General features: G+C 38.4%; 5 protein-coding genes and 1 pseudogene across 7 annotated transcripts; 2 read left to right on the forward strand and 4 right to left on the reverse strand.

Moving 5' to 3' along the window:
• Nucleotides 1-26,051: 26,051 nt before the first annotated feature.
• Nucleotides 26,052-56,086, forward strand: LOC141492500 (calaxin-like). Of its 2 annotated transcripts, XM_074192823.1 has the most exons (6): nt 26,054-26,234; nt 41,972-42,127; nt 43,758-43,862; nt 51,607-51,758; nt 54,830-54,934; nt 55,782-56,086. In XM_074192823.1, the coding sequence occupies exons 1-6, from the start codon at nt 26,150-26,152 to the stop codon at nt 55,839-55,841; spliced, it is 663 nt and encodes a 220-aa protein (XP_074048924.1). In that variant the 5' UTR covers nt 26,054-26,149; the 3' UTR covers nt 55,842-56,086. The 2 variants fall into 2 exon arrangements, with proteins under 2 accessions (XP_074048925.1, XP_074048924.1); XM_074192824.1 differs by lacking the exon at nt 43,758-43,862 and having other exon boundaries at nt 26,052-26,234.
• Nucleotides 47,284-47,629, reverse strand: LOC141493534 (large ribosomal subunit protein eL42-like; the record flags this gene model as incomplete). The annotated part of the gene is made up of 1 exon (XM_074195013.1): nt 47,284-47,629. A coding segment is annotated over one exon (300 nt), but the record flags the coding sequence as incomplete, so codon positions are not given.
• On the reverse strand, nt 48,795-49,280 carry LOC141493670 (proteasome subunit alpha type-6 pseudogene; annotated as a pseudogene).
• LOC141492499 (RNA-binding protein 48-like) lies at nt 56,027-66,625 on the reverse strand. The gene is made up of 5 exons (XM_074192822.1): nt 66,336-66,625; nt 64,230-64,420; nt 61,995-62,140; nt 60,424-61,007; nt 56,027-56,219 (listed from the first exon to the last, which is right to left on the reverse strand). Exons 1-5 carry the CDS (start codon nt 66,444-66,446, stop codon nt 56,133-56,135), a joined length of 1,119 nt encoding a protein of 372 aa, XP_074048923.1. The 5' UTR covers nt 66,447-66,625; the 3' UTR covers nt 56,027-56,132.
• On the forward strand, nt 63,198-114,724 carry LOC141492498 (peroxisomal ATPase PEX1-like). Of its 2 annotated transcripts, none has more exons than XM_074192820.1 (24): nt 63,198-63,218; nt 77,143-77,283; nt 79,035-79,118; nt 79,362-79,476; nt 79,566-80,344; nt 83,272-83,391; nt 87,133-87,256; nt 87,439-87,548; nt 88,649-88,731; nt 90,330-90,462; nt 92,813-92,909; nt 95,835-96,005; nt 97,911-98,065; nt 99,151-99,340; nt 99,593-99,759; nt 101,174-101,308; nt 103,121-103,185; nt 104,142-104,284; nt 104,372-104,475; nt 109,653-109,829; nt 110,851-111,081; nt 112,053-112,250; nt 112,704-112,834; nt 113,431-114,724. In XM_074192820.1, exons 1-24 carry the CDS (start codon nt 63,213-63,215, stop codon nt 113,513-113,515), a joined length of 3,744 nt encoding a protein of 1,247 aa, XP_074048921.1. In that variant the 5' UTR covers nt 63,198-63,212; the 3' UTR covers nt 113,516-114,724. The 2 variants fall into 2 exon arrangements, with proteins under 2 accessions (XP_074048921.1, XP_074048922.1); XM_074192821.1 differs by lacking the exon at nt 63,198-63,218 and adding an exon at nt 66,629-66,832.
• A 17,758-nt stretch (nt 114,725-132,482) lies between these two features.
• LOC141492502 (GATA zinc finger domain-containing protein 1-like) lies at nt 132,483-136,734 on the reverse strand. The gene is made up of 5 exons (XM_074192825.1): nt 136,290-136,734; nt 135,920-136,045; nt 135,688-135,747; nt 134,335-134,518; nt 132,483-133,826 (listed from the first exon to the last, which is right to left on the reverse strand). The coding sequence occupies exons 1-5, from the start codon at nt 136,638-136,640 to the stop codon at nt 133,636-133,638; spliced, it is 912 nt and encodes a 303-aa protein (XP_074048926.1). The 5' UTR covers nt 136,641-136,734; the 3' UTR covers nt 132,483-133,635.
• Between the last annotated feature and the right edge of the window lie 7,445 nt (nt 136,735-144,179).

Here is a 144,179-nt window from a genome sequence, read left to right on the forward strand (position 1 = left end):
ATCAGTTATACTGAATTAGTATGAAAAAACTGCTTTAAAAAATAAGATTGCATACTCCAGGTTAAGAACCCCTAGTCTAGAATCTCAAGGGGAAATAATGGGAGGGGAAAATAAGAATGAGCAGATGTAGCATTATCAGATCTCAAACTGTTATAAAGCAATAACCATAAAAAAACTATTTGGTGCTGGTCAAAATACAGGAAAGTCGATCAGTGGAACAAATTAAATAAGTAGACAAGAAGTAATCAGAGACAGTACCCATTAAAACCCAGAACATAAAATCATTGGAGGAAGGGCTCCTTATCTGACAGAAAACTGAAAAACACTTTGACCAACTTTAAGTTTAGACCAGCAACAACACCTTATCCAAATGCATGTATGACCACAGTATAAAAGGTCACATTCTCCACAATGAAGAGAGATTACTTTTCACATCTCTGATAAGGAAAGAAGTAACTAAAAAAAGAAAAAGAGGAATTTTAAATAACAAGAGCCATTTTAGAACAATAGATCAGGGTTCAAATGATGAAAAAAGTTTTTAAAAAACAAAAATTGCAAATTTTCAGTAACTATACTTTAAGTTATTCCAAATCTGATAATTAAAAAGAGATGCAAAATAAAACAAAATTTCACATGATACCAAGGAAATTAGGTGGACTGAACTATAAATTGAATTATTTTAGAAAGCAATTATGAATTAAATGAAAAAATTAACTAAGCTATTTCTTTTACTGTCACCTTAATGCATTGATTCCCCTGTTAGGTATACCTGAAGGAAGTAAAAAAAAACAAATAAATGATGGGGGCAGAGGTTGTGCGCGCGCACACACACACACACACACACACACACACACACACACACACACACACACTGGAATATTCATAGTACTTTTTGTAGTAGCAAAGAACTAAAAATAAAGTGGGTGACCGTTGATAAAGGGATTGGTTGAATAAAATGTGGCATATGAGTGCAGTAGATGCTTGTATACTGAAAATGACAAATATTAGGAATTAAGAGAAACATGAAAAAATCTTGAACTAATACATAGTGAAGAACCAGTATAACTGAATTAAGAACAAAAAGACACACTGCCTTCAGGACTTGATAAATTTCTTCAGGGAAGGATACCTAAAAAATTCAGTTTATCACTTGGAAAAACTATTATGTAAAGAAGATGAAAAATAACTGGAGTCAAAAAGACTCAATTAAGAGCCTTAGTATTTTGATTTCTAAATGAAAATTAGTTCATGTTAGATAAGAAACCTAACATAGATATAGAAAGCCATAATTACCTGTAGAAGTTCAGTCCACAATTTGTTTTGTGATAGGAATGATTATAAATTTAACCAGTCACTAATGAATAGGTTGCTTTCTAAAAGTTATAAGGCATGGTTCAGTTCTGGGATGAGCCCACAAAAAGCATTCTTTTAATTAATACTTTTTGATATAAAAAATACTTATTGAGTGACCTGTGATGTACACTTTCTGAGTCCTTTACATAGGAGGGGAACTGTTTGTAATACATCTTTATTCATCTTTTTTTTTTTTCAGAACTGGAAAAAGGAACTGGAAAAACACAGGGAGAAATTGTTAGGTGGAAGCGAGAGTTCATCCAAGAAAAGAGAGGTGATGCTCTTAATAATGATCTCTCTTAATGTGAATAGATTGTCTAAAAGCTCCTCAAAGGCAGTGTTGTTTTTATTTTGTCTTTGTTTCCAGAACTTCACACAGTACTTGGAATGTAGCAGGCAGCTTAATAAATGTTTCTGGATTAACAAATTGTAAATTATACCCAGTATTGAAATTTTTGTAATGTCCTACCTATGCTAATAATGCATTTAAGAACTGAAATTATCTTATTACTTGGACTCTGAATTGCAGAATTTAATCACAACCTGACACATTTATTTCTTTTTTAGAGAAAGAAAAAGGAAAAGAAGAAATCTGGTAGGGTGAGCAACGTTTTCCTTTTTTTTTTTTCTTTTTGCCAAATGTAAATGGATTAAGACCCTGAAAAGTAAGAATGATTTGTTTTATTAATAAAGTGACTCAGATTAAATAATTAGACAAAAGCTAAGGAGCTGATTGTATCAATTGGGAATATTGTTCTTGATAGAAAAATGCTGAGCTCCTGTAAAATGGGTCCCTTCGTTAATATTAAAGGAGAATACTTAACTAGTATTTATCTTAAATATGAGCACTTTAAAATTGAGTTTTCTTTAAAAATATACCATTTAAATAACTGGAGGAGAATCTTGACTTAAATAAAAACTTAATGTATCTTAGAATCTTAGGTTTTTGTTACCTTAGATAAAAAATTAATCAGTCTTTTTGAATGATTTGGTGAGGCACAGTGAAATGAACAAATTCTGCATCTCACAAGCTTTAATTGTTTTGTGTTTGGTCAAGTCTTCATCCTCTTCTTCATCAAGCTCTGATTCTTCCAGCAGTTCTTCAGATTCAGAAGATGAGGTAAGAGTGAATTGTTGTTTTTAATATACTACATGAAATATGATGCTCTAAAACTTTTTCAATTTGCTGTCTACACTGTATCAAGATCTATTGAGTACATTCATTATGTTGTTAACCATAAGAAATGTTTTAGTTTACAGCCTTTTATTTTAAGATTTTGATTAGTCATGCCCATGTGATTAGAGAAGTTTTTGTATAAATTAAACAGCCATATAGTTTTATTGGAGCATTTATTAATATCCTTTTGTGAAATTATTATGTTCATTAACAAGTTAATAAAGAAAGGGTATAGCAACACACAATTCATAAGACTCTAGAATGCTAAGAGCTGGATGGAACTTTAAAGATTAGTTCAGACACCACATTTTATAGGTAAGGAGATGGAGGTCTATAGCTGTGAAGTGAATTGCTCAGAAACCAAGAGCAAGCCAAGTACTCAGTGAACCCTTACCAACAGCCCAGGAACTGGTCACTATCCAAGTCTTTTCAGGCCTCTCTTTACAACATCTCTTGGATCTTTCCCTGTCTCTCCACTCATATGGCCTTTACTTAAGTGAGTTCAGACCCTTACCATCTCTGGCATGGATGATTACAATATATCTAGGTTGATCTTCCTGCCTCCTCACTCTGCTTTCTGTTTCCTTCGCTTTGCTGCCAAAATAACCTTGCTAATATAAGGATAACCTGTTACTTTCCTCCTCAGAAACCCTCAGTCTCTACCTCTTGTCTGTAAGTTAAGGTCCAGCCTCCCTGTGTTCACAGGCTGCATCCTGGTGAACCTGGACCACCTATTACACAAACTCAACATGTTCACACAAGCTCTTCCCCAGCGCCTGAAGTGTACACTTAGCTCTGCCAGAATCCCCACATTTTACTGGAGTACTTTGATCTCTCCTATTCCCACTTTGTATCATACTTATTTATGTGTTGTACATTCCTCTTATGACCACCCCCTGCCTAGCAAATAGAATGTAAGCTCTTTGAGAGTGGGCACTGTTACTGGTTTTTGTCTTTGTATTCCCAGAGCCTAGCATGATGCCATGGTAGCCTACCCTCAGGTGGGAGTTGGGGGTTCTAGATCAGTAACTCTTTTTATAGGGAGCTCCCAGTGTGTAACCTTTATTGGTACAAAGCAGTAACTCCTCTGTTCTTTCAGAGAGTTTCCTAGGTTACAAATCAAATGAATTTCCTGTGGTCAGTTAGCTAATATGTGTCTGAAACAGTACTTGAATCTAAGTCTTCATTATTACAAGACCAGTCCCCTTCTTTGGTAGAGCTGCTTCTCTGCCTTGATCATAGTAGTCATTTAATACACATTTTTTTGTATTAAATTGTAAAGATTAGCATATTGAACAAAGTATTTGTGGATCACTAATTGACAATTACATAAGTCAACTAATCCCTTTTTAATCCTTTTCATTAATTGATTAAGGTAAGAAATAAATAAAATGCAAAAATTATATTAGGAGAGTTTAATGATATAGAAACCCATTTTTTTCCTTAAATATTTTACATAGGATAAGAAACAAGGGAAAAAAAGAAGAAAAAAGAAATATCGTTCACATAGATCTTCAGAATGCTCCATATCAGAATCTGAATCAGATAATAAGGTAACACAGATTGAGATGGCAAGTCTTTTAGCATTTGTAATTAGAAGCAAAATATTCTGGTTTTCATTGCTTTCCCATAGAAACTCAAATGATTGCTTATTTGTTTGTCTTGACTTCCACAAAGATTTTCTTATACTTTGACCTGTACCAGCCTCTCCAAAACAATGTTTATCCTAGTTCTGGTAAGCAACATTGTCTCCAAGACTCAGTTGACATCAGCCCTTTTACTTCAAAAGAAGAAATTCATACCTCTTAGGAAAGAGCAAGAGATCTGAGGATTATGCCTATTCTTCAAGGTCTCTTTTTGCTCCTGTCCTACAATAATAATTTGCGTTAAAAGTTACTAGATTTTGGGGCGGCTAGGTGGCGCAGTGGATAGAGCACTGACCTTGGAGTAAGGAGTACCTGAGTTTGGATCCGGCCTCAGACACTTAATGATTGCCTAGCCATGTGGCCTTGGGCAAGCCACTTAACTCCATTGCCTTGCAAAAAAAAAAAAAAAAAAAACTAAAGAAAGTTATTAGATTTTTATCTGTTTCTAATTCTTGAATTGCTTTTAACTCCTATCACTTGATCAGTAAATACCTGAATCTTCCCCTGCAATAGTTCTTTATTTTGTAGCAGATGTTCCATAAGAGCCAGCCTCCTTTAGTGATCTTGAAAAGATGGTTAGGAAATAGGAAAGGACTGCAGCTTCACCACAAGATTTCAGTACAATGAAAATAGATGATAGTGTATAATGAGCACTAGAATTCAAAGTAATGGACTTTGAAAGTCAGACTCAGAGATAGGGAGATCAGGAAGGATATTGGAGCATTCAATTCCGGAGAGCATCCCAAGGGGCAAACCCCCTACTAGAAAAGGCAAAAGGTGAATGGCTTCTCTCACAGCCAGGGACCCTTGCTGCAGGGAAAACAAGCCTCTGCCAACAGACTGACCCTGAAGAGATGGAAATAAGATAGTCCTTGCCTCATAGAACTTAAAAATCTAATCAAATGGTCTTCCAGTCTCCACTTGAAAACCAGAAAGGAAGGGGAACTCGCCATCTCTGGAGGCAAACCACTCTACCTTTGGATGACTGAGTTTGAGAAAGTTTTTCTTGACATCGTTATAGATTGCATTATTGGCTCCAGGTTACTGCTCTAGGTTTTGCCCATTTTGACCAAATAAACCCAATCTAATCATGCTTCCATTTGACATCTCTTAAAAATATTCAAGAGAGCTTTTATGTTCTTATCATTCAGTTACACACACACACACACACACACACACACACACACACACACAGCCTTTTCTCCATGCTAAATATCTCCCCTCCCCTCAGTCCCCCGAGCTGATCCTCATGGAGTCAAAGACCTCAGCCTCATGGTATGAACAATAAACTGGCAACATCAAACCTGTACACATAAAAAAATTAATCTGGCACTGGTGTTAAGGATGGATTAGAGGACACACTAGTTGCCAAATACCATTTAGGAAGATGTTGCAATGCTTCAGGAAGGCTTGTCCTTGAGTGATACATAATGGGAGTAGGAAAAAAGGGGTGAATATGGGAGAGAGACTGCACAGATTGGTTATCAACCAATCAAACTTTCAGTTTGGGTGAGTGAGAGGGGGAAAAAACAAAGATGATAACCATGTTTTTAGATGTAACTTGTCGCCATTCATAAAAATAGCCAGTCAGAAGAGTTATTTTTAGAGGAAAGATTGTAAGATATAGATAGTAAATAGCAACCAGACAAATATTTCCCACGTTTCTCCCTTTGGTGGAATTGCCAGCGGTTGCATAATTGTAATGACTGAAGTAAGGGAACAGAATTGGATCTCAGCTTCTTGATAACAGGTCAAGTAGTATGGGTTTGTTGGGGTTTCGATTTAACAAACCCTTTCTCCCTTTTATTATCCTTTGGAAAATAAAGATAATTTATAATACTCTAAACTTAAGCAAATCATTCATTTTTATTGTAATTCAGTGGAGAAAATGGAATTTGAAATATAGAAAATAATATAATTTGGTTAGAAAGAAACCTATATAAAGGTTTACTTCTATAATTTCTGTTTTTTAGTAAACCTAGTTTTTGCATTTGATTGATCATTAGTAGTATATTTTACTACGATTATTACATTTTAAGTTGATATTTTCACTTTTTTTAGGACAGCATTAAGAAAAAAAAAGAAGTCAAAAGATGAACATGAAAGAGAAAAGGTAAAATTTAAGGAGTTTTATTTTGGGGTTTTGGGTTTTTTTTTAGGTTTTTGCAAGGCAAATGGGGTTAAGTGGCTTGCCCAAGGCCACACAGCTAGGTAATTATTAAGTGTCTGAGACCGGATTTGAACCCAAGTTCTCCTGACTGCAAGGGCGGTGCTTTATCCACTGCGCCACCTAGCCGCCCAATTTAAAGAGTTTTAAATATTTTGATAACGTTAATATTTATAAGTTAGCTTTGGATGACTTTAGGAATCTATCATTTACTGATTTTAGTTAGAAAATATACAGCAGGGGGAGGCTAGGTGGCGCAGTGGATAGAGCACCGGCTCTGGAGTCAGGAGTGCCTGAGTTCAAATATGGCCTCAGACACTTAATTACCTAGCTGTGTGGCCTTGGGCAAGTCACTTAGCCCCATTGCCTTGCAAAAGCATAAAAATTTAAAAATGTACAGCAAATGCATGCCCTTTTTGGACCTATTAAATCTATTTCAGTGAAGTTTATTGATTTTATATGTTAATTTAAGGAAAGCTTTCCTTACTGAATTAAATTTTGAGTACACTAAAATAGTTACTTTAGACAGATTAAACAACCTGAATAAGTTTTATTTAGATTGAATTTTTGAAGCTTATTTCGGAAGCTTTAAATATAATGTATTTTGAATTAAATTCACTTAAAGTATATTTTCTTCAAAGGACAAAATGTCTTTACCATAGAATTCATTTTAAAGCAATTCAGCTTTGTAACATTTGAACCTTACAGAGGTTTATGGCAGAGGTGCATTTTGAAGAGTTTATTTTGTGAAAAAAATTATTTAAAACAAATTACATTTCCTCAATTTTTCACATAATAACATCACAGATTTTTATTTTAATTTCTTGGTTTTGAAACTGATAATAACTTGTACTGCATTTCAAAATTTAGAAGAACATCAGGGACTATCTAGTCTAATTCCTTAACTGTCAGGAATCCTTTCTACAATACCCCCGAACAAGTAATCAGGTGACTTTCTTGAAGGACCTTTGGGAATCCATTAACTCAGCACCACCCTATTTTGGATAATCCTAATTGGATTTTTCCCCCTCCCGTCCTTCCCCTTTTTAATTTTTTAAAATAATATTTTATTTTTTCTTCAATTATATGTACAGATAATTTTTAATGTTCATTGTTTTTTAAGTTTTGAGTTCCAAATTCTATTCCCCCCCCTTCTTCTACACCCAAACTCCACCCCCTCAAGTCATTTTGTACATGCAAACTTTAAAAAAGAAAGTGAAAAATAGTATGCTTTGATCTGTGTTCAGTCAATATCAGTTCTGTCTCTGGAAGTGGATAGCATTTTTCCTCATGAGTTCTTTGGGATTGTCTTGGATCATTGTACTGCTGAAAAATAGCTAAGTCATTCACAATTGTTCATCACCCAATGTTGCTGTTGCTATGTATAATGTTCTCCTGATTCTGCTCACTTCACTATGTGTCAGTTCATGTAAGTCTTTCCAGACTTTTGTAATCACATGCCACAATTTGTTTAGCCATTCCCCAGTTAATGGATATCTCCTCAATTTCCCATTCTTAACCTTCACAAAAAGAGCTGCTTTAGATATTTTTTTTAACATGTTGGTCCTTTTCCTTTTTATTTATTTTTAAAATCTCTTTGAGATATAAAATTAGTGGCATTGCTGAATCAAAGGGTAAGCACAGTTTTTTATTATCCTTTGTACATGATTCCAGATTGCTCTCCAGAGTGGTTGGATCAGTTCACAGCTCCAACAGTGCATTGGTCTCTCGATTTTCCCATATCCCCTCCAACATTGATCATTTTTTGTCATTCCTTTTTTTGTCATTTTAGCCAATTTGATGGTTATTCAGTTGTAGTGTAAAGTTGCTTTAATTTGCATTTCTCTAATCAATAATATTTAGAGACCTTTTTCATGTAATTATAGATAGCTTTGAATTTTTTTTTGTCTGAAAAGTGCCTGTTCATATCCTTTGATCATTTATCAATTGGGAAATGATTTAAATTCTTAGAAATTTGATCCAGTTATCTTTATATCTAAGAAATGATGAATTGCCTTAACTGTTAAGATTTTTGTAAACATCTATGCCCTTCTTCAAGTCATTAAACTGTAGATAAACACTTAAGTATATTAAATCTAGTTAAGAAACTTTTAAGCAATAATTGCATACTGCAAATATCCTTAATTTTGTTTTGTATTAGCATATTTGCATAAAATGGGTTTTTAATATTAAACTAAAAGCAGCAAACGTTTTTTAAAAATCTACGTCCAGAGTGAGGCATTGAGGTAAATAATAATGAACTAGTTAATGAAACAATTGTTTTTTGTAGGTTGATTTTTTTTTTTTAATATACACAGGGTGGCTAGGTGGCATAGTGGATAAAGCACCGGCCCTGGAGTCAGGAGTACCTGGGTTCAAATCCAGTCTCAGACACTTAATAATTACCTAATTATGTGGCCTTGGGCAAGCCACTTAACCCCATTTGCCTTGCAAAAACCTAAAAAAATACGTGTGTGTGTGTGTGTGTGTGTGTATCTTAGCTTATAATTTAATAAATCATAGGGAAATAAATATTGTAAGAAAATAGATATATAATTGAGCAGTGTGAACATGTTTTGTTACTAAATAATAAACTGTCATAAAATAAAGCATAAAACTTAGCCAAATTCCAGTCAATATTTATAGAAATGGAAATAAAATTTTAAAGACAGTTACTATTGAACTAGATCGTAAAAATAAAAGATGGCATTATCATACGTGAAAAGAAGATATCAATATGTCTTCATTCTGCATAGAAATAATATGTTGAATAATTCCTAGGATATCAAAAGCCTGAGCAAGAAAAGAAAGAAGATGAATTCTGAAGACAAACCTGTATCATCTGAATCTTTATCAGAGCCAGATTGTATAGAAGAGGTTAGTATGTAAATTCAACCTGTTTTCTTCAATTTTTTGAATGTTTCAGTTTTTTTATATACTAAATAAGCAAAAAGAAATCAAATTTATATTTAATTTAGATGATTTCCTTATTTGATATGATATGAAAAAGACATGAAATGTAGAATATAGGTATGCATTTGAGTATACTAGAGTAGATTAATATTCAACTTTTGTTAGATTCTAAACATGAATACAAGTGATTATTGTTCAAATTGAATTAATGTAGCTTATCTCAGAACCTTTAAATAAATTTGAAATTAAGTTCACTTCAAGTGTATTTTCTTCAGAGGATAAAGTATCTATTATATAATATAAATTCACTTTAAAAGTAAGTCCTTGTTAAAGTTGCACCTTGCTTTTATATTGAAAATAGAAAAGTTATATGACCATTTTAATATTGAATTTTAACATATATCTTTGTAGTATAAAACAAATGTTTTGTGTTCTCTTGTTTAAAATTGTCTAGTTAGTTTTTTATTAACTACTGTATATGGTTTTTATGTTATTCATAGAAATATACAAAGTGATTTTTGAGTAATGACAATTGAAATTTCCCTTTTTATTTATGATAGAATGTTGCTTTTTGTACTTAATTTAACATTAATCTTGAAGTAAAAAATTAATGGGGCAGTTTCAAGTTTTGAGTTATTTGAAGAGTGTAGAAGTAGTAATATTTGAAAAAGAAGTGCTAGAATAAGAACATACAGTAATATTACATGGGGTGACTTTGTTCTATTTGAGTCCAATATCATTGCTAAGTATATCTGACCTAAAGATTCATCCAATTTTATTTAATAAGTATTCCTGTTAATCTAGTTTTCTGGATTTTGTTGCTTTTTTAGGCCTTTCATTGGTTGTATTTTAAATGCATTTCTTAGATTTCAAAAATGCCTCACTTAAATTTTCATAATGATTTACTCATTGAATTCTTTAACCATCACAAACCATGAAAATGGCATAAAAATACAAAATATCCTTTAATTTTTTTGACCCCCTTAGCCACCCTTCTCCATTGAGAGAGAAAGAAAAAGGATTAGATAGTATTGAAAGTCGGTTTTTAAACTTTATAAATGCCTCTTTTAAAAATTAATGTTGGGGAGGCTAGGTGGTGCAGTGGATAAAGCACCAGCCCTGGAGTCAGGAGTACCTGGGTTCAAATCCAGTCTCAGACACTTAATAATTACTAGCTGTGTGGCCTTGGGCAAGCCACTTAACCCCATTTGCCTTACAAAAACCTAAAAAAAAAAATTAATGTTGTTGGGGTGGCTAGGTGGTGTAGTGGATAAAGCACCAGCCTTGGAGTCAGGAGTACCTGGGTTCAAATCTGGTCTCAGACACTTCATAATTACCTAGCTGTGTGTACTTGGGCAAGCCACTTAACCCAATTTGCCTTGCAAAAACCTAAAAATAAAAAATTAATGTTGTTTTGATATGATAAAGTTTCCTATCCTACACACACACAAGTACAAATGATATCCCAATAAAAGTGTCTCCATTAAAAGAAAGGAAAAATATACCCTTTAATTTTGATATTGTACAGACTTAGTATTTAATTTTTTTTTTGTTTTGTTTCTTCATGTTGACATTTTTATATTGTTGGAGCTCTTGTGTTTTTTTCTTGTTTTTATTCATTTTTATCACCTCCTGTTTTTCATTACTTTATTATCCACCCTGGTATCGGAATTTTTCATGTTCATCATTGTTTATATAGTATGGGAATACTCATCTACATTCATATGGCATGATTTGTTGAACAGCAGTCATTATTCAAATTTTATTTTCAGCTCTTCGTTAGCAAAAATATTGCCATGAATATTTTTGTTTATATAGGTCTTGATTTAAATCACTTTCTGGAAACTTATCTTAACATAGTATCTCTAAGTTAATGTGTATATATATACAATTTGATGACTTTCCTTGAATAATTCCAAGTTATGTGTATAAATAGTAATTTTTCTGGTATCCTACATGCATAATCTTTATTTTTGCCCAATAATTATCTGAATTGTTATACTACTGAAAGAACACATCAGTACTGCCATTCTTTATATAAAGAAAACCCAAAGGCATAAAACAACTGCAATTAAATGAAAGGATGACTTATTGGTCCTGTTTAGAAAAAAGTAAATTAAGGTGCTGGCAGAGATCCTTGTATATTGAGAGGACCTCATCCTCATCTTAATGGCAGCAGAAACTATTTCTTAGGATACTTTATCTAAATTATTTTATTGTACCCAAATGAATATAAGCAAGGTTACCACCATGAAGATAGGTTTAGTTTATATTCCAAAATATATAGGAGGGGATACAGAAGCAGAAATTATACAAGAACTTGGAGGAAATCATCTATAAATCCAGTGATTTTTATGCTAAGGTCGATGTAATGGAAGTATGGCAAAGAATGTTGGAAAACTGGTTCAAAATTGAAAAAGCAAAAGTTTTAGAGATTATTACCTGTAAATCATGAATACCTTCTTTAAGCAAAAAAAAATTCTATCAATATTTTTTGTAACTTTGCAGATTTCTTGCTTCCGGATCTGGATGAGGGAATAATAATAACTGCCATTGTGTAATGATAGTAACAACGGGCATTTATAGAATATTTTAGGGCCTTAAAAGTTTTGCATTTTTTCAGTTGAACCTCACAACAACCCTGTGATATGTGTGTTTCAGATTTTATCCCCATTGTACAGATAAATAAAGCAGCTATGAATCAGGGAACTGTCTCGTCTGCAGGTAGTTAGTAGATGCCAGAAGTGGGATTCATCCCATGTCCAAGCTTAACAGCTGGTTGAGTTTGCTACTCTATGTATCATCATCTGTCCTCAGATGTCAGGATTAGTTATTATATTTGTCTGAATTCTTTCATATTTTAGTGTTGGTTCTCTATTCATTTTCTTGGTCATCTATACTGTGAGGTCTACTTTCTTAAATCATGAATAGTACATTTAAGTCTTCAGTATTTCTCTGAATTCCAAATATGCCTTGCTTCTCATGGTATATAGTGTAGTCATACACTTTAATTTGTTCAGATATTCCTTAACAGTATTCACCTATTTTTTTCTAGTTTTTTTTACCATCACAAAAGTCATATTATGAGTGTTTTACTATATATGAAACTCTCCTTTGACCTTTGAGTATATCCCCAATAGTTATAACACTGAACTCAAAAGGCATAAGTGGAATGATGATTCTGGGTAGATGGTGAATTTTTCCATATGCTGCCATTTGTGCATGATGTTGTCTTGAGTTCAATCAAGTAGGGGCAGCTAGGTACACAATGGATAGAACACCAGCCCAGGAGTCAGGAGTACCTGAGTTCAAATCCGGGCTCAGACACTTAATAATGACCTAGCTGTGTGGTCTTGGGCAAGCCACTTAACCCCATGGCCTTGCAAAAACTAAAAAAAAAAGCAACCAAGTAGTAACATATAGGAAAAATTAAGGAACGTATATTAAGGAACATATATTGGTTTTGTGGGAAACTTATTGACTCAGCCTTTTGGGGGTTGGGGCCTAAACTTGAACAGGAGCAGAGGAACCTAGATCAAATTTATAATTTTTCATAGCATTTTAGGTGACAAAAATTGTATATTGATAGTGTTTAGAAGTTTATAAAGCATTTTGGTCACAAAAGTTCTATGAGATCATTAGTAAAAATATTCCATTTTACATATGAAAGATAGATATGACTCAGGTTAAGTGACCTGATTTAGTGCTGGTTCTCCAAGTTCATAGGATTATTCTTGAAAATGAAAATATTCAAGTTCTTCTACCCATTTTAATCCTTTTTTTTAGGTGATAGTTGTCTCTGAATGATTTTTGCAGTCAGTCAGGTCCACACCAGATAAAGCAGAAAGGAGAAAATCTATGCACAGAAACATATCCAAATGCATTTTATTGAGGAATTTTTCTTTTTTACAGCCAACCAAAGTCACAGGATGCCGCAAATCTCCAATTCTGCATCAGATCATTTTGGAAATGAAAGTAGGGGGTGGAGAGTGTGATGCAAGTAGCAGCTCTAAAATTAGCCTCCTACCTTCTCCCTTTTGTACAGGAAGAACCTCCTGTTTGAAATGTCTTTTTTCCCCCCTTTCTTCTCAGGGGTTGGCACACAGCACTTGGTAGGAAAGCAGGGGACTAGCCATTAGTTCTCTCTTCCCACCAATGACAAAAGGACCTGGCAGGGTCAGAGCAGGCATTGTGAAGGCAGTGACATCAGTCTTCATTTAGTTGACCCTGTGGTACCTATCCATGGTCATATCCCTTTAAGCATCAGCATTTTTTGTTGGAACCTCAGGCCTTCTACTTCAAATCTAGCACTTTCCAATTACACTAATAATGTAAATTACATAAAAAGCCTTTTCTCCTGAGATTCAAACTTGCAGCTGACCCAAGGCAATGAAGAGCAGCAGCGCATGCAAGGCCTCTAGGTTGGGGCATCTCACCCACTTTGGAAGACACGGGAAGCTACAATATGATATGATGTGATAAAACATGACAAGAAAGACACGAGGAGCACATGTGATCAGAAAAGGAGATCAGGGTTGGCAGGAGACCAGTGTAAGCATTGTTTTGGTGTCCAAGAATGGCACATGAACTTGGAGAAGGGAAACTCCATTAGAGCTGGATCAAACAGAACACAGAGCCCTGAGATGTTCAAACCGTTTGAAAGTCTGTTCCATCTGTATCTAGAAAATAAAAAGATCTTAGATGTTGTAATTTTTTGGTTTTTTAAGTTAATTTTTATTAAAGATATTATTTGAGTTTTACAATTTTTCCCCCCAATCTTACTCCCCACCCTCCCCACCCCCCTACGGAAAGCAATCTGTCAGTCTTTACTTTGTTTCCATGTTGTACCTTGATGTAAATTGGGTGTGATGAGAGAGAAATCATATCCTTAGAGAAGAAACAAGAATTCTAAGAGGTAGATGTTGTAATTTTAAAAGCAGCAATCACCATATTTATGCCAGACTGACCTCATTTCCCTTTATATGAAGTTGTGGATTAAGATTTTAACAAACATTTGATGAACTCTATTGCTTTTGTAAACAAAACAGCACTTGTCAACAAGTATAATTATGTGGCTGCACTCCCAGAAGGACTCTTATTAATGGGGAGAGGCTGTCAGTTTGGGAATCAGGATAAGGGTTTGAGTTAAGAGTTCACTCTTTATTTTGAATTTTTTGTCCTGATCGTTGTTCAGTTCATAATAATAAATTGAATAATATGCTGGATAAAATGTTGAAATTATCCATTTAATAATAATCATTTTTGTGGTAAGATGATTATTTCAAATTCTGGCTGAGGTGGGAAGAGATTCCGAAACCCACAATACAGCTCTCTCCAACATGGTCTTTGTGGAGGAACCCAGGCAGTCCTCTTGGGCTTAGCATCATGACCTCAAACTCCCTTCAGCCCTTCACAATTCCCTCTCATTGCTCTTAAGTTCTGCCCTGAAGACATTGTCATCCTTGTTTCTCATCATTCTTCAAGGTAAACATCCTCAGGCCCTTCAGTTTTTTATTTAATGTAAACTTTCCACCATCCCCTTGCTCAGCCTTATGGATACACTGCCTTATCAGCAGCCTTCCCTAGGTACCCTTCCCTATGGTACCCAGAATTGGATATGAGAGTTCAGAAGTCTTCTGCTAGGGAAGTCCTTATACATTTTTCAAAGTACAACTCCTTGAGCCTATGGTATTCATCACATGGTGTTTAAATTTTACAAGACTGAACTTTGGGTATCAAATGTACAATCTTTGATCAGACCCCTACTGCTTTTCTGGGTAGGACTCTGCCTGTATGGCTTTCAGGGAGGTAGGTTTACCAGAACATACTACTGAGACTTTGGAGTGCCTTTAAATGACTTTTGTATTAATATAATCATCTTTAAATGGCTAAAGACTTTGGTACAGCATTTATATGTTATGTATTTTTACTATGTGCATAATACAGTGTCAGATTCCAAAGAAAATGGAAAGGTTTCATATATGGTTTGTGTCCTTTCAGGAACTTAAAGATATTTATTTTAGCATTTCTTCATATAGCAGTGTAGCTTAAATTTATTTAAAATATGATTTTATATAAGAATTAGTTTTTTTGAGATTTGTGTTATATCAGGTTATCAAATAAATTCTTTCATTTATTTTTGCAAGTTTCATAGGACATTCATTAAAATTTGTCTGGTTTTTTTTTTAGGCGCAAACAAAGAAAAAGAAAAACAGTGAGGAACGAGAAAAGCCCACCGCAAGTATCATTTACATTCTTAAATGAAAAAATGGAGTAGTTTTATGTGACAGGAATATGGAAAATTAAATTTAATGGAATAAACTTAAATCAAAATGAGGTCATAGGACCACAATTTATTCATCATAAAAGCCCAGTTATAGTAGTGTTACATCAATATTACTGGTGTTGTCTTGTCCTCCAGTAATACCAGCATTATTGATAATGATAACATTTATATAATACTTTGAGGTTTTCAAACAACTTTTATACATTATTCCCTTTTAACTTGTGAGGAAATAATACTGATATCATTAACTCCCTTTTTATAAAAAAGAAAACAGACTTAGTCAAATTAAATGAATAATCTGGGATAATCAACTGAAAAAGATGTTCTACTATAATTTGTATATGCTGATTTTTAGAATCACAATCTAGTAATACATGATGTTAATGTAGTCAGTGTAATGTCTACTTTAGTATATATTAAGAAAAATGTTCATTTAAATTAAAAAGAAAAAGGCCTGAGGGGTAAGAAAAGACCTCAGTCAGCATAGTCACAATATTCACTTATGTTTAATTACTTTTCTCTTGGATTCTCAAAACTGAATAGTAGAGAACTTTTAAAATTTCATCATTTAACATTTGAAATTAATATACATTATTGGCACCTGGTAAATGTCTGTTGTTGTTACTGTTCCTTCCCTATTTAGGACACAAAAATAACTTTATTTCTTAGAACCTGGTGGATGTGTAGTTGATCTTTGATGGTTTGGTTTTGTAGTAGGTTAAGTTTTTAAGTAGAGTCAAGGATTTTGATAAGAGGGTATCTAGAAGATAGAGAGCAGAAAGCTGAAAGCATATATTAAGCTAGCATACCTCTTTCCTATTACTGTTATTAGTACTGCCCTCATAAAGTACATAGTAATAAATTATCTTCTTAATAATACTAAGATTTGGGGTGGCTAGGTGGCACAGTGAATAAAGCACTGGCCCTGGAGTCAGGAGTACCTGGGTTCAAATCCAGTCTAAGACACTTAATAATTACCTAGCTGTGTGGCCTTGGGCAAGCCACTTAACCCTGTTTGCCTTGCAAAAAAAAAAAAATACTAAGATTTTTAATACAATATCAATAGATATAACCCACACAAGTAAAAATCTTTAGAGGATCCTCAGGAATTTTTAAGAACATAGAAGAGTCTTAAGACCAAACCATTTGTGAACCAATGCCTTAATGCATTATACAGCTGTATGTTAGGGTGCATGAATAATAGCAGGTGAAGGTTTTGTATGTGCTAGAAATAGCACTGACCTAAGAGGCAAAAGCATGAATTCCTAACCTTGGCTCTGCCACTACTTATGATATTAGGAGCAAGATCTTTCACTCCTGATCCTGTCTCCTCAACAACAAAAATAAACAGTTGGACTAAAAGATCTCTAAGATCCATTCCAGCTCCAAAATGTCATTCCAGGATATATATAACAGGTAAAGAAGTTGTGGTGTGATTGACTTGTGTTTCTCATTGGATGGCAATAAAAAGAAAAGCCCAGCAGCAAAGCCCCTCAGACCTTAAAGCTGAGATGTAGCCAGAAGGAAGCATAAAAGCACAACAGAAGTGTTAGGCAGAAGAGAGTGAAGCAGAAAGGAAATCCCCCCTGACAAAGGAGAGAGAAAGGCCACATTCAGCCAACTTGGCAGGCGGCATCCCCTTAGGGGGCCAGACAGCCACCACCAAACAAGACCCACTCACTCTTCAGGGCAGCCCTGTCACCTCTCTCAAGTCTTAGTGGCATCCTAAAGGCATTACTGAGGAAACAGCCAGAACCACACAGCAGCCTCAAGACATGTTAAGCTTAGGAAAAGATATTTTTTAATGTGGTATGGGCTTGAGATCCTTTTAAAATGCTAACTTCTGGAAGACTTGAAGAACATTGTGAATTTGTAATGTATTGGCAGAGTTTACATCTTAGGATATTGAAAAGTCTTTGAGTAAGTTATTTCCCAGAATACTGAGCAAAAATTCTTGAAGTGGCAAAATGATAGTCTTTGTTTTTTGCCTTACCCTCAAAGTTGATATAAGTTAGTTTGGAAGAATAGATTGACCGATTCAATCAAGGGATTTGGATAGGGTACATTGGATTTCATTCATAATAATGTTTTTTAATAACATTAGAAAATAGAAAAGTCATTCAGTTGTACTTTTATCATTCTGCCTTTGAGAGAAACCCCCAACCATAAAAGTCTCGGGATCACATCAGATCATTTAGAGCTTCTCATCCAACTTCTTCATTTTTTAGAAGTAGTTCAAGAAGGGCAAGCATTGGCCCAAGGAGGCAAAAAAGGAGGAAAGCCAGGGTTCAAACCCAACTCCCACCTCTGTTGCCTTCAGTCATAGCTCTAAGAGTAGGGGCAGCTAGGTGGCATAGTGGATAAAGCACGGGCCTTGGAGTCAGGAGTACCTGGGTTCAAATCTGGTCTCATACACTTAATAATTACCTAGCTGTGTGGCCTTGGGCAAGCCACTTAACCCCATTTGCCTTGCAAAAACCTAAAAAAAAAAATCCAACATAGCTCTAAGAGTGTCAACAGAAAGGACTTGTCAGTAGATGATGTTCGGCATCTTCTGTTCACTGAAGCAAAAAAGACAGGAGAGAAGCCTTCGGAGAATAGGACAATAAGAAGCAAAAGGGGCCTCACCATCACTGTGGCACCTGTGTCTGGAGATCTGTGCAAGGAACCAAAGGTTTAATCCTGTTCATAGTTTAGCTTTAGACCCAAAGGGGGCTAGAGAGGGTTCCAGGAATAGAGGGAGGGCAGCCATTGAGAAAGCCCAGGAGTTGGGACATGAACTAGAATAATGAAGAGGAATTGGCAGCTTCTGCACAAAGCCCTTCTTAGACTTATGTCCATTCGAGATTGTTTATGCCTCGATGTTTATTAGAGGTCTCCTGAATTAGCCTGAGTGCTTTTTAAGAGCAAGAACATTTTTAATTTTCCTTGATCTACATTCCCAACCCTTAGTTCAGGACCTGGTACATAATGGTTACTTAAGAAAGGCTTGTTGGTTTATTTGCATTTCAGAAAGTCAGACCACAGCATATCCATAGTGTTAAGAAAGGGCTTATTAGTAGTAATGAGTTAGGTATAATAAGTCTTTTTATTATAAGTCAGTTCTCCAAATTATTCCACTTCAAACATTTTAATGAAGTTGTATTCTATGATTCTCATACATTACATTTAAATTACTGACAACAGTCAAAGGTAGCTGTCATTCCATTTCTTATCATTTAATATTAGTAGATTTAATGTTTCTGACCTAGAAAATGTCATATTAGTCAAAATATGCTCTGGGTTGCTTTTATGTAATTAGAATCCCAGGGGCAGCTAGGTGGTACAGCAGATAGAGCACCTGCCCTGAATGAGTCAGGAGGACCTGAGTTCAAATCCAGACTCAGACACTGAATAATTACCTGTGTGACCTTGGGTAAGCCACTTAACCCCATTGCCTTGCGAAAAAAAAAAAAGAATCCCAAAGTCATACTATTATTTTTTTAATATCATGCTTTTAAATTAGAACTCTTCAAAAGCAAAATAGTCTTAGGAGACAGGACATTTCTCCTGCATTGGAATGCAAAAATTTGAGGAGCACAGAAGAATTAGGAATTTTAAAGGTCACCCCATCCAACTCCTCCTTTTGTATGTGAAGAAACTGAGACCCAGAATTGATGACTTGCCCAAGATCACAATAAGTTGCTAGTGATGGAACAAATATTTAAATCTCACAGTTCTCAAGGGGGAAAAAAATCTCAAGACTATTTCCTCCTTGTTTTGAGTAATTTAATTGCATTGCCAATCTCTTTTGGAAAAGTTTTCTTAGAATTATCGACTCAAGAAAATGTTGCATACATTCAGTAACAGCAATATTGTTCAAAGAATAGCTGTGAGGGTGGCTAGGTGGCGCAGTGGATAAAGCACTGGCCCTGGATTCAGGAGTACCTGGGTTCAAATCCAGTCTCTGACACTTAATAATTACCTAGCTGTGTGGCCTTGGGCAAGCCACTTAACCCCATTTGCCTTGCAAAAAAAAAAAAAAATAGCGAAGAATAGCTGTGAGCTGCTAACTTATTCTAAGCACTATACTCAGATCAACCACAAGGACCTGTAAAGGGGGAGAGAGGGACAGATACATACATACACACCCCCCAGATGGTGGCAGTTTGGAACTTGAAATGTAACAAAAAATAAATTTTGTAAAGATTACTCTATTATAACTTGTAATTTTCCTATTAAAATTTTTTTCTTTTGACTTTTATGTAGTAGATTTATCACAAATGTAATATAATTTATCATAAATGCTTATTGTGTATTTCTTTTAAAGGAAAAAACAAAAAAGAAAAAGAAGCATAAGAAACATGGCAAGAAGAAGAAAAAGAAGGCCACTGGATCAGGTCCAGAATCGGCATAACCCGAGAACCCCCGCGATCTCCCTGCCAGAAAGTGCAATGTCTAAAGGAAACTTCAACTGTGAAAGTGACGGCTTCTGCTCCCCAAATGCATGAGTGCTCCTGTGTTTTTATAAAGAGCTTGAGGCCGCGGGCCGGGCTAGGCCATGATTGTTGCCTGCTGCTTATATTACCTGGGGTACATTCACCTTCTTGGTTTGGTTTGATCCCCCCCCAGAATTCTTAGGTCTGGGAGATAATACACTAGAGTCCACCTGGTATTTGAGATATTTGAAAATAAAGTAAAATCTTTTAGATAATGAATATTTTTAACAGAAAGTATCTAATTTTAAATCAGTAAACATGAAATCAAAATGCATCTGTAGGATGTTTAAAGTGATAAATCAGAGATACCCAGATGACTATTGTTGGCCTTTTTGAAGCAAGCTTCAAAATCTTTACATTTGTAGATGTATCTTATTTTTTCCCTTAATTTTTTGTTTACCAGGGGGCAGGGCGGGGAGGGGTGGGGAGGGTGTCGCCATTATTTTAGCTAGCTGAATAGTGTGCCTTTTGATCCTTGCACATCTTATGTATTTCAGTCAGGACAGACTCTGGGAGCTGGGTGGCAGCAGTCTGTTCCTTTGCTGAACAATAGTAAACGAGGCATTCTGGAGCTCTGCTATCTGCTCGCTACTAAAGGTAGCAAAGACAGACAGCATTTGGCAGCATGAGTGAGCTCTGAAACCTAGGAAACTTACCTCCACTTCAATTTTTTGAATCTTTTTAGCAGTAGAATGTTACATAATTTGAATTCATTTTGATTACACTTTGGAGGGAATCATTTCATAGAGACACTGGTTGGGGGGGTTGGTATAGATAGCTAAAATATTCTGAAATATTTTGCATGTTTTATACTATTTTAAGTTTTAACTTAGCCAGGGAAATTCTATTGTAACCAGTGATCATTATTTTTTGTATGAATTATGTTCCAGCTGCATTGTTTCAAGTGTGTAATTCCTTATTCTTGCTATAATAAGTTCATTAACTGTGTTTAATTGCACACTTGCTGAAAATATTTAGCATGTAAAAAGCAGGTTTTTGATATTTAACGGCTTCATATTGAAGCTGATTTGCTATGAGCAAGTTAAGTGGCAGGCCTAGTATGCTATATGTCTCGTTACATAAAACTACTGCCAGAATCTCAGTAAATATACCGTTTAAAAAGTTTGTTGTCTTTATATATTAATATTGAATTAAGACAGGGATTAAAGTAAAGAATGACACGTTTGCTATTCCTGTGGCATATTTTAATAAGATTGGGTGCCTCAAATGTCTGCTGCTGAATTATGTTTACTGGTGATATGTTAAAAGGAACCGAGAAGTCATTTTTACTTCCCACTTTTATAATCAGTTACATGAAATATAATTTACTGTCCATTGTGCCTGTTATAAATGGTGTTTCTAACTTAGGTATCTTAATGCACAGAATATTTTGGCATGACAAGAGGCTGAATAAATGGCTATTTTGCTAAAAAAAAATAGCTGTCTTCATTTCAGCTCCCTTTTTATGTCACAAAGAAAATGGAAAACCAGAAAACACTTGGGAGATCAGTTGCATAGTAATTCCTCTTTACCCCAACTTTCCAGGAAGGAGAGAACAGATTTCTTAAGAGATGTTTTGAGACCTCTAATAATGTCATACATCAGGTCATTAAATATGCTTCGTTTTTAGAGCTGAACACTCTTAATCATTTCTTGAATGACTGTGATGCTGGTGCCAACCAAAAGATAGATAATTTAAGAATGACATTTTGTATACAAATTAACTTTTTCTGAAAATGGTCTTCTGTAACAAAAATGTAAAAGGATAAGTATGAGAGTATCTGTATTATTAGAGAAGTACCAATTTTAACATGTATAAAACACCTCTCTTTCATTACCTGTCTTATGTTCAGATTATTTTTGTTGAGTTTTGCAGACTTGTCCAGGAATGGTGATCATTGATGCCAGATATGTTGGTTTTATTTGCCTTGGATATTTATGTATTACCTGGAAACAATAATTGTTGTCTGGTCATTGTTTTTGTGCTGCTCTTCAGTGTTAACTATCTAGAAAGAAAGCCAGACTATTTTTATTATTGCTTATTTGATTACTATCTTTAACAGTCTTCCAATAAAGAGTGCAGTTTTAACAAGACCAACTGCCCCTCTTGCATCAGAGAAATTGAAGAAAAAGAATTCCTGTTCACAAAAACCTTCATCATAACACTGGCATCAAGTTCCATGAATTTCCTGTAGAGTACAATATTGCACAAACAGGTTAGTATGGTGATCCTGCCATAGCAATAGTGTTTAAACTTGATCAAGAAATATATCAGTCACTTTACTTCTTGTGTAGAGTTATCATCATTATTATACTTCAAGCAATCACCTACACATTTGGAGAGATTATTCTTAAGTCATATCTTCCTCTACCTGAATTCCTGATACTATCTTTTTGGTATACTGCTACATCATACTGTAGGAGAACAAGTAGATTGGTTGAATACCTACAATCTGTTTCTTATCCTCCTGGATCTTCACCAGTACTGAGATGGCTTGCTTCTGCATTATTTTCTTTGACTGATATCATCAAACCTTTGATGTTGCTTTCACACTAGAATAATCTCATTTGTGGTTTTACCAGAATTTTCACTACAAGAATTAATGGTGTCTATCTTAATTATTCATGGACTCAAAATAATCGATATAAAAGTGACCAGAATGATCAGAAGAATGAAAATGGATGGCATAGAAAGTTCCTCAGATATTGTGCCCCAGATATTGACTCATTGCTTGGAATGTTTAAACCTTTGTCAAATAAAGCTATGATACCACCAGTCATCTTTATAACACCTACCTTTTATACAGCTAATGAGTTCCTTAACCATAATTTGAATCAATCTTTTTACCTACCAGTTTTTCCACCACTTCTCTAGTCTGCTAAAAATCACACATTGTGAGGTTCTATGTGAGTGTTGTAATAGTCTCATCTCCTTCTGACGTAGTTTCAGATCTCTTATCGTACAACAAAAGTAATATGCATGTAAAGGGCAACCCTGAACCTCTTGAAAAATTATCTCTGTGGAGCCACTCAGGAGAACTTGTGTATTGAGTCATCATTGTCAGTGCCCTTACCTTAAGCCACTACCGCCAATACTCAGGTCCTGTACCCTGGAGCATTGACCTATGAACCTAGTGACAGAACAGCTCTTAAGCCTCCCTGTGGATGCCTAAGCACACTGGCCCTCTAGAAAAAATGGAGTCAAGGTTGGCTTGTCATCACTAGTCTGTTATGGCCTTCAATCTAGCCATGATAGGATAAGTTATTTGTATGAATGCATGAGGCTGCTTTGTCAGCATTAATAGCTATAGAATACTTCCCTATTAGCTCGGGCAGACATCAGATTGGTCAAAGAATGATGAAATCGATGCTACATTTACAAGAATTGTTATCTAGAATTAATTTAAGTAGCAATAAGGCAAAAATTGCAGTCTCGATGAACTTATTCTTGCCCCTCCCCCATTTAGGCTTGAAACGGTTGGCCAGATTTTTATGACTTACTGCACTTTTAAGTTCATTCTATTTATGTTATTTAAGAAAATAAAGTGAAGGAAGAAATTGGATAGGTGATAATATTTTATAAATTTTATATATACATACATATATAGATTATAGATCTATTCCAAATTCTTACTAAGGTACTTGCAGATTTTGCCTTTCTCATGTTTTATAAACTTCAACTACTAATTTTGTAAACATGAGAAAACCCTTTGATACAGCAACTAGCAAATAATTTTGAAATTATTGCTTAGGTAGAAACGTGGATTTTATACTGACTTGATTCTGAGTTTATTTTTTCTGGTTTCTAGAAATCATCGGGATATTGGATTTTACAAAACATAATGTTTTCTCAAACTGAATTTACTTAGAACAAGGAGTCAAAAGCATTAGGGCCTGAATGAATTCAGTCAAGGATAGAATTTATGTGGCAGAGGAGTATGATAAATAGAATCTCAGAAATTAAGTGGAAAGTGCTATTCTGGGACCTAAATGATAGAGTTGATGGGTTTTTTTTTTATAAAAGACTTGGAAGATCAAAAGCAAGAACTTATCTAGAAAAATTGGACTGGAAAGGCAGGGAGGGGCACTTAATGTCCTAAGAGTCACTTTTCCAGTTCACAGGAAATGTTAATTTTGGAACTATATATAGGGTTCTTTTAGATAGTCAATTTGGCAACATTTCTGTAGTCATCAAAGATTGGAAGAGCCTCAGCACAGACAGGCTAGAGTTTAGACAACTGGTAGTGCAGTGATTAATGAGCTGAACCTAGAGTCAGGAAGTCTTGAGTTCAAATCTTGCCTCAGACTAGCTGTGTGATTCTGAACATGCCATTTCATATCTGTTTACCTCAGTTTCCTCAACTGCAAAACAAATATAATCTTACCTCCCCAGGTTGTTGTGAAGAGCAGGCGAGATAAAATTTCAAAGCACTTTGCAAACCTCAAACAAATGCTTTATTAGTTCTTACAGTGATTTGTAGTAGATAGGAATTCACCTGAATTTTAACCAACTTAATTCACATGATGTCAGAAGGTGAGTTGAAAGGGACTTCAGAGACTAGAGTATAATTCATGTTTGACCTAGCATCTAACTTTGACTTAAAATGAAGAAGATTTGGAGAGAAGTATGACCCTCAGCCTCCCAACATAGCTTACTGTTTCTCAATAATTGTTAGGAAGTTGGTTTTTTTTTTTAATTCAAACTTTCATCTACAACCAATAACTTTCCCCTAGGACTGCAGAAATTAATTCCTTTTAATACAAAAGCTTAAGAACCATGATCATATCTCCCTGGTTCTCTGAGCTAAACACTACTCAAATGTTCCATCCATTCACATAAAATGATCACCCTCCAGACATTTGACTTTTCAGAGTTCCTGCAATAAAAATGAGGACAAAATGTGTGGTCCAATTTATTTGCTGTCTTTGTCCAAAACTAATGTTTTATAATGTTATATATAACATTCAGATCAAATTATTCCTGCCAGTCAAAAATGAAAGGCATTTTATTTTACTCAAAAGGTTCTGAAGCAGGCTCTGCTTTGAGGAGATCACCAGATGCTTGGTTCCTTGGCTGAAATTTGCAGAAGTGTGTAACTAAGGGGTGGCTGCTTAGCAGAAGAGTTTTACCTGAATAGACGCAGTTAGTAAAAAACCTTGGATGATGATCAGATAATTCAGATTGATAGAGCTTCTCAGGGCTGGTAAAGTGCTTTCTCCAGCACAGCCAGGGGGTTGGCTGTACAGACATTTTCATTTTAGAGAATGTGGCGGAGGAGTACAATAAATATAGTCTCAGGGAAATTAAGTGGAAAGTGCTATTCTGGGACCTAACTGATAGATTCAATTGTTTGAATCGACCCCAAGGTCACATAGCTAGACCACCTCAGGCCTAGAATAAGAATCTGTATGCCCTGCCTCTGATCAAGTTGGGTTAAAAAGGAGAGAGGGAAATCCCTTTCCCCCCTCCCCGCCTGTCCCATCCCTCCTTGCAGGCTACATTGTAGAGTGAAAGCTTGGTCTCACAAAAAATGAAACAAGAAATGCCTCAAGACTTGGGATCATTCAGACTTCAGTATCTTACCTCTCCTGCATATAATAAGCTTAAATGTGTCTGAGGATTGGATAGTGCAAAAGAAAGTATTTACCCTAGCTCTTTTCAAAAATCACCAGGAAGTAAGGCGAACCCCCTTTCTGCTTTATGGGTGATATGACTATCAAGTCTAGTTCCCTTGGAGCCCACCTGAATTTACCCCCCCAGGTAATGAAAGAGCTCAAACCATCCAAACCATCTGATGAGCAGAGTGGTCTCTGTCAAACATGTTAGGGGATTTAGTAGTGAATCTTTTGGACTTGATAACTCCCTGGTGATCAGAAACCATCCCATCACGCTGCTGTTGGATACCCCTGCTTTCCTGTTGGATTCAGCCTTTCCTCCTCCTACAGCAGCTTGACTTGTTTTCTCCTACTGTCTAGATGACCCCACTTATCCAATTTAGCCTTCAGAATCTTTGTTTAGTTCCTGAGTTGGTATGACAACATTCTGCCCTGGGCTCAACTGCCACAGAGATCACCCGTGGAAGCTTTGGCACCCCTGCCTTGCCTGGCAAGCTTTTGTTGGCTCAGATCATGAGTCCAAAAAGACTGGTCACTGGTATCAAACTGAGGGACCTCAAGAAGGTAGTGACAGCCCTGAGCAAAGCAGCCACACACTGTGAGTACTATGACCTAAGCTGGAACTAGTTCTGATATCTACGCCCATGGGGCAGCAGCTTTTCCTCACTCGGGCAGGGAGATCTAGGGCCTGGACCTGGGATTTCCCCTAGAACTTCCTCTGCCCCTGCAAGACTGTAGCTTATCATCTGAAAGGGCTGCCCTCAACATGTACAAAGGATTACCTTGTCCCTAGTATAAGTCAGGCAGCTCTCCCTGAATTCAGGACATTTGACTTAGAACTGCCTCATGAGGACCAACCTATAGAGAACTGAAAGAGAAGTAGTCCACTACCCTCTTAATCTTAATTAGGAATATATTTTAAAAGATTTTGTGATTAAATCAACAAAAAATAGTATTTTATGCTTCAGAAGACAGGGTGGCCAATTCAGGAAGACCTGGATTCAAGGCCTGTGACTTTGGCTTATATTAACTGGACGTCTCTGCTCACCACGGACAATTCACTTGGCCTCTCAGGGACCTACTAAATTATAAACTTGTTACCACCCTTACCCTGAATCCCTTCCCGTGGAGGAAGTTTCCCATTTTGATGGTGCAACCAAAAGGAGCTGAGAAAATAAGTCAGATCAGATTTGATCTGATCACAACTATATCAATAAAACTCAAAGTTATTGGAAAAGCAAGAAATGGTTTATGTCTTGTTTCGATCACTTAGAGTGAAAGGAAGTTCACTGCAAAAATCTCAGTCTCAGCTCTTCAGACTTCTCTAGTCTACTGTTCTCTCTCTGACTGACAAATATTTTCACCAGCATTTTTTATTTTATTTATTGGTTTTTTGTAAGGCAGTGGGATTAAGTGATGTATCCAAGGTCATACAGCTAGTTTATTATTAAGCATCTGAGGTTGGATTTGAATTCAGGTCCTCCTGACTCCAAGGCCAGTGCTCTATTCACAGTGCCACCTAGCTGCCCCTTTACCAGCATTTTTAAAATTATTTGGCAGATATTCACAGTCCATAAAGGGAAATACTGGTTGCCTATAATGTTATTTATTAAAATTGAAAAATGAAAATCAACTTTGAGGATGACTTTCACACTATCAAAGACTGAAAAAGTTTTTTTTGAGTATCTAACAAAGGGAGTATGCAATAGTCTGAAGGTGGTTGGTTGAATTTGGGAAGATACAAGGTAGAATCCAGGGTCTATGATTTAGCACCTAAGGGTCTTTGGGGAAAATAAGTTAATCTTTCTCACCTGTAAAATGATATTGGACTTCAGAGATGAAGTCTGAGGCTCCTTCCAGCTCTGGATGTATAATATTCTGGATTTTTGATGTAATATTAGACATATCTCATCTCATTAACATTTCCCTCACATTTCTTCTAGTCTTGTCCTTGGTGGAAGATAGAGACACGTTACATGCCCACTCTCTAGGTCATTTAGGTTTTCCTCCTCAGCCATATTTTCCAGGCTTTTTATTATCTTTATAGTTTAAAATAAATAAGGCTTGTCTTTGGCCAGCAGACTATCTATTTATACCCTGTAATGCCCCTTCCTTCTGCCTGGTACTCCCTCCTTTCTGCCTGACCCTTTTTCCCTAGAACCTTCCAAATCTAGAATGTTCTGTTCCAAGACTGAGAAGGTAGAGACCTTCATTGGGGGAGGGAACTTCCTCATTTGAGAGTTCCCTATTCCAGTAAAATTATGAGTGCCACCTTTATCCCTTTCTTTTACTTGGCCATAGACATACATTTACATATGTGTATTCATGACTACATGTTTATATTCATGTAGAGCCCTACAAAGATATCTCCCCTACTGGAATGTAAGCTCCTTGAGGGCAGAGCCTGTTTCACTTTTGTCTTTAACTCTTCAAAGACAAGTACAGTGTTTTTAACAAATTTAATACTTAATAAATGATCATAGAGTAGTTGCTTTTGCTTGAAGTTGATTTTTCAGTGAGTCACACTGTATCCCCTTTAGCAACTAGGTCTGTGGGATGGATTCAAAATGGTCCCACCAAGTCACTTTTTTCCTTCTTTCTTTTTTTTATTTTAAAGGTGTTTTTTGTTTGTTTTTAATTAGAAAAATTTTTAATAGTTTCATAAACTTTTATTACGGCAAAATTTACTACATCATTTAACAGCATCAAAGGCTTGGGTTTTGATGTTAAACAAATTATTTCCTTTTATTTCATGAAGGTAAAGAACAAAGAGGAGAAACAGATCAACTTTCATGTAGTGTTCATAACTTTTGTTTTGGTGGGGGTTTTTGAATTAGACTACTCTTTTCTTTCATTTTGAATTTTTTACAATTTTTCCCCTAATCTTGCTTCCCTCCCCCACCCCCCACAGAAGGCATTCTGTTAGTCTTTCCATTGTTTCCATGCTATACATTGATCTAAGTTAAATTCGATGAGAGAGAAATCATCCTTAAGGAAGAAAAATAAAATATTGTGCCTGTTTGTTGCACTAATGGAATGAGTAAGTCCATCAAGGTTGGTCATCACCCCCATATTGCTGCTAGGGTGTACAATGTTCCTCTGGTTCTGCTCATTTCACTCAGCATCAATCCATGCAAATCTTTCCAGGCTTCTCTGAATTCCCATCCTTCCTGGCTTCTAATAGAACAATAGTGTTCCATCACATACATATACCCCAATTTGTTCAGTCCTTCCTCAATTGAAGGACATTTGCATTTCCAATTCTTTGCTGCATTTTTGTACAAGTGATTTTTTTATACATTACTAAAATATTCTTGTTTAAGAGTAAATATAATACCCCTTCCCCCCAAAAAATATAGATCCTCATGAGAAATAAAGTAAAGGAAAGAGGAAAAGAATGTATTTGAGTCTGTTCTGACACCATCAGCTCTGTCTCAGGTGGATCACATTCTTTATGATAAGTCCATCATAAAAGTTACTTTCATATTTTTTGCACTGTTGCTATTGCTGATTGTAATTCCCTCTATTCATTCCTCCCCACTACCATATATTTTCTCTCTCCTTTCACTCTGGCCCTCTTCTAAAATGTGCTGTAGGGTAGCTGAGTAGCGCAGCAGACTGATCATCAGCCCTGGGGCTCAGAGGCCTAGAGCCCACCTACCACCCCTGAGACCCTACAACCACCTGACCCTGTGGTCCCAGACAGGCCACACAATCTCAGCCCCTTGTAAGAAGTAAAAAAAGAAAATGTGTTTTATCTATTTTCTCCTATGATCTACCCTCTCCTCCATCACCCACATCCCCCCCTTCCCCCTTTCCCCTTTCTCTCCTTTTTACTCTAAATGTCTATACCCTATTGAATGTGTATGCTGTTTCCTCTCTGAGCCATTTCTGATGAGAGTGAAGGTTCCCTCATTCCCCCTCATCTTCCCCCTTCCATATCATTGCAAAAGCTCATTGTAAAAAAAAAAAATATTTTATACAAAATAGCTTAGCTTATTCTCCCTCTCCTTTTTCTTTCTCCCATTACATTTCCCTTTTTTTCTTATTGACTCCATTTTTACACCATATTTTATCTTCAAATTCAGCTCTCTCCTGTGCTTCATCTATAAAAGTGCCTTCTACCTGCTCTATTAAATGAGAAGGTTCTTATGAATGTTATCAATATCATTTTTCTATGTAGGAATACATATAGTTCATCACCATTAAGTCTCTCATAATTTACCCTTCTCCTCCTCTCTCTATGCTTCACCTGAGTCCTGTATTTGAAGGTCAAACTTTCTGTTAAGCTCTGGTCATTTCAAGAGGAAAATTTTAAATCCCCCTCTTTCATTGAAAGTCCATTTTTTCCCCTGGAAGAGGATGTTCAGTTTTGCTGGGTAGTTGATTTTCAATTGCATTCCAAGCTCTTTTGCCTTCTGGAATATTATATTACAAGTCCTATGAGCCCTTAATGTGGTTGCTGCTAAGTCCTGTGAGATCCTGATCGCAGCTCCACTTTATTTGAATTGTGTCCTTCTGGCTGCTTGTAATATTTTCTCTTTGACTTAAGAGTTCTAGAACTTGGCTATAATATTCCCGGGGGTTGTTTTTTTGTGGATCTCTTTCTGGGGGAGATCAGTAGATTCACTCAATTTCTATTTTGCCCTCTGCTTCTAGGATATCAGGGCAATTTTCCTGTAGGATTTCTTTAAAAATAAGGTCAAGGCTCTTTTCCTGATCATGACTTTCAGGTATTCTAATAATTTTTAAATTATCTTTCCTTAATCTGTTTTCCAGATCAGTTGGTTTTTTTTCAATGAGATGTTTCATATTTTCTTCTAATTTTTCATTCTTTTGGTGTTGAAGTATTGTGTTTCAATTTCTCATAAAGTTATCAGCTTTCTTTAGCTCCATTCTACATCTGAAGGATTTATTCTCCTCAGAGAGTTTTCTTATCTCCTTTTCCATCTGGCCAATTCTGCTTTTTAAAGCTTTCTTCTCCTCAATAACTTTTTGAACTGTTTTATTTGACCTGGTTTTTAGCATGTTATTTTCTTCAGCATTTTTTTGGATCTCCTTGACTAAGCTAATGACTTCTTTTTCATGTTTTTCCTGCATATCTCTCATTTATTTTCCCAATTTTTCTTCTTATCCCCTTACTTGATTTTCAAAATCTTTTTTGAGCTCTGTCATAGACCAAGCCCAACTTTTGTTTTTCATGGAGTCTTTAGATGTAGGAGCTTGGATTTCCTCATCTTCAGAGTGAGTATTTTGATCCTTCTTGGAATCATAGACAATGTATTTCTTAATGGTGTTCCTCTTATTTCTCTGTTTACTCATTTCTCCAGCCTGTGCTTGGGTTCGGGGTGCTTCCTGAGCTTTTGAGTATTATTGGGACACTTGCTTTGGGTTTTTTGGGGTACACCCCACTGGAACCTTTATTTCTCCAAGGGCATATGCTCTCTTGTCTGTGCTTTGATATGTAGATGACCACAGGCACTCCCCTCTGCCCTGGAGCTGTGAGGAGGGTCCCTGCTATCTTAGTATGGAAGGTCAAATTGCAACCAGGATCTGAGTATGGTCAGACAGTAGAGTCCTGCCCCAGGGAGAGCAGAGAGATTTCTGCAATCTCCCCCACCCCCTTACTGTTTGTGGGCTGTGCTCTGGAGGTGCATACTGGTTTCTCTGATTCCTGCTGCAGGTTCTCACCACGGAGCTGTTCTGAGGCAGGTGCTCACTCCACACTCACTCTGGTGCAGTCGAGTTCTCTCACCACCCCCTTTAAGCTGTTCCCAGTGATCCCTGAGCTGCACTGTACTGCAGCTGCAGTTTTTTTCCAACCACTGGTTCAAGTGAAATACACCTTTCCTATGGAACTTCTAAGTTGGCTTGGGCTTAGAAATTGTATCACTCAGTCTTTCTGTGGGTTCTGCCCCTCTAAATTTTGACTAGAGTCATAATTTGATGGCTTTTGGAGGTTTTTTTGCAAGCAAGATTCTAGAAGGAACATGATAGATATTTCTACCAAAGTTATTTTTAAGTAATCACAGATATAACATGTAATAATATTTATATGTGTGTCATATATATATACATATATATATGTATATATATTCACACATATATGTATATAGTTTCCCAGCCCAGGGATCACCACCAACAGCTTGAAGGGGCCATGAGAGAACTCTGCTACACCACAATGAGTGTGGAGTGAGGAGCACTGGCTGTAGAACCTGCAGCAAAAATCATGGATCAGAGATCAAATAACATACACACTTAATGGGATGTAGAAATCTATCTTACTTAGAGAAAAATGAGAAGAAAAGGACGGGATAAGGGGGAATGGGGGAGAAAAGGGGGGAAATAGATGATAGAAGAGAGGGAAGATAGTGAGAGAGGGTACTCAGATACAACACACTTTTCGACAAGACCAGAATGAAAGGAGAAAGAGAACAGAATAAATGAGAGTGGGGAGGAATATAGTGGAGGGAAATACAGCTAGTAATAACAACTGTGGGAAAAATATTGAAGTAACTTCTCTGGTGGACTTATAATAAAGAAAGCAACTCACCCCAGAGACAGTCATTGGAATCTAAACACAGAATGAAGTACTTTTTTTTTCTCTCTTGCTATTCTTGAGGTTTCTCATCTTCTTGGGGGGGGGGGGGGATTTATGTTCACTCTCATAACAAGATTATTGTAATAATATAAAATAAACAAAAAAATCCAAAAACAAAAGAAAAAAAAAGAAAAGACAGCATTTAAATACCTTTAAAAGCTAACCTGAAGGAACAGCTATGTGATGCAATGGATGGAGCACTGGGTTCTGGAGTCTGTGTGAACTTTGGCAAGTCATTTAAACCCATTGCTTTGCAAAAAAAAAGCTAACGATGAAAAAAGATAGGAAAATAAAATTGTCAAAATGAAAATTAATAAGATAAAATAAAAACAGGAGAAATGAATTCGCAGAACCTACCAGATACTATATATTAAAATTGAAAATTTGGAGAAATTTGAGATTTCCAAGAAATATATAAAATATTCAATTAATTAAGTATGAAATAAAGATTTCAAACAACTCAATGGTAGGAAATGAATTTGAATAAGCCATAAAGAGAATACCTTTAAAAAGCTGGTTCATATGAATATAGATTTAATTCTATCTAAGTTATGTCATGAATTTTGGAGTTCTGGTTGTTAATGCATTTACCAGCACACCTCTAGCTATATCCTAGAAATGTTGGCATGTCATTTCATCATTTTCTTTGTTATTAAATTTTTATGATTTATTCTTTGCCCTTCTCATTCAAAATGTCACTATTAAGTTTTGATTTAAGTTTAAATCTTTTGTTTGTCTTTCCTGTATATAGATGATTTTCAATTTTTTTGGTGAGGTTTTTTGAGGTTTAGGTGACTTGTTCTAGGTCATAGCTAGTAAGTATCGAGTGTCTGAGGCTGGATTTGAACTCAGATCCTTCTGACCCCCATGTAGGGGCTCTATCCACTGCCCCCAATGGTTTATAATCTAAAATGTGTGCTCTAGACCAGAAATGTGGTAGATATTTGGATCAGCAAGAAAATCAATGTGAGTTGGAAAAGTAAGGAATAATTTAAGAGCAAAACATAACTTAAATGGTAAGTTGACCGAATTAGACAAGAATGATGAGTTTTGTTTTACATACTTTTAAAGAGTAATTAATACCTATATAAAAAGTGAGAAAGAAAATATTGCAGATTTTTAAGGCAAATATAGTTCTGGTATCTATACTAGGGAAAGAGAAAGGAAAAAAAGGAGAAAGGAGAAGTAACTATAGACAAATTCACTAACCATTAATTAATGCAAAAAGTCAAATCCTATCAAAAATATTTAAGCAATGTTCTTTTTAGTTTAACAGCAAAAGAGTTATGCTAGGAATGCAAAATTGGTTTAACACTAGGAAAACAACATAATTTGTACATACAACAAACACCTTTAAACTGCATGATTATATCAATATATGCATAAAAAGTTTTTGACGGGGCGGCTAGGTGGTGTAGTGGATAAAGCACCAGCCTTGGAGTCAGGAGTACCTGGGTTCAGATCTGGTCTCAGACACTTAATAATTACCTAGCTGTGCCCCATTGGCCTTGCAAAAACCTAAAAAAAAAAGTTTTTGACAAAATATAGTAGTTTTACTAACCAAAAAACTCTACAATACAGCAGTAATAAAAGATTATTTCTATGTGATAAAACATGAATATCAAAAAAGCTATAAGTTTTTGTGATAGGAAAACACCAGACAGTTTCCAAGTAAATACAGAAATAAAACAAAAATGACACACCTTTCCCCATTCTTATTGGATATAGTTCTAGAAATGCTGGTGAAAGTAAGGGAGGGGGGCAGCTAGGTGGCACAGCGGATAGAGCACTGGCCTTGGAGTTAGAAGTACCTGGGTTCAAATCTGGCCTCAGACACTTAAAAATGACCTAGCTGCATGGCCTTGGGCAAGCCACTTAACCCCATTTGCCTTGCAAATCCTAAAAAAAAAAGTAATAGGGTAAGAAAAAGAAATTAAAGGCATAAACAGACAAAAAGAGACAAAATTCATTTGCTGACAACCTATTAACTTAGAAAATACCAGGGAACCAGCAAAGGGGTAATGAATACCTTCTTTGGTACTGGTTAAAAAGTAGAAAAGTAGACAAGTGAAATAATCTAAATCAAGAATGGCAAATCATCCAAGTCAATAAACCAATGTAGTGAGAATCTTTGATTGCTTTCTCAGCCCACATATATACTAATAGGTTGGTCCCCAGCATGGTTGGCCATATCCCCCCCTATACCCCTGAGAAGTAGTAGATCTCTTTTAATAGTATCAGAATAATCCCTTTCCCTGTGTATTTTCATTTAGTATCATCTCCAGTGTTTATCAGCCCAATATAATTTAACCTGTTAAAGCTTTGATCTCACTAGCAACCAATAGCATCAATTAACTTTTTTTACAAAGGGATATTTACTGTGAAGGGAAATAAAAACACATCCCCTTAAAAATAGGGTTTCTCTCTCTCTGTCACCTAGGTCCCTAGGTAGAGAGGGCTCAAAATGAATCAGTCTATAGAGACATTTGATTCTCCAAGTTCACATTTTTATTGTATTAATTTTAAATTATTTGTTTTTACGTGCTTTTGTCTGCCGCTCTTGCTGCCCATTAAGAAAAATTTCATCAAAAATATGCATAGTCCAACCAAATTATTTCAATAATCTGCCAAAATACATGTATCTGAATTTTTTTAATCATTTGTCTGGCAAAAGGTAAGTGAGTGGCAGATTCATATTCAGTCCTCTAGTCTCATGGTTTATTATTGCATTGAGCAGAGCTCTAAAGTCTTTCAAGACTATTTTTACCAATCATATTGTCATGGTTTAAATTGTCCTCCCAAGTCTACTTATTTTACTCTATATCATTCATGATTTTCCCAGTTTTCTTTCAACCTGCTCATTTCATAGTACTTAGTGAACAATCATTTTCCACTGTAGGGTGTTTTCAAGAAAGACTAATACATTGGTGTTAGGGCTGCTGAGCCCTCTTCAGGGCAGCTTTCCACCTTTGATGTCCACCTGAGCCACCTAACTCTCACCTGTGGCTCCAAGAAGCTATGGTGTGCCACGGAAGCCATACCCCAGGGAAAGCATTTTCACAGGTGGGCTAAACCAGGTTGAAAGTTACTGAAAGAGACTCAAGGTCATGGTGAGTAGTGGGAGGAATCTACCCCAAGCATGTGAAGCCTTCCACTGGTGGAATGGGTGGAGGAGAGCAATTTATCCCAACGGCCGTGAAGCCAGCTAAAGCAGGTGCTGTAGAGCCTTGAGCTTGATTAGACATCAAAGATGCCAAGGTCATCCACTGCATCTAGAGCCATCACCAGTTGTCTTGATTCTGTCTTGCCCTGCTGAATAATGATTTTGTGAGGTGGATGACTTCATGCATACCTCACTTAAATCCAATATAAACTCGCAACAAAAGACATCATAACCATTCCCCAAAGTCTTGTGGTGACAGACAAGTGATGAAGTAGCAGGTGTGGATACACTGGGAGTTGTAGTCACAACGCTGCACAAAAAACTCAGTCCATAGGGTTGTTTCTCCACTTAAAGTAGCCATGGGATACACCAGCCCCCTGGGTGACTGATCAGGCCTTTTAAGGATCGCACTGTTCACCTGATGCAAGGAAGGGGTTAAAAAAGGTGCCCTAAAAATTGTCTGCCTACCTGATGACTGCGGTGTGTGAAGATCCCACAGTGCAGTCAAGACACAAAAAAAATTCTACAAAAACTGCTTCAAAGAAGATTCCACTCACCCACCATCAGTGCCTAGAATGCTGCACACACTCACAGACAATACAAGATCCAATGGATCTGAAAGAGGAACAGCTTTTGTTGCAAGAGAACTCAGCAGGTATGGAATCCAGAAAGCATCCCTGAGTGAAACAAGGTCAGCAAATGAAAGCCAGCTTCAAGGCCTTTGTGTAGTCAGAGCTAGATACACATTTTTCTGAAATGGTCACAAAGGGAATGGGGTAGGTTTTAATCAAAGCATTCTTGAGGGGCAGGTAGGTGGCGCAGTGGATAGAGCACCAGCCTTGGAGTCAGGAGTACTAGGTTTCAAATCCGACCTCAGACACTTAGTAATTACCTAGCTGTGTGGCTTTGGGCAAGCCACTTAACCCCATTGCCTTGAAAAATCTAAAAAAATAAAAAAATAAAATAAAAGAATGCCTACCAAAAGGAGTGAGAGACAGGCTCATGATAATGAGATTGCCACTTCCAGGAAAACACTAAACCATCATCATCAGTGCCTATGCTCCCACCATGAGGAACACTGATAAAGTTAAGGAAGAATTTTATGAAGACCTGGCGAACCTTATCATCAATATACCAAAAGAGGGCATCCTTATAATTCTGAGTGACTTTAATGCTAGAGATGGCTCAAATTACCAGACATGGAAGGGAGTCCTTGGAAGGAAAGGAGATGGAAACAGCAACAGTGGTGGTCACCTTGGACATCTCATGATCTTCTCATCATAAACACTGTCTTCCATTTACCTAAATGCAATAAAATTTCCTGGATGTACCCTCATAGCAAACATTGGCATCTATTAGACTATGTGATTGTAAGAAGAAGAGACAGACAGGATGTGAGAGACAAAGACAATATTTGGTGCAGGGGGCTGGACTGGTAACAGACTCATTCTCTCAAAGCTAAATATTCACATTCAAGCAAAACAAAATGAATACTAGAAGACTCAATGTCAAGAGATTAGAGTGTCTGAGTGGAAACAGTTTGTTGCTAACTTGGAGAGAACAAACAACACACAGTTGGCAACAGTGAAATAGAAAAGAAATGGGCAGTTTTCAGAGATTTAGTGTACAATACTGCATTTGCTCATCTGGGCCAGAACATTTGCAAATACCAAGACTGATTTGATGAAAATGATGGGGAAATTCAGAAATTGCTAAATGAAAACTGACAGCTCCACACGGTTTACTAGCAGGATGGTTCATCCAATTCCAAGAAAGCAGCATTTAATTCCATCAAAAGTAAAGTACAGGGGCAGCTAGGTGGCACAGTGAATAAAGCACCGGCCCTGGAGTCAGGAGTACCTGGGTTCAAATCCGGAGTCAGACACTTAATAATTACCTAGCTGTGTGGCCTTGGGCAAGCTACTTAACCCCGTTTGCCTTGTAAAAAGCTAAAAAAAATAGTAAAGTACAAGCAAATCTTAGTGAGATGCAGAACTCAGCCAGATGAAATTCAATTTTATGCAGACAGTAACAAACCAAAATTTTTTTGTGATACCCTGAAGGCTATTTATGGGCCAAAGACATATGGCACATCTCAACTACTCAGTGCTGATGAATCCAATTGATTCATCATAGGGTCATGATCCTTGAGAGATGGGCTGAACACTTCCATAGTGTTCTTAACAGACCATCTTCAATCAATGCAGAAGCCAATGACCATTTACCTCAAGTTGAAGTCAATCAGTCCCTAGCTGAAGTTCCAACTGAAGAAGAGGTTTTGAATGCCATTAGACTCTGTACAAGTGGCAAAGCACCTGGTGCTGATTCTATTCCAGCTGAGATCTATAAGGTCAGGGGTCCATTGCTCATCCAAAAACTGACTGAATTTTCCAGGATTTATGGAATGAAGAGGTTATCCCCCAGGGATTCAAGGATACCTCCATCATCCATCTCTATAAAGGTAAAAGGAAAAAAATTGTCCTATGATAATCCATCATGTATTCAATGGTTGTCTCAATTGTCATGATCTCATTGTCATGCAATCTTATTGTCATGATCCAATCCATTCCATCATCCATCTCTATAAAGGTAAAGGGAAAAAAAATTGTCCTATGATAATCACAGGGGTATTTCTCTTTTAGTCATTGCTGGTAAGATTTTTGCCAAAGTCCTTCTCAGTAGGCTGATCCTTCACTTGGAAAATAGTCATCTCCCTGAAAGCCAGTGTATCTTCAGAAAGGGTTGAAGAATCAAAGAACCTGACAACTCCAGGGAAAATGCCAAGAATAGAACAGAGATCTGTATACAACATTTGTAGATCTGCCCAAGGCCTTTGATACCATCAGATGTGAGGGCTTATGGAAAATTATGTCAAAATTTGGTTGTTCAGAAAAGTTCATCAGTATTGTATGTCAGCCTCATGATGGTTTGCATGTCTGGGTTCTGGATAGTGGATGATGCTCTTGAGATTTCCCATTCACCAATGAAGTAAAACAAGAAGGTGTTTTTAGCATACTTTTTAGTGTGTTTTCAGTCATGTTATCAAAAGCCTTCAATGAAGATGAAGATAGCCTCAAGGTCAGTTACCACACTGATGGCAAATTCTTCAACTTGAAAAGGCCACAGGCCAAGACCAAAGTGGAGGGAGTGTTGGTGCAGGATCTACTATTTGCTGATGATTGTACCTCAGTGCAGCCTTTGAAGCTGAGATGCAACAAAGGATGGATCAATTCTCTGCTGCTTGTGCTCATTTTGGTCTAACAATTAATATCAAGAAGACACAGCCAGCTCCACACCATCCATTTGTGGAACCAGAGGTTAAAGCAAATGCAAAAGTTTTGAGTACTGTAGACAAGTTCTCTTGCCTTAGCAGTGTCCTTTTTTAAAAAATTTAAGGCTTGCCCAAGGTCACACAGCTAGGCAATTAAGTATCTGAGGTCAAATTTGAACTCAGGTCCTCCTGACTCCAGGGCTAGTGCTTTATCCACTGTACCACTTAGCTGCCCCACAGTGTCCTTCCCAAGGAGGTATACACTGACGATGAAGTTGACACTCTCATTGCCAGAGCTAGCTCAATATTTGGGAGGCTCCAAAAGAAAGTGTGGGAGAGAAGAAGTATTAGAAGTATTAGATTGACTAGCAAACTGAAGGTCTACAGAGCTGTTGTGCTGACTTCATTACTGTAGTGCCAGGTCAGGAAACTGAATTGCTTTCACTTAAATTGTCTTAGGAGGATTCTGAAGATCACCCGGCAGGAGAAGATCCCAGACACTTGAGGTCCTTTCGTGAGCTAAACTGCCTGGCATTCCAACATTACTATAGAGAGTGCGACTAAGATGGGCTGGACATGTTAGAATGCCAGGCGTATGCTTGCCCAAAACACTATTTTATGGAGAACTCACACAGGGCAAGCGCTCACAAGGGAATCAGAAGAAGCAACACCAAGACACCCCAAAGGTCTCATTGAAGAACTTTAGAACTGCCTATACAGTATAGGAGACACTGGCACAGGACTGCACAGCATGGTGTGCCCTCATCAGTGAGGGGCTGCACTCCATGAGGAAGGCAGAATTGAAGCAACTCAAAAGAAACATGACACATTAAGTTTAGTATACGCACCCCAGGTGTTCACAGGGGCTATCTGTGCCCAACCTGTGGTAGAGAATTCCAAGCTTATATTGGTTTGATCAGCCATAGCCAGCCACACTGTAATTTGTCTCCAACATAGTGATGTCATTTTTGATAATGAAGGACAAGAACCAGCCAGTATTGATATGCCTTAATTTATTTAATCATTCCTCAATAGGACAGTCTCTTAGTTGCCATTTTTTGACTACTATGAAAAGAGTTGCTAAAATATTTGTGTACATAGAGATTCTGTTCCTCTTTTTTATAATTTCCCTGGGATATAGACCTACTAATGTTAAAGTAGTCAAAAGATACATACAGTTTAGTAATTTTTGGGCATAGATCCATATTGCTTTCTAGAATAGCTGAACCGATTCACAGTTCCACTAACAGTTTAACATGCCGATCATACTGGAGTGAAACCTTTTAAATGTGAACATAGAAGGGAGATGTACACAAAGAAAAACCTAATGTGTCTCCCACAGTTCCTCCAACAGTTGTCATTTTCCTCTTGTCATCTTTGCCAGTCTGATGGAAATGAGATGGAACCCCAGAAGTGCTTTGATTTTAATTTCTCTGTTAGTGATTTAGAAGATTTTTTTCCCGTATGGTTGTTGATAGCTTGAATTTCTCACTTTGAAAACGATGTATTTATAGCTTTTTGACTTCATAACTTTTGGGGAATGGATCTGAGTTTTATTAATTTGAATCAGTTTTTTATATATTTTCAAGTTCACTTCCAAATTCAACATCACCAACAAAAAGAGTGCCCCCTCTGCCTTAGGCAATATGGGCTTGGCTGCCCAGTAGTTTTCCTTCTGGGTAGACTTGGCTGCCAACAAATTCTAGTGTAGATTCCAGTTCCTAGACCATTGGTAGTTCATCTGTACTTTTAGATGCTTACAGAGTTGAATATTCCATTTCCTTATATTCCATATACATTAATTTTAAGAGAAGAAAGAATAAATACGAAGGTAAAGGATCAGAATTACCATGTGTTTAAAGGCACATGGCAGTCTATGTAGGTTGAAAGGCCACTAGTTCTACATCTCTCCCCACCCACAGGCATAGATTACCTCTACTGCCTGCAGAGAAACCGAATCAATTCAATCTATCAGTGCCTCTTGTAAGTGCAACTCAGCCACCAGTTAGAAGACTCTTATTTATTTGTTTGTTTGTTTGTTTTGTTTACTACATGGTGGGCAGACAAAATAATCTGAGGATACCTACACGTGCTTTGAATGACAGCAGGGATTATGCTATCATTGTCTAGCCTCACCATTAAAGTCTGATAATCAATGAGCCAATCAACAATTATTTATTAAGTGATTACTGTTGGCTAGGCATTGTGCTAAGCAATGGAGGATATAAAAAGAGGCAAAAAAAATTAAAAATTAAAAAGTCCCTACCTTCAAGAAACTTAATATTCTTATGTAAGTAAAAAGGCCTTCATAAGGTACATAAAGAGTTGATAGAAGCTAATCTTAAAGGGAGAAGCTGTAGCCACTGAGATTAACCAGGAAAGACCTCCTGAAAAAAAGTTGAAGTTAGGTTTCATGAGTGTGTTTGTACTTCCATATTTTTTAAATTTATTTCAAAATTTTTATTTCTTCCTACGACTGTTCTTCCAATAGACAAAAAATTGTAATTGAATAACACATAAAGGACAATTCTGTGTAACTGGGCAAGTGACATAACCTCTGTCTGCGTCTTGTAATTACAAAATGGAGGTGACGATAATAGCATCAACTTTTCAGTGTTGTTGTGGAATAATGGAATAATATTTGTAAAGTATTTTGCAAATCTAAAAATGTTATCTAAAGGTCAGCTCTCATTCTTCTAAGGGACTGGTCACTATGAGCATGGTTTATGACACTTGTCCAAAGCACAAAAAAAAATTATTCTGCTATATAGCCTTTTCTTGCATAAATCTATCTTATTTGCTATTTTATTTTCCCCCAATTACATGTAAAAAAAACTTTAACATTTATTTTTAAAACTTTGGGTTCCAAATTCTCTCCCTCCTGTCCCATTCTCCTCATTGAAAAAGCAAGCAATTTGATAAGTATATTGTGCAAATATGAAGTCATGAAAAACTTTTCAAAATAGTCATATTATTAAAGAAAACATAAATTCTCCCTCCCAAAAAAGAAACCTCAAGAAAAATAAAGTAAAAAAAAATTCTGCTATATTATCCTTTGAACTGAATTGAATTTAGAACTTGGTACGTAGACATTAAATTAGTAGAGATCAGGATCATTTAACCCGACTCCTTTATTTTATAAATTTAAGCAAAATAAGGAGATGAGAGGTTAAATGACCTATTTACCAACCTAGTAGCAGAAAAAAAAAATCAGGATATGTCTTTCCCCAGCTCTTTATCCATTGTCCTTCATATTACATTAAATTAAAATTTTATTATTTTTCCTTTTTCATTCCACAGTCAACAAAGATGAAATGGAATGTCTTGTGAAACTTTTTTACTCATTTATGGATAAGGGAGATGAACAAGATATCCAAGGTGGTCTGGACCGCACTGAGTTTAGAAACATCCTACATAATGTATTTGGAATGACTGATGACATGCTTATGAACAGGGGTAAGAAGCCATAACAATTTTTAAGTGTCACTTTTCAACTATTATGTTGAAGCAGCCCAAATAATAAGTATTGAGTATTTTAGATGGAACTGCCTTTTATAGTGGTCAATTTCCTACCTTATGAAAGTTCAAAAAAGGTTTCATTTGCTACATTTTAGTAGATTTCTATTAAAATAGTTTCCTTGGAAAATTCACTTAATTTTTTAAAAAATTATTTTGTTTTTAATTTTTGGAATAAAACAAGTATTTCCATAACATAGTACTACTATGTACAACTTGCTATTCCTTCTAAATATACAAAAAAGTTATTATGAAAATTTATTTTTTTCTTCTAATTTTTTCCCTTCAAAAACATATTATGTTGATTATAATATTTAATCCTTGGGAGCGGCTAGGTGGCCCAATGAATAGAGCACTGGCCCTGAAGTCAGGAGTACCTGAGTTCAAATCCGACCTGGGACACTTAATCATTACCTAGCTGTGAGACCTTGGGCAAGCCATTTAACCCCATTGTCTTGCCAAAAAAAAACAAAACCCTAAAGGTATTTCCTATTACAAACACTAAAACCTAAAAGTTAAAGTGTGTGTATTTAAAGCACATATATACATATTTAAAACATGGTACAGTCCTACCTACATTCTTCTCCTAATGAATTCAATTCCTAAAGCTTTCCGTTTTGTCTTCACTCTCCTCTCCTTCCTTCACTTCCCCTTTCTTTTATTTGTTTGTTTATTTATTTATATTTTTGCAAGGCAAATGGGGTTAAGTGACTTGCCCACAGCTAGGTAATGATTAAGTGTCCCAGGTCGGATTTGAACTCAGGTACTCCTGACTCCAGGGCAGGTGCTCTATCCACTGCACCATCTAGCTGCCCCAGTCTTTATTATAAAAAACTATTGTCAGCATATTGAGAAGCATTAAGATTGGGATTCTTGTTGTAAAAATTTCTTGATAAAATAATCTAAATCTACTTTGTCATTTACTTTTATAATGTAGTGTTTCTTATGAGTAATTCACTTGTAAAAAATATTAAAACTTCAGGGTTTTCCATGACGGAAACATGTGGTAGAAATTATTTTACTTCTCTCTATATAAAGCAGGTAGTCTTTATGCTTTTTTTTCTTGATGGATAGGTTCTCCTCTTGATTTATTCTTTTTTTAATGTCATTTTATTTCATTTTTCAACTACATGCAAAGATAGTTTTCAACATTCATCTTTTTGTAATCTTTTGAGTTCTACATTTTACTTCCCTCCGTTCCCTCCCCCTCCCCATGACAGTGAGTATTCTGATGTAGATTAGCCATGTACAATTGTGTTTAATATATTTCCATATCTTAAGGCATTTTGGGGGATAATAGACCTCTTAGGCAGTCTGGTGAAGCCCATGAACCTTTTCTCAAAATAATATTTGGAATACATAAATATTAAGAATTCAAAAGTAAACTAATTATAGTAATAGTATAGTCAAAATATTTTAAAACTAATACATAGATCCCAGGTAAATAATTCCTGATCCACTATAGATACTATGGAACTTAAATTGTGTATAAAATGGAATTTTAACAAGAATAAGAAAGAAGTAGAATTTGTCTCTAAAGTGCAAGACCTCTATCTTCTTTCCATTTCAGTGTTTGGTGCTTTTGACAAAGATAATGATAGTCAGATTAATACAACTGAATGGGTTGAAGGATTATCCATATTTCTCCGAGGAACTTTTGAAGAAAAAGTGAAATGTAAGAATTTCTGGCATGGATATTATCTTACACAACTAGAACTACTTTTGATTTCATCCTTCAGTGTTTTTAAAACTGCTACATCAGTAGTCTTTAAATCTTTTACCAATTAAATGTTTTTCAGTGCTTCCCCTGGGCTGGCTGTTAGAAATATGCTTCCAGAGTTTCAAGTATTTATTGCTCAAGAGAAATGCTTTTTCTTTAAAAGTTATCTTTGTACCTGTTTTGTTCTATTTCTGACATTTATATTTTGTTCTACTGGGTTTATATGGTTTATTTGTTTTTACAGCTAAGATTTCATAGTTTTAATAACTATCTAATGTTTTTAAATTTGTGAATTTATGTGGGGCGGCTAGGTGGTGCAGTCGATAAAAAGCACCATCCCTGGAGTCAGGAGTACCTGGGTTCAAATCTGGTCTCAGACATTTAATAATGACCTAGCTGTGTGGCCTTGGGCAAGCCACTTAACCCCATTTGCCTTGCAAAAACCTGAAAAAAAAATTGTGAATTTATCAGTGCCCTCTACTCAAAATTTGCCATTGCTATTTTTGCCAATTTTTCCATATCTGTGTTTCATTATGATTTTATTTAGTTTGATAATTAAGACCGATGGGTAGCTAGGTGGTTCATTGGATAGGGTGACAGGCTTGGAGTCCAAAGGACTCATTTATCTGGCCTCATACACTTAATCTGGGCAAGCCACTTAACCCTGTTTGTTTCAGTTTCCTCATTTGTAAAATGAACCAGAAAAGGTTCGTTATATTTGTCAAGAAAACCCTAAATGAGGTCATGAAAAATTGGACATGCCTGAAAATCATTGAAAACAGCCACGATAATGATTATTATGCTGTATTAAATCAATAATAAAAAATAGGAATTATTGAAATTTTTCACTATATTGATTTGATTTCTAGAGACCTTGAATTTCTTCAATTATTTAAAACTTTAATTTAACTTTAGTGTTATCTTTATAAAGATCATGTATATCATTTATAAATATTTTAAAAATAAATTTCTTCTTGTCATGTTCAATATTTTCTCAACCTCTATTATCATTCTGTGAGAATGCAAATAATTTTAAAAATATTTAATGATTTAATGTTTCATTTTCCCCAAATACATGTAAAAGCAATTTTTAAGCACCATTTTTTTAAAATTTTGAGTTCCAAATTCTCTCCTTTTCTCTCTTTCCTCCTCCCTCATTGAGAAGGCAAGAAATTTGATATACATGTGCAGTCATGCAAAACATTCCCATATTTGTCATGTTGTGAAAGAAAACAAAAAAGATAAGAAAAATAAAGTAAAAAATGTTTGCTTCAGTCTACATTCAGACTCTCTTACTTCTTTCTCTGAAGATGGATAGCATTTTTTATCATAAGTACTTTGGAATTGTCTTGGATCACTGTATTGCTCAGAATAGCTAAGTCATTCAGTTGGTCACTGGACTTGCTACTGTATTCATTGTTCTCCTGGTTCAGCTCAGTTCATTTTGCATCAGCTTTTGTAAGTCTATTTTTTATAATACAATAGTATTCCATCAAAATCATATGCCATAACTTAGACATAGTTCCAAATTGCTCTCCAGAATGATTGAATCAATTTAAAACTGCACCAATGGTGCATTAATGTCTCATTTTCCACATCTCCAATCTTTGTCATTTTTCTTTTCTTTCCTATGAGCCAATCTGATAGGTTGGGATAGTAATTTAGAATTGTTTTAATTTGCATTTCTCTAATCAATAATGATTTAGAGCATTTTTTCATATAATTATAGATAGCTTTGATTACTTCATCTGAAAATTACCTTATCATATCCTTTGACCATTTAGCAACTGGGAATATCTTATTTTTATAAATTTGACTCTGTTCTTTATATTTTTGAGAAATGAGGCCTTATTAGAGAAACTTGCTATAAAAATTCTTTTCACACAAATGATTTCTGTGCATTAACCCCACCCTATTTTCTGGTGTTTATCTTACTTTCTCTCCTTTTAACCCTGTCCATCCTTATGACAATCACCTTCCCCAATCCACTCTCCCTTCTATTGTCCCCTCCTCTTTCTCTGATCCCCTTAATTTCCTCTAGGGCAAGACAGATTTCTATACCCAACTGATTGTGGATGCAATTCCCTCTTTAAGCCAATTCTGAAGAGCATAAGGTTCAAACCTTGTCTGCTCCCCCACCACTATAAAATTCTTTTATGCTGTTTTTACATTTACTCCATTTCACCTCTCTCTTTCTTTTCCCAGGGCATTCTTCTCTTCTCATCCCTTAATTTTTTTTTAGATATAATCCCATTTTATTCAAATCACATCCAGAAACTTCTGTGAATATATACTCTTTCCAAGTGCCCTGATTATGAGAAGGTTCTTGGAATTACAAATATTGCCTTCTCATGTAGAAATGTATTAAATCTCCTATCATTTCTCCTTCCTGTTTACCTTTTTATGCTTCTATTATGTCTTGTATTTGAAAGTCATTTTCTATTCAACTATGTTCGTTTCTTTAAAAATACTTGAAAGTCATCTTTTTTCTTGAGTTTTTTTGGGTAGGTGATTCTTGGTTGTAATCCTAACTCTTTTGCCTTCTGGAGTATTATGCTCCAAACCCTCTAGTCATTTAATGTAGAAACTGCTTGTGAAACACCATAGTATTTGAATTGTTTCTTTCTGGCTTCTTTTTTTTTTTTAGGAAGACTCAACATTTATTAAGCACCTTTAGTTGTGAAAGGTATAGTGCTGAGCACTGTACCAAGATACATAGAGCGACACAGACAAACATTCAGCCCGTGAGAGGGCTTAAAGGCTAATATGGATTTATGAAACACAAACGATGTAAAATGAAAAACATTCTTTACTGTTCAACATCTTGCCCAGCTGTCATTCCTACCTCTCCCTAAACATAATTTTTATCAGTTTTCAATTCACAGGGATTTCAATCACTATTCATTAGTTCACAGAGAATTCAACCTAGAAATGGGAAGTCACTTCATTAATACTTTGAAAACAGGGTATGAATGAGTTTGACTAATAAATGACCAGGCAGTTCAATCATTAATATTTTTCAAACAGGGCAGCCCCTAAAAGTGATGGATTAAGTACTTTTAATTTGCTGAAAGTCTATAATAGGAATAAAATTTTCCTGTATTTTTTATTAGTGATTTTTTAATTGATTTATATTCCTAATTTATTGAACTTTCAAGCTGCCTAGGAATCCAGGCTGTCAGCAACTATGTTAGCCATAGTCCTAACAACCAAGTTCTCCAGGTTCCTTCCCCAATGAAGTAGATGATTAAATTACAACATTCAGTCACATCTTCAAAAACTATTCCTATGTGGGAACAGCTTCACATAGTACCAGACTTGGTTTTTTTTGTCAAGTCTTTTCCTTTCCAAGACAAAAAACACAAAAACCAAGGAATGGAATGAGATGGGTTTTTTCCCTATCAAGACGAAAACAATGAAATTCAGAACTGGATCACTTGGCCCTTTCTCTTCTTAACTCCTCCCAGTTCAAAATGCTTAAACCTGTTCATGGCAAGCTTCCTCTTAGACCTGCAGCTGGGTTCCACACAGTCAAGCCTCAGTACAATCTTTTTTGGGTTTTTTTTTCCTTTTTCTGAAAAACTTTCTTTTGTCTGCCCACCACAACCGCTCTGCTTCCCATGGTTTCGTCTTTTCCCCAGTTCCTTCAGGGAATCCTGGCTTTTCTCGAACTGCGTCACTTTCTGAGGCTTGCCGCACTTTTTGCACAAAGTTCTGGGGATTCAGGGACTTTCACCAAAGGACGACGTCGCGCTCTCTGCCAGGCTCCTCCTGTGGCCAGGCCGCGGGGGTCCCTCGGCCCAGCGCTCAGAGGCCAGCGCCCGGCCGAGGACGAGGACGAGCTGCAGAAGACGACCGGCTTCGAGGGCTGACGGCGGAACACGCTCTGGCTTCTTAACAATATTTTCTCTCTGACCCAGGACTGCAGTTTGAGAACAAAAGGCCCGAAGATTTCCTTTTGGGATCTCTTTCAAGGGGTTGATAAGAGGATTCTTTCCATTTCTATTTTACCTTCTAGGGCAGTTATGTGGCACAATGGATAGAGCCCTGGCCTTGGAGTCGGAGGATGATAGGTCTAATCCAGCCTCAGACATTTGCCACTTAATCAGCTCTGTGACCTTGGGCAAGTCACCTAACCCTGACTGCTTCACATCCAGGATAATCTCCAATCATCCTGGTTCACATCTGGCCACTGGACCAGATGGCTCTGGAGGAGAAAGTGAGGCTGGAGACTTTTACAGGCCCCTCTTCACTCAAATCCAATTGATGTTGTGGTCTTAGAGAATGAAGGACAACTATTTTACCTCTGGTTCTAGAATAAAAGGCAGTTTTCCTTTCTTGAAATATGATGTTGAGGTTCTTTTTTTGATCATGACTTTTAGGAACTTTTGGTTCAATAATTCTTAAATTATCTCACTTCAGTCTATTTTCCAGGTCAGTTGCTTTTCCAATGAGCTCATTCACATTTTCTTCTATTTTTTTCCCATTCTTTTGAGTTTTATTATTTCTTAATGTATTGTTGAGTCATCAGCTTCCACTTGCCTAATTCTCATTTTTAAAAAATTTTTTCTTCAGTGAGCTTTTGTACCTTTTTCCCCCCACTTGACCAATTCCATTTTTTAAGGAGTTGTTTTCTTTTTTTTGGTATATATTTCCCCATGTGAACAATTATGCTTTTTAAGGAGTTCTTTTCAATAAATTTTTGTGCTATTTTTAAACCATTTTTTGACCTATTCTGTTTTTTTTTCTAAAATATCCATTTTATTTATACAGAGCCAGGTCCACTTTAGGGGGATAGCTTGTCAAATCAGAGTTATTGATGAATGTGTTGGTTTTTACCAAATATCCTGGTCCAGCATATAGTCAATTAGGGAGACTAATAGAGTGTTAATCCCTTTCAGCTAGCCCAACAAGGTGTGTATCTGATTCTGTCACAATCCTGAATTCTAGGTTTTCAACTGTAACTACACCAACTTCTAATTCTGAAGGTTTGAAATCAATGGATGGAACAGTAGCCGTGTTATTGCTGTCTCTATTGTCTGTTCAAATGTCCAGTCAGATTTTTTCTTCACTTTCTTTTCAAAGAAAACTAGTTGACTCAGTTTGGCTGCAGTGGCCTTAAATCCACAGTAGTAACCTGCAGGGTCGCTTTTGTACACTTGAGGGCCTTGTTCTTCATCAATACCCAATCAATATCATACAACAGCCAAGGGGCTTCATTTCAGCCTTCTGTGTGTAGACCTCAGAAATATCTGCAATCCTTTTACACCACGTATCTACAGGAATCTCATAGCCATATTTGTATTTCCAGTTTGCAGCCTCATAGTGAGCTCTTTGCACCTGGGACCTGCTATCAGCTGTCATTCCAGTCATCACACAGCCAATGTTTTCAATTATTCTGCGTAAATGAGTCACTGTGCTTGTCCAGTACTTTCTTCTGTGTGACAATTACTGAACAGTCTTTCCCTCGGACAGCTACTGATGTAAGGCCACCCTGGTTAATAGCTTTAAAAGCATATTCCACTTGGTACAGGCGACCCTCTAGGGAGAAAACAGTAATGTGCTGATCAAAGCCAGCACTGGAGCCGAAGGGACATCTCAATGTCTTTTCTCTAGCTTCTATCTAACTAGCCCTGCTGCACCCTCCACTACAGAAGTCTTGGAAAGTGCCTCTTCTGTTTTTTTAAGGTGTTATTTTCCTCAGTATTTTTTTTTTGGTGTCTATCAAGCTTTGACTTTTTTTCATGATCTTCCAGTATCACATTTCTTTTCCCATTTTTTCCCTCTATTGACTATTTTAAAAATCTTTTTTGAATTCTTCATAGAATTCTTTTAGGGTCTGAGATCAAATCACCTTTTTTCTTTAAATAATTTTGGTTTGTTTTTGTTTTTGCAAGACTATGGGGTTGTGACTTGCCCAAGGTCACACAGCAAGGTAATTGTTAAGGGTCTGAGGTCAAATTTGAACTCAGGTTATACTTCAGGGTCGATTCTCTATCCATTGCGCCACCTAGCTGCCCCCAATGCAAATAATTTTTTTAATTTTTCTTCATTTAAGGCAATGGGGTTAAAGTGACTTGCCCAGGGTCAATTATTAAGTGTGTTAAGTCAAATTTGAACTCACGTCCTCCTGATTCCAGGGCTGATACTCTGTCCATTGAGCCACCTAGCTGCCCCCACAAATAGTTTTTAATGATTTTCTTATAGTCTACAACCTTGATAAATTCTCTTCTTTTCCTAAGATGTGTGCATTTTCTAGGCAAACAATCATTACATTTGCAAATAATGTTTTCACTACTTCATCTTCTATGTTAACCCTTCTAATCTTTTTCCAGTCCTATTGTGTATGATTTTTTACATTTCTAATGTAAAAAAAAAGTAAGAAGAGTATACACCTTTATTTTGTGCCTGTTTGGGGAAGTTAAGTGGCACAGTGGATAGAGAATTGACCCTGAAGTCAGGATAACCTGAGTTCAAATCCAGCCTCAGACCCTTAATAATTTCCTATCTGTGTGGCCTTGAACAATCCATTTAAACCCATTGCCTTGCAAAAACCTAAAAAAAATATCCCAAATATTTTGTACCTGTTTTCATTGGTAATGTACCCATTTTCATTTTGTTTTAAATACTGGATTTTCTTAGCTTTCCCAGTCTTCCAGGAGCTACCAAAAAGTCCAGGCTCATTCCAACTGGTATGGGAGCTTAGACCTGCTGTTCCCTACCTGGACAATTCGCTCTTCTGTAGGCAACCTTGGTTCCCCACCCCCCTCAGTAACACACCAAAAAGCTCATCACAATGATGATGTGCAGATTCCAGAAGTAAAGAGAGGCTCACACTCCCCCATAGGAGGATTACTGGTCTGTGCAAACACACCTACCTTCTTAATGTTTTTCCATTAGTTTTCTTTTTTCAAAATTTTTTAATTTTATTAAAGACAATGGGGTTAAGTGGTCACACGGCTAGGCTATTATTAAGTGTCTGAAGTCTGATTTAAACTCAAGTACTCCTGACTCCAGGGCCTGTGCTCTATCAGTGACCCACCTAGCTGTCCTTTCCATTAGTTTTCTTTTTCTTCTTTTTTTTTTAGGTTTTTTGGGTTTTTTTGCAAGGCGATGGGGTTAAGTGGCTTGCCCAAGGCCACACAGCTAGGTAATTGTCTTAGGCCAAATTTGATCTCAGGCACTCCTGTTTCCAGGGCTCTATCCACTGCACCAACTAGCCGCCCCTTTGCCATTAGTTTTCTTTCTTTTTTTTTTTGCAAGGCAATGGGGTTAAGTGGCTTGCCTGAGGCCCCAAATCTAGGTAATTATTAAGTGTCTGAGACCGGATTTGAACTCAGGTACTCCTGACTCCAGGGCTGGTGCTTTATCCACTGCCACCTAGCCCCCGTATAAATCCACTTAGTTGGCAAGGTGTTTACAAATAGTGCCATGCCATAGAGGTTGAGCTGAAAGGAGCTTGAGAGGTCATCCAGGCTAACACTTAATCCAGTTGGGCCTGTGATGTTAACGTGAGTCCTCTTTCCATTGGCTCACTTGGCCTCCTATTTTTAAACATTGATTTGGTGTGAAATGATTGAGTTTTGATGCAATTCTAATTTAATATTAATGCTATAAAGCATTGAAATAGTTAAGGGGAAATGAAGCCATGTGAATTGTTCATCTAAAAGTAAGACTTTTCCTTACACTTTATAAAAAGACTGTTACCAAGTTTATTATTTGAATGGGGAAGGATACATTTCCCAGGAGGTGATGTTTGACCTGCTGAAGAATAGTCTCCTCAGACACACAGTTGAAGAAGATCCAGAAGAAGGAATAAAAGAGTTAGTAGAATTAACAATGAAGAAAATGGTGAGTCTTTGGAACTGAGGCTGGAGGGCAGCAGCTGGGGCGGGACCGGGGTGGGGGGGAGGGGCTGGGATAGACTAGCTTGCCTCCTTAGGCAACAGATAGCATAGAAGTCAAGGGTATGGGATTGTATCTTTTATTATTAAACAAAGGTAATTTTGTTATCATTCAGTCTTTCATAAAATGTCATTTTGAGGGACAAAGGCTGGTTTTCTAGTTTAGGACTTACCTGGTTCTCCCTCCAATTCTTCTGCACCACAGCCCCTGGACTAAGCTTGCACTTGGGGGGGGGCAGTATTATGTTGAAAGAACACTGAAGGGGTGGCTAGGTGGTGCAGTGGACAAAGCACAGGCCCTGGAGTCAGGAGTACCTGGGTTTAAATCCGGTCTCAGACACTTAATAATGACCTAGCTGTGTGGCCTTGGGCAAGCCACTTAACCCCATTGCCTTGCAATAAAAATCAAAAAAAAAAAAACACTGGACTAGGGGGGCAGGAACAGCCTGGGTCTAAATCCCCCTGGGTCACTAGCTGGCTATGTGGCCTTTGGCAGAGGGCTTAATCGTTCTAACCTTTCTCATCTGTAAAAAGAATAATCTGGTCCTCAGTTTTTTCATCTATAAAATGAGGATGTCTGTGAAATCTTAACCATCTCACTAGATGGTTTTTGAGGATCAAATGGATAGAGCAGGAACCCTTTTATTTTTCAGATGGGGAAGCTGAGGCCAAGAGGTTTAGATTTTAAGTGACATGAGCAAGGTCACACAGCTGGAGTCTGGCCAGATTCTATTTGTTTTTTAAGGGCCAACTAGAGTGGTTTTTTAATCCCCAAGGTCTTCCCTTGTAGTCCTAGCACACATTGTTCTTTCCCGACTCTAACCTTTGATCTTCCTATAAAACTTAGCTTAGTTATACAGTTTTGCTAATTATTTGATGTACTTTGTGTCCTTCAACTAGATGTGCCAGAGCAATACAATAAAGGGAGTTCATGGGAGCTGAGATTGAGGATGGGAGAGAGGAAAAGACGAGGAGCCAGAGTAGCATCCTGAGGAATCCAGCAGAGATGACAGAAGAACAATTGGATAGGTGGGGAGAGAATGAGAGAGGGTGTCCTGAAATCATAGAAGAGACTTCCAAGGAGTGATCAACAGAGTCAAAGGCTACAGGGAGGTCCAGGAGAAGGAAGATGGAGAGAAAGCCACTGAACTTGGCAACTGGGTAGTTTAACCACAAAGGGCAGAAGAAATAAGAGGATAACAAGGGAGGGAGAATCAAGTGAGGACTGAGGAGGAGGGTTGTAGGCAGGAGGAAATAAGCCAGTGGACAGGGAGAAATTGAATTATGGGAAAGAGTGGGGAAGACAAGACAGTCAGTTAGAGAAGTGATTAAATGGGATTAGTTGAACAGCTAAGTAGCCTTGGTCAGGAGCAAGGCCACCTCATCATGTGAGACATGGGTGAAGGAGGATAATGGTAGAAAGCACCTGAGGTGCCAGAAATGAGGAAAAAGAAAGAACTGAAGGAGCAGGAGGAGGTGGAACCATGACAGATTTGAAGAGGGATGAGCAGTTTTGGAGGGTGGGCTAGGGAGGTGATAAGGGAGGTAAGCTAGGATGGCCTAGCAGCAGCGAGGGCCCAGTTGAGGTTATGTAATATATATTTGTAGTGGATTCAGTTGGAACAATTACCTGATTTTCTTTTTCTTTTTTTCAATTCTACTTATATTTTAAGTTTTCAACATTCATTTTTGTAAAGTTTTTTCCTCTCTTCCCCCCCCCCTCACCTTAGGATAGCTGTTAATCTGATAACAGAACATATATGTACATCGTGTTACTTATAGTTCCATAATAGTCATGCTGTGAAGGAAGAATCAAAATAAAGGGGGGAACTATGAAAAAGGAAAAAGCAAAAAACAAATTTAAAAAGGTGAAAATAGGGTGGCTAGGTGGCGCAGTGGATAAAGCACCGGCCCTGGAGTCAGGAGTACCTGGGTTCATATCCGGCCTCAGACACTTAATAATTACCTGGCTGTGTGGCCTTGGGCAAGCCACTTAACCCCATTTGCCTTGAAAAAAACCTAAAAAAAAAAAAAAAGTGAAAATAGTATGCTTTAATCTGCATTCAGATTCCATAGTTCTTTGTCTGAATGTAGGTGGCATTTTCCAAGCCAGGTCTTTGTCTTTGATCCCTGTATTGCTGAGAACAGCCAAGTCTATATCATAGTTGATCATAACATAATGTTGCTGTTAAGGTAATTACATGATTTTCTCCATCTTCTCTCAATAGCATATGTATGAAGGTGGAAGATGATGGATATAATCCAAGGCTGAGATCAGACTGGGCATAATCAGAAATATAAGCGGACAAGAGATTCAAGAGAGGATAGGGAAGGGTTGAATTGGTCAGTAGAGTCAAGATGAGGAGCTGGCCAGTGCAAGGGAGGTGACCTGGAGAGAATTAAAAGGAAATAACAGGATGAAGAGTAGGGTTATTAAGGAAGGCAGAGAGAAGTAAAAAGTCACCAGATTATGGTTAGATGAGGGGATTTCAGAATTCTCAGACACCTGTAGGTGAAGACAAGATCAAGGATTTGGTGATCTTTACTTATGGCTGAGGTTGGGTGGAGGACTAAGCTCATGGGAGATGAGTAGGTTGAAAAACTGAGTGGTTAGGTTTTTTGAGGCATATTATATAATGTATATTAAAGTCTCCCCAACTATTAGGGCAGGATTTTCAGAAAGAATTGTGAGCCAGGTACCAAACTCATTGAGGATGGGAGGAGTGATGGGAAGCTACAATGAAGGCCTGAATGGCCTGAGATCAAATTTGGTCTCATATACATACTAGCTGTGTGATCTTGGGCAAATCACTTAACTTCACTGGGCTTTAGTTTCTTCACCTGTAAAATGGGGATGATAAAAGTACCTCCCTCAGAGGGTTGTTATAAGTATAAAATGAGTTATCAGTAAAGGGCTTTGGAAACTTTAAAGTGCTCTAAAAATGCTGTTATTATTATTATTATTATTATTATTATTATTATTATTATATGCTAAGAAATGCTCATCTTCCTTCCAAGGATTGTGATAATGATGGGAAGCTGTCTTATGAAGACTTTGAGCAAGCTGTAAAAAAAGACCATCTTTTGTTGGAGGTATTTGGCCCATGTTTACCAGAAAGTGAGGTAAATCATCACCCTTAATGCCCATTCTAACCCTGCCCTAGAAGGGGGGGATTAGAATAAGCAGACTATCTTCACAAATAGCCCCTGGGAGACCACTTCCTTCCACCAAGGCCACTGGTTCTTTGCATTAAATACAGTGGCCAGAGGTTTTTACTCCACTCCTATGGAGAGCCTCCTCTCAAGGAACATGAGTTAACCTATGTTAGGGTATAAGCTCCATTCTGTGCAAAAAAAAATCCCCTTTGAGAAAAATAGATTCAATTTAACAAGTATTCATTCAGTCCCTTTGATGTTCAAGATACTATTCTAGGAAATGGGGGAAAGAATGCAGGGTGATAACATTCTGTTTCGGGGCAAGTATCAAGGGATACAAGTAACTAAGAGGAAGGCACTGTGAGCAAAAAGCTTCACATGGAGCTCCTAAGACCTATGTCCAGTCTCTGACACATGGTGACTGTAGGAGCAGGCAAGTCTCCCAACCTCTCTGTGCCTCTGGCTAGTGTCCACCTGCCAGGGGGATTGCCTCACAACCAAAACAAGTACCTCAAAGTTAAAAAGAGGATGGGGATGATTGGGTGAGAAAGCTAGAAGCTAAGACTTATCCTAAAGATGCCTTTTAAACGGCCTCTCCTCCATATAGACACCACCAGCTTCTTTCCAGTTAGCTTCTCAAGCCTTTATTCTCTCTAAACTAGGTTTGGATACAAGGGAAAGTGGGAGAAGTTAAACTTTTAGCAAATTAGAAATTCAGCAAAATTCAATAAGTCACTTGTTAGAGATGTAATTGAACTATACTGCAACAATGTATTTCCTAACACATTCAATTATGGCCTATTTTGTTTTCCAGAAGTGTCTTGAATTTGAAATTCTGGCATTCAAAGACCTAAACACTGAATTTCAACTGTGAATAGTTGAACCCTATTTGTAAAGGGAATCAGAAATGGATCCTGGCTGCTTTAAATTCTGGCTATATTATGAATCATACCAGACATTTATACATGTGAAGTGATCTGTTATTTTGAGGCAGAAGCAATGGATTGTTTATAATTTAAATATAAATATCAAAATAAGACATTTATACAAATACAAAAAGGACTAATTTTCAAGATGAGATTGAATAATTTATTTAATGTTCAAAGGATAAACATTTAGTAAGAGTATTAAAAGTTATAAATTTAAATATGCGATCTATAGTCTTCTATATTCTTCTTCTTTGTTTTAATGGGTGACTTCTACATGTATCTTCCAGCTTGTCCTCTGAAGCTTTTTGTTGGGAAGAAATTACCTAGTTAAAAAAAATCACCAAAAATTATTTTCTTCCTCCTTTCGTTATCTAGTACACATTAATAAAGTACTAGGAGGGATATTCAGTAAAGACAACTCCAGTCAGGCCTCTATCTAGCACACATTTTGGGGGAAGGTTGATTTGACTTCAAAGAACAGAAACAGGTTCAAAGTAACACTGTTAGCCCATAATGAGATGGAAAACATTTCCTTCTCAAGTTTCAGAGAAATCTATTTGAGGCCAAAATAGAGAACATTTTCTTACTGGCAGATCCCCTACACCAATCAAATTAGAGACCTAAACCATTGGTGCTACTTCTAGTGCTCCTGCTAGAGAAACAGATGGGAGAACTGGAAATTGGGGGCGGGGGGGAGAGGAAATGGAGGAAATATTTGTGAATTCTATTAACAGTAAAGTCATTTTGTTCATTGAAGATCACTAAGATCAACTTCAGCTTCTCTCTATGTATGACTTGGCTTGTTCTAAATTTTCATGTTTGGCATATTTAGAAGAACAAAGACCCACCAAGGGACAGGTGAAAGGATGAGGGGACATAGATGAAAATCTAAGAGAGAAAAAAATTACACTGCCTACCCATCTTTTCTTTATCTAGGTGATTTCATAAATCTACTCATTCTACTATTCTACTGTTGCTGCCCCTTCTTTCTAAGTCCAATTCTGAAACCTAAGCAAATCGCTTTATCAGATCAGAGTTGGGAAGGAACCAAGAAGTCATCTTGCCCAAAAACTAATCAAAGAATCATTTGTTCCTGTAAACTTCTAGGGAGAGACACCATCCCATTATCCTTCTTGTGCAGCCTAAGATCCTTGTGAGCATATCTACCTCTTCCATATGACAGTCCTTCAAATACTTTCTTTCCCCAATAACGTCTTCTCTTCCAGTCTAAATATCCAACCTGATTCATATAGCAAGATCTCAAAGCCCTTTTCCATGCTCCATCGCCCTTGTGTGGACAGTCTTTGCCTTAATGTCCTTTCCAAAAAATGGCCCTAGAACTGAACACAACATTCCAAATGGGCTTTGACTAGGGTAGAATGCGGGGGGGGGGGGGCTACAGCATTCCTAATCCTAGACAACTACATCTCTTTTACAGGGAAGCAATGTGACATAAAGAATAGAGTATTGCCTGGGGAGTGACTGGGGAATACTTAAGTCAAGGGACCTGGGTTCAAATGTGACTGAGCCACTTACTGCCATGACTTTGGACAAATCATATATTTTTCCAGAGTCTCAGTTTCCTTATCTGTAAAATGGTTAGGTTGAACTCTACTGTCCATTCCAGTTCCATATCTATTGCTTACATTGATCTGCAGTCCACCAACATCCTCAGATTTTTTTTGGATGAACTATCTGATGCTAAAAAGTTGACTTTTTAAACCTAAGTGTGTATTACATTTATTTCCATTCAATTTTCTCTCATTAGATTCAGTCTGACATCTCAGACTGCTAGCATTTTGGAGGGACCCTGACTAATCCAATGGATTCCTTCCTACCTTACCTGCACATTTAAGGAGCATGGCAGGCCCTGTATCCAAGCCCATGATGAAGAGGTCAAGCACAGGCCTCAGAAGGTAACAGAACCATTAGTCGTTTTTCTGTGGGTCTAGTCATTCATCAAATTGTAAACCCACCTCACTCAGCCACTGGCTAACCTGCCTTTCTCTCTCTCTCTCCATCTTGTTCACAATAGCATCAAAAGGTTTGATCAAATAGTTTTCTAAAATCTAAATAAATGATGTCTATGGCATTCTGGACCTACCAACAAAATCCCATCAAAAAAAGAAATGTATTTAGTTTGGAACTGGGCTACCAGTTCTTGATAATGCAATTCTCTCTTTGGGATCAAAGTATGCTTTACTGGGGCAAAGTGAAGTGAGCAGAACCTGAACATTTTTTACAGGAACAACAATGTAAAAACAACTCTAAAAGACTTAGGAGCACTGATTAACACAATGACCAACCACAATTCCCAAAAACTCAACAAGGAGTAGGAAACCCTCAACTCCAGAGAGAGATGATGGACTCAAAATAGAGGCATATATCTTTTTTGACATGGCCAACATGGGAATTTGTTTTGCTTGACTATGTATATGTAAAAGTTTGGGGTTGGGTTTTTTTTTTGCATTTTCAATGAAATAGGGAAGGAGCAGAGGGAAGTAAGAAGGTGGATCTGAAAATAAAATTGAATTTTATAAATCATATGGTTTAGAATTTCCTAGGAACTGTCAACTTTACTTCTGTGGATTCTAAACAGGGGCATCTGCTCTTCTTTAGTCAGAGACTGAGAGAGTACTGGGCCTGGAATCCCACAAGAGGTCTGTATTATTTAGCAAGTTGCTGCCTATGAGACAGTTAAGAATGACCCTGGGATTGTGAACTCAGATGATAGAAGGACAGCAATAGGAAAATTAAGATTAAAGCACGGTCTCAGGAAAACAAAAGGGAGTTTTATTTTGAACATGCTCAATTTGAGATAGCTATGGGACATTCGGGTAGAGCTATCTAGGCCTAGATAAAGTTTAGAAAGGCAGGAGCAGAGTGATGCCAACTGCTTCCACAGAAGATGAAAAAGCTCATCAAGACAGAGAGGAAATCTGCAGTCACTGTTATTGAAACAAAACTCATCATCTTTCAAGACCCCACGCTTCCACATTTCACCCTTCCTGTCCAACACACCACTCTTGTTCTAGTCATCTAGAGTCAAAACTCATGGGCTCATCAACAAGTCTTGTTGATTCTGCCCCTACAATAGCTCTTGCCTTTGTCTGTGTCCCCACCTTGGGTGGTGATCAATGCCTGTCAAGGCCCTGATCAACTCTGACTGAGTCATTGCTAGTCTCCAGGTTGTCCTCTCTACCTCCAAAATCTCTCTACTCCAATCCAGCCTTCAAAGCTGCCATGTCTTGTTATTGGTTGCCCCATGTCCTCCTTGGCTTCTCAATCCCAATTTTCCTTCAAAAGTCACCTCAAGCATCATCTTCAACATGATGAGGTGGTTCCTAGGGAACTATTTATTTTTTACTCATACTGCACAGTTTTGTTTCTTCTAGCAGAACCTAAACTTCTAGAGGTCAGCGATTGTTTCCCTGCCTTTGTATCCCGAGAGGCCAGTGGAGCACTGGAATACCATAGGTGCTTAAGGCTTGTTAACTGAAAGAAGGGAAGGAAGAGAGGAGGGAGAGCGTGTGAGTGTGTGTCTGTATGAGCAAGTTCGAGAGCACATGCCTCTTGGGATTTCCACTTCAACTTGGTAATAGAACATAGATGATTCAACCAGGAAGACAGAGGTAAGCAGGGCAGATAAGAGGAAATCCTGTGGCTAGCAATCAGAATAATATCCCCTCCTAGTGGTCAGTTTCAAAGTCTGCAAAAGAAGTCAAGAAGGATTAGAATTGAGAAAATACCAGGAGATCAATGGTGACTTTGAAATTTAAAAATTTTAGGTGGAAACAAAAGTCAGATTGCACAGGGCTGAAAATAAGGAGGTGGGGAAATATTGGAGGCAATAAATATAGTTGTTTCCAGGAGTTTGGCTCTGAAAGTACAGGGGGAAAATGATGGTGTGAAAGGAGGGGAGGGTTTGAGAAAGTTTTTTTTTTTAAGGATGGGGGAAATATGGGGATTCTAATAGACAGCTGGGAAGAAACCTGGATAAGTAGTTCAAGCAAAACAAAATGGAAGTTTGATCATTTTCCCTACGCTAATATTGGCTAAGAAATACAGAGATTGCTAATCTAACCCTAATGCTTAAGAAAGATTAAAAGGGTAAATGAGAAAGAATTCTAAAAATCTGTACTATAGGCCCATTATTTAGAGCTATGTTTTTATTATATGGCCTCTTCTCCCTTTTTTCAAGAGTCTAGAAGTAACATACAAATTAAAATAAAAAAGCTGAATTTTGGAGTAAAGTCATTTCTTAAAATGTTCTTTAAGTTGATTACTAAATAGTAAAATAATCACACCAATGTTTTTTAAAGCAAGGATTAACATAAAAGCAAAACTATTTCAGTCTTAAATTGGATTATTTTGTTATGAATCAATATGGTTTAGAGAGAAACATTCCACAAAAATAAAAAGTGAATAACAATAGCTTATTAAAAGTCATAGATGATACTCTACTGAGTTGCTCTAAAGGCTTAACAAATGAAAGTCTTTCAAAGTAGCTTGCAAAAATATACATACCTCTTTAAGTTTATTCCGGATTAAAGTAGCTGACATATTTAAAGATTCATCTTCCATATCCACTTTGGGGATTTCTGGTAGCTGTGGCCCAATAATAACCTCTTTATTTCTTGGGTTTGTTTCAAGAAAAGTTTCAAGTTTACGGTCTTCTTCTCTTCTCCGCTTTCTTTCCTGCAGCTGAGTTGTTCGAGGCATGAATCTAGCAATCCCGTTATTAGAGGGAGTAATCCTTGGGGATCCAAGATAGTCTACTGAAGTTTTAGGCATTTCCATCTCTATACTCTGTATTAAAGAGTTATTCTGATTATAATTTGACTTGACTTTGTTAGAGTTACTGTCATGCTGAGGGGAGATCAGTGTTCCTTCTAAGAGCTCTCCTGATTGGAAGACTGTATATTTGGAGGAAACAAGAGATGGGATTGAATTCTGGCAGTTAGATTGACAATTCCATGGATTTTCAGAACAAGTGTTTGAAGGGGTCACACAAAATTCAGATGTCTTTGATTGAAAGTCTTTTCTGAGATCTTTTGTAACTCCATGTTCTGTATACAGTTTTTTCTTTGTTAGTGGTTGGATTTTATCTTCTAAAGTTTTAAAAGAAAAAATTAGAGTTAATTATTGTAGTAATTTTGAAAAACATGCATTATATGATTTTTATAAACTGCAAGAAAATAACAGATGATTTTATCATAGACATATTCTAATGGTCTAGTACATACTTCCCCTTAATTCATAAGTTTGAGGGAAAGAAGTCAAGCAAACTGCTCCAGGAAGACATGAAGAGGGAAAGACCACTTTCAACTAGGGAAGGCTTCATGGAATTGGTGACACCTGTCTGGGAGTCTTAAAGAAAGAAAAGGATTTTGTCAATCAAGGGTGAGCAAAGTATGTATTCCCAGGCAAGGAACTTTAGCCTGAGCAGATATAGAGAAGCTGGGAAATGTAGAAATAGATCTAGAAATAGCCAATATTTCAATCTGCTAGAATTTCAATCTAGAAATAGCCAATATTTCAATTTCAATGAAGGAGAAGAATGTGAAATAAGGTCATATTTCAGAGGGCATGAAATCCCAGGCTAAAAAATTCACATCAGAACTATGTACCAGGCATGTTATTATTTTAGCATTTATATGAAGGATGGATTAGAAGGCAAAGAAAGTAAAGGTAAAAAACCAGTTTAGTTGTTTTATAATAGTCCGTGGGAGAGGAATGAGGGAGGGGTGTGGCAAGATAAAATTGTGGAAGTTAAGACTTGGACAACTCATTGAGTTTGAAGAAAAGGGATGAACTAAAGATGATTTCTAGAAAAACATCACCAGAACCCTAATTCTGGCTGCTCTTTTCAGGAGACAATCAATCTATCTTGCTCACTCAGAAACCCTTGATTCTACTCAAAGCAACTGGGGAGGTCAAGCAAGAACCTCAAGTGGGGCATCTAGAATGCAGTTAGTTGCCAGGCAAAGCTAACATACCTACCCAATGAACAGGACTCAAGCTATTATAAAATCAGCATTCACTGACTCAAGCTATTATAAAAAAAAGTAAAAATAATGAGATCATGATTTGCACACCTTTAGCCCCAGTTGTTCTTGCTATATATCGTCGCCTCTCCTGTAGTTTATCTCTGGTTTCTTGTACTGTTTCAAATTCTGGAGCATAGCACACATGAAGTAAACCACCAAAAAAACCCCGCTCATCCAATTTTCGTTTGGCTATCCTAAACAGAAATGAGAGAATACAGTCTATTAATCCAGGTTCACTCAAAATGACAACATAACCAAATAGCTTAAAATGCACTGACAAAAGCAAACTTTTGAGATTCTTCAATTCCCTAGTTTCTGAATGATCCTCACGTTAAATATGCATGCTCCTAAATAAAGATGTAGCACCTGTGGGTTAACCTAGGATCAATTATTGATCTTGGAAAAGATTTAAGGAAAAAAGAAAAAGGGGACACTAGAGGATAAGTTGAATGGTTAGTATCATAGAAGCAATAAACATGAGCATGGAGAGATTTCAGGAGATGGTGGAGGATACAAAGGCCTGGAATGGTATGGTCCATGAAGTCATAGTTAGATCCAACTGATAAGAAGGCTTGAAGTTGTTTTTCCAAGCATGCTGGGTTGGCAATGAACCTTTCACAATCTCTCTGTCTTTCTTGAAGACAGAGAGTACAATGGCACATATAAACACAGCGAGACAGACTTAAGGTACAATCTGTGGTCTGAAACAAGCTAAATGGTCCACATGAGGGACAAGAAAGTAATGAATTCAGATCATACAATAGAAGATTTAGAGCTGAAGAGGACTTTAGGTACCCTATCGACTCCAAATCTCATTTTACAAAGAGTTCAAGCCTGGGTCCATTGACTCTGATGGCCTTCTTCCAAACTACACCATGAATATCTCCACTTCCTTTTCTTAGCATCATGTGTTAACACACTAAGCTAAGTGACTTGCCATACCCACTTGTATCATATCATTTTAAATTCAACATTTATTAAGTGCTTACTATGTCCAAGCACTGGGGATAGATCCAGAATCAAAAACTAAAGTTTCTGTCCCCAAGGGGTTGGAGGAAGGCATGGGAAGGGTGATGTAAAGACATAATACATATGCAGGTAATATAAAGTATATACAAAATATCAGGAGGATCAGCAGGAAACAACCAGTAGGGAGACAAAGAAAGACCTAATCTATGAGATGGTACCTGAGGAATATCTGGACAGAAACTAGGAGTCTGAAGAAACAGAGATGAAGAGAGCAGGGCAGCCCAGACATGGAAGACTATGAAGGTGAGAGATGGAATAGTGAACAAAACAGTGTGTACTTGGGAGGAGCACGGTGTAGTGGAAATGTGGGCTTTGGAGCCAGAGTACTTGGGTCAAGTCCTCTGTATTAACTCTATTGAGTCGTTTTAGTCATGTCCAAATTTCTGTGATCTGGAGTTTGTTTAGCAAAGATCCTGAAGCAGTTTTGCCACTGTTTCATCTTAACAAAGAGGAAGGGAAGCACACAAGGATTAGAGACTTGCCCAGGGTCACTCAGCTATTAAGTGTCTGAGGTCAAATTTGAACTTAGGTCCTCTTAACTCCAAGTTTAGTGTTCTATCCATTGCACCACCTAGCTACCATTTTATCCTTGGATAAATCTCTTAATTTCCCAGGGATATAGTTTCCTATTCTTAAAATTACAGAGATGGACCAGGTGGCTTTTGAGTGGCACTCCAACTCTAAATTTATGATCCAATGATAGGGGGGTAATATTATTATTGTCACTTGTCCTTTGTTCTCAAAGATGACCATCAGGGAAGTGATCTTGAAGAGGACCATGACATCAGAAGGAGATGCTACAACATACAAATGAATTGGCGTGAGGGGTGCTATGCTAAATCACCAGTCTCGCTTTCTCCTTTGGAGCCATCTGGGTCTAGTGGTCAGATATGAATCAGGATGGCTCTGGGGGTAGTGCGAGCAGGGGGGAATGTAAAAGTGGTAGAAAACCAGGTTCCTGCTCTCAAGAAACTTGCACTATATCTGAACAATCATCAATATTTATTTAGCACCCACTCTAGGCAGAGCACTGAGACAGAGTATCTATGTGAAATAAGTAGATTATACAAAGTAGCAGAAGGTCCTAGAATGGGTGAAAGGAGGAGCTCCCTATGGAACAGAGGGAGCTATGTGAGAGAAACCAATCAAACTGGGTCAAAAAGTACAGATTTTTTTGAAATCTAGGTGTGACTAAAGCTAAATCTTGGTTTAGAGTGATCATAAAAAGAGAAATGTGTTGGGCATCCACATTACCTTGCACTTTGTAATTTTTGGAATTTAATTAGATACACTTCTGTAAATTCTTCTGCTGGATATTCATCTAGAGCATTATATTGTTCAATAGCACCAAATAAAGCAAATTGCTCAATCAACTCCTTCATGACACCCACTGCAGGAACTCCTTGAACCAGTAAGTACCGAGATTCCAAATTGACTGTATAAACCTAAAGGAAATATAGATGCATTAATGTTTTTTCACAGATACTTGAATAAAAATGCCTCTTATATTTATCACAGAATCTGTAAGTTAGAAAACTCAAGAAGTCATCTGGCCCAATCCAAACCAAAGTAGGAATCACCTCTATAGCACCTCTTCCAATCTCTAAGACCTATAGCTATGGGGAACTCATTTTTCTGAGGCAAATCACCTCACTTTAAGATGGGGTTGTTAGGAAAATTCTCCTTATAGGGAACTAAAATCTGCCTCTTATTTCTCCCCATTGCTCCTCAGTCTGCCCTTTGGCATCAGCAATTTCTCCCCCAAATGGTAGCAGGTCTTGAAGTAGTGGAAAACAGCTATCATATCACTCTTTTTTTTTTTATTAAAGATATTGGGTTTTACATTTTTCCCCCCATCTTACTTCCCTCCCCCAACCCCCCATGAAAATCAATCTATCAGTCTTTACTTTGTTTCCAATATCATATCACTCTTGTCTGTCATCTTCTCCCTTCCAATCTTTTTTTTTTAGGTTTTTGCAAGGCAATGGGGTTAAAGTGGCTTGCCCCAAGGCTATATGACTAAGTAATTATTAAGTGTTTGAGATGGGATTTGAACCCAGGTACTCCTGACTCCAGGGCTGGTGCTTTATCCACTGTGCCACGTAGCCACCCACCAATCTTCTCTTATTCAGGGTGTCTTCAGTGTTTTTGGTCAATCCTTCAGTAACATAACATCCAGTTCCTTCACTATCTCAATAGATGTAGTTCAAATCTTTTTCCTCATATAGCACCTAAAAATTCTCATGATAAGGCCTAATCAAGCCAGAGTTCAACCTTGAAAGTAATTTTCAAATTACTATGTTTTGAACAGTTACGACATTGTGTTTTAAAATGTAGCTTCCTCTAAGATAAAGGGAAAAATTGTAAAATTCAAAATAAATAAAATCTTTAATTTGAAAAAATGTAGCTTTCTCACTGATAACACTGTGATGTATGTAAGAACAAAGAAGCATAGATTCAAGATGCTTTATTATTCATCTGGCATAAATCCAGGCCAGCCATTTAAAATCAAAGGAGATATAAAACCGTTGTAATTATTTTCAGTCTTTTGAGGATATAGAGATTTTAGAATCTATCCAGTCATTGCTTCATCTTACAGAAGAGGAAACTCAAGGAAGGTTTTGGGTCTCATAATAATGACTCTCTTAGTAAGCTTGGGCATCCTGCTTTCCAATGTGATGTTCTGCTACACCAATAAACCAGGCTCCACTTATAGAGTTATAGAACTCTTAACTGTTTGAACACAAAGCTTCTTAGTCTCCCTGGGATGGGTTTTAGAGATTCTGTGAACTCGGGTGGAGAAAATAAATGACATCTTTATTTTTTTAAACTAACCTGTAACTGAAAAGTAGCAACAAAACGTTATTCTGAAAATGACTCAAAATGTTTTCAGAACCAGAGGTTAGTATAACAGGGAAAAGGCTACACACACTTATCTTTAGACTGGAGATTTACGATGGGGATTGTTAATCGGTGAATTTTAATTTATGCTAGATTCAGGGTAATTTCCTTCATTTGAAAAGCTGAATGAGGGGGCGGCTAGGCGGCGCAGTGGATGGAGCACCGGCCCTGGAGCCAGGAGGACCTAGCTGTGTGGCCTTGGCCTTGGGCAAGCCGCTTAACCCCCATTTCCTTGGGAAAAAAAAGAAATGCTGAAAGAATGAATGGGTGCATCGGAGCCCTGGAACCCGAGGAATTACAACCCGAAGGTTTGCCCGGGACCTTCCTCCTCCTCCTCCTCCTCCTCCTCCTCCTCCTCTTCCGAGCGATCGCAAACATAGAGGGAAACCTGACAAGGCGGAGGGCCTGGGCTCTCATTCCCGCGGGGCCCCGTCCGGGTCCGCCCCGCTGCTTCCTCACCTTCACGGCGCGGGGCCTGCGGCCCTCCCGATACTTGGCTCGCGAGTCACAGACAGGCCGCTGCGCGTGGTGGGGGTAGTAGCCCCCCAGCTCCCCTCCGCCCTCCGCCATGCCGGGCGCCTCGGCCCCCTCCCAGGGGGGCTTCCGGTCGGCCTCGATCCCTTTCGTCCAATCAGAGGACGCGGCGGGAGGCGCCGGCCCGGGATTGGCTGGAGCGCCGATGACGCTCGTTGACGCAGCGGAGGGGAGGCGGGCCGGGTCCTGCGGTCCTCTCGGCGCGCGGCTGCTCTCGCGCGACGCGGCTCGGCTCGGCTCGGCTCGGCTCGGCCCGGTCCGGTCCGGTCCGGCCCGCTGGCTCGCTCGCGATGTGGGGCAGCGGCCGCCTCGAGGGCTCCGCGGCTGGGGGCGGCGCGGCCGTCACCGTCGCCTTCTCCCACGTCCGCGACTGCTTCCTGCACCTGCCGCGGGCGCTCGCGGCCCAGCTGCACCTCCAGCAGGTAACGCGCTCGGGCAGCCCCCCCCACCGCGGGGCCGCGGGGCCGCGGGGGCCGCGGCCGGCAGCTGCCGCCTCGGGCCTGCCCGGCGCCCCGGCCGGGGCTGGAGCCGGGGCTGGAGCCGGGGCTGGAGCCGGGGCTGGAGCCGGGGCCGCCGCCGGGGCCGCCCCCGGGAGCCCCCTCCCCGCGCCGAGAGCTTGGGCCCGGGCAGCCCGCGGGGCCGCGGAAGGGGCGTCTGCGGGGGCCGCGCAGGCGCGGGGCGCCTCCGAGCGGCCTTCTCCCGCCCGACGCGGACTTGTGCTTTTTAAGAATTGGTTTTTTTAGGGTTTTAGGTTTTTGCAAGGCAAATGGGGTTGGCCAAGGCCACACAGCTAGGTCTTTATTAAGTGTTTGAGGTCGGATTTTGAACCCAGGTCCTCCTGACTCCAGGGCCGGTGCTTTATCCACTGCGCCACCCGAAATACATGCATATATACACACATATGTGTGTGTATGTATATATATACATATTTATACATATATGTATATATACACACAGGTTCCCTTTAAATGGTGACTCCTTGCACCTAGAGACCCACATACAAGCACGTGCACACTGGAAATTCGGCAGTTCACATGTTAGAGCATGTTCGAACCGGCAGTTCACATGTTAGAGTATGTTTGGACCCTGCGGCTCACATGTTATTATAGCATGTTTGGATCCTGCAGCCTACATGTTATAATAGCATGTTTGGATCCTGCAGCCCACATGTTATTATAGCATGTTCTGTTTATTCTTCGTCACCCCATTTGGGGTTTTCTGGGCAAAGGTCCTGGAGAGGCTCACCATTTAATCTATGAGGAAACTGAGGTCAACAAGCCATTTGCCCACTGGTGTCTGTGAGTGGAGCTGAACTTCCTGTGCCACCTAGCTGCCCATGTTGTGTTATTATCTTGTATTTCATGTAAATATAACAAATCTTGTATTTAATATATGTTTATATTCTCATATTAATACAAATAAATCCACTTTTTTTTACTGTAACAGAAATTTCTAATTTATTTTGTTAACAGTTGTGCTCTCAAGTAATGTTATCATGTAAGAAGCCTTCATCTTAATCATCCCCTTCAGTTAATCCTGCTATACCTGACTGGTTAAATCATTTGTTAATCATTTGAAAAAAATATAAATATATGTATGTGTGTATACATATATATATACATAGTGTGTGTATACATATGTGTATATGCATGTTTGTGTACATACACTCACATATTACATAAACACCAGCCACATCTCAAAGCTTCCATTTGAAGGGTGACAATACTAATATGAGTTTTGATGTAAGAAATTACTCCCAATATTAGTTCCCCTTTTGGGGAAGTAGCAGGTCCCCTTTCATTGTAATTCTTCAGATAAATCATTGTTGGGATATTGTAGAGAAGATTTCTTTCTAGGTCTTGATTAGACTACTGGCTTCCCTGGTTTCTTTTATTCTCAGATTTTGTGATTTTTGTTATTTACGTATCTAAAAATTGCTATGAGGATGTAGGTATACTGGCAGTATAAATGTACTCCTTAGGACAGGTGGGATGGATTGAATTCAGAATCTGTTAAGGTGCCTCGAGCCTGGGAATTAGGATGGAAGTATTGAATTAGAATAAGATGAATAGATGAAGGAAACCTTAGCTCTCCTATGTGAGATCTTAGCATACAGTAAATTCATTCAGTTCTGCATATTTTAATGCTGCTTATAGTGAAGGACAGTGAAAGATATAAAGATGAAGATAACAGTCTTTGCCTAATAGCCTGTAACAAGAATTCTGAAACTTTTTAGTCCCAGGACCTCTTGATATTCTTTTTTTAAAAAAATATTTTATTTATTTTTTCCAACTACATGCAATAGTAGTTTTCAGCCATCATTTTTTGCAAGGTTTTGAGTTTCTGGAGTCAGAAGTACCTGAGTTCAAATCTAGCCTCCAACAGTTAATAATTACCTAGCTGTGTGGCCTTGGACAAGCCACTTAATTAACTCCATTGTCTTGCAAAACGTTAAAAAAAAGTAGTGGGGGTTATAGGGTGGGGTGTTGAACTAGATAACCTCTAGGATTTCTTCTTACTCTAAATCTATCTTATTAGAAATAAGTAGAAGCTTATTACAAAGGTCCTCATCTTGGCTTCCTTTCCTAGCATTCCTAAGACTGGAAAGAACCATTTAGGGATTTCCAGAAGTCATAGTCCATATGACCAGTAAGCATATTTTTAAACAATATGTACCAGGCACTATGCTAATACCAGGTGTATCACATTCTAATGGAGACAACATGGAGTTAGAGGTGAAGAGGAGATAGTGTTCCAGGCATAGGGATAGAGCCATTGGAAGCATGTAATCAGGAGATGGAATGTTCAAAAGGCTGTAAGCAGGCTAGGATCACTGGATGATTCTGGGGAGGGTGATAAAGTGTAAGAAGATGAATCGTAAGAAAGAACCTGGTTGTAAAGGACTTTAACAGCCAAACAGAAGAGCTTGTATTTAATCATGAATGTGATAGGGTGAGTGATTGCAGGAAGTAGATTGGAGAACCATTGTTACCACATTTTAAATACAGACCTCAGGGGTGGCTAGGTGGCATAGTGGATAAAGCACCGGCCCTGGAGTCGGGAGTACCTGGTTTCAAATCTGGTCTCAGACACTTGATAATTACCTAGCTGTGTGGCCTTGGGCAAGCCACTTAACCCCGTTTGCCTTGCAAAAACCTAAAGAGAAAAAAAAAAGTAAATACAGAGCTCACCTGAATATTGATCTTGCATTTTGCAAGGACTTTATTGAGTGTATATAGGTGTGAAAGGAGTTTGAGGAGGGGTGAGAGAGGTAAAGTCCTGTGGATATGATCAGTCTTGCACTTTAGGTAAATCAGGATGAACTAGAGTGGGGAGAAATTTTGAGTCAGGGAGATCAGCCAGAAGGGTATTGCCACTGCTCAGGTGGGAGGTAATGAAGATCTGCACCTAAGGGGTGACTGAAAGTAGAGAAGAGGGGACATTGAAGGAAAATAGTGTAGAAGTAGAAATGATAAGTCCTGACAACAGATTGGAGAACTTCCTTTCCCTAATGGAGTTTTATTTTTTTCTTGAAGTTTGGCTTCATTGTTCTATTTGAAGATAATGACTGTCGAATCCGGCTTCTGGCACTTAATAATTATCTAGCTGTGTGATCTTGGGCAAGTCACTTAACCCCATTGCCTTGCAAAAACCAAAAAAAAAAAAGGATAAAGATAATGACTGGACCTGCTGCTCTCATTTGCAGTAGTAAGGAAAGGGGGAAAATGAGGATACTGATTTTGAAAAGCACAACTTCCCAAGTTTGTTTCGCATTCTGAAATTCTCTCTTTCATTGTACATCCTTTTATCGTTGCTATTATACCTTACAGAATCTTATTTACTTTATTTTTATAATTCCAACCTTTCTCTTGAAAACTCTTTCCAAGTGAGGAGGCTACTGGGGCATGGTGGAGAAGAAAGACTAGAGTATCAGCAGAGCTGAGAGAGGAATGAAGGTGTGAACAGGGAAGAAAGGAAAGGTTGAAATAGAAAACTGAACTGAAGAGAGTGATTCCAAGGAAAAGATTGGAATAAAATCCTAAGCCAAAACCTTGACTGTTTTAAGTTGCAAATAAAACAAACCATAGCAAATGAATATAATCTTTTTATAAAGAATTATGAATTGAAAGCATTTGTGATTGATTAGAAAAATCTAAATAGATGATTTAAATCTACACAGTATTTTTAAAGCATAAAATTGATATTTATGCTACCAATAGGGCAAAATAGTCTTCAAAATTTGTCCTAGAAAAAGAAAGACATCTATTATTTGTACCTATTTTTTGATACTGCTGAATAAATCTATGACTAATACTGAAATTGTCAGACTAAATCTGTCTGAGTCATTTATTGAAAGACCCCTTTCCCAAGCTGCAATTATATGACTAGTTAGAAAGAATCATACTAGGGGGAGCCAGGACAGCAGAGTATAATCCAGGACCCAGCTGAACTCCCATAATTCCCTTCCAAACAACTTTAACTCCTTAAATCAAGAGACCTTTTTTTCAGTCAAAGACAGCTTTGGAGGTTCACAGAAGAGGCCTCTATTACTGGGGTGAGCCAGCCAGTGCCTGCAGTAGGAGCACTATTGACAGACCCTGTAGGGGGCTGCCACAGCACCAGCAGCAGCTTCAGGAGCTCTCAACCTTGAAGTAGTAAGGAATGAAACAATTGATCAGAGAGCATTTAGAGGGGATTTTTTGCTGTCACTGGATGCAACTTGCACTGATAGGCAACTCTTAATTTCCAAAAGCAGTTCTAGGATGTAGATCCAGGTAGAGGAACTCTTGTGATTGGTCACAAGAGAGCAGAAGCCTTGGTCACTATTCACAGGGTCAAGAGGAATACTAAGATTTGATGCCACAGGAGAGCAGGATATTTGGTCACTGTTCCAAACTCAAGAGAAGTACTTCCAGTTGCAGGGGAACAGGATTTCTTACTAGATAAAGACCACAGCACACTCCAGAAGAGCAGTGACCACACCTCTTCCAAGATAACACCATCTTGGAAATCCTGAAAATTTACAGGATCTCCTCCCCTCCCTGCCCCAAACTAGCTTTGGAAACAGTGCCTCCCCTCCACCAGGTGAGCACCCATCTTTACCATAAAGTAAAAAGGCAAGAAATAGACTGACAAAATATTGTACTTTATAAAAAAAAAAGAACATAATCTCAAGAAGCTGTGTCACTTACTGGAAAGACCAAGACATATACTTAGAAGAAGAGAGTAAGATAAAAACAGCTACAAGCAAAACCTCAAAGGTCCAAGGCCGGAAAGAATCCTGAATTGGTTCAAGAAGGAGATAAGTGTGATGGAGGAAAATTTGAGAAAAGAAATGAAAGTGATACAAGAAAATTATGAGTTGAGAACTACTTGGTAAAGAAGGCACCAAAAATAATGAAGAAAATAACATTAAAAAATGGAATGGACCTAATGGTTAAAGAATCACAAAAATTCACTGAAGGAAAGAATTGGAAAAAAAGGGGTAGAAAAGCTCACTGTAGAAAATAATTGCTTCAAAATTGGAATTGGGCAAGTGGAGCATGATTTCATGAGATTTAAAGAATGAAAAAATGGGAGCAGCTAGGTGGCACAGTGGATAGAGCACTGGCCCTGGATTCAGGAGTACCTGAGTTCAAATCCAGCCTCAGACACTTAATAATTACTTAGCTGTATGGCCTTGGGCAAGCCACTTAACCCCATTTGCCTTGCAAAAACCTAAAAAAAAAAAGAAAATAAAAAATAGAAGAAAATGTGAAATATCCCATTGGAAAAATAACTGACCTAGGAAACAGATCAAGGAGAGATGATTTAAGAATTTTTGGACTACTTGAAAGCCCTGATCAAAAAAAAAAAAGAACTTACTTAATGACTTCATGAAACTTCAAAAATGAAAGAATGAAAAAAATAGAAGATGTGAATTATCCCATTGGAAAAAAATAGCTGACCTTGGAAACAGATGAAGGAGAGTCAATTTAAGAATTTTTGGACTACCTGAAAGCCATGATCAAAAACAAGCCTGCACATAATAATTCAAGAAGTTATTGAGGAAAACTGCAGTGGTATTCTAGAACCAGAGGGCAAAATAGAAATGAAAAAAAAAAAATCATCCACCACCTCCTGAAAAATAACACAATATGAAAGCTCCCAGAATATCATTGCCAAATTTGAGAACTTCTAGGTTAAAGAGAAAATATTGCAAACAAATAAATAATTCAGATATTGTGGATCCACAGTTAAATTAACACAAGAGTTAGCAACATCCACCTTTTTTTTATTAAAGATTTTATTTGAGTTTTACAATTTTTCCCCCAATCTTCCCTCCCCCCCACCCCCCCACAGAAAGCAATTTGTCGGTCTTTACTTTGTTTCCTTGTTGTACATTGATCCAAATTGAGTGTGATGAGAGAGAAATCATAGCCTTAAGGAAGAAACAAAAAGTATAAGAGATATAACAAGATCAGATAATAAGATGTTTTTTTTTTCTAAATTAAAGGGAATAGTCCTTGAACTTTGTTCAAACTCCACAGTTCTTTATGTGGATACAGATGGTATTCTCCATTGCAGACAGCCCAAAATTGTCTCTGATTATTGCAATGATGGGATGAGCAAGTCCATTAAGGTTGATCATTATTCCCATGAGCAACTTCCATCTTAAAGAATCAGAAGATTTAGAATATGATATTCCAGAATGCAAAGGAGCTAATGTTAGAACCAAGAATAACTTATCCAGCAAAACTGAGTAATAAACAAACCTTCAGGGGAGAAATGTATATTTAAGCATTCATAGGGAAAAGAACAGCTGACTAGAAAATATGACATTCAAATATAAATATGAAAAAGTAAGTCATAAGAGACTCAGTAAAGTTAAACTGATTACATTCTTACCTGGAACCATGATACTTTGTAGCTCCTAAGAACTTTTATCACTATTAGAGCAGTTAGAAAAGTCTACAAAGATCATGTTGATTATGTTGGGATAATCTCAAAAAAAAAAGTAGGGGTGAGAAAGAGTTCTGCCCTGGGAAAAGGGAGAAGAAAGAGGTAGAATGGGAAAATTTTTCTCACGTAAAAGAGTTGTGTAAGAAAGAGATTTTATAGTGAAGAGGAAAATAGGGGTGGAGTGGATAATGCTTGAACCTCATTCTCTTCAGAATTAGTTCAAAGAGGATGAAAATTATATGTATATGTATATGTACATATCCATATGTTTACGCACACACACACACTCACACTCAGAAGGGGATTTAAATCTTTCTTACCCAAAGGGAAATAAGGGGAAGGAGATAAGAGATATGAGAGAGGAGAAAATGATAAATGATAAAAGAGAGGGAAGCAGTAGTCAGAAGTAAAACAAACTTTTTTAGGAAGGGCAGAATAAAAAGAGGAAAGATAAACAGGATGGAGAGAAATACACAATAATAATAACTATGAACATGAGTAGGATGAACTAATCTATAAAATGGAAGCAGATAGTCAAATGGATTAGAAAACAATCCATATGTATGAGAAACATAAAGATATGTAGAGAGTTAAAATAAATGATTTACATAATCTTATGCTTCAGATGAAATAGAAAAAAAGCAGGGATAATCATGATCTCAGACAAAGCAAAAGCAAAATAAATATAAATAAAAGTGACCATCAGGGATACTACATTTTGCTAAAAAGGTACTATAGACAGTGAAGTAATTAAAAAAAAACTTTAGAAACTTCCCTGATAAAGGCCTTATTTCTCAAACATAGAAAAGTGAGTCAGATTTATAAAAACTAAGAGCCATTTCCCAATTGACAAAGGATATGAACAGGGAGTTTTCAGAAAAAGAAATAAAAGCTATAGTCAATTGAAAAAATGTTCTAAATCACTATCAATTAGAAAAAGACAAAAGAAATGACCTCCTCGGGGCAGCTAGGTGGTACAGTGGATAGAGCACTGGGCCTTGGAATCAGGAGTTCCTGGGTTCAAATCTGACCTCAGACACTTAATAATTACTTAGCTGTGTGGCCTTGGGCAAGCCACTTAACCCCATTGCCTTGATAAATCTAAAAAAAGAAATGACCTCCTCAAACCTATCAGAAATGACATGTAGGAGGGAATAAAGGAAAACAGGCATATTAATGAAATGTTGGGAGAGTAGTGAATTAATCCAACCATTCTAGAGAATATGACAAAGGGGAAAAAACCTTGAGAGTCAGAGTTTCTGGGTCATAGATAATTAGGTTAGCCAGCAACCAATAAATTGATGGTCTGTGTTTTCTCCAAAAGACATGGAGAGCCTAAAAGTTTTGAATAAACCTTCCAAGGGAATTCCCTTGACAACTGACAATCCACCCAGACAGATGGATATATAACGAGGAGGTAAGCTCGAAGTCTTCAACTCCTCACTGAGCTACCTCCGACAGTCTGATCAGGAAATCCCTCTGCATCTCTGTATGAGCTGGGGCACCCTCAGTGCTGATGGCATCAGGCCTCCTTGTTGTGGGGTGGGGGAAGACAGGGAGGGTCTGCCCTAGACTTCAGAGCCTGCCCCTTCAGGGCTGGGGCCACTTCATGAGTCAGTTCTGTCTTTCAGAGACTGACCTTAGAGGGAAATAAAGGAGAAAAGCCTGGATCCTCATTTGATACCTGGTCACAGCTCAACTCCACAGAAACCTGTCCTTGTAGGGCTCATTTAAGATTGGTTTCCTCCACGGAGCTGTCCCCTCTCCAGTTCCAGGAACACTTGGGATCTGGGTCCCCAATCTAGGACCTTTTGCTGCCTTGGCTAATCCACTTATTTCACTCCGATGCTTTGTCTCTGTACTTAGCTCAGCACTTGGTCCAGAGTGGGGGCTTAAATGATTGTTGATTGATGATTGTCCAGATGTAGTGCAGGCTTCTGGAGAGCAGGAGCCTGGTTTTCTGCTAATCTTGCATCCCCCAGAGTGATGGGCACAGAAAAGGTACTCAATAATTTTTTTCTAGTTATCAATAATTTTAAAAGTTAGTTCCTAATATTATGGTTCTCTTTGAGAACAAAGGACACACAATAACAGCAACATCAAAATAATTTCTCTCAAGAACAATTTTGAACTATGCCTAGGGGCCTGTGTATGTAAAGTTGTACAGATCTACTACTAGGTCTAAATCCCATAGGGATCAAAGGACCTTTTGTTTATCTTTTCAGTGTGTCTGACTCTATGACTCTGTTTGGGGTTTTCTTGGCATAGACATTGGAGTGGTTTGCCATTTCCTTCTCCTGCTCACTTGACAAGGAAGAAACTGGGGTAAACATGGTTTAGTGACTTGTCCAGGATCACACAGTAAATGTCTGAGATCAGATTTGAACTCAGGAAGAGGAGTCTTCCAGACTCCAAGCTTGGAGCTCTTATACATTGAGTCATCTATCTGGCTTTTCCCAGGAAAAGGACTTCTATATTCAAAAATATTTACAGCAACCTTTTTAAAGAATTGGGAGGGGAATCATAATTTGGTAAATGGCTGAACAAGTTGTGGCTTTAGTTGGTTGGTTGTTTTTCTTCTATCTCGAAGACAATTGTGAAATGATGTCACTATGTTTAAGAGTCAAGTTACAGTGTGTCCAACTGTGACTTATGAGACCAGTCTAAGCTCAGAACACTGTCTACCACAGGTTAGGTACAAAGAGTCCACGTGAATATTTGGGTGGATTCCCCATAATTTGCACGTCTTGTATTTCTTTTGAATACTTTGCTCTGGTCATAGAGAACAGTTCCTTCTCTGATACGAGTACACCATAATGGGTAGTACTGTGCCAGCATCTCCCATGTTACAATCAGTTCCAAAGTTTTTTTAGAGAGACCTTTAGATACATATGATTATGGTGGAGTACTATTGTGCTATAAGAAATGATGAGATGGTAGTTTTGGAAAAGTGTGGCAAGAATTATATGGACTATTACAAAGGAAAGTGAAAAATACCAGGAAATCGTTGTGCACAATAAGAGCAATTATGTAATGATGATCAACTATGAAAGACTTCATTACTCTAATCAATACACTTAATTAAGATAATTCCAAAGGATTTATAGTTCCAAAAAATATTTTTGGTAGTTTAATTGGTATGGCACTGAATAGATATATTTAGGTGGATTTGTCTTTTTTTTTTACTTGGCCTACTCAGAAACAGTTAATATTTTTCTACTTGTTTACATCTCATTCTACATGAAATGCATTTTGTATTTTGTCTTCTTGTAGTTCCTGGGTTTGTCTTGGTGGGTAGATTCCCAAGTATTTTGTATTGTCTACAGTTATTTTAGATCTAAGACAATTCCCTAAGGACTCATGAAAATCTATATGGAAAAAGAACCAACAAACTCAGTACAAATTGAAGTATAATGTTCTCTCTTGTTTTTTTTTCTTTTTTGTTATATGGCTGATATGGAAATACGTTTTGCATGATTTCATATGTTGTTTCATCATGCTGTTTACCTTCTCAAGGGGTGAAGGAGGAGTGGGAGAGAGGGAGAAAATTTGGAACTCAATTATAAAAGTGTTAAAAAAATAAATCATAATTTTAAAAAGAAGGATCTTTAAGGATTTATTTGTATCGCACATCAAATCTGGATTCCATGTACAAAATATCTCCCAACCTTAAAAGGCATTCTTTGGTTATATATAGGTAAATAGAACGGGTTTTGTTTGATATTGATTACTGCATGAAAATTGTGATATATAATTTTCCTCTCATTTTTCTTCTCTCTAATATGAACAGAATCAAGCTATAGAAGTGGCTTGGGGACACCAGCCTATATTCTTGAGCTGGGTGGAAGGGAGACATTCTATCCATGGTGAAAATGTGGCTGAGATTAATACTCAGGTTGGCCAGAAACTTGGAATTTCAGATGGAGAACAGGTAAGAATGTAATGATGTGAAGGAGGGATTCATTTAATCTAATGTAATATAAAATAATAATGAAAACAGACTATAACAACATTCATATTCAATTTTCAAAGTAAAAAGAGAGAAAGCTTATTTTTCTATGGTAAACTCATATGTTTAAAAAAAAAGACTAAAAGAATAAAATACTTTTTCTAAACTTAAAGTCCACTTCTGACTATGGCCTACATTCAGTTCCTGGACTGTTCCAAACTAAAGTCACAGTAATTTCCTCCCAGAGTTGCTTTACCAGCTGACTCATAACTGCCTGCTTGCCAGATCCTTTACCTTCTTAGAGATGACATTGAGAGCTACAAGTATGTTCTTCTGGCAAAGTGGTGCTTCTGTCAAGTTTTCCTGATAGAAGAAAGCCTATCATTCCATAGTTATTGGGAAAGCTCCTATCATATCCTGGATGTGTCCAAAGAACATGAAGCACATGCTTCCAGAGACGTCTCTTTTGTTTCTCCCTTTCATGATCATCATTGCTCAGTTGTTCTTCCCACCTTGTTTTCATCATTGGTTTCTTAGATCTCCATGTAGAAACATGTTAGTTCTACTCTGCTCCAGATCTTAGATTTTTCCGTACTTTGAAACAAGGTTATACCCTTCCATTTCTGTATTTGAATCATGGGTCTTATCCCATTTGTGTTAAAATTTAAATTCCCTTTATTGGTATCTAGGTATCTGAGGTAAAACTTATTTTTCTCAACCTTCTTGCTTGTTATTTTCTCCTATGAACTGTGTTAGAATACTAGGTTCTAATTCTTATCACAACACAAGGTTCTAATTCTTATTACAAAACACAAGATTTTTTTTTAATCATTTATTTATAAGTAGATTCCTAATTGCATTTTTATAGATCCTTTATACCACAACTATGCCATTGGATCTCTGGCTCCTGATAAACTAAAAAGAGAAAAAATATTAACTCACATAAGTTCAGAGATTTCTACCTTTTTGGTAGCATATATTAGGTAATAAATGCTTGTTGATTGATTGGTAAAGAGCAACTCTGTTCCATACCTGTTTGTCTAGAGTGATGCATAGATGAGATATCATAGATGATAGAATGTAAGGGAAATATTATTGACAAATTGTGGCATTAGCAATGTAAGATTTAGATATATTGAACCTTTGGCTCTTGTTCAGTACCAATTTCAATTTCAGTATAGTTCTGCTTTCTGGATATTATTATTATAAATTATTTTCATAAAATATGTTCTAATATTATTTATAATTAATATAGGTAAACCCCACATAAAGTTGCCCTGTATTACATGTTGTATACAAAATTATTATTAATACTTTATAACCAAACCCCTCCATAAAAAGAGTGTATCACACTGTAATATCATTTAGTTGATTACTTGATGATCTAATGGTAGATGAACTGCCTCCTATAATATTTTTTTGCTAATTTCCTATTTTCATGAAACTAATAAATGTCTTTAGGTGGGATGTGCCTGTGTAGATATAAATCATAAATTGTAATTGGATCTAAGAAATTACTTGATACCATTTCCTTTTATATTTACATATTATATCTTTATATATTTATATTTATTCTGATATCTCCTGATGATATTTGGTATACCGCTGCTATATCTGTAGCATTTTTCTTAAATGGTAGGTATGCCACATTATATCTCAGTATTGCTTAAATATTTTATTTTTCACAGTTTTGTACTCAGAATTCTAATGTACAAAAATTGTATTTTTGTTAGGTATTCCTCAGACCCTGTTCCCATGTGATGTCTTGTCATCAAGTTGAGGTGAAACCCCTCTCAGCGGATGATTGGGAGATACTGGTAAAAAAACAAAGTCAAATGTATTCCCATATTAAAGATCGACTCTATTAAAGTAACATTTTCATTGATTTTTCCTTCTCTGGATATTAATTATAAGCTTCCTAAAGTGCTATTACTCTGATTCAAATCAGATCTGATTTCATTGTTAGACAAAATAATTGCTTGGAAACAAATGCAAAATGTCATTTGAGTCTTTTTTTGTATGTTTGTTTTGTTTTCCTGATGGCTGTAAAATTGTTCCAGGAGCTGCATGCTTCTTCTCTTGAACAGCATCTACTTGATCAGATTCGAATAGTCTTTCCAAATGCAATTTTCCCTGTTTGGGTTGATCAGCAGACATACATTTATATCCAGATTGGTGAGTGCCATTTTGAAGTTCTTATTTTACAGCGCTGCCTTAATCCTAATGTAGAGGCCAATGTACTAATGAGTTTGTTTTCTTCCCAGTTGCACTAGTGCCAGCTGCCCCTTATGGTAGGTTGGAAAATGACACAGAACTCTTTGTTCATCCCAAGACACGCCAGACCAAAGAAAATACCACAGATCTGTCCTTTTCTAGGGCAGATGGTACACAAGGAATATTTAATAAATATAGAAGAGACCCAGAAGACCTGATGGGGGGATGTCAAACAAAACAACTGCCTTCAAGCACTGCAGGAGCCCATGAACTGAATAAGCAAGATTCAGATCCTATTTTTGGCATGTTTACAATGCCAAATATATGGAACCTAATGGGGAGCATTTTTTCTTATGGAACTGAGAAAAAGATTGACACCCCCTGGGGTTCAAGTGAAATTAATGCATTCAAAAATATGCAGTTAACAGTTGTTCCAAAAGACTCTGTTTTTAGAGTAGGTCATTCTCAGCCACCCAGCATGCAACGTGTGTCAGCGACATCTTTCTTTCAGAAAGACCATGCCATTCATATTTTTCCCTGGAATCAGCAATATTTTGATTTGGAACCCAGTTTTACTGTGACCTATGGAAAGTTAACTCAGCTCCTCTCCCCAAAGCAACAATCAACTGAAACAAAGCAAAATATCTTGTCACCGAAAAAGGAAAAGCAGATGGCTTTGCAACAAGACAAAAAAGAGATTCGCTCAGGTAGTAGTCAAGCAGTTGGTAAGGCCTGTGTGGTACAGATAGTCTGGAATGGACTTGAAGAACTGAAGAATTGTGTACAGTATAACAACACTATAGAAACTCTCCATACTGGGAAAGTTTGGGTATGTGTGAATCTTGGATCTTGGGGGGAAAGGAACTCATTTGTGTATTTATAACCCTTGATACTATAAAATAGAATATTCTCTGTGAAAATGGTAATGTGTTATATCAGGAAAACAGAATCTAAAATTTTTCTCTATAGTGTGCTGGATGTAGGGAGATAACATTCTAATGTTATAGTAAAATCATTGGTTATTATGTAAATTGTATTAGCACTATCTGACAAATGCAAATTAGGGCCACATCCCTACTTAGTATTTGAGTATTCACAGTAAGGTGTATTATAAAAATGAAATAGATTAATGAAAAGTACTATTTGGTATTTATGAAGTAACTACAATATGCCTACAGTTGTGTTAAGTGTTATGATAAATTATTACCCCATTTTGTCTCCATTATTTGGTAGCAAAAAAGATTTTCTCTCAAGATTATCCCTTTGCTTTTAGACAATTTGCTGCATAGCCTGTAAAGTAGTGGTATATTCACTCTGCCCCAAACCTTCTACTACTTGCTATCCTTTCTTCCTCTCTCATGAGCTGAGGCAGGTTTGGCTTGCTGTTGGGGAAAGTAGATGCCATCCCATGGGAACCCTATTCCAGTTCCAAAGAGGAAAGAGTTTAGGGAAGTAGGGCTAAAGAAGGAGTCCTTCATTGGAGGAAGGCATCATCTCCTTTGTCTGCAGCTCCCAGCTACCTATGACTGACGTATACATACAGCATCTCATAGGCATTTCACATTCAATTTTCTGCTACATATTTTATCTGGATTATCCTGTTGTCACCTAAAATTCATAATTTCTAAAAACTGAGCTCATCCTTATAATCTCAGAACTGACTGACCCTAACTTTTTCTATTTCTATTAATACTACCATACATGTTCATAGAATTCAGACCTTTCCAGAAGGAAACTTGAAGGTCATCTGTTCCTGCCCTTTCATTTTAAAGATAAGGGCATGGATCCCAAGAGCTGAAGTGAGAACTTCTCCAAAGTCCACACTAAGATGGAATACTAGTGTGCCCCCCCCCCAGGGACTGGCTTTCCCCCAGACTGCTGCTCCACCAGCTGGTCTGTTCACTTCAATTCATGCCAAACCATGTACAGTCACCATCCTGGAACTCCTCTCCCTGTTCTGTTCATGTCCCCTTCGTTTTTTTTGTTTGTTTGTTTGTTTGGGTTTTTTTTGCAAAGCAGTGGGGTTAAGTGGCTTGCCCAAGGCCACATGGCTAGGTAATTATTAAGTGTCTGAGGCCGGATTTGAACTCAGGTACTCCTGACTCCAAGGCCAGTGCTCTATCCACTGCGCCACCTAGCCACCCCCCCCCTTCATTTTTCATGACAGAGCTCACCCTCATCTTTTCTGGGAGATGAGGGAAACTGCCTTCTCTGCCCTCTCTGCATCTTTAGAATTTCATTTAACTCTTCATATCATGCTACCTATGATAGCTCTTATCCTGCTTTGTATCAGTATTTAACATTTGATTATCATTCTTGCCATGGTCCCAAATTCTTTTGAGGGCAAGAATCTTGTCTGACAGTTCTGTTCTTACTGTGCCTAGCACACTGCTGCATAAATAGAAGACACCAGAGTTAAAAGATGAAGAGCAAATGATAAAATGAGAAGGGAAAAAAGAGAAGAGGAAGGATGAAAAAATCCTCTGAGGCCAAGAATTTCCAATCAGTAGCTTTTGTGAAATATCTACTGTGTGCCAGGCAGTGTATTAGACCCTGGGTTCCTAACACTGTAGCTGATAGGAGATATTTGTATTTGCTTGAAAAATAAAGATTGATGTAGTTGACACGGTGCTAATAGTAAATACTGGAAACAGAAGCAAGAAGGTAGCTTGACTCCCCATAAATTTCACATCACTTTTTCTGTTCTGTAAGAATGGTCTTGGTGAAGGGAGCATAATAACAGCTTCCACACTTTTTTGTTGATCGATTGATTGTTGGAAATACTGACAGATCATTGAGTGGGAAGAGCTCAAATCTTTGCCACTTTGCAATAGATGATGTCAGGTTTGATTGATTATAATTCATTTGTTAATTAGAGATTCCTTTCTTAAGCAGCAAATAGCCATTGGTCAAGATTTTAATCCAAGGCAGTGCAGCAGATTTTTGTTTGGGCATCAAGTTAGGATTATTCACTTCTATTCCTACTATTTCTGTTCTTTTAATATTTAGTCTTTTGGATATACTTAGAGGTTGTTTATTTTATAGCTTCTGTCTAAAGATACTACAGCTAAAATCTGGACTTCAGAAGGTCGGGTAAATGGTGAAGATAGATTAATTGAGTTTTTACCCTCTTTTATTGCCATATATATAAGCATCTTAGTGGGGAGAACACTTCATCTTTTGCTTTTAGGTTTACAGCTTCTGCCTAAAATTGGTAGATGATCTCTGATCTTGTGGGGTTAGTTGTGATTACCTCTCCCAACAAACCACAGCTTCTTGTTCGTTCAGCTAACAAATATTTATAAAGTATCTACTGTAGAATATGTGTTAGGCACATAGGAAGGATAAAAAGTTAAGATACAAGTTCTGCTTATTGAAACTTCTAGTTCTAAATGATACAGTTTAACTCACATGTAGTTCAACTATGAAATTAAGATTAATTTGAACCTTTCTTATTGAAAGAAAGCTATATTGAAAACTTTCAGTTCAGCTCAGAATATTTCTTTTTACAGCACCTTGTTCTAAGAAGAGGAAATAACTGAGATTAAAGAATTTAATTTTTAGAGCCTTTCCCCTTCTTTTTTAAAATCAGACCTGCCTAGCTAGCACTCATTAATTTTGGTAACTTGGATAATTTCATCTGAAACTGTGGAAATGAAAAGTATTCTCTATTTTATGAACCATTATAGCTAAATTGAACATTAAATACTTCTTTCTGAATGTTGATGTTTAACATTTTCTATACATTTATTTCAGATTCCAGAAGAAATGAGAAAAAGACTGAACATACAAATGCATTCAGCTGTCCGAATATCACCAGTGAAATCAATCCCCCAAATTCCAAAATCTATCAAATTGCAGCCTAGAGAAAATTTAGTGAGTATAAATTCCTGTTGCATTCAAATCCTTTTGTGTGTATGGTGTAATTAATGGTATTGTTTCAGTAGTATTTCTTTATGTTGTGTGAATCAAGTAGACACTCAAAAGTGTGTGTTTGCATAGGTGCTTAACAATTTTGACTTCTGAAAGTTTTGCTGACACTCTTTTAACATCCATTTCTCTTGGCCATTATTTTTCTTCTTGTGGCTAATTAGTATAATTTCCAGATTTTGATTAATATTTATTAGAGTTAAATACTTCCCCTGGATTAGGACTAGAGTTACCAGTGTGTTACCAATTTTGAAATAATTTTGAATGTAATAAAAGGAATTTATTTTGTAAAAATATTTATCATTTAATTAGCCTTTGAGCTCAACTTGTATGTTAATTTTGTTGTCAATTTAGAATGCAGGCCACCCATACCTTTTCATCCCCTGAATTTTTTGTCCATTTCTTCTCATAAGCACTTTGTCCAGGGCTTTTTACATTTCCTAGAACTCAACCTGTCTGCCTGTTATCATTCACTTTTATTGAATGACCAGCCCATTTCCTTTTCCAATTGTATAATCCTGGATGATATCTGAACACAATTTCATCTTTCATAATTCAAAATGGTTGTCCAGATATTTGGAAAAAATCAATGGTCTTGAGATTAGAAGAACTAAATTTAAGACCTAGCTCTGTGGGCAAATCACCAAATTTCTCTGAGCCTTACTTAGAAAGGATCACATTTGGATAACTTATCTCACATGGTTGTTAGGAAGAAAATGTATTCTAAGTCTTGAAATGCTATAGTTATTGTTGTGTTGTTATCTTTAATGTTTGATCATTATCATTATAGATATATAATTGTGGAACTGTGATAGAATTGGATTGATAGCTAATCCTAATCCAGGGAAGTATTAACTCTTGTTAGTTTAGCTTACAAATCTATTTTTATTCTAGAATAAGAGAACAAGGCACTAAATTTAGTTTAGTTTCTTTTTTTTTTCTTAGATTTTTGCAAGGCAGATGGGGTTTAAGTGGCTTGCCCAAGGCCACACAGCTAGGTAATTATTAAGTGTCTGAGGCCGGATTTGAACTCAAGTACTCCTGACTCCAGGGCCAGTGCTCTAACTGCATCACCTAGCTTCCCCTTAGTTTAGTTTCATAGCCTTTGTAATGTAATATTAAGCTTCTAAAACTTTACATATTGTTTTAAAATGATTTTTATTTTTTGTTTTAAGTTTCTATTTGTCTTTTTTTTAACATCACAAAAATTTCTCTGTTTTCTTTCCCTTCTCTGAGAGCCATTCTATATAATGTTTTTTAAAGATAAAAGGGGGGGATCAGAATAATTACAATAATAAACTCTGAAAACAGGTGCAGTGTACCTCTACAAAGGGGTGGGATGGGAATATCTTCTTTTAAGACATGCTTATTCTTTATAGTTTTATAACTTTTTTCCTTTGTGTTTCCTTCCATTTACTTATCATAGTCATTGTGTGTATTATGGTTTTTTGGGGGGGTTTTTTGGATTTTGCAAGGCAGTGGGGTTAAGTGGCTTGCCCAAGGCCACACAGCTAGGTAATCATTAAGTATCTGAGGTCAGATTTGAACTCAGGTACTCCTGACTCCAGGGCCGGTGCTCTATCCACTGCGCCACCTAGCCGCCCTGTATGTTATTGTTTTCTTGGCTCTGGTTACTTAATTTTGCATCAGTTAATTCAAGTCTTCCCATGTTTCTCCTTATTCACCATGTTGTTTCTTACAGCACAGTATCATTTTCCATTACATTCATGTGCCAGTTTGTTTTGTCATTCCCTAGTCAATGGATATATCTTTTGTTTTCAGTTCTTTGCTATTCCAAAAGATCTCCTTATTAAAGATCTCCTTGGAATTTAAGCTTAGAAATGGAATCTCTGGGTCAAAGGGTATAAATATTATAGTCACTCTATCTGTTTAATTCCAAATTGCTTTCCATGTGATTTATATTTTACTGTTTTTAATTGTAGAAATTTAGTGTTTTTAATAGAAATATTACTCTCCAGACTAACCTTGTATAGAAGAATTATAAGCAGTTAGTTATCGAATATGTATTTTCACTGATTTTAGTCTCAGAAATGAGTTGTTGCTGTAAAATTCCTTTTCTATATGATAAAATGGGATGAATTTTGGCATTCAAAACTCTTCACACCTGACTTCACCTGATTTTTCCAGTTGAACAAATATTTTTCCCTCTTACATACTCTATGCTCCGAACTGGCTTTGTTCTTCCTTTCGCAAGACATCTCTCTTCCACCTCTTTGAACAGGTTCCTGGGTCCCCTATTCCTGGTATGGGCCCCCCTCCCACCTGAGACTCTCAGAATTCCCAACTGTTTTCAAAGCCTGGTTCAAATGATGCCTACTGAGCCCTTTTCTGATCCCTACATTTCCTCTCTTCCCTTGCCACATTACTATATATGTATTTGGTCTATGCTTCTGTGGACAGGATTTTCTCCAAGAGAATATTAGCTCCTTGAGAACAGAAGCTTTATTTTTGTCTCTGTGTCCCCTGTGCATGTTGTTGTTAAATCATTTCAATCATGTCTGACTCTAAATGACCCACATTTGGGATTTTCTTGGAAGAGATACAAAAGTGTCTATGCATTTCCTTCTCTGGCTCTTTACAGATGAGGAGACTGAGGCCAACAGGACTTAAGTGACTTGCTCAGGGTCACATTAGTAAGTGGTCTGAAGCCAGATATGAATTCAGAAAGATGAGTCTTCCTGACTCCAGACCTTGTCCTCCCTCCACTGGACCACCAGTGCCAGTAAATTGGTGCTTGTAGATTATCTCAGATCTGTTCTTAACATTCTTTGATAGTAAATCCTTGTACCTGATGACTCTCCTGGAACTTCTTTAAGTTCTCATAACTTTCTCACCTACAAAAAAGCAGGGAATGGCAAATGATTTATAAGTTTTAAAATAATATTTTTTCTTTGTTTTACTTATTTAAATAATAGTATTCACTTTTTTTTTTTAAGAACAGCTTTGGGCTGAATTGAGGAGAGAAGGTGAGATAATAGGAACAAAGCTGACCAACAATAGACGTAACTGGCAGGGACACTTGGAATGGTGGGTGACAAGAAAAGAGGGAGGTGACTAGGAAGAAAGGAGTGCTGAGAGTGGGAAGACACTGAAAACACTGATCTCTAGGATAATTGGCATGGAGGCTTCTTTATCTGCCACTTTGCTCCCTCTGACTTTGCCCAGAGAACCATTGGGTAACTTTTCTCTCTGTGGAAGCAGGGTAGCAAGAAATTGCCTTTAAGAGTTACAAGATAGATGCGGCTAGGTGGCACAGTGGATAGAGCACTGGCCCTCGAGTCAGAAGGACCTGAGTTCAAATTCAGCCTCAGACACTTAATAATTACCTAGCTGTGTAGCCTTGGGCAAGCCACTTAACACCACTGCCTTGCGGGGAAAAAAAGTTACAAGATAAAAGCTTTTCAATGATATGTCAGTTCTTTGGCATTAAATAGCTTCATCTTCCACACTTTTTGTATAATTGTAGTAATTAAGCACAGGGAATGCTTGGATTAGTTCTTCAGGCAATGAGTTTTGAGTGTTTTTTTGAATCTCTTAAGTCTAGTATATGTTTGTACCTTATGAGCATCTTTCAGCTATCTTATAAGCTGTAAATACTACCAGCAAGATAAAGAAACAATTTCCAAAGGTAATTCTTTATTTTTTCCTTTCCTTTTTTATGATTAGCATAAAGACATAAGTGAAGAAGAGATCAAATCTGCTTTCAGTTTATGGCTACAGAATTCTAGTACAGTAGCTTGTCCCTGGATACTATCACCTGAAGAATACATTAATTTGACTTTTAAAGATGGTAAGTAATTTTGTTAATTTGGATTTCCTCCCCTTTAACATGCGTACATACTGTCTTTAATTTGTTAAAGAAAATATAGACCTGGTGCAGCCCTCAGTTTATCCTTTCTTTTTAAATTCTGGATTATTTAATTTGAATTAACTATTATTGCAATAATACCTGTATTATTATCTTTTCAATAGGACTGAAGAAGTTTTCTTTGAGTATTGTTCATCCTTTGGAAACAGAAAAAAATGATTTGGAAAATGTCTTTATGTTGAGTGCCAACTTGCTCCAGAAGATTGATATACAAGTAAATGTTTTGTAATTCTAAATATTTAGTGGTTACTTATTTTATATTAAAAATAACATATAGGGGTGGCTAGGTGGTGTAGTGGATAAAGCACCAGCCCTGGAGTCAGGAGTACCTGGGTTCAAATCCGTTCTCAGACACTTAATAATTACCTAGCTGTGTGGCCTTGGGCAAGCCACTTAACTCCATTTGCCTTGCAAAAACCTAAATGATGATGATGATGATGATGATGATGATGATGATGATGATGATGATGATGATGATGTAGTATATAAGTGAGTATGCTATAGAAGACATTCTTAACCCATTGTTCACATTGACAGAACTGAATAGCTGGATTACCAAATATAACTTGATTTTAACATAATTATGGTATCTTTATAAAATCCTGTAACTATACAGTTAGATTTATATTGAATGCTTTTATTAGCAAATAAAATCATTGACAATCTTTAAGAATTTTTTTAAAGTAAATATTTCAAAGAAATTAATTTTGAGATTTGTTGCTAATCTTGGTTCTTCCTATGTATAAAAATGAACTACCAGTACTGCCACTTGTGGGAGAAAAGGGGTTGATACATGCTGCCTTCTGGGTATGTTGTGATTTCTTTGACTTTCATCAATGAATGCAAAGATGACTTTCTGAACAGATCATTGCCTGCTATGTGTTTTTCTTGTCAAATTGATCTGTCTTTCACATTCTTCCTAGTTTGTGTCACTATTTCTTCTTTCCTCTTATTTGATCTAACATCACAATTAAAATGAAAACCAAGTTGTTATTTTAAACAGGTCTTTTAGAAGTTCTACTTAGATAATTCAAAGATTGAATTATGTAACACGCAGAGCAGAGGGTAAAACTATGTTTAAAGGGGTATTGTCCAAATGCAAACTGCTAAAATGTTTTAATTGTGTAAATATTCTTGATTACACAAGGAAATAAAATGATTATAGAAATAAAAAGATTTAATATTGTATGCTACAAATGCAAGTATTCTAAGAGCAAATATGATTGTATGTGAGGGAGACTTTGCTTTCTGTTTCCTAAATAAAACTACCTCATTATCTCTTAAAATTAAAAATACTTTTCTTTGTTATGGTAGATCCATCTGCATCCAGTGTCACAAGAGGAATGCCATGAAGAATCCAGCTTTACTCTTCCGTTTTTAAAACTGAACTCCTTAGGGTAAGAAATGTAGACCAAGTAAAATTTGTTTTAAAATATTCTGGCTCTTTGCTAGGGTCTTTATGTACAGACATTACAACATGGATATCAGTAACTACAAAAATCCTCATTCTTAGATTTTCCAGTGATTCCAGTGATTGTCTGGGAACAGTCAAATGATACCTGGCTCAGCAATTCAACCCCCAAAGGATGTGACTTATTAACCACTTTATATTGAGAATTTATTTGTGAAAAAAATTAAGAAGCTAGATGTGAACCTGACTATTTGTGATTTTTAGGAACAATAATTTATAATTTTTTTTTTGGTTTTTGCAAGGCAATGGGGTTGAGTGACTTGCCCAAGGTCACACAGCTAAGCATTAGGTGTCAGGCCAGATTTGAACTCCATTCCTCCTGACACCAGGGCCAGTGCTTTATCCACTGTGCCGCCTAGCTGCCCCAATAATTTGTAATTCTTTAAGCAAAAAATCTTGTCAAATTTCAATGAAAAGTCATCCTTAGTATTTAAATTGTACTATTTCTTCATCTACTTATAAGTCTGGTAGGTGAGTTTCGAGTGTGCTCTCCCCAGTTCTTAAGAAAGGCAAGAGGGTAACAAGTTCATTAGCTTGCAGGATTTTCATCTAGGTTTTTGACAGATATTTAATTAATACCAGTAACTTCCTAAAGAACTATGATTCAGCACAGTGGGCAGTAGATGGAACTGCTCCTGGAATCAAGAAGACCTCTATTAAAGTCCTAGGGTAGACACTTAAGGCTAGGGGTCCTTGGGCAAGTCCATTAACTTTTTCCACCTCAGTTCTTTCATCAGTGAAATAAGGATAATAATTCCACAGACCTGACCTAGTGAAATAACATGGGAAACCTTTGACTAACCTCCAAGTATTCTCCATGTGTTGTTACTGGTTTTTGTAAGAATAGTTAAAGAGAATAGTTAAAGTTGTCACTGTAAAATTCATTTGGACTGAAATAATTTGGAATTTTTATAAATGAGGCAATACCTAGACAGGATCTTTTAATTATTTATAAATAGTAGGTTTGCTAAGATTTGAGAGGGCATGTTTTTTTTTGTTTGTTTGTTTTTGCAAGGCAATGAGGTTAAGTGACTTGCCCAAGGCCACACAGCTAGGTTATTAAGTATCTGAGGCTGGATTTGAACTCAGATACTCCTGACTCCAGGGCTGGTGCTATATCCACTTCACCACCTAGCCGCCCCAAGGGCATGTTTTAAGAAAAAAAAAATCTGTTTTAATCTTACTTACTTTTTAAAGTACCTATTTATAATTGATATGTTAATTGCAAAAACAAAAATCAAACCTTTAAAATAAATTAAAGCAGTCCTTTAATAAACAATACTAAGCCAAATTAACTTCATTCTAATTTTTGCATATACATGACAGTAATAAAACTGTATTTTTAAAATCTATAATTCAAATTTTTCACTAAATCAGCTTCTTTCCAATAATTAGAATTTTATAAGTTTATTCTATTGTTTAAGATGCTCAAGCCTAATGTAGAAAGCTTAGAGACTTAGTATCAATATTTTATTGTCATTATGCTTCAGTGTTGAATTAACTATTACTTTGCATGTTTTGCAGGGGGTTGAATAAACAAGGAATGATCTCTCTGGAGCATGTCACCCATAGTCTCTTGGGGCGTCCTTTATCTCGACAACTGACCTCCATTGTTGCAGGACTTCGGAATGGAGCTGTCCTTGTCACAGGAGTGAAGGTGCTACTTTCAGCTCATTTACCCATATGCTTTCCATACGCTTAGCTTAAGAGTTGAGTTCTTTTAATGTTTGTGCCTTTTGATTTTGAGTACTGGCTTAAAATAGAATTATACACAAAAAAATTACCACTTTAAGAATACTAATAACATTTTCATTTATTTAGTAAGTAAACATTTTGACCTGAATGAATGCCTTATAATTAGTCTTTAATGTTCTCTACATATTTCTTCTGGATCTTTTATATTGAATTTTCCTTGAGTTCTGGTCATTCCATTACAAATACCTGAAAATCTTTCAGTCTGTCGAATGTCCTTTTTCTCCATTCAGGATTATACTCAACTTTTCTGGGTAAGTTATTTATGGACTCAATCCTGGCTCTTTTGCTCTTCGAAATATAATGTTCCAAGACCTATGGTCTTTTAGAGTAGAAACTGCTAGGTCTTGTGAAATCCTGACTGTATTTCCACGGTATTTACAGTGTATTTTCTTGTTTGCACTATTTTCCCCCTTCTCAGTGGAAGAGTGTTTCCAGTGATATGTCTTCACCTATCCACCATCATAAGGACCTGAAGTAATCTGCCTCATTCTGCTTAAGTTTCTTTTTAGATTTGTCTTCCATTTGATTGGCATGACTTTTTTCTTTTTATTATTATTTTATTATTCTTCATCTGTCTTTCTTGAGTTTCAAGAGTATTCCCTAATAAACATTTATCAGCAGACAAGGTTTCCATAAACTCTATCTAATTTATATCTGATCAAGGTACTGGAACTCTAGGACAAAGTTGATAATCAAAATGGCTACAAATAAGCAAAGCACATGGATTTTACTGCACAGACAAGCCAATTGCATGGAGCCTTTTGATTCTTGTTGTCTTTCAAATTCTAATTTCAGATCCCTGGTTGAGCTGGGGGAGGAACATGCAGCCTAGATGCCCCAGCATTCCCTGCTGAGGGCAGTCCTAGGCAAGGCACCTTCCTGGAGTGGAGGCACCAGGAAAATGCTGACTTCTCTTCAGTGTTCCCTTTTCCAAAGAGCCTCTTGTCACCTCTTGTTTTGATGTCATTGTCATTTCCTGTTAGCTCTCGCTCTCCATTTAACTAAAATTTAAGCAAAGACAGTTGATCTGCAGCAACTACATTCAACAGTCTCTACTTCATTCTTTATCCACTTTCTTTTCTACTGAGAGGACCAAGATCTTGGATTGCAATGCAACCTCATTTAAGAACCCTGGGTCTCTTCAGTGGCCCCAAATTCAGCTCCCGAGACTGCTCCTCCATTGTGGTTTTTGTTCTGCCTTCCCTCAGGTGTCTCTCCCCCCGCCCCCTGGCTTTCCACTGAGGTCATGTCCAATGCAGTTAGTTTTTCTCCTTGTCAGTCAGTTCATTGGTCACTTAACAAAGATTTCACATTTAAAATACCCCCCATATTAAGATAATCTAAAGACCCTATGATCCTCAGTACTGCTTGTTTTGTTTTTACTCTTTCCAGCATCTAGCACATGAATCCTTGTTGGCTTGGATTTGCCAATCTTCAATTCTGTTCAGAAGAGGCAGAAGTCATCCACCCTGGGTGGAGATCCTTTCTGTATTTTTATGGTTTTTCCCCTTTTCCTTTTCTTGATTTCTTGTTTGTTAAGGGTAGTATGGTCTGAGAGACCTGATTTTGAATCACCTTTTCAACACTACATACCTGAACTTGAACAAATCCCCTCTGAACTTTTTAATCTCTTTGATAAAGGGAGGGAATTTTGATGAGGTCTCTTAAGTTAGAACTCAAGCCTGTGATCCTCTAAATTGCTTGGAGCTTCAGGGAACTCTGAAGATGGAATCATGGAGAAGTTACTCCCTGTATAAGAGGAAGGACGCCCTAAACTGACTGTCATTGATCCTTGACATTGACATACTAGTCATCAGGGCCAAATAATTGACTACCCACTGCATTACTGTACTACATTTTGAGAAAAAAATGAAATAATACATTTAAACCAGGGTTTGGCAAACTATGGCTCCCTGGGCAGCAGGCCAGAGTTGGCCCTTGGGCTATAGTTTGCTGGTCCCTAGTTTGAACTTGCACCAAATGGTTGAAGGTATTAGACTTTTATATCCTTTCACTATGAAAAAATTAAATTCCATGGGACACAGACTACAGATTATAAACTCTGAAGGAAGGGACATGTTTTAATACTTTTGTATTTCATAATATCTCTAGCACAAAACAGGGTTATCAGATATTTGATAATTACATATAGATTGATTGTTGGATAAGTTTTGTATTTTGCCATCAATTTTTGTTATTGGATTTATTAGTTATTAATGCATTTCAGTTATTAACAAAAATTTATTTTCCAGGGAAGTGGAAAGTCAACTTTAGCTAAGGCAGTCTGCAAAGAAGCATTTGATAAACTGGATGCTCACATGGAAATAATTGACTGTAAAAGCTTAAGAGGTAGGAATATGATCACTTTTTTATATATCAATTACTTTATAAAAGACAAAGAAAATTTCCTATTAATATTCAATTCTGCTCTTCTTTAACTTCTCAATTTATCTTTTCCATTTTGAGTCCACTTTGTCCTCTTGTTTTTGTTTTTCTCTTTTATGTATCCGAAGGATCGGATGCTTTTCTCAAGGTTAAAGCTTCAGTTCAGTAGTTAAGGGGAAGAAAAGGAGTTTACTTAGTTTGATGTTCTAGGTTTCTCTGAGTCACTGCTGGGGGTTGTTGTTATGGTGAGAATGTGGATAGAAAAGCTTCAAGCTCTCAAGGAGCATGTGCAAATAAACAGACTCCCCTCTGAGCTTTGTCTGTTGTGCTGTTCGCCTTCTTCCTCCATGTTTAGCCAGAGTCCCTGTTTGTACATATCTGTGGTCTTTGCTTTATTTTATGATGGATAGGATTTTTATATGTATGGGCAATGAAGTTTAAATATTAATTATGTTATACTGATTGCTTGTAGGCTTATCATTCTTATATGATAGCCTGGTGAGAAATTTTGGTAATTATTTTAAGGGGTCAGATTATACCTTGAACCAAAGGGAGATGTGAACAAAACTGCTCTATGATTAAAGTGATTCCTCTGTGTAGGCAGATACTCCTACAGCCTTAGGGAAAGACTGATTTACTTTTACTACTTTGTTATATCTATAGACTTGTTATAAAAATAGGTAAATATTCTATTTTGGGTCAGTAGTTACAAATAATTAGTAAATATTACTAATTACAAGTAATATTAGTAAACACTATCCTGAATATTTATTCTCTGAGCATTTTTCTAGATAACTAGTTTACTTTTAATGACTTAATTTAGTTTTCTACAAGTGCAAATTTCTTTTAATGATGAATGACTTGTAGAAAAACCCTTCTGTCAGCCAGTAGGCTGGCATTCATTAATATTTTTTAAAATGGTAGTCTCTATGTTGCCTTTGATTCATTTGGGATAAAAGCAATAAACAGTTTTTAAGAAGTTTTTTAAAAGAGTTTTTAAAAGAAATTTCCTAAAAAAAATTGTCCACGTTTAATTTTTTGAATTAGCATATTTTGGCCATTTCTCAAGAATAAGAGAGCACTGCCCCTTTCCTTTCAAATTAGTCTACAGCAAACTAGTCAGGTAAGAGCTCTGAGAAATTCCTGATTAATCAAGTTGGGTCTCTTTCAGTGAATATGTATCTTCAGGACACAGATCCATTTTGAGTTTTAAAATTTGGTGATCTGTTATTAGAAGTATAGACATTCTGGGGCGGCTAGGTGGCGCAGTTGGATAGAGCACTGGCCTTGGAGGCAGGAGTACCTGGGTTCAAATCCGACCTCAGACACTTAATAATTACCTAGTCGTGTGGCCTTGGGCAAGCCACTTAACCCCACTGCCTTGAAAAATCTTAAAAAAAAAAAGTACAGACATTCTATTTATGTAATTTTTGCTGTCTCTACTGTTTTCTTTGTTCTGTTTGGATCTGACTCTTCCCTCACAACATGTTCAGTTTTTAGATCCATGTTTAGTATGGTTATAAATGTAATGCCTATTTGGATTGCCTTCTATTGGGGCAAGGGGAGGGAAGGGAGAGAAAAAAATTGTACACTCAAAACCTTGCCATTGTATGCAGTTGGAAAAACAAATAAAATATTTATATAACAAAAAAATGTATAGCTATTCCACTTTTGAAAGGAAGCCATGTGATTCAATAGAAAGTGGGCAACAGGCCATTGGGAATCTCTCTCTCTTAGCTCTGACTCAGAGGGTGCCTTTGTACATGTGATTTTATCCCTCTGGACTTAATTTCTCCATCGGAAAAGTGGGGGGAAAGAGGCAATGGGATGGTTCTAATTCAGTCCTTTTCTGCAGAAACTTGATGACTCTGCTGAATGTGAATTAGTTTGTTGGTAGTGATAGTTTTCCTCTAGAATATTGTTACATGCCAAAATATTTGTTCTATATTAAAATAAGCTTAATTTCCTCTAGTTTGTTCCAAAATGTCCCTGACCCTCTTTTATCTTATTAATAGTCTATCCCTCAAACCAAACCATAGGTTCCATCAGTTTCTTTCTTGCTTTTTTTTTTTGCAAGGTCATAGGGTTAAGAGGCTTGCCCAAGGCCACACAGCTGGGTAATTGTCAAGTGTCTGAGGCCGGATTTGAATTCAGGTCCTCCTAACTCCAGGGTTGGTGTTCTGTCTACTGCACTACCTAGCTGCCCCTCCATCAGTTTATTTCACACCCTAAAATGTTCCACAGTAAAGTCAGTTTGGGAACCTGGATTAAGTACTTGATTTCTTGCATCTCTTTTATTTTTTTAGTATTTTATTTTTTATTTGCTTTTCCAAGTATATGCAATGGTAGTTTTTATCAGTCATTTTTTTTTTTGCAAATTTTTGAGTTTTACAGTTTTTCTCCCTCTTTCTCTCCTGCTTCCCCCCATCAGAAAACAATTTGATATAGGCTCTACATTTGTAATCATTATATCTCTTTTAGCTGCTAAACTGTTTTGATATTTTTCTTAACTTTTCTATAAATCCTAAAAAATCTTCTGAATTTCAATAGTTTGTTCTATTTTTCTGCTTTATAAATCTACTCACCAGGTAAAAAAGCTGCCTGTTTTCTTGGGAAAGTGAAGCTGTTCCCTGTAAGCCATTCGTGTTCACAGTGAGCAAGGTTCTAGAAGTTGGTGTGTTAGTCACATCTGAATCCTCAAGTTTTGATCATTGATTCAAACTTAAGTTTCTTAACAATGGCTAAGACTGGCATACAGGCTTTGGAGGAGAAAATTGTCTCCCTGAGAGTTCCCTGTGCCAGTGATGTCATAAGACCACAAAGGTGGAGCCTTGCAGTCTTGGCAGCTCTCAATCAGATTTGGAGCATTTATCATCATCTGTGTTTCAGGGAAAAGACCTGAAAACGTGCAGAAAGCCCTGGAGTCGGCTTTCTCTGAAGCCATATGGAGGCAGCCATCTGTGGTTCTCCTTGACGACCTGGATCACATTGTTGGCGTGTCCACTGTGCCCGAGCAGGAGCATGGCCCTAATGCTGTCCAGAGTCAGCGACTGGCATATGGTGAGTCAGCTACTGGCATCTGGTGAGGCAGTGAGGCATATGGAAAGGGGTTGCCTGGGGGCATCTTCTCTGGCCACAGAACTTTGGGAGCTCTCTTGTTGTCCAGGCAACGCAAACCTGACAGATATGGTTTATACCAATAAATTCTAGGACCTGGAGTCGGGCCCATTTTCAAATCCTGCCCTAGTCACTTGCTAGCTGAATGACCTCAGCCAAATAAATCCCTTCATTTCTTTTTTTTATTAAAGATTTTATTTATTTTGAGTTTTACAATTCCCCCCCCCCAATCTTACTTCCCTTCCCCCACCCCCCACAGAAAGCAATTTGTCAGTCTTTACTTTGTTTCCATATTGTACATTGATCCAAATTGAGTGTGATGAGAGAGCAAAATCATATCCTTAAGGAAGAAACAAAAAGTATAAGAGATAACAAGATCAGACAATAAGATATCTGGGTTTTTTTCCTAAATTAAAAGGAATAGTCCTTGAACTTTGTTCAAACTCCACAGTTCTTTATCTGGATACAGATGGTATTCTCCATTGCAGACAGCCCCAAATTGTCCCTGATTGTTGCACTGATGGAATGAGCAAGTCCATCAAGATGGATCATCACCCCCACGTTGCTGTTAGGTTGATTTCCAATCCTTTGCCACCACAAACAGGGCCGCTATGAATATTTTTGTACAAGTGATGATTTTTACCCTTTTGCATCATCTCTTCAGGGTATAGACCCAGTAGTGGTATTGCTGGATCAAAGGGTATGCACATTTTTGTTGCCCTTTGGGCGTAGTTCCAACTAGCTCTCCAGAAAGGTTGGATGAGTTCACAGCTCCACCAACAGTGTAATAGTGTCCCAGATTTCCCACAACCCTTCCAACAATGATCATTATCCTTTCTGGTCCTATTGGCCAATCTGAGAGGTGTGAGGTAGTGCCTCAGAGAAGCTTTAATTTGAATTTGTCTAATAATTAATGCAAATCCCGTCATTTCTCCAAGCCTCACTTTCCCTATCTGTACAATGAGAGCAGTAATGAGCACCTGCCCCCAAAAGTGGTGAGGATCAAATGAGATAACTTCCCTATGTGAAGAAAGGACTTTGAAGTTATTAGGATGGTGTGGTCTCTGAGTAACTTTCTGCAGTTATCCCATACTGAAATTTCATAACTGGAGCCCGTTGTCCTCTCTGATTTTGGTAAAGTGGTTTTTTTCAGTTTTATAGTTTGAGGTGTTAGTAACATTTGTCATGCTCTCATTTTGAAATATTAGGTAAAAGCACCTTGTCTTCCACAGTGTCTTTTTGAAGGGGCTGTGAGTCTTCATTCTGAGTCAAGCTTTGACACCTTCTTAAGCTACAGAATTTAACCTCAAGAGCCTGAATGGTCACCTCCAGAACTTGCTGACCATAGTTTGGCTTGTTCAGTAAAAGAGAAATCATTAGAGAACCCTTGCTATTTTTATATAGTTTCTATTTGACTCTTTAAATTTGCAAAATGTCCTAATGAGGAACATCACCACATACACAGAGATGCTGTTTATTCTGTACAGGTTCCCATGCTTTCAGTAGGTTATTTTAAATAGTGGTGAAGTTATTGTTCAGAAAGCTATGAGCATATATCTAATTTAGAGATTATCTGTAGACCATTATAATGTTAAAAGTATATGGAATGGGGAGCAGCTAGGTGGCACAGTGGATAGAGCACTGGCCCTGGAGTCAGGAGGACCTGAGTTCAAATTCGGCCTCAGGCACTTAATAATTACCTAGCTGTGTGACCTTGGGAAAGTCACTTTACTCCATTGCCTTACAAAAACAAAACCAAAAAAAATATATAGAACATATTTAATTTATGAGGATTTTGGGGAAACTATTAAACTGTTATGCTAATAGAGAACTATTACTTATATTTAGCATTGAGAGACATGATCAAGGAGATTATTGCCATGGGAAGTTTGATTGCTTTGATTGCCACAAGCCAGACTCAGCACTCCTTGCACCCTTTACTTGTTTCTGCTCAAGGAATCCACCTGTTTCAGAGCTTCCAGCCTATAAATGCTCCAGATCAGGTAATAGTGCTTGGGAAAGAAGTGGTTCAACTCTTTGTAGAAAGAACAATGATGCTTACTATTTTTCTTGAGAAGGCCAGTTGAAGCAGGACTGGGGTGACTTCAGGGGTGTGCTAGACTTGGGCCTGAGAACATCTTCCAAAATCAGCCTCTTTTTTGGACACCTCCCTGCTCTGTCCAAAAGGGATTGGAGAGCAGCTCCAGTGATCTCGCCTTACTGCCAGGGCACATGTCCTGGAAGCTGTAAATTGAAATTATATGAAGTGCCCTGAGATAGTCCCATGAACAGTTCTGTGGATTTCTGGACAAGAGCATATAAAATTAAGTTTCATAGAAACAAACTCGTTTGGATATAGGACTAGAAGGAGGGGAAGCCCACAAGCTAATAAAGGATGATTGTATTTGGACATACAGCAAGCCAAATCTAGCATAAGGAAGAAAGGTATTTAGAAAAATCTGACATGCCAGTTGTTTATATGAAGGGAAGCTGCTTGTCATAAATAGAGAATATTCCTTTGCGGGGTATGGGGTGGGTGGCTAAAATGCTATGATATAGACACTTTTCTTTTTAAAGTTTACTAGCCTAAATATTTTTTACTAACCTGCGTTACCCACTCAGAATCCTCACAGTGAAGCATCAGGTGAAGTTTCTTGTACTGTCAACTGGATTTTAATTTTTTATTTAATTTTGTCATTATCTTGATTTTTCCCTAGACTTGACCTGTTTTAACCATTCATATTAATCTATAAAGCATTAGTATGTTTTAGTAATATAAATTATCACAGGCAAAAACCATAGATTACTAAATAACTTTGGTTGGGAACAAGAAATTTTACCTTTGCTCATGTAGACTAGTCTTTCAATAATCAACTTATTAATTTCTCCACACATTTTTGGGAATGACATTTCAAGACCTAAAAAAGAAATGTATTGTATTCATACTTCCATTTGTATTGTTTAGGTTTTTTTTCATGAGTACAAATAATTAAGTTTTATAACATTGAATTTTCTCAAAAATTATGTGCAAAAAATTTAGATATGATTAGAATTCTGAATTCTAATTATCTTTCCTCTTGCCTCCCAGGAACAAAGACAGGAAATTCTGCATTGTGTAATAAAAAATAAACTTAACTGTGATGTAGATAAATTCACTGATCTTGACCTGCGTTGTATTGCAAAAGAAACTGAAGGTTTTGTAGCTAGAGATTTCACAATGCTTGTGGATCGAGCTGTCCATGCCTGTATCTCCAGCCGGAACGTGTGCACAAAGGAGGGTATGTTTTGCTGGCAAAATCTATAGCTGAGGACTGTGTTTTCCTTCATATAGAAATGCATTTACAGTTAGCCCAAATCAAAGATTAATTGATTTTCATTTTTACTTGTTAAAGAGGCATTTGACTAGTTAGCATTGTGAACTAAGACAAATGAAGTGTGTTGAAAAATTCTTCAACATCAAATGCATTGAAAATTCATTTTGTTGAATATCAAAAGTGCCAGAACTATTTTATTTGTTATTTTTAAAACAGGATTACTTTTAAAAACATTAGACTTTCAAAAAGGTCTCAAAGGCTTTACACCAACATCTCTGCGAAATGTAAACCTTCATAAGCCTAAAGATGTAGGCTGGGACAAGATTGGTGGCTTACATGAAGTTCGGCAGATTCTCATGGACACCATACAGTTACCAGCCAAGGTATTTTTTTTTTTAATTGGAAGAAGTAACTTCCAGAAGAAGTACAAAGTGATGATTTTACCTTTGCTCCTAGGAGTTGAGAGCACAAATATTTCAGAACAAGGCTTCTTAAGAGGCCTGCATAGTGGATTTCAGAGCTGTCCTGCACATAGACTTGTGAAGGGCAGGGGGGTACGGTCTAGGAGCTGGGGAGACATGTGAGGCTGATGGCAGAGTAGCAGGTGGAGGCAGATGTGGAATTGAAGGGAATGGACACCAGGCAGAAAAGAAAGGAAGCGTGTTCAAAGCAGGTTTGTGCCATCTGGCCATTCCAAAGCTCCTGTGGGAGAATCTAGGAAAGTCACTGGGTTGAAAGAGCAGAGACGCTCAGAAGATGATGTAGCTGAGCCAGGGATCTGAACATAGAGGCTAGAACTAGGAAGAAAGGGGCTGGACATAGGAGAGACCTAGGACTGCAGCTGCTGAGATTGCAGAGAAACTCAGCAAACATCTGTTAAGATGTAATTATTACTGTGGGTCAGGCCCTTTGTCAAGTCACCTCAAAAAGGGATGATCAACAGGGGTTCAGGCCCTACATTGTGCCTGAAGACCATGATGAGGATGAGAAACCCCTTATGTCTAGGCATGGTGCCTAGTACTTATCCTATTTACTTCAGAGATTATCCCATTGGCTCCTCCCTGGAGGCAGGTGCTATTATTAATTATCCCCATTTTACAGATGAGGAAACTGAGGTAAATAGAGACTAAATGACCAAATGATTTGTTCAGGAACACTCAGCTGATAAATAGCTGAGGTCATATTTGAACTCAGGTCTTCCGGAATCCTGACCAAGCTCTGACCACTCACCACCAGCTGTCAGGGCTGATTTGATATTGAGCTGATATCTTTTGTGATGTGACAAAATCAAAATCAATGTATAAGGGGAGAGTGGGTAATACTCATAATCATCCATTTACTAAATACCCATTACATAGAAGATTCTGTATTTGTCATTGAGGGATATAAAAATAATTAAGTTGCAATCTTGCCCTTATAGACTCTACAGTCCAGCAGATGTCATACAGTGATTTTTTTTTCTTAATGCTATGCTTTATTTTCAAGAATGTAATATATAACCTGAGAAGGCAAGGAAGAGGGTAAGATAGAAAATGCTAGCTGAACTCTTCTAATTCTTGTGCAGCAAATACTACTAATTAATCTGTTTTTCCTATATTTTTATATGTAGAAAATAGTTTGTCAGTTTCATTCAGAACTTTAGCCTCTTAACATAAATACCTTATTGTCGCCACGCTTTGCATTTAAACAAGTGGTGCAGTTTGGACTGAATCTGAAAAATTTTTTTCTAAATGCATTTTGACTGTTGGTTGATCACATTTCAGTTTTAGAATTCAGCTTTTTTGCCATATTTTTCAGTACCCGGATTTATTTTCAAACTTGCCTATCCGACAAAGGACAGGAATACTGTTGTATGGTCCTCCTGGAACTGGAAAAACATTAATAGCTGGAGTAATTGCACGAGAGAGTGGGATGAATTTTATCAGTATCAAGGTATGCTAAATATTGTACAGGCTAGCAGGTGCGTGAGAGATTGGGAGTCAGTCTTACTATTTAGCAAGCTTTGATTATGATATTCTATGAGAGCAAATTATTTTCTGGAAGTTTGGCATTATGATTTAGAAAGCTTTTATCTATAATGATATCCTACAAGAGCAAATTATTGATGTTTGTAGATATGCATGTAGATATATGTGTTCACATACATGCACATGTGTGTATATGTGGTATACACAAACACACATACACTGATTTGGCTCTTTTATTTAGGTTCTGAGATAACTGGCCTGTAATACATACTCACACGAGACTGATTAATGCCAGAAAGAGATTATATTTATTTACCTTTGGGATATACCTTCCAAGTCAGGGAGCATCCCCCCTCCTGGGTAGTCCTGATAAATCCCTCTTCTCCATCTTCTTTCTTTCCAGACTCCACAATGATCAATTTTCCTATTTGTATTTGTCTTTACAACAAAGTTGCAGCACATTTTCTTTGATATATTACATTTTCCAGGTTTACCTTTCATTGTATATTGTCTACATTTTGATTTTGCTTCTTCCTTTAGACTGAAGAACTTTTAATCTTACCAACTAGAGTCTATTGCATTGTAGGATGGATTGTTAATAGGAAGATTTCATGAAAAGAACTAGCTAATATCTAGAGTGAAAATCCTTAGTTTTTGTCAAAGAAAGGGGCATCCCTTCTTGTGCTCTAGACCTTTATTGTAAACTTGTAGACTTACAATTAAGACTACAAAAACAATAGTTTATACAGAGTGGTCCAAAGTCATAAGACAGTTTTAAACTGGTTCAGGTCAGAGAGAGGATGCGCGTGTGTGTGTGTGTGTGTGTGTGTGTGTGTGTGTATTACATATAAATGATCTGTAACAATAATTTCCATATTATCAGAAATTTTGATTAATTGTATATTGTGGTTGTCTTGAGTACTACTGGGTCTCTAGTTTATGTTTCATCATTGATCAATTCATATTAAAGAATATTCATTTCCAATAGCATTAGTCTCAGTTTTGAAAAATAATAAACATTAAAAATTTATCAAATGAAGTATTTTGGTTTACTTTTAAATTTTAAATTGTTTACACTTGAATTTAAAAGTTTGCTTTGAGAAAAGTATACTTTATCTTCCTTTTCCTTTTAAAAACATGCATACATTGGTCTCAGGAGATGAAGATAATAGCCAAAGAATTCAGTATCTTCCTTCCTCCAGGGCAAATCACAGTCCCAGGTCCCCTGCATCGCCCCCATTCTGGAATAAACAACATTGTAAGATGCTGTGGCCAGCAACAGAAGCCTCCGGGCTCTCTGGGGTCATGTTGGAAGGCTTCCCTTTTCGGGGTGCCAGAGGGCATCACATGAGTGATGCCAAGTAGCCACTGTCTTACAAGTCTGAGTATGCTAAAGAACTCAGTCATCATTTTAAATATGGGAGAGACCAGTTCATTTGTCTTTAATTTTTGAATTTCCCATGACCTTGTCTTTGGATTTTTAAACCTGTGGTGGATCTCTTCAGAATGTTTTTTGGGTTTTTTTTTTTGTTTTTTTTTTTAGGTTTTTGCAAGGCAAATGGGGTTAAGTGGCTTGCCCAAGGCCACACAGCTAGGTAATTATTATTAAGTGTCTGAGACCAGATTTGAACCCAGGTACTCCTGACTCCAGGGCCGGTGCTTTATCCACTACACCACCTAGCCACCCCCAGAATGTTTTTTGATAACCAGGAAGAGATTCCATTTGGAAGTGATAACTTTGTTTTGAACACTAATAGAATTCTATTCTCTCTGATAGGGGCCAGAACTTCTCAGTAAATATATTGGAGCAAGTGAACAAGCTGTTCGAGATATTTTTATCAGGTTGGTTCTCCACAGATTTGTTTTATTTTAAGATAAAAAATATTTACCAATATTTCATTATTGGTAAGAGGTTTTTGATAACTTTCTGTTTATAAAGTTAGTGTTCATGAGCTTTATTAGCTAACTTGGATGTCAGAGATCCTTGTATTCTAATGCTTGTTAATTGTAAATTGACGTTTTTATTGGGATTTATATTTAAACACAGATAGTTTTATTCTTCCTTTACCATATACTGATTATTTCTTTGTATTATAGATCAAGCTACAAAACCATGGTTTCCAACAGTAAAAGAGAAAAAAATTGAACTTCTAATTATCATTATTTGCAAATGTTTTATCTACCATGATAACTTTATGGTACTAGGATTTATGAATTAATTTGTTTTGCACTTTTGATTTATTTTTAGTAGATTTTTATTAATTTCTTTTGTTTTTATACTACCTAAATTTACCCCTGAATCTTCCCTTCCCTATTCCTATAGAATTATAATGTGTATTATTCCTATAGAATTCTATTAAAACGAAAAAAAGAGAAAAGCATTCAACATAACTGATCAGTACAAAGAAAAAAAAAACATTGTCTTCAACATTCCATACCTATGAAACCCATTCCCAAACCTCCAAAACAATTCCCATGCATAGGAATTGAGGTCTCCTCATATCTCTCCTTGGGACCAAGTTTTTCCTTTGAAATCTGGCAGAATTCCCTTTTATTTCCTCTGTGCACTTGGCTCTTAGGTTATTATATTGTTTTCTTGGATCTGCTTAAGTCTTTTTGCATCCAGGTACATACGTCTTTCCCTGCTTCTCTCTCCCTCTCGTGGTTATCATTTATTAGCCCACAGGTCATCACATTCATGGAACCATTCGCATCTGCTTGATTTCCAAGTCTTTACTGCCACAAAAAGTCCTTTTAAATTCTCAGACTTGATGAGGACCTAACTGTGTTTCTTCCAGGGCACAGGCTGCCAAGCCTTGCATCCTTTTCTTTGATGAATTTGAATCCATTGCTCCTCGCCGAGGTCACGATAACACGGGAGTTACAGACCGGGTGGTTAACCAGCTCCTGACTCAACTAGATGGGGTAGAAGGTTTGGATGGTAAGTATTGGCCTTGCTCAGTTTTCTTTTTTCTACACCCACACAAAAAAGTTGTCAAATCATAATTATAATTTTCTTTTTCTTCAGGTGTTTATGTATTGGCTGCTACTAGTCGTCCTGATTTGATTGACCCTGCCCTGCTTAGGCCTGGTCGTTTAGACAAATGTGTTTATTGTCCTCCTCCTGACGAGGTGATCCTTTCTTCTATATGGTCCCAATCAGCACATGTTATGTAGTTCTCGTGAGTTTTATTTCCATTGGTTAACAACAGTGGTCTTGCAGTTGCATAAGAGGACTGACATTTTTACTGTCAACCCTTGACCCTAGAAGGCAACTAAGAACTTAGAGACCACTCAGCTTCTAAGGCATTATAGAACTCTGATTCAAGAGGCAAGTAGGAAGACCTTTAGGCACTTCTCTGATTGCTGGACAAAATGGATCCACCAGAGAAGTCAATGGCAAACCACTCCAGTATCTTTGCCACAAAAAAACCCAAATGGGGTCAAAAAGGCTTGAAAACAAATGAAAAACAATAAATGAAAAACAATAATCCTTGGAACTTTTGTGTTCATGTTTTATTCACTGAGTAAATATATTCTGCAGAAGATGTGAAGTCTCTTTTAACTATTGCCCCAAGAAGCTAAAAGCTCTGGAATGGTTGGCCAGTTAGAACAGATGTACTTCGATTCCAGATTAGGTTTTTACTCCTCAGTTCTATCCTCAGAGTTCTCATTCTTAATGGATTAGTGTTGTGTCTGAGTCTTTCTGACCCTGTTTGGGATTTTTTTGGCAAAGGTACTGGAGTAGATTATTACTTCCTTTTTCAGCACATTTTACAGATGAGAAAACTGAGGCAACTGTGAAGTGATTTGCCCATGGTCACACAGCTAGTAAGTGTCTGAGGCCAGATTTTACTTAGGTCTTCCTGACTCCAAGCCTAGCTCTCTATCTACTGCTTCACCTAATTGGCCTAATTGACAATTGACAACTTGGACCTTTTAAAAAAGAGAAAATATATATGTGAACATTGAACCCAAATGTTATAAATATATAAGCAAATTTCTGAGTTTCATTTTCAGTTAGTTCAGTTAGAGACTTTTTTTGTTTTGTTTTTGCAAGGCTATAGGGTTAAAGTGATTTGCCCAGAGTCCCACATCTAGGTAATTACTGTCTGAAGCTGAATTTGAACTCAGGTCCTCCTGACTCCAGGGCCATTCTGTATCTGACACCTAGCTACCCCTGGTGTGATTTTTATGATGTTGCATAACTCTTGTTAAACATAGGATTATAAATTTGATATTTGCCCAGTTCCTCAAGAAATTTATTCTGACATAAGAAGAACTTACGATTTTCATTCATTTTCTTACACTTTTCCTTTCCTTTTTGCAGAAGGTTAACAAGGAAAGTAGCCTTTATAGAAAGTAATTTTTATTTTTTGATAAAAGTGTATTGGAAAATTCTTAAAAATTCACTTAAAAAAGGAAGTTTCCATTTTCAGATTGCACTGTCATTGATGAATATCGGCTCTTGTAACTATCTCCAGCTGTTGAGATTGCCTTCCAGGTGCTAGGAGACTTCCTCTTCTAAGCTCCTAATGTTCAGCTCAGCACTTGTCCCACCTCCTTTTCTAGTCATACTTTTTCAGGTGATCTTTTTTTTTTTTGCTTTTTTTTAAATTTAATATTTATTCTCATTTTGTACAATTAATGTTATTTTTACATTAGTAGAATATTCTTGTTTAAGAGCAAACAAGATACCCCCTCCCCCCCCCATAAATATAGACTTGCTTCAGCGATAAAGTAAAGGGGAGAGAAAAAAATTAAAATTAAAAAATAATAATAATAATTGTAGGTATTGGCCAGGTGGCGCAATGAACGGAGCACCAGCCCTGGAACCACGAGCACCTGAGCCCACATCCGGCCCCCCCGTACACACAACAATCAATCACCCAGCTGTGTGACATGCAAGCCACCCAATCCCCCACTGCCCTGCAGAAAAAAAAAAGACCCAAAATAAAATAAAATAGTAAAATAGTAATAATAGTAGGGGTGGCTGGGTGGTGGACAGAGCATTGGCCCTCGAGCCAGGAGTACCTGGGTCCCAATCCGGTCTCAGACACCCAAGGATCACCCTGCTATGCGACCCCAGGCAGGCCACTCAGTCCCATTTGCCCTGCACCCCCCAAAAAAATAATAATAATATTAAAAAATGTGCTTCAGTCTTTGTTCTAACACCAATAACTCTGTTGTGCGTGGATCACATTCTTTATGATTAGTCCATGGCAAAAATTACTTCCATATTTTTCCACCATTGCCATTGCTGATTGCAACTCCTTCCTTCAGTATTTCTCCACTACCATGTACTATATTTTCTCTCTCCTTTCACTCTGACTCTGCTGTAGGGTCGCTGAGTGGCACAGCAGACAGATCCCTGGCCCTGGGTCCAAGAAGCCCTGAGTCCCCATACCACCCCTTAGGCCCAGAATCCACCTGGCCCTGTGGTCCTGGACAGGCCATCCAATCCCAGCCCCTTGCAATAAGTAAAAAAGAAAATGTGTTATATCTGAACACTCTCCCCCCATGGTCCATCCTTTCCTCCATCACTCACATCCCCCTTCCCCCTATCGCCCCCTCTCCTTACTCTGAATGCCTATACCACACTGAGTATATATGCTGTTTCCTCTCCTAGCCACCTCTGATGAGAGCGAAGTTTCCCTCATTCCCCCTTGCCTTCCCCCCTTCCATATCATTGCAATAGCTCATTATAATAAAGAAAAGTCTTATATGAAATATCTTGGCCTATTCCCCCCTCTCCTTTTTCTTTCTCCCATTACATTTCCCTTTTTTTCTATTAACTCCGTTTTTACACCATATTTTATCTTCGAATTCAGCTTTCTCCTGTGCTTCAACTATAAAAGCTCCCTTTACCTGCTCTATTAACTGAGAAGGTTCATATGAGTATTATCAGTGTCATTTTTCTATACAGGAATACATGTATTTCATCATCATTAAGTCCCTCATATTTTCCCCCTCTCCTCCATTCTCTATGCTTCACTCGAGTCCTGTATCTGAAGATCAAACCTTTTCTTCAGCTCTGGCCATTCCAACAGGAACATTTGAAATTCCCCTGGTTCATTGAAAGTCCATCTTTTTCCCTGGAAGAGGACATTCAGCCTTGCTGGGTAGTTGATTCTCGGTTGCATTCCAATCTCTTTTGCGTTCCGGTATATTGTATTCCAAGCCCTACAAGCTTCCAATGTAGCTGCTGCTAAGTGCTGTGTGATCCTGACTGCAGCTCCACAATATTTGAACTGTGTCCTTCTGGCTGCTTGTAATATTTTCTCTTTGACTTGGGTGTTCTGGGGTTGTTTTTTGGGATCTCTTTCTCGGGGGGATCGGTGGATTCTCTCCATTTCTATTTTGCCCTCTGCTTCTAGGATATCAGGGCAATTTTCCTGTAGTAATTCTTTGAAAATGATGTCAAGGCTCTTTTCCTGATCATGACTTTCAGGTATTCCAATAGTTTTTAAATTATCTTTCCTAAGTCTGTTTTCCATATCAGTTGTTTTTTCAATGAGATATTTCCACATTTTCTTCTAATTTTTCATTTTTTTTGTTTTGAAGTATTGATTCCTGATTTCTGGCAAATTCATCAGTCTCCCTGAAGTCTATTCTTTTCTGAAGGATTTGTTCTCCTCAGAGAGTTTTCTTATCCCTTTTTCCATCTGGCCCATTCTGCTTTTTAAAGCATTCTTCTCCTCAATAACTTTTTGAACTGTTTTATCCATTTGACCTAAGCTGGCTTTTAGCATGCTATTTTCTTCAGCATTTTTTTTTTTATTTCCTTGACTAGGCTGCTGACTTCATTTTCATGTTTTTCCTGCATCTCTCTCCTTTCTTTTCCCAGTTTTTCTTTTAACTCCCTCATTTGATTTTTTCAAAGTCTTTTTTAATCTCTGTCATAGCCTGAGCCCAATTTCTGTTTTTCTTGGAGTCTTTAGATGCAGGAGCTTGTGCTTCCTCATCTTCAGACTGAGTGTTTTGATCCTTCTTGGGCTCATTTGCAAAATATTTCTCAGTTGTGTTCCTCTTTTTTCTCTTCTTGCTCATTTTTCCCAGCCTGCCCCTGTTTTGGAGTGCTTCCTGATCTTTTGGGACACTCCCACAAGGGTCTCAGTGTGTGCCGCTCTGTCCTCCCTCCAGGTCTGTGAATGACCATAAGCGCCCCCCTCTGCCAAGGGGCTGAGTTGGGGGGGGGGCCTAGACTGGGATCAGGATCTGAATGTGGTCAGAACCCCAGAGTCCTGTTCCTGGGGCTGAGGACAAAGCTCTGCAGTCTCTCTCTTCACTCCCCTCCCTAGGTTCAATGGGCTCATGCCCTGGGGGCTCATGCCCTGGGGGCTCCTGCTTACTCTGCTCCTCCTGCTTCTGTTTCCTGGTCTGGGCTGTGGAAAGACCAAGCTGCTGGCTGTGTGCCCTGAGGGCTGGGCTCCACGTGCTCTCTCTGGCAGAGGTCACCCGCTGTTCCCCCACTTTGTGCCCGGTGCTCCCGGAGTGCAGCTCAGGAGACTCCCCCACTCCTGTGAGTCTCAGCTCCCAGCGCCCTGGGGCTGCCTCCAGGAGGCTGAGGTTCTTTCACTCCGGTGGGCCACCCCTCTGGCGGGCCTCCCCTCCGACCCTGGGAAGCAGAGCCTTTCTGCTCTTTTCCAGGTTACCTTGAGTAGGAGAACTGCCTCATTGGGTCCCTCTGTGGGGTCTGTCTCTGGAAAGTTTAGTTAGAGTCCTTAGCTTATGAGTTTTATCAGAGAGCGCCTAAGACTCGATCCTTTATTGTCGCCATCTTGGCTCCGCCCCCAGGTGTTCTCTTTTATGCCACTTCTTACCCATGTCCTTTTTCCTAGCATCCTAGATTTTGATCAGGAAGGGGACTTAATGGAATCCTTGTCATGTTACAGATAAGGAAACTGAGACTGAGAGATTAAGTCACTTTTTTAAGATCACATAGAGTAGGGGTGGCTAGGTGGCACAGTGGATAGAGCACCGACCCTGGAGTCAGGAGTACCTGAATTCAAATCTGGCCTCAGACACTTAATAATTATCTAGCAAAATTGAGATTCAAACCCAGGCCCTCTTATTCCCAAGCTAATAATTCTTTACCGCAATTTTCCAGGTTTCCATAGCATATATTTAATACCCATCATGTGTCTTTCTTATGCTCTTTGGGTCACCTGCAGTTTCAGTTCTTGGGACATTGGGATGTACTATAATTTGAAACTAGATTGCATCAAGAAAAATGGGAAATGGGCAATGAAAAATATGCTCAGAACAATAATTGATATTCTCATTTTGCCTTCTATTTTTCTGTTCAGGTGTCTCGTCTTGAAATTTTAAAAGTCCTTAGTGATTCTCTGCCTCTGATGGATGACGTAGACCTTGAGCACTTAGCATCAGCCACCGGTTCCTTTACAGGTGCAGATCTGAAAGCTCTGCTCTACAATGCTCAGCTTGAGGCCATCCATGGCAGGCGGACAGCAGGCTTGTCACAAGTACGGTCACTGGAGAGATGGGGGATGCAGCCTTTCTAATGACGATTACTTGTAGAGTTCTCTGACATGATTCATTACCTGTAGTAAAAACTATCTATGTTATTGATGGGAGAATATCAAAATAATTTTATTCTTGTGAACTTGAGTTTATTTCTTTTCAAATGCTTTCATTTCACTCAGCCTTCCCATTCTCAAGGAGCTCCAAAGTCTCCCTGTTGCTATTAGCATAAAATACAAACTCCTTGTGTTTGCTGTTTAAAACCCTTCAAAGCTGAATTTCTTCCAGGATACATTCACAGCCTGTCATGGGACACTCCCTTTCTCCCTCAGTGCCCTCATTCTTTGAATGCTATCCCTCCTTCTGTAGCCCAAAGCTCCTTTTAAGGCTTTAGCTCAAGGGCTGCCACCTTCCAGAGGATATTCTTGATACCCCCAGTTATGATTCTACTACCCACCCTTCAAATCAGGGTGTTGCTTTTTGTGTATGTAACAGAACATTAATTTATCTATGAACATGTGGTATCCCCAGAAGAACTTAATTTCTTAAGGATGGGGACTGTTTTCCTTTTGTATTCATAGCTTTACTCGGGGCCCTGGCATATGTGGGGCACTTAATAAATATTCTTTGATAAGTTGGTTTGTTAACTACCCAGTGAAAGTCCCAGTACTAGTTCCCACAGAAGTTCCAACTATGCAATTTTCATTCCATTGTGACAAAAAGTAGAATAATTCACTAGGCATTAAACATTAAAAATCAAGATGACTACCTATAAGCTTTACCATCAGTGTTTTGGGGGAAGATGGGTACATCTCTTAAGTATATAGTTCATCTTTTTATTTCCCTGTGTCCCAAATGTATTTGAGAATCGGGGGGGGGGGGGGTTATGAAACATGAAAGCACATGAGTGCTTTGACTTCCTTGAATTTTATTTTTTCTATTATAGTATCTACAATGGTGGTTATATTCAAGAGAAGGATTATTTCAATCATTGCAAGGCTCTCTTGTTTTTGGCAATTTTAGGATATTGGTTCCAGTTCTGACAGTGACCTCAGCCTGTCTTCAATGGTTTTCCTTAATCATAGTAGTGGCTCTGATGATTCAGCTGGAGATGGAGAGTGTGGCCTAGAACAGTCTCTTGTTTCTCTAGAGATGTCTGATCTGCTTCCTGAAGAATCAAAATTCAACATGTATCGGCTCTACTTTGGAAGCTCTTATGAGTCGGAACTAGGAAATGGAACTTCTTCTGAACTGGTATCTGGGGGAGCCATCCTTTGTTCTCACTGTGCAGGTTTAAATGTGTCCTCCTCATCCCTGAGCTCATAGACTTCTCTGGTATGAAATGCTTCCAAATGTGAGACCACAGTCTGTGTGAAGTTGGGCTCTTGTTCCCTTCTCCCCAACTATATCCCTGTGGAGGAGTCACATTAAGGAAGGATGCCTTCACCTCCATATAGCTAGTTTTACCCTCAAGTTTTGGCTGATTGATTGATCTTGTTCTGTAGTTGGTTGTTTTCACTGCTTGTGAAGACAAACCTGAGGGGAGAGTGAAGCTCCTAGGTGGAAGGTGTTTAAACTGTGGTCTCCTAAACTTTTAACTCCTTAGATAACCAGGAATGGACATGGAACACCAACTTAGACTTTGCCTAATGATTTGCAAATAATTCTTAAGTTTGGTTCCCAGAGGATTTTCTTAAAGAAACAGAATCAAATTTGTTTATTACCTGGACCCTTGTTCTCCTTGAACTTTGTATTTAAGATAGTTTTTTTAAAACTAGATCCCAAAATTAACAAGTTCAAATTCAAAAGCAAAATTAAATGAAAGACAAATAGTCTTTTCCGGGGATTCTTCAGTATAATATAAACAATGTAAAAATGGTAGATTTAAAGTAAAAATAAATGAACCTTAATGTAATTATTCACTGTGAAATTAAAGCTAGGGTAATGTGGGTCCATTTGAATTCTAAAATAATCTAGAGGTTGTTACAAAAAGAGATAAAGTGAGGTCTGTCACCTGTGACTTGAAAGCAAAGGCCCCCACCACCACAAGATAAAGCTCTAGTCCCTTTCAATATTACTAGAAGGTATTTTTAAGCACTTTTAGTTACTGTATAGTTTGTGAAAATATTTAGCTTGGCTTAGGTTTGACATATTTTTTTCATGAAAGATGTCCTAGTTCAATAATTGTTTACATCCTCTTTTTCTCCTCCCACACACCTCTGTAGAGCTCTCAGTGCCTCTCAGGTCCTAGCTCCACGTCTCATGATTTTGCCGGAGTAACTGGAAGAGAGCAGATGCTTTCACACCCCCCAATGTTCAGGATGTCGTCCCAAGAAGGTTTTCAAGAGCTCACACAGGAGCAGAGAGATCAAATGAAGGCAGAGATCAGCATCATTAAAGAGAGATACAAGGGCCAACATGGAGTATGGTTTTTACAGTCTATAAATTCATACTGAATTTGTGCTTAGTATTTTTTATATAATTTTAACAGGAGATTTTTTTCATGTATAAAATAAGGGAATTGAGGTGATCATCAAAGTCTTATAATTCCAATATTCTGGCATATTCTGAAGTATATGATTTTATGACCTTTATTATCCCCTGTCAAATTTATCTTTTGATTAATTTTTATTTATTTAAGGTAGTGGGGTTAAGTGACTTGCCCAAGGTCACACATAGCTAAGGCAAATTATTACTTGTTTGAGGCTGGATTTGAACTTGGGTCCTCCTGACTCCAGGGCCAGTACTCTATCCACTGTGTCACCTAGCTGCCCCCAACTTCATGATCTTTGGGAAAAAATTGATAAGTAAAAGTAATATCTTGGAAGTATTTGTGTCACTAATTTAACTTTTTGTCATTATGTTTTTAATTCAAGGAGGATGTTACCACTGCTCAGCCAGGACCAAGTAAGAATGCATTAGCCATTAGCCAGGCTCATTTAATCACTGCCCTCAGTAATACAAGACCATCCATTAGTCCAGATGACTGGAAGAATTTTACTGATCTGTAAGTGATAACTTATGATTTAGAAACTTAGATATTAATATTTATTTTCTTTTTTCTTTTTTTAGTTTTTAGTGTTTTTTTTTGTTTGTTTGTTTTTGGGGTTTTTTGCAAGGTAATGGGGTTAAGTGGCTTACCCAAGGCCACACGGCTAGGTAATTATTAAGTGTCTGAGGCTGGATTTGAACTCAGGTATGCCTGACTCCAGGGCCGGTGCTCTATCCACTGCACCACCTAGCCACCCCGATATTAATATTTCTAATATAGTTAATCATTTGAAATGCTTTATGTAATCAGTTTATTTCAGAAATCATAATTCATGTTTATATTTTCAGATCAGTTTGGGGAAAATGACTCTGGGGTCACTAGTTCTCAGAAATGGGTTTTTAATCAATTCTTTAAAAAGAAGCAGTGCAGTTATCGGAAAAGTCTAATTCTGAAATACTTGAAAATATGTCATGAAAATCCTCTCTTTGAAAGTATGACTAGAACTTCATACATCTAGCATTCAAAACGTAGAACTGATTCTGTACAGTTAGCAGTTTTATCAGTGTAACATTGTTGTTAGAAAAGTACTAATTGTATTTTTCCCCCCATAGCTATGATAACTTTCAAAATCCAAAGAAGAGGAAAAGTCAGAGTGGAACAACTTTTCGACCAGGCCAAAAAGTAACATTAGCATAATTCTTTTCTAATCTAGAAGTGGTGTGCCATTGCACTGAAATTTTTTAAATGGTGTCTGTAAATTTCTCTTTTAACTTAACAAATCAAGTTCAAATGATGACAGATTTGTTAATATTGAGATTATTTAATGATCAGAATTACTTATTATTTAATATTGAAGAATAATTTATTTCCAAAATTGCATTCTGTATTTTATTTCCTGTAAATTAATATTAAGCACTTCATGAAATATTATTGAATGAATGATGTATCTATTTGTCCCTTTGTAGAATTTGTAGTTATGTGTATTTTTTGGAAATCATCGATAGCAGCACCTTCAGTTCTCTCATGAAAATGTGTTCATTGTTTTTGCTCTCTACTGACTCCATGATTTAGAGGACCATTTTGGAAATAAATGATATTGTCTTACACACTTAGCAGATGATAGGTTCTTTTCATAATAACAAAGATGGCATTTCCGCACAATTGATGCCACTTGGAATTGGGTAATGGGAGAATTTTAACTATTTGCTAAGATATTTAATGATCTCTGATCAACCATAAAAGGCATTTTTCCCCCTGCATCTGTTAAAATATTGAATCATCACCACGTACTAGTTAAGGGAGAAGAAGACAAAAAAATACAACATACAGAAATAGGAAAATCGCCATCTTTTTTTTTCTTCGAGATGGAAAGCATGGAGTATATTATCCACCCTCCTTTGTTGTTACTGCCTGAGGGCTGAGCCCAGCCCAGGTTCCCTGTCCCTCTTCCCATTTCTACCTCTTTAAGGAGATCAGACCTCATCTTAGTGTTGTTGGGGGCAGTGCCCGTGAAGTGCAGCTGGAGAAGCCCTGTATGTGGTCAGGGCAGTGGAGACCAAGGCTCAGGGAATCTGCAGAGGCCAACCCCTGGGCTTGCTGACCCCTGGGGGTGGATCCTCTCAGGCCACAGGAGCTCAAATTTGAAGGAAATGCTGCCCAGGGACTGGATCCTGGAGATTGAAGGACAAAGCTCAGTAGATCTGTGCCTTTCCTTTACTCTTGACCATGTCAAAGCCTGTTGGAGGAATCATCTGATACTCAAAGAAAGCATCTGTTTGTGGCTTAGTTTTCTGTGCTACTTTGAATTCTGGTTCAAGAATGTTTTTTCACAAATTGTGCTTAGTGTCCATAAAGAATTGGATGAAATAAAGAAATTGGAGTACATTAAAAAAGATTTTTAAATTACCTTGGGTGTGCTGTGTGAAGGTGGTTTGAAGTGGTGAAAAACTTAAACTTTTGAAGTCACGGGTCCAGCAGAGAGGCACCATGGAAGGAGAAGCCCCCTTGTAGGAGTAACCCAGCTGAAAGGCCTGCCTTCCAAGCCTCGGTTTTCTCATCCCTATGGGTGAAAATAATAATGATCCTACATACTGTGAGGAAACTTAGCCAGCAAGCCTGGACCTCAGGAAAGCAGAAGTCCCAACCCCTTTACAACCCTGGAACCGGGGCACTGATCCCTTAAAGTATCAGTGCTCAAGTAGCTCAAGGGCATCTGCCCAAATAAAGGGGACTCCTTGACAAGAGCCCTCCCCCCAAGGTCAGGCAGCAGAGAGCTTCTGGTCACAGGTACAGAGCAAAGGAGTACGGAAAGACTGAACAGAAATGAAGACAGGAGTTCTTATTACAACTGTTGAAACTGGGCTGAGGGTGGAGGCACATTTGAGGGCTGGGTCGTTCATTTCTACACCCCTTACCTCACTTCAGTAGAGATGCAGGTAGACGTGGGCGGGAAGCTACTGGCATCCACTAGAAAGTTGTCTTCCTTAGAAGTTCTAGGAATTTGTGATGTTAACAGACCCAGAGACCTAATTCACTGAGTTGGAAGAACCAGACCCTGGGGCCTCCCATGTTTGATCTGTCTGGGCCTCACAGTCAGTCCTGAGGCTTGGGGGGGATGCAGGTGGAGCAGCTCACAGCAAGAAAGGATGTTGGGGGTCACCAAGTCCACCTCCATAAATAGATGAGCAAAGTCAGTCGAATGTTAGAGCCAGATTTGAATCCAGGCCTTCCTAACCCCCAAGGCCTTAACTCCATTCACTACAAAACATCTAACTGTAATACATATGTAGTACCGTGGATGAAAGTAGTTGTTGGAGTCAGCCCCTGAGTGTGAATCCTGGTTCAACACTAGCCATGGCACTTGGAAGTCACTCAGCCTCTTAGAGACTCAAATTCCCTTACCTATCCCACAAGAGTGTTGTGAGGATCAGATGAGGTCATATGTACACATACACACAAACACTCAGCTTTGCAATTTTAAAAGTACTATTTAAATGCTATCTGTTTTCATTTTGTACTTTTTAGCATACTGGTTCTTTTAAATTAAATTTTGTTTTACTCTTAAGCTCCAAAAAACAATTTCCACACACACACAAAGTGGAACAGAAAAGAGAGAAATTATATATGAAATCATGAATGTCTAATAATTATTACTTTTAAAAATACAACATATATATTAAATTCAGCATACTTTTAAAACTGATTGGTTTGTCTCTATTTCCTTCTGAACTTATTTCTGGTCACTTCTGTTCATTAAAAATATATATATATTTTCAACAGCCCACTTTATTTTTTTCTTTGACTACACTATTCTTTGATCTCCTACATTTATACCTAGAACAAGTCCTTTTCTTTTTTCCTTTGATCTCTTTGTTACCTAAGCCTAGTGGCAGAACTCTGGTCAAAGAACAGTAACAGTTTAATAACTAAGGTATCACTCTCCTGGACTGGTTCACGTCTCCAGTTTTGCCTTCATGTATCTTGTCTTCCACAACCCCCCCCCCCAACATCTCTTTAAAAAAAAATCAATTATCTTTGCCAGTCTTAGAGATGAGAGATAAAACCTCATAGATGTTTTCATTTGAATTTTTCTAATTATTAGTTATTTGGAATATATTTTCATGTGACTATTGATGTCTTGTATTGCTCTCTTTTGATCATTTGTTCATCAAGGAATAATTATTGCTAATGGTTTCCTCTGAAAATTAATTTTCTTTTGAGTATACAACATAAGGTTGTATTCTTAGATGTGATTCTCATTTATTCCTCAAGTCCAGCATTTTTTTTCCAGTAGAAGAAAATAGAAATTGAAAAAATAGCTATTGTTTAGAAAGATTTTCCTATCTATCCAGAAAGCCCCCAAAGTGAAAGAAACCTTTATGTAACCATCTACTCTTTGTGTCCAGGAGACTTCATCTAAGCACTTCTGAAAGTTAGCCCTGTTCTAATTTTTATTTTTTAGATTTTAAATTTTTGTTCTTTTAAAATAAGTTTAATTTATGCCTTTTCGTTGTACGTCATGGTCATTTCTCAAAATGATAAGCATTGTCCCCACCCCTACAATCTGCCACTCATCCATCAACAACCATTGAATTGATTTCCTCCCTCCCCCATGGGGGGTTGAAGTGGATTTACACCAATCTGCTCATTGTCCTATTTACCAGAAAGCTAAATTACATCTTTATGTTTCAGTTTTGTGTTTCTATGTTATTTAAAAAGACATGGGGCAGCTAGGTGGTGCAGTGGATAGAGCACCATCCCTGGAGTCAGGAGTACCTGAGTTCAAATCCGGCCTCAGATACTTAATAATTACTTAGCCGTGTAGCCTTGGGCAAGCCACTTAACCCCATTTGCCTTGCAAAAATCTTAAAAAAAAAAGACACTGGACTTTTTACTTCCATTCTAATCTTTCATTTTCTCAAACTTTCTGAAACCTTCTTTGGAGTTATTTGCTAAGATGTTTCCTTGGTATAGCATTTCATATACTCCTACCTCTAATTCTGCAGATACCTTCATTTTGTATTAATAGTTTAAGCTCCCTCTTTATGTCCCACAATAGAACAGTAAGTTTGTGTCACCAGAGTTGCTTTGTTACAATGAATAGTTACCAGATAGTTATCATTGATTTTTACTTAGTTTTTTCCTTTATACTTTTCCTTTGTACTTTTATTATTTATACTTTTTTTATTTCTATCTTCTTGATATTATACTTTCATTTTTATACTTTTATTTTTATTTGTACTTTATATCTTATATAAATTTATATGTAATTTTAGGATTCATTAGAGTGCTTATCATATCCTTGATAGCTGCAAAAAGTAGTTTTTCTGCCAAATCTGAATAAAAAAATCAGAAAAATAAAGATTAAACAGTTGTTCCAGTATGTAATAGGTAGAGATTGGAAGAGAAATCGAACTTTCTATTAGAGTGCAAATACTATAGGGATAATACAAAATTGATCTCTATTAGTAAATCAATAAACATTTATTAAGTGCCTCCATTAAGCTCTATGCTAGGCGCTTTCAATAATCAAGGCACAGAACTATTAGTAAAAGCTCAGTAGAGAACCTCAATGTAGGCTTTCAGATTGCAAAAGATACTCTTCACCTAAATATTTTGGCACTCAGGAAATACACTGAGATTTCTTTGTAGATCTTTGCAGATTAGAACCACAGGAGGGAGCCTGAAACTGTTATTTTCCTAGTCTTTAGTTTTTATTTTTATTTAATCTGGTATAGTTACATTGTCTTAGAGGATCTTGAACCTTTTTAGAAGAAAAATAGAAATTTGGAGAGAAAAAAAGGATTGTATCTTCATTGTTAATTGTCCATTGAAAAAAAATTTTTTATTAAGAGAAAATAGAAGGGGTGGCTAGGTGGCTCAGTGAATAGAGCACCGGCCCTGGAGTCAGGAGTACCTGGGTTCAAATCCGGTCTCAGACGCTTAATAATTACCTACCTGTGTGGCCTTAGGCAAGCCACTTAACCCCATTTGCCTTGCAAAAAAAAAAAACAAAAAAAGAGAAAATAGATATATTTTGATTGAACACAATAGATAATTATTAACAAATATCCAAACCACTTTAAAAAGAGTATGTTCCAGGGGCAGCTAGGTGGTTCAGTGGATAGAGCACCGGCCCTGGAGTCAGGAGTACCTGAGTTCAAATCTGGCCTCAGACACTTAATAATGACCTAGCTGTGTGGCCTTGGGCAAGTCACTTAACCCCATTGCCTTGCAAAAAAACTAGAAAAAAGAAAAAAAAAAGTATGTTCCACAAAATATAAATCAAATAAGATTATTAATAATAGTATGCGTCACTTTTCGTTTTGGAAAGTCTGCTAGTTTTTAACAAAAGGAAGGATATGTTGCTTTAACTTTAATGGTATAATTTCAAGGCAGTGTGGTGCAGTGGATAGAACATATGACTTGGAGTCAGTAGGACTTGTGTTCAAATCCAGCCTCAGACATTTAATGATGACCTAGCCATGTGACCTTGGGCAAGTCACTTCACCCTGACTGTCTCCCATCCAGGGCTATCTCCAGTCGTCCTGATTCATGTCTGGCCACTGGACCCAGATGGCTCCAGAGGAGAAAGTGAGGCTGATGACTTAGCACAGCCTCCCCTCACTCAATTCCAACTCTTGTATTTGTCATGGTGTTACCACCCTGATAGCATGGTCTTCTTCCAGACAAAGGATAAACAGCAGTATAATTCCAATATTGTCTATTGCATTTGACCCAGTGTATTTGCCCATTGTATTTCTTAATACTTTTATTGTTGTCACTGTGCTTATTGTTTTTGTCTGTTTTATTTACTATGTCACTTTTATATGTAAGACTCCTCATGATTGAATTCATATTTATTATTCCATAAGGTGCAGGAATATATTCCATTATTCAGCCAACAAACATTTATCATTGTGTGTTCAGTACAATGTAGGGCAGTTAGGTAGTGAAGTGGATAGGATGCTAAGTCTGGAGTCAGAAAGACTCATCTTCTAAGTTCAAATCTGGTCAAAGACTTTTACTGGCTGTGTGACCCTGGGATAGTCACTTCACCCTGATTGCCTCAAGTTTCTCATCAGTAAAATGAACTGGAGAAGAAAATAGCAAACCTACTCCAAGATGTTTACCAAGAAAACCCCCAATAGGTCAAGACAATCGAAAATGATTGAAGCATAAAAGCAAATTGTGTGTTCAAGATTGCCATAAATGTTAACCTGAAATCATCTTAGGGCAGAATCATGTTGAGATCAGGGAAGGAGAAGAATTTGACCATCTCTTTCACCTCAAAGCCAGAATGCTTGGATATTGAATTAACAAAATTGTTTCTAGCAGATGAACCTAAAAATGAGAGCGTAATATTAATTTTTTTCCTTCTAATAGCTTGTATCAAAAAATATGAGTGAGGAACTATGTAGTTTTTCAGTTTATAACAAAATAATAAACTTTGTTTAAAACAATCCATTAAAAGGAATATTGTTACCAAGAAAGTTTGAAAGAACCCTTCTATTTTATTGCTTACCTGCTACCTTTCTTAGCTCAAAGTATTTTGAAAGAAATAGAAAATAATCATTTTTCTTAGTGATAATAAAAAATGAATCAAATGCATTTTCTAATAAAGAAATTTCATTCTGAAATTTGTATATTTGCTAGATATTTTTGAAAAGACTGATTCAGTGCAAGGTTCACAAATTTATACTTTGATCTAGAAAGCTATAGTTGTATTTATGAAAAACATGAATAATGAATTTATGAATTTTAATGTTTTCTAATTTAAAAAATCAGAAGAAAGTAATGATATTTATTAGTAATTTGACCAGAAGAAATTCTCATTTAACTTTAAAGACCTAGATGTTTCTAAAAATAATGGATAAGGAAACTATGCCTTTGTGAAATATAATACATTTGACTTTACTCCATAAGAGCAAAAGTGATTAATGAACTTGTCTTATGATAGCACATTGAACCAAGCAGATTGAATACCAATGGGCTCTGGGTGAAAAAAACAACAGTTCTCAGGGTTTTTGTTAAGCAAAATAGTGGAAATATTGTTAGTGAGTTTTCTGCTTCAGTTGTTAAAATTACAATCTCAGTTGTGGAAAAACATTTATGAGTAACAGTATAATCAATGACACCAAGTTTTGAGAATTGTTAACAAAAGAATACCATTGAAATATTTTGTTATGAATATGAGAATTATATTTACCCACAGGAAGCTGTATTTTACTTTATGTGAATTATTTTGCTTCCTGTGATTTAAAATGTTAATAACTAAAGTTTTTGGGAAAAAAGTAAGTTACTAAAATTGTGCATAAATTGTTTTACAGGGGCACAGGTGTTTTTGTTTATAGAATATGCTTTTAAAATCTGAAAGTCAAGGGTTTTAGTGATAAGTCATTGATTTATATTTTTGAAATTGTCTTTAGAAACAAAATCTTTCATTTCCTTTTTATTTTGCAAAGTACATGTATGATGTTTTTGTAAGCAAGAGGGAGGAATATGAAAAACATCCATATCTCTTGGATCCGGAATAGCATTGGAGGTTACATTTGGTATTGAATGTTTTTTGTTTTGTTTTTTGCAAGGCAATGGGGTTAAGTGGCTTGCCCAAGGCCACACAGCTAGGTAATTATTAAATATCTGAGGTCAGATTTGAACTCAGGTTCTCCTGACTCCAGGGCCAGTGCTCTATCCACTGTGCCACCTAGCTGTTAATAGATTATTACAGTAGCTTAGAACGTGCTTCTGTGATCACTTGTTCTTGTCTTGACAGCAGCGGTGAGGGTGATGGAAATTAATGAAAGATTAACATGGGGACTGTGGGAATTATTTTATTATAAAGACCTTGGCTTAAGAAAATTTGGAACCCAGATGTTCTTGCTGCAACAATGTTTTATGAGATTGTTAAATGTGAAGGCCAAAAAGGACTCTCAGAAACCTGATAGAGAAGTTTAAAGCTTCTTTATCTCCCTTCTGTGGCCCATCCCCAAAGTCATGAAGTGACAGCTGAAGATCTACCCGGATAGAGAGTGAGCCCTTCTCCTGCCCCGCCTGAATGAGGAGGAGAAGGAGGAGGAGAAGATCAGCTGGCAGTCAGACGGAGGCTGTGGCTGGACCCCAGTCCACAGTCTGCAGTGATGGCTCAAGAATGTGGGTCCCCAGGGGACTTTGAGCCTCTACCCACAGCTCCCACATGCTGGGCTTCAGGAGCATCCTGGATGAGGGCTTCCACATGAGGACTTCCACAGGTACATGCAAAAGTCAGATAGCAACCTGGAGGAAAAGGGAAGTTGAGTGGGATGGGCATGGCTGCAGGGGAAAGAATCAGGACTAGGCACTGGCTGGGAGAGTGGAGGTAGAAAAGTCAGGAAGACAGAGAAGACCAAAGCCTGGCTTGGATGTTGGAGCAATGGACTGAGGTTCAGAGACTGCTAGTAGAGCAAAATCACCTTGACCAAATCACTTCATTTCTCTGAGTCTGTTTCCTCACCTGTAAAATGTGTTTGATGTCTCCTAGGGTTGCTAGGAGGCTCACATGGGATATATATGTGTATGTATATCCTTCACACAAATGCATATATACATGTGTGTGTGTATCCCTCAGCAAGTTTAAAGGTGATACCTAGAAGTAGGTTATTTTTAATTAGAAAATTAGTTAGGTGGTACAGTGAATAGAGCACTGAACCTGGAGTCAGGAAGATCTGAGTTCAGATTTGATTTCACATTTAGTAGCTTTGTGACCCTGAGCAAATCACTTAAACTCTGTTTGCCTCAGTTTCCTTATTTGTGAAATGGGATGAATAGTAGCACCTCCCTCTCAACCTTGTTTTGAGGATCAAATGAGATGATATTTGTAAAGCACAGGCATTGCCTAATGATTTTTTTCCTCCCTCCCTTCCTCCCTCCCTCCCTCCTTTGTATTGTCAGAGAGTCTAGGTGTGATTTCTTTGATGTAGAAAATCCCTATGTAGAAAACTTCTCCATCCATCCATCCATATAATAAAGCATCTTAAATAATAGTGGTGTTATTGTAAAATTTATGAAAATTTAGAAGCCTTGATCCAAAACTTGCAAATATTTTTTCCACTTAAGAATTTTGAGGAAGAAATTGAAATAGACTTATGCTTATTTTTACAAGTATCTCAGCTCTAAAGTCATCAAGGCAAGTTCAGAACATACAAGGCTCTGTATTATAACTGGTTTTACTCTTAGAATAATCACGTTGAGAGTATTGGAAGTGGAAAGGTTGAGTCAGTTTTCATTCATTGACTTTACACTTGAGCATTTTGAAACAGAATCCCCAAATGTAGCTACACATTAAGAAAGTTTCTATTACTTAGAGGAAAATATAGACCAACAGTTTATTTATGAAGCACTTGGGCAGTGTGAAGGTCACAAAGAAAGGCCAAAGCAAACAAAACCAATAGATCTTGTCCTCAGAGAGCTTAGTCTAGGAGGAAGAGAAGTCATGTCCAAAGGGGCTATTGACAAACTGGATTGGAGGTCATCCACAGAGGGGAGAGCCTGGACCAGGTTAGAACTGTGTGCTTAACTCCTTGGAGACTTTTTTTAAAGAGCTAGCAGCAAGTTGTACCAAATGGAGATTTGTGATTTCATTCACCATCCTTTTTTCTGTTCTTCATGTGGAAATGCTCACCCATTAGTGTATTTTTAAGAATATCTCTTAGTTACAGTTTCTGAGAAGTTTGCAAAAACTTGAGAACAGATAAACTGAGCAACTTTCTGGGTAGCCTTTGTTATCTGCCCTCTGCTATACTAACCCAGACACAGTAAGGGAACAGAGGAAGAAAAGGAAGGAAATCCACTGGGCTAGTGCAGTACAGCCTTGATCATATGGAGCCTCATCTACTCAGTCTCATTTTCTGAGTTATTCTATCAAGAATTTCAGCATCTTCCAGTGCTTCATTTTAATCAATATCTGGAAGTTCAAGATTTTCCCAATTTCAAGTAAGCTTCATTTCTTCTTGACTTACCTAGCTGTGTGGCCTTGGGCAAGCCACTTAACCCCATTTGCCTTGCAAAAACCTAAAAAAAAAAAAAAAAAAAAAAAAAAAAAAAAAAGGAAGGGAAAAAAAAGTTCAGCAAAACCAACTTAGTTAATTTTCTTCCCTATAACATAGTGGCCCTCTATCCCAAAAAGGGAAAAAAAGATTTCTTGCCTGTACACCAGGTGTCCAGTAATATTTATGGGCTAGATCATAATCTGGGAACCTTGGCTTTTTCCCTTGTTGTTTTAGTTCTAACATGCACTTATTTTTTTAACAAATAAACAATAATAGAAAGTCACTCCTCTCCTTAATGTCCTCCTAGCTGTTGCCCAGATAGCGCTTGGTCAATCCCATCTCGGGTCACTGATGGTACAGATGTCAGCCCGGCTTCCAGGGCTCAGGCTGGCTGAGGGCCAGTTTTAATATTGGTTGAGAGGTTTCCTACTAACCCAGGGGGACAGGAGGAATTCTAGGAATAACACTTAGACTTAGGCCTAAAATTTCCTATTCATGGATTTATTTTTCTTGTGTTAAGTATATTTGTCAATTGAAATAAAAAGTCTCAGATAAAAGCTAAGTGCTGTACCACTTTTACTAGAGGCTGCTGGGTGGCACAGTGGGTCCAGGCCTGAGCCTGGCATCAGAGGATCTGAACTCCAATTCAGCCTCAGACACTTAGGGACTGCCAACCCCATGGGCAAGGCTCTCAACCTTCCTCTGCCTTTTTGTGTTGTGAGGATCCAAGGAGATGCCTATGAAGTACTCTGCCAATGGCAGGCTAGTGTTACTAGTGCCTTCCTCTGGGAATGAGGCCTGGTGAAGAGCTCCCTTCCTGCGACAACAGCCAAGTCAGAGAGCCTGGGGTGCAGACATGGGCTGTTCTTGCTTCTGTGAATCTGATCATGAGACAGACCCCAGGTCCCTCCCTTCTACTCACATGAACTCGGCAAATAAGAGATAAGTCCACTCCTCCTGGGGAGCAAGTGCCCCATTCTCCTGCCTCATGGCACTGCCCATAGATGTCTGGGACCCGTTGGGTGATCTCTCTTTGTCTCTGTGGCCTTATCTGTAAAATGGGGATGATAAGTGCATCCACCTCCCTGGTTATTATGAGGATCAACTGAGAGAAGAATTGTAAAGTGCTTAAGAGTGCTGCCACACAGTAAGCATGATATAACTGTTAACTACTTTTTTAAGAAAAAAATGCTTATTGGTTTGAAGTGTATATGAAATAATTTGGGGGAGGTAACTTCCAATTTTTACATTTTTTTAAATTCAAAGGTAATTCAGAAACAGTGCATGCAAGACGGGTTTTTTTTCTTTTTAGATATCCAGTGGAATAAAATATTAGGGAAATGGATTTCTTCCTGATTTTTAAAACCTATTTCAATATTTATACATATAACCTACTTCTCAGGACATCCTGAACTTGGTAACAAGTGAGAGTAAACTTTGCTTTGACATTAAGTAAAGAAAGGGTAGTAAATAGAATACTTATATGTATATGTATATACTTATACATATATGTATGTTTCATTTCTCATAAAGGTAACCTATTATGCTAGATTATTTTTTCATTTTTTATTCACTTTAAATGCAAAAATTAGAAAAGAAAAAATGTTTCAGTGGGTACAACAAGATATAAAGAGAGAATTCAATATAAAACAATAAATTCCCATTTCAAACTGATCACTTTTTTCCTTGAAAGTCTATGCAATATGGAACCAATGTAAAAACTAACAGAATGCCTTCTGTGGTGGGTGGGAGGAGGGAAGCAAGAATGGGCGAAAAATTGTAAAACAAAATAAAATCTTTCAAAAAAAAAAGAAAGATTCTAAAATATACAGAGAACTGAGTCATATTTTTTTTAAAAAAAGCCATTCCCCAGTTGACAAATGGTCAAAGGATATGCAAAGGCAATTTACAGATGAGGAGATCAAAGCAATCTATAGTCATATGAAAAAATTGCTCTAAATCATTACTTATTAGAGAAATGCAAATTAAAGCTTCTCTGAGGTAGCACCACCTCACACCTCTCAGACTGACCAATATGACCAGAAAGGATAATGATCATTGTTGGAAGGGTTGTGGGAAATCTGGGGCACTATTACACTGTTGGTGGAGCTGTGAACTCATCCAACCTTTAGAACCATGCCCAAAGGGCAATAAAAATGTGCATCCCCTTTGATCCAGCAATGCCACTACTGGGTCTGTACCCTGAAGAGAAGATGAAAATGGGTAAAAACATCACTTGTACAAAAATCTTCATAGCAGCCCTGTTTGTGGTAGCAAAGAACTGGAAATTAAGTAAATGTCCTTCATTTGGGGAATGGCTTAACAAAGTGTGGTATATGTATGTCATGGAACACTACTGTTCTATCAGAAACCAGGAGGGATGGGAATTCAGGGAAGCCTGGAGGGATTTGCATGAACTGATGCTGAGTGAGATGAGCAGAACCAGAAGAATATTGTACAACCTAACAGCAATATGGGGGTGATGATCAATCTTGATGGACTTGCTCATTCCATCAGTGCAACAATCAGGCACAATTTTGGGGTATCTGCAGTGGAAAATACCATCTGTATCCAGATAAAGAATTGTGGAGTTTGAACAAAGTTCAAGGACTATTCCCTTTAATTTAGAAAAAAACTGATATCTTATTGTCTGATCTTGCTATCTCTTATACTTTATGTTTCTTCTTTAAGGATATGACTTCTCTCTCATCACACTCAATTTGGATCAATGTACAAAATGGAAACAATGTAAAGACACAAATTGCTTTCAGGGGGGTGGAGGGGGAGTAAGATTAGGGGGAAAACTGTAAAACTCTAAATAAAATCTTTAAAAAAAAGAAAATCTATGCAATAAATACGACAATTTGTTTTAAAAGTTACCCAGCTGTGATCTGCAATGGAGAACACCATCTGAATCCAGAGAAAGAATTATGGACTTTGAACAAAGACCAATGACAACTACTGTCAAATTAGAAAAAAAGTCATTATATTATAATGTAATTTTACTATTTCATACTTTATATTTCCTCCTTAAGGATATGATTTCTCTGTCATCACATTCAACTGAGATCAATGTATAACATGGAACCAATGTAAACACTAACAGACTGCCTTCTGTGGAGGGAGGGAAGTAAGAATGGGGGAAAAATTGTAAAACTCAAAATAAATAAAATCTTTCTTCAAAAAAAAGTTCTCTCAGGCTTAAAAATCATTAAAACAAAGATAGACTATTACTCTTAGACTATTCTTAGAAGAGGGAGAGATCTTGTAGTCCAAGCCAGACACCATCCTGATTGTGTTAGGGGGGAAATAGTGGACTATTTCCAGAGAGACCTTGCATTTTTAGTTAGTCAACTATTTGATGATAAAACTATCTTAACTGGGAGAACAGTAGACTGTTCCCATGAGAAAAACCTTGCATTCCCACAAAGCTCATAAGACTCCTCTTATTTGATGATAAATAGACTGTTACTTCAATAAGACAGTTATTAACCTGAAGGTTATTCTCACCATCTGGATGGTGAGGTAATTTTCACAAGTAGAATGTAACTGAAGACTAACCAAAGAGTTGACAGAGAGGGATGATAGGAAGGAAGAGGGGATTGCGTAAGGCCATATAATCTTGCTTGACTGTCAATTTGGGGCAGCTTCTTGATCTTCACTACCTTTGTGAGACTTGGAGTGTGCCTTTTTCTCAAGAAAAGCCAAAACAAACTTTCTTTTTTGTTAAAAAAAAAGAAAGTTATCCAGCTCTTCTGTGCTTCCAAGTTTTCTCTTGTTCTTTGCTGTGTATTTTTTATTTTATTTCCCCCCTCCCCACCCCACCCTAGAGAAGGTTACAATTAAATAGAAAAATATATACATATATATATATATATCTTTATATACACATATCTTTATATATACATGTATCTCTCTATCTATCATACTATGCATATTTCTGTTTGCAAGTTATTTTTTTTCCTGGAAGCAAATAGCATCTTCCTTCATAAATTCAAATCTTTCCAGTCAACCAGTTCGTCATTTCTTATATCCCAATAGTATTCCATATATTGTTATATGTAAAGATAATTTTTAGCATTCATTTCTTTCCCCAAAATTCAAATCTTTTATTGGTATTTTTTAAGTTTTTTATACCATGAAATCATAGGGGATTGGTTCCAACAGCTCAGGTTCCTTACCATTGGTTCTCACAAAGTGTGCTTCTCTGGGTGGAGCAGGCTGATGTTTTAGTTGAACCCAAGTGCCTTTTTCTTTGGCTTCTTCTTCTGATCATTTTCCTTTACCTTCTTCAGGAAGCTATCTCTGCTCTTAGAGTGCTTAATGTGCTCAATATCCACATTAATTATCTTGGTTAGAATCTTGCCCTTAATCTGATTGTTTACAACAATGCCTGTAGCATGCTGTGCAATATACAGTCTTGCCATGGTAACATTTGTGGGGTATTCCTTTTTTTTTTTCAGATTTTTTCAAGGCAATGGGGTTAAGTGACTTGCCCAAGGTCACACAGCTAGGTAATTATTAAGTGTCTGAGACTGGATTTGAACTCAGCTCCTTCTGACTCCAGGGCCAGTGCTGTATCCACTGTACCACCTAGCTGCCCCTTGTGGGGCATTCCTTGCTGAACTGTGCCCATACTCTTGATATCTACAATATCATTTTTTCTTGTATATGCGCAAATAGGTAGCCAAAGGGACAACACCATGTTTCAAAAAGGGCCTAGAAAACATGTATCCGGTCCCTCTCCTTTTTCCTTTTGTGTTTGCCATTTTGGCAACTCACTGGAATATGGCAGAGCTGGCAGAAAGCCAGCATTCTTTTGTTTAAAGTTTTTGCAAGGCAATGGGGTTAAGTGGTTTTCCCAAGGCCACATAGTGAGGTCATTATTAAGTGTCTGAGGCTGCATTTGAACTCAAGTCCTCCTGACTCCAGATCAGGTGCTCGCTCTATCCACTGTGCCACCAGCATTCATTTTTAATTAAATTTTCTTTATCCCACTTTTCACTCCCCCTCCCTAAAACAGCAAATAATCTGATATAGGTGATATATATATATATATATATATATATATATATACACACAATCATGCTATATATATTTCCATATTAGTCATTGTGAAAGAAGAATCAGAATAAAAAGGGAAAACTGCAAGAGAGAAAAAATAAATTATAAAAAATGAAAAGAGTACACTCTGATTTACATTTAGACTCTATAGTTCTTTCTCTGGATGAAAATCTTGGGTCTTTTATTTTAATTTTTCCCAAGTCTTTTAGAATTGTCTTTGAGCAAAGACACTGTACTGCTGAGAAGCTCTCATCTAGCTGATCATCATACAGTGTTGCTGTTAATGTGCAGTCTCCTGGTTCTGCTCCCTTCACTCAGCATCAGTTCACATAAGTCTTTCCAGGTTTTTCTGAAACCCGCCTGCTCATCTCTTCTTACAGAGCAGTGATATTCCATTACATTCACATACCATGGCTTGTTCAGCCATTCCCTCAATTTCCAATTCTTTGCCACCACAAAAAAATGCTGCTCTGAGTATTGTTGGACAAGTGGGTCTTGCAGTGGGATTGTAGACTAAAGGATGCCCCATGCTGTAGCTCTTTGGGCTTGGCCCCACATTGCTTCAGCTGAGACTACAAGAGGTCTAATGAGAGTGGGGCCACCATTGAAGGGTGGGCACGATCAGGCCTGGTGAGGTTCCCTCACAAATACCAAGCAGCTGAAGGAAGACTCCTTAAGCCCCCCACAAGCCCACACGTCTGACACCAGTTCAGAGAGCAGTGAGTGTTGGGGTTTGGTCACTGAGCTTTATTGATCATCTGTGTGTCCTCATAATACCATTGACCTCCTTCATCAATAGTAAGCCTTTATTGAATGCTGGCCACATCTGGCATGACCATGTACTGGGGAGCTCCTGGGTGGGTACAGGACACCCCTGCAAGCTGGTTTCCCTGGTGGCTTTAACAAAGCTTGTTGAATTAAATTGACAGTCATTAATGATGCACTAATGAATGTGTTGAGGAGATCTTTGGTGGAAGGCTACCAGATAATTGGTCATAAAAGAAGAGCCCAGGGGTAGGGCAGAGTCTGCTGTCAGGGCTCTCTCTTAGTCTAGAGCATGGTGGCATTTTCTGTGACCCAGTCACAGCACAGAATGTTGTGTCCACATTGGGCCAGTCACATCTCCAGCCACCACAAACCCGTGGCCACTCAGCTCTCAGTCTCCCCCTGCGTCCTTTCCATGCCACCCTCCCCTCTGACTTGTATTGCAGGTACAGTGGGGGTGGGCTAGGGATGACCACTGGCCTGGGAGCTGAGGGCCTGCCGAGCCTCTGAAGTTTCAAGTTCATCAAGAGTTCATCACTTCTTTCCATTTATCCACAGCTCTTAGGAGACTCAAGTGGACCTGGGGTCCAAACTTCTGGATGGGAAAGGAGCCTGGACCTTGGAGAAGCTTTTGCTCAGACACCCACAATCAGATTTGTTTGGGTAAGTAAACTTCCTTGTTTATAATGAAGTCTGCTGACAAAAGCAGCTCATGTTTTAGAGAGAAAGGGCTACCGTGTGTTTCAAAATGTGGAGCATTTGTAATTAGATTGTTGACAGCAGGCAGGAAAACTGGAAGATCCGGGTTCAATTTTTACCTCTCCCAAAGACAGGGGACTCTGGGTATGTCACTTAAACTCTCAGGGTCTCAGACCATTTAAGACTACAAGTTGCAGGGGCCAGTCACCATGAGTAAATAATTCAAGCTTATTTATAGAACATTTCTAGTTTGCAAAGTGTTTTACATATATTATGTGATCATCGCAACAACCCTGATGCTATTTTATAGTTCTGTTTTATAGAGGAGGAAACTGAGGTCAGGTTAATGAATATTTTCAAAGGCATCAGAGACCTGAAAGAGTACTACAATCACTGTCAACTTCCAAACCCTTTCCAAATAAAACATTAAAAAAAGAGTCTCTGGACAACCAAGTCCCATCAGTGATGGAATTCTTAGAAGAGATTTCTCATCTGAAGAAACTGAGTTTGTGAAATCCCCAGGGAATGGACCAAAGCAGCAATGAAGGCTTGGTGTGCTTTATATGCTAAAATATAAAATATTTTAATATTAACATAATACTGTCTAACTTCAACTTTGTTGTATCTCTTTGGAAATTAACCTGCAAATTTAGTCATCAGAATGAGGGCCTGCTTCTGAAAGCTGTTCTTTAATGGTGGCAAGAGGTGAGTTAGAAATCTACCCATTTAGTTCCTTAACCAGTACATTATCAAAACCATATAGTTAGACAAATGTGGTAGCTAGAATATTTTAAAACTGGGATTATTTTGTGGCTACTAATTCAAGCTTCTTTTTATTCCACATCTTATTTTTTTAAAGTTTGGTTGCATGTCATTTGTTCAATCTAGGAGGTTAGTCCATACTCAGAAAGTTTTTTCTTTAAAATTACATTTTAATAAACTATTTTATGTCACATTTTTCATTTTACCAGTCAGTTCTTTGCTTAAAACAAATTTGGATTTGATTTCAAATTCAGAATATTTTAAATTTTTTTAAAATTCTGCATTCAGTGAATACCTTCCAAAAAGAACATTAAAAAAATTATATAACGATGTATGGAGAGCACATATTTGTGTATGTATGTATGTGCAAATTTATAAATGGCCTGAGGCCATTTGAGCCTTCTCTCACTCTTTTCCTCCAAAACCCCTTGATATCATGCTCCTTGGCCCAGGCTGTGGTAAAGGGGTGCCCCGTCCCCTTGGCCAAGGCTGATGCCTCCTTCGATCCTCTCTCTCTCCTCCAGCAGCCTGCTTCCTCAATCATCCCCTTGGCTGCTTGTCGTCCACCAGTTCCTTCCCTCCTACCTTCAGACTTATTCAGCCCTTCCAGCTCTTGTCTGGGCTCTCTTCCCTTTCTCAGTTGGGCTCCTTGACAACAGTCTGTACTCTGCCTTCTCTTCCACCATAGTCTGGCTTTCAGCCATCCTCTCTGCCAAGTTGATGCTGCTGTCTCTCCCTCCTCCTGGCTAAGCTCTTCCCCGGCTTTTTGGACCTCAGGCTCCTCCACGATCCAGGTAACTACGTATGGGGGGTTCCCCAAGGTTGTATATGCTACCCTGCTCTCTTATAGCCATCAGTAACCCAAGGTTTAATGGTCACAGATATATAGATGACAGCATCTACCTCCTAAGGTTGTTTGTTGAAGCCGAATGAATGCTGTTATGGAGCCACTGAAAACTGTCCAAAACTGAACTTGTCACCTTTCCCTACAATGTGCCCTCTTGCCACCTTCCCAACTTTCTGTCTGTCCCCTGGCACTGCTGTCCTTCCAAGGTCCCTGGACTCCTCATTCTCCTTCATCCCACTTATCTTCTCAGTTGCACAATCTTGCTTTCAGCTCCACAGAATTTGTTGAACTCAAGCCTTTACCCCATTTACCCAATGTCCATCTTTTAGGGGGGCCTCATCCCTAGATCATTGTTAGTCTCTGAATACTCCAGACTGCAAAGTAATACCCCATTGAGACATTTCTGACCACACCATTCCCTTCAGCCAGCCCCAGGAGCTTTCTGTGTCTTCTGTTTACCTTTTGGGCATTATTCTCCTTCTGGTCAGACCGACATCCTTCCTCCTTACCACAAGACTGCATCATGTCTCTGCTGCTTTGCCTGCTATGCCGCCCCTTCTTTGGCTCCCTCTAACATGGATGTAGCTCAACCCCGTCTTCTGTCTTCAGCCCTTCAGGATCCCCCCACCAGCTCGGGCCTTCCTCCGGTTACCTTATGTTTACATCATGCTTTCTTCAACCGTGGGCCAGCCCTTGATGGCCCCAGGCATGAGCCCTCTTTGCCGGTCTCACTCCCCCCCAGCAGTCAGCTCCCGTTCTCTACTCTGATGGAAATTCCTCCAGCAGGACTGCTGTTGTAGCTGGTGCCTGGCCCCTGGGAGGTACATGAGAAGGCTTAGTGACCAAGTGATTGAAATGGCCAGTTAGGGACAGGGAGGCCAAATGGGGCCTCCTGGGAAGATCTGGGGGTAGAAGAGAGCAGTGTGGCTGGGGTAGGTGTGGGACTGATCCTGCTTAGCTGAGGGAGAGGGCAGGGAAATGTAAATAATGAAATACAAAGTAGTTTTGAAAAATATAGTTTAATCTGAAAGTTCTAAGCATATTTTTACAAAGATATTTACAATGACTCACAACTACTCTTGTGGAAGACGTAGAGTGCTATTAAATACAATGAACTGTAAGACTTGATTACAATCAGTCCTACCAGACACAAGCCAAAGTGTGTACAGAAAGGGGTGGAAGACAGATGACTATATTCAAACTTTTCTATTTCCAAACCGGGGGGTGAAATCTCCCCTCTCAGTTTGTGGCCAGCAGATAGGCAGCTTCACATCTTGGGGCTGAGCTCCCTCTGCTCCAACCCATCCACAGGAACACATTCACGAGAAATGTTTCTTTCCAAGATCCTTTTTGAAAGGATTAGGATTTGGTCACATGGTGCGCTGATAGCCCTTGGTCTGATCTGGTAATGAGCAGCAGCTTGGAGCAAATCGAAGAGGTAGGGAATGAGGTCACCCTTTAAGAAACTACCATCAAGTCAATGGAGCCACTCCTGTGGCACTTTAAGCTGGGAAGCTTTTACAAAACTATCTGGTGAGCCCAGACCACTGCCCAAGGCCCCTATTGGGATTCTAGCCACCAGGTTAGTTTCAGGTCCTGGTTACAATCCAGTAATACATACTCAATGGATGTCACTGTGCAATTCCCTATTTAATCTGTGTGGATGTGTTTATTTCACAGTGACAATATTTTAAATCTAACAAAACATTGATAGTTTTGTGTTTGTTTTATTGACATTGGTCAATCTAAGACTGACTGGAATCTAAGGACCGAGCATCAAATAAATACTTTGGGATGGGAAGTTAGCCCCTGCAGCATTACACTGATGACAAGATACACCTGTGAAAAGCAGGGGCTGCCTCCACTGCAAGACATCTTAGCTCAGCAAAGGAGACATTTATCCTATTCCATCTTACCCTATTCTATAGAAATACCTTTTTAGAATTATTCTTAAAAAATGATTAAAAATAAGTGAAGAAAAAGCTAACTATGTTCAAGAAGTTACTATATGTCTAACTGGTAATAACGAAAGGTTTTTTTAAAAAACTGATTTCTTCAGCTAGCCAGCAATTTCAGTAAGTAAACTGTAGGATATCTGGTAATGGTTTGCATAGAGGATATAGGTAAATTGAGTTTTAAAAAGCCACCCTAGACTACAAGTTGTTGGCAACTGTTTCCTTAATGGTTATTGCAGGAGTAGGTCCAACATGAGTCCATATATAGCCTTTTTCTGGTCTAGTGGGAACAGTGGGGAATGGTGAGGAGCGAGACTTGAAATATTCTGAAGGTGCATGACAAACAAATTCCAAATATTCCATCTTCCTTGGAAGATCTTCTTCTGGTCCTATAAGGAAGCAGGGAAAGTGAGACTTACAAAGAGAGGACAAGAGGTCACTATAACAATCACAGTTTTAGCTTACTGCTGCTTCCACTGGGAAACTAGCCAAACATCCCTTCTGGAGCTCCCACAGTGTGATGGGGGAGCCATTCTGTACAAGGGGGAGCGGGTGGTTCCTAGCTCTCCATACAATGAAAAAGAAATGTGGCCTAAATCCCTCTCACACAACAAGAGGCAGAGGTTGGGGAATGAACTCGGGGCCATCCTTGTTCTTCCATGGATTGTCCTCAAAATCCTCTCTATAATAAATGCTTTGGCAAATACATAGGGGCAGCTTATGGTATTTGGAGCAACCTTGTGCACACCTGCATCTTAAGCACTGTAGGTATCTGTGCGCCTAAACTCTGAAGTCTCTAGCTCGTCTTAGGGTTCGGCCTTGCCTGCTCTTTGGGCTCCACAATGCCCTGACTACCTGGGGATCAAGCTGAGCAACTTGTGCACTTGCCAGACTCACCTATGATATAAGATGCCGGGTCAAACTGATCTTTGGGACTGGCCGTGGTGGGGATGAGCCATGTTAGCGCTGCGCTCTTCTCACAGTACTGGTCCTGGATGAAGCCCCTTATCTGAGCATAGTATGTTTTTCCATCTTGTTCATCAACTACAGAAACAACATCTCCAATTTGATAGTACACTCCCTGGAAAGATCAAATAGTTCCTCTTATTAAAAAGTAACAGAATCCAAAGCTGACCTTAGCAGTGAGAAGTTAGTGGCTACCTTCAAACATCTGAAGGGCTTGCGGAGGAAAGAAGGCCTGTTTTGATTTGGGAAATTCTACTCTTTTTTTTTCCTAGCAGGGCAATTAGTAGTGTTGAGAGAAGTCCTGGTCATGTACAGGTCACTCAAATGGCCTCAGAGGTCTCTCCCAACTCTGAGACAGGCCAACAAGGATATGTTAGTGTGTTGGTACAGAGCAGAAGTCTCCAATGGCCCAGATGATATTCCAGTGTAGGGTCTTTTGATTTTCTTTTTTAAAAATTTTATTTTATTTTTGCAAGGCAATAGGGTTAAGTGACTTGCTCAAGGTCACACTGCTAGGCAATTATTTCATATCTGAGGCCACATTGGAACTGTGGTCCTCCTTATTCCAGGGTAGGAGGTCCTTGTTCTGGAGATGGCCCTAGGTCTAGGAGGGGTGTGAACCTGAGCAAGTCGTAGTCTGCGTAGTCTGCACATCTGCCTCCCAGGGCTGTGAGGATTGAATGAGATAATATTTATAAAGGGCCCAGCAGAGCTGCCTCATACCACTGGTTCACATGGTTCCTTTTTGTGTTATTCTGAAATTGGTCAGTATCTCTAATTTCACTAGGGCTACAGAAAATATGTCCTAAAACTCAAATGCACAGGAAGGTCCTTTGGTCAGAAGCTTGACTGGGATCTGCTCTAGCTTCAAGTTGTGTAAGACTAGGGCAACATCATCACGATGTGTCTTAGGGATCTTGTTGGAAGGCTCCTCTAAGCACACAAGGACACGCGTTCTTGGCAGCAGCAGGACGCCAATGGGTCACTTTTTTAAGGTCCAAGATTAATTTTACAGTTAGCTGATTATTTCACAGAGAGACAGAAAATCCATTTTCACTCTCGCGACTGATTAATCCGGTTAAAAGGTAGAGATGTTGCCGCTGCCCGGCTGGCCCCTCCGTCACTGCCGGGGCGGGGGCTGCGGCACCCCGACACCCGGGGGGGCGCCCGGCTCCTGCGCCCCCTGCCCGCGCACCTCCACGGCCGCGGCGCCAGCCTGAGGGGGGTCCCCTGAACTCCCACCGAGGGCGGGCACGGCGGAGGGGCTCCGGGCCCTGTCCTTACCTTGTGGAAGATGGACTCCGCAGTGATGATGGTGGAGACGGCTTCGGGGGCTTTGATGGGCTAAAAGGCCAAGAGCAGGCGTCAGTGCGGGGCCCGGGGGCGCCGGGCCGGGGGCTCCGCGGGTCAGAGGGCGCGGCCGGCCGGGCCGCGGGGGCGCACTGCCCCCCCCCCCCCGCAGAGGCGGCCCCGCCCCCGAGGCCCCGCCCCTGCCCCTCCCCCCCGCCTCACTCACGTTCTTCAGCTTGAAGATGTGCCGGCGGCCCTTGCCCTTGGTGGACACCTTCTTCTCGGCCGCCGGGGCCGACTTGTACTTGGTGTTGCGCAGGCGCGCCGAGCGCCGGTGGATCTCCTGCTTGCTCTGCCGCCCACACATCAAGGCGCAGGCGCGAGCGGCCGCCGTTAGCGGGCCGGGCCGCGGAGCCCCGCCCCCGCCCCGCGCCCAGCTCGGCCCCGCCCCCGCTCGGCCCCGCCCCCGTCTGGGCCCCGCCCCCCGGCTCGGCCCCGCCCCGCTCGGCTCCGCCGCTCACCTGCTTGCCGCCCCTGCCCCGCCCCTACCCGGCCCCGCCCCGCCCCGTCCCCCCCGGCCCCGCCCCGCCGCTCACCTGCTTGCCGCCCCCGCCGCCGCCGCCGCCGCCGCCGCCGCCGCCATTGCTCTGCTGCGAGGCCGTGGCCGAGGAGCCAGCGAAGCCCGAGCCGGGGCCTCCGTGGCCGCCGCCGCCGCCGCCGCCGCCGGGCGCGCCCCCGCCGCCCGCCGTGCTCGCCCCCGCGCCGGGCGCGCCGCCCCCGGCCGCCGCGCCCGCGGCCCCGCCCGCCGCGCCCGCGCCCGCGCCCCCGGCGGCCCCGCCGCGGCCCGTGCAGTGGTTGCAGAGGATCTCGCCCTGCGCGCCCTTCTTCCACATGGACGACGACGTGGTCCGGCACACGCTGCACGTGGGCTTGAGGCCCAGCGGCATGGCGGCCGGCGGCGCGGGCGGCCCGCGGGGCCTCAGGCGCGCGGGAATGGCGGGCGAGGGCCTCGGCTGGGCCGGCCGGGAGGAAGCGGCGGAGGCGCGGAGGCGCCGGGCGTTCCGGGGCCGCGCAGCGGCGGGGGCCCCCTGCCGGCCGGAAGACTCAGCGGCCGCGGCTCCGCGCAGCGCGGGAGGGGCCCGGGCGGGGGGGGGGGGGGGGAGGGAGAGAGGGGGGGGAGGGGGAGAGGCCGGGGGGGAGGGGGGGAGAGAGAGGGGGGAGGGAGGCGGGGGGAGGGGGAGAGGCCGGGCGGGGGAGGGGCGGTTGGGACCCCCGGGGTCACGGAAGTGGGGGGCCTGGGGAACACGCCGCTGGGACGAGTGTGCGGGGAGAGGGGAAGGGGGTGCTGAGGGCTGCGGCCTCCTTGGGGCGGCTGGGTGGCGCAGTGGGCAGAGCCCTGGAGGCAGGGGGCCCTGGGTTCAAATCCGGCCTCAGACACTTAATAACTACCTGGCTGTGTGGCCTTGGGCATGCCACTTAACTCCACTGCCTTGCAAAAAAAAAACCTTAAAAAAAAGGCCCTCCTTGAGAGGAAGGGAAGAGGTTTAGGTACAGCGTGAGATAAAAAAAAGATTTCGGAACAATACAAATATTCTCTAATGTGTTCAGGACCAGGTGAATAATGTAAGATGGAAACACAGAAGCCCAGAGAAGGCCACTGGCTTTTCAGAGGTCCTCGCAGCATTCACTACTTGTTTAAGCTTCTGAATCAACTTTGTCCGGCTACATTTTACCACCAAACCATATGACCCATACAGGGTTGAATGTATCATGAGCGCATCCCAGTTGTCCTTAACAAGGACTTCATTTGAAGCCCCTGCTAGAGGTCGTTTGCAGTGTTTGGGCGATTCCTTGCCTTCTTGCCCTTAACTTCCCTACTCCACGCAGGTGGAAGCCAGTAGAACCGTTTTAAGGAACCATTCTCTTTAGCATGGCTGGACTCACAAGTTACTGCTGAGCCTTCCAGGATTGGGAAGTGGGAGAATGACAGCCGAAGTGTATAACAGGTGAGCTGAAGGGGGTTCTAGATTAGGGTTTCTTAATTTGGAGTCCTTGCACTTCTTTAAAAATTTTTTGATAACTATAGTACAATCAGTTTCCTTTGTAACCACATATATTTTATGCATTTTAGCTAGACAGCTAAAGTAAGCATGACAGAAAAAGATTAACCATACTTGGTCTGGACCAGGTCATAAGCTCCTCGGGGGCAAGATTTATCTTTTGCCTCTTTTTGTACTTTCAGTACTCCTTAGCAGAGTACCTACCACATAGTAGACTGTTAAAAACTTTTTTTATTTATTTAAGGCAACATGATTTGCCCAGGGTCACACAGCTAGGCAATTATTAAGTGTCCAAGGCTAGATTTGAACTCAGGTCCTTCTGATTCCAGGGCTGGTGCTCTATCCACTATGCCACCTAGTTGGCCCCCACATAGTGAACATTGAATAAATGATTATTGATTGATAGATGCCCAAGATAAAAATCAGTTCAAGAAATGTCAATCAGAATATGTGACATATCATTCTCAATGACTACTGTGTCAGGACCAATAGGTTGTCCTGTCATTCCCCTCCATAAAAAAATCCGTTCATTTTTATTTTTTTTAGGTTTTTGCAAGGCAAATGGGGTTAAGTGGCTTGCCCAAGGCCACACAGCTAGGTAATTATTAAGTCTCTGAGACTGGATTTGAACCCAGGTACTCCTGACTCCAGGGCCGGTGCTTTCTCCATTGTGCCACCTAGTTACCCCTCCATTCGTTATTTTATCAAGAACAAGTCATCATAGACTAAGCTGACTTCCTTGTTTTGACAGGGATGTATAGCTGATAGATCAGAGGAATGCTTCAAGGTACAGTTAACTCAGATTTTAGCAAAGCATTTGGTAAAGACTCATGATTTTCTTGTGGACAAAATGTAGGCTAGATGATAGGTACAGAGATTGGAACTGGTTGAGATTGCTTTACTGTTTTGATGTTATCTTGGAAGGAGTTCTCCAGTAGGATGCTTCAGGGATTTGTTTGGCCTTAGGCTTCTCATTATTACATAAATAAATACCTAGATAGCATATGTATCAAACTTTCAAAAGACACAAAGGTAGGAGGCTAACATTGTGAGGATTCACAAAGATCTTGGCAGATAAGAATATTGGATCAACTCAAAAAGGTGGAATTGAATAGAGCAACTTGGTGATAGAGTGGATAGAGCTCCAGACCTGGAGTCAGGGATACCTGAGTACAAATCTGACTTTAGACACTTACTAGCTGTGTGACTCTGGGCAAGCCACTTAACCCCATTGCCTTGCAAAAACTAAAAAAAAACAAACAAAAACCCAAGAATGAAGGATAAACATTATGATTATTATATGTATATGCATATCCATATAAAGTAAGGAAAGGTAAGACCTCACTTTAACCTGGCTGAGTCTCAATTTTTATATTTATAAAAGTGGAAATATAGTAGCTCCTGCTAAGAGAATGAGATAATCCCTGTTAATGATTTACCAGTCCTACCACTCTACATAAACATAAACTTTAATGAATGATTACTTCTCTCTTTAGTTGCCAAGTGAGTCAGAAGTCACTTGTGAGTACTATCTTTTTATTTTTTTAATAGTGAAATCTCTCAATCTCATCCAGACTGGAAGTGCAGGGGCCATTTCTGGACCTGATCCCAGTGCTGACCAGCACAGAAGCTTTCACCTCCATTTTTTTTCCCTGACCAAAGCCAGTTCTTCAGCTTTATAGCCCCACAAGTTCACTCAGTTCAACAGTCTCAGGCTCCCTAGCGGCACAGCAAGCCTTCATCACCCCTCTGCTCACCCCATGTAGTTGGTCCACTCCTAGCTATATGGATTAAGCTCTTTGTACATTCTCTTAGCAACAACTCTATTATCAAGTTAGCCACATCCTCCATTTTTGCCCAAAGAATACCACAGAACTAACTTTTTTTTTTAGGTTTTTTTTTCAAGGCAATGGGGTTAAGTGGCTTGCCCAAGGCCACATGGCTAGGTAATTATTAAGTGTCTGAGGTTGGATTTGAACCCAGGTACTCCTGACTCCAAGACTGGTGCTCTATTCACTGCACCACTTAGCCACCCCTATCAGAACTAATTTCTAAGATAACTAACATAACATTTTTGGCAAAAAAAAAAAAGACATTTTAAAGTTGTTTCATTTCAGTTGTCACATAAAATGGACCAAAATTTTCCTTTTAAAGACTTGAAGGACTCTGCAGTGTGGAATAGTGTAGTCTAATGGTCCTGGGTCAATGATAGAAAAAAGCCTCCTATGAGTTGTTGGTTGGCCCCACTAACTCTGTAACCATGGTCAAGTCACTTAGCCTCTTCAAAGCTCAGTTTCCTCTGTACAATGAGATTGGACTAGATGGGCTTTGGGGTTCTTTGACACTTTGGATCTGTGATTCTGTGACCACTTTCTGGGCTTATGTACATGCTAGTCTAGTCCATATTGACATGAACATGAATTATTTAGGGGGATCCTTGATTTAGAAAGAGGGTGTGATCTGAGTGACTCCTATTTTATGTACCCTGGACTGGTTTCCCTTATGTGGGTGTGATAGCAGCTTTCAGGAGCCAGCCCTGGGATGGATTGGTTCTAGAGGTTTTAGCCTAATTCTATTGCCACTTGGGGAAGTCCTTCTGGCCCAGCATGCGAGTTGTAGTGGTCAGTGCAGACATGAAGAGGAGTCAGTTGAGTATCTCTTTTAACTTTAGCAATTAGGTCTTTTTCATTTGTTACTAGTAAGATTGTTGTTGTTTTAATTTCACTTTATACTTGATGTTGTGTTTTAACTTCCATTCTGACTCCCTGGACTGGCTTGAGTTAGGCCAGGCCCAAAAGACTGAGATGTCACTGGGCTCTCTTGGGTGGAGGAGTTAATGGGTCCTTCTCCTGAAGTTGGCTCTGGGTGGAATGCAGCATACTGAGGCAAGGGAGTTGGGGAGAAATCTCATTCTAGGCTTGATGGTTTGATTTGAGGCCACATCAGCCAGGTTTAAGGGGAGCTGGGTGGGTGCAATGCATATAGTTCCAGGCTCAAAGTCAAGAAGACTCATCTTCTAAATTCAATCTGGCCTCAGACATTGCCTAGCTGTGTGACTCTGGGCAAGTCACTTCACCCTGCTTGTCTCACTTTTCTCATCTGTCAAGTGAGCTGGAGAAGGAAATGGGAAACCACTCTAGTATCTTTGCCAAGAAAACCCCCAGGGGCAGGTCCTAAAGAGCCAGACTCAAGTGAAATGACTAAACAACAGTCAAGTTTATTTGTCTGTCACTTGAGATTTCATTCAAGTCTGGGTTTTTGGGATAACTTTGGGATAGGCCATTGCAGGCCTCCCTCCAACTGTCATTTCTAGAACTTTGTGGAGGAAGCTTCCATTTGGCTCTCATCTCCTGGCTTCTCTGGGCAGTCCCAGCAGCATCCTCTGCAGGTCCAGGGAAGAGCCAGCCATTCTTGCATTAAGGCATGAGCCCCCTGTAATTTTTTTTCACTAGAATTCAATTACTTCTTTATTGGACAAAATTGAAAAGGATTTTTTTCCTAGTAATCTTCTAGACAAACAAATCCCTTAAGATTGTTAACTGGACATTGTTAATTGCTGTTTGTGTATGTGGCATACCTCCTGATTGTAGTAAAAGAGGAAATATTTCTACTCCCCAAAATATTGAAAGAGAAGACTATCAGCTCAATATTGTTGATGGACTTGGGGTGTGTGCCTTAACTAGAGCCACATTCTAGCAGAAAGAATTCTGGCTATCAAGTTAAGAGGCCCTGGGTTCAAATTCCACTTAGGATTCGATAGCCCTTGGAGTGATTTGCTGAACCTTCCTGAATCTCATTTTTCTCATGTAGAAGATAAAGGGGTTAAATTAGATGGCTTCTGTGGTTCCTTCTATCTCTGATCTTATGAAATAACAGACTTCAGTGTCAGAAACATGTTGGGAAGAAGCAGTTTTTATGAATTTTTTTTTTTAGGTTTTTGCAAGGCAAACAGGGTTAAGTGGCTTGCCCAAGACCACACAGCTATGCAATTATTAAGTGTCTGACGCCGTATTTGAACCCAGGTACTCCTGACTCCAGGACCAGTGCTGTATCCACTCTGCCACCTAGCCGCCACCTTTTTATGAATGTTTTAACAGTTTTGGGCCAGTCAGTAGTGGCAGATACATTTATAATAATGAGAAAAGAAAAAGTGGTCAGCTAAAGTCCAGGTCCTCACCTTGAGGCTCTAAATTGAGTTTTACCTTTAGGGAGAGTTTTTCCAAGATGGGTCAGTTGGGATAGCATTGATATGGAAGCTCCCTATTGAATGTGATGGCAAATAACCTCGTAACAAAGGTCCACAAACATTTTTGTAGGCTTTAAAATTTGGGATAAGGGGGCAGCTAGGTGGCACAGTGGATAGAGCACTGGCCCTGGAGTCAGGTGGACCTGAGTTCAAATCCGGCCTCAGACACTTAATAATTACCTAGCAGTGTGGCCTTGGGCAAGCCACTTAACCCTATTGCCTTTCAAAAACCTAATAAATAAAATCTGGGAATAAGGAGATTAAAAATGAGATTCATATACTATTCTGATCATTTCATCTTCACACATAAATTGATAAGCATCCCTGAGGATGGGAAGGCCTTGAGGGCCCTCAGTGAAGACCACACTAATGAGATCACAAATAAACATCAAATTATCTGAGTATGTTTGATAGAAATGTACATGGGTAATATGGAATGGATCGGTCCTTCCTCTCAGACAAAGTTTTATCTCCATTATGTATTTGCCATTATCAGGAGTATTAAGACCATCTATTACTCGTGTGTTTCTTAAGTCATTTACTTATGAGCCCTGTGCTTAGCATCATGTCTGGCACATGCTTCATTAATGTGTACTGACTTCTGGAGACACAGTGGTGTCACACACTGGTGTGTGATAGAGTGAATGCTAGTCCTGGAGCTAGGAAGACCTGGGTTCAACTCTGACAGTTTTTATCTGCATGACCCTAGGCACCTCATAGGTTCATAGATCAAAAGCTGGAATGGTCCACCGAGTCCAACCCCTCATTTTCCAGATGAAACTGAGCCCCAGGAAATTGTAAGTGAATTGTCTAAGGTCACATAGGTAAGCATTAGAGGTAGGCCTAAGGCCTCAGTGGTGCAGAGGGTAGAATAATGGGCCAAATTTGAAGTCCCATAACCTCCCCTCTAAAATAGGAATCATCATAGCACCAACCTTTCAAGTTGTTGTGAGGATACCTTGAGATGCTGTGTGTTTACAAACTATATAAATGATATATTATTATTCTCAAATCCTACTTTAGCCCCTGGCCTTTTTTCTATTGTCCTGAGTTGTGCTAGAAGAGCCATCCCTAGAAGGAGTGTTTATACAGCAAAAACAGTCATGGACCTTTGGTGACTGACTAACTCCATGGGCCTTACTTTAAAACGACCATTGGCTTTTTTCAGTCATTCTGTAGATGTGTGGAGAGCCCCTTCTGGGTCAAAGTGGTCCACAAGACCATGCTCAAGGGCACCTAGGCCTAAACACTGTGAGAGAAAATGTTAATGTCGGAAACCAGGGTGACTGGGCACTGTTAACCACTGTTCTGATTGAATGCCCAATTAAGGTGAATGGCGCACCAACCTGCTAGTTATGTGGTCCAGATGACAAATGACACTGATGAACCAAAAAGCCCAATGAATCCATTCAGCGATGAGACCGTCCGTAGAGGTAAGAGAAAAGTTGGCAATAGATAAAAGTTGCCATGTTGGTAGAGAAAAATGCATATTGTGATGACCTAAGATAGACAGTTTTGAGAATATAAAATTTAAATGTTTTTGCACAAAGAAATTAATGCAATTAAAAATTAGTAGAGACACAGTTACCTGGGGAGGGGGAGGAATTCTTTGTAAAAAATACTTCTGGTAAGGATCTTATTTCCAAGATATATAAAGAACTGATTCAAATTTATAAGACTGAGGAGCCATGCTGCAATACATAAATGGCCAAAGGATATAAACAGACACTTTTCAGAAGAAAAAAATCTAAATTATCAGCAGCCTTATGGGAAAAAAATCCAAAACACTAATAATTAGAGAAATGTAAAATTAAAGTAACTTGGAGGTTCTACCTCTTATCTATCAGAATAGCAAAAATGGCAGATGTTGGAGGGACTGTGGGAAGAAAGACATTACAGTGTTGTTGATCAAAATGAATTGGTCCAGTCATTATGGAAAGCAATTTGAAACTATTCCTGGAAAGTTAACCAAACTTATATCATCAATATTAGTATTAAATCAAAATTAAATAATTACATAGACACTTTCAAAGGAAACTGGAAAATTCTTTGTGAAGTGAACAGTGAGCAGAACTAAGAAAGCAATTTATACAATGATAACGTTATAGAGCAAAATAGCTCCAAAAGACTTAGAGCTCAAATCAGTAATGATCAACAATGAGCCCAGAAGATGAAAGTGA

The sequence above is a fragment of the Macrotis lagotis genome, chromosome 7 (assembly GCF_037893015.1).
Source record: "Macrotis lagotis isolate mMagLag1 chromosome 7, bilby.v1.9.chrom.fasta, whole genome shotgun sequence".
NCBI lineage: Eukaryota > Metazoa > Chordata > Mammalia > Peramelemorphia > Peramelidae > Macrotis > Macrotis lagotis.

Coding starts and splice junctions, on each gene's coding strand:
- LOC141492500 (XM_074192823.1), top strand. CDS start 26,150: ATGAGTCCAAAAAGACTGGTCACTGGTATCAAACTGAGGGACCTCAAG. Junction 26,235..41,971: donor GAGCAAAGCAGCCACACACT/GTGAGTACTATG, acceptor TTCATTCCACAG/TCAACAAAGATGAAATGGAA. Junction 43,863..51,606: donor TTTTGAAGAAAAAGTGAAAT/GTAAGAATTTCT, acceptor CTTTATAAAAAG/ACTGTTACCAAGTTTATTAT.
- LOC141492499 (XM_074192822.1), bottom strand. CDS start 66,446: ATGGCGGAGGGCGGAGGGGAGCTGGGGGGCTACTACCCCCACCACGCG. Junction 64,421..66,335: donor GCAGGCCCCGCGCCGTGAAG/GTGAGGAAGCAG, acceptor TATTTCCTTTAG/GTTTATACAGTCAATTTGGA. Junction 61,008..61,994: donor AAGAACAACTGGGGCTAAAG/GTGTGCAAATCA, acceptor TTAAAACTTTAG/AAGATAAAATCCAACCACTA.
- LOC141492498 (XM_074192821.1), top strand. CDS start 66,701: ATGTGGGGCAGCGGCCGCCTCGAGGGCTCCGCGGCTGGGGGCGGCGCG. Junction 79,477..79,565: donor ATACATTTATATCCAGATTG/GTGAGTGCCATT, acceptor TTTTCTTCCCAG/TTGCACTAGTGCCAGCTGCC. Junction 90,463..92,812: donor TCCTTGTCACAGGAGTGAAG/GTGCTACTTTCA, acceptor TTTATTTTCCAG/GGAAGTGGAAAGTCAACTTT.
- LOC141492502 (XM_074192825.1), bottom strand. CDS start 136,640: ATGCCGCTGGGCCTCAAGCCCACGTGCAGCGTGTGCCGGACCACGTCG. Junction 136,046..136,289: donor GCGGCGGGGGCGGCAAGCAG/GTGAGCGGCGGG, acceptor TGTGGGCGGCAG/AGCAAGCAGGAGATCCACCG. Junction 134,519..135,687: donor CGGAGTCCATCTTCCACAAG/GTAAGGACAGGG, acceptor TGATCTTTCCAG/GGAGTGTACTATCAAATTGG.